The sequence below is a fragment of the Bactrocera oleae genome, chromosome 5 (assembly GCF_042242935.1).
Source record: "Bactrocera oleae isolate idBacOlea1 chromosome 5, idBacOlea1, whole genome shotgun sequence".
Lineage (NCBI taxonomy): Eukaryota > Metazoa > Arthropoda > Insecta > Diptera > Tephritidae > Bactrocera > Bactrocera oleae.
In genome coordinates, this window is record NC_091539.1 from 30782669 (window position 1) to 30926847 (window position 144179).

General features: G+C 34.5%; 6 protein-coding genes, 2 long non-coding RNA genes and 1 other non-coding gene across 21 annotated transcripts; 5 read left to right on the top strand and 4 right to left on the bottom strand.

Annotated features, from left to right (window-relative positions):
- Nucleotides 1-988: 988 nt before the first annotated feature.
- LOC106616682 (uncharacterized) lies at nt 989-27867 on the bottom strand (the record flags this gene model as incomplete). The annotated part of the gene is made up of 6 exons (XM_014233487.3): nt 989-3389; nt 6023-6128; nt 6193-6369; nt 16157-16264; nt 20443-20621; nt 26706-27867. Coding segments are annotated over 6 exons (1839 nt in total), but the record flags the coding sequence as incomplete, so codon positions are not given.
- A 3131-nt stretch (nt 27868-30998) lies between these two features.
- On the top strand, nt 30999-57591 carry LOC118682626 (uncharacterized). The gene is made up of 2 exons (XR_004978450.2): nt 30999-31119; nt 57131-57591. It is a non-coding gene; the product is annotated as an uncharacterized lncRNA (long non-coding RNA).
- A 21854-nt stretch (nt 57592-79445) lies between these two features.
- Nucleotides 79446-89071, top strand: car (vacuolar protein sorting-associated protein 33A). Of its 2 annotated transcripts, XM_014233533.3 has the most exons (4): nt 79446-79545; nt 87068-88362; nt 88419-88550; nt 88612-89071. In XM_014233533.3, exons 2-4 carry the CDS (start codon nt 87100-87102, stop codon nt 89017-89019), a joined length of 1803 nt encoding a protein of 600 aa, XP_014089008.1. In that variant the 5' UTR covers nt 79446-79545; nt 87068-87099; the 3' UTR covers nt 89020-89071. The 2 variants fall into 2 exon arrangements, with proteins under 2 accessions (XP_014089008.1, XP_069965495.1); XM_070109394.1 differs by lacking the exon at nt 79446-79545 and having other exon boundaries at nt 87003-88362.
- Nucleotides 80753-80825, top strand: TRNAR-UCG (transfer RNA arginine (anticodon UCG)). The gene has a single exon. It is a non-coding gene; the product is annotated as a tRNA-Arg (tRNA).
- On the bottom strand, nt 80944-86471 carry Grip84 (Gamma-tubulin ring protein 84). Of its 4 annotated transcripts, none has more exons than XM_036371902.2 (12): nt 86296-86471; nt 85980-86132; nt 85755-85902; nt 85194-85688; nt 84979-85107; nt 84670-84923; nt 84104-84594; nt 83871-84042; nt 83560-83734; nt 83337-83447; nt 83037-83141; nt 80944-81349 (listed from the first exon to the last, which is right to left on the bottom strand). In XM_036371902.2, exons 1-12 carry the CDS (start codon nt 86358-86360, stop codon nt 81131-81133), a joined length of 2517 nt encoding a protein of 838 aa, XP_036227795.2. In that variant the 5' UTR covers nt 86361-86471; the 3' UTR covers nt 80944-81130. The 4 variants fall into 4 exon arrangements, with proteins under 4 accessions (XP_036227795.2, XP_036227794.2, XP_036227796.2 ...); XM_036371901.2 differs by having other exon boundaries at nt 83337-83483; nt 86296-86468; XM_036371903.2 differs by lacking the exon at nt 83037-83141 and having other exon boundaries at nt 86296-86468.
- A 10378-nt stretch (nt 89072-99449) lies between the features above and the next one.
- Tao (Serine/threonine-protein kinase Tao) lies at nt 99450-114182 on the bottom strand. 7 transcript variants are annotated; one of them, XM_070110523.1, is made up of 14 exons: nt 113671-113898; nt 112891-113196; nt 112321-112825; nt 111895-112254; nt 111303-111827; nt 108352-108525; nt 107922-108284; nt 107734-107856; nt 104283-104399; nt 103785-103958; nt 103500-103721; nt 103321-103439; nt 102629-102769; nt 99450-102559 (listed from the first exon to the last, which is right to left on the bottom strand). In XM_070110523.1, the coding sequence occupies exons 2-13, from the start codon at nt 113118-113120 to the stop codon at nt 102646-102648; spliced, it is 3036 nt and encodes a 1011-aa protein (XP_069966624.1). In that variant the 5' UTR covers nt 113121-113196; nt 113671-113898; the 3' UTR covers nt 99450-102559; nt 102629-102645. The 7 variants fall into 7 exon arrangements, with proteins under 7 accessions (XP_069966624.1, XP_014088982.1, XP_014088984.1 ...); XM_014233507.3 differs by lacking the exon at nt 113671-113898 and adding an exon at nt 114030-114182 and having other exon boundaries at nt 99450-102769; XM_014233509.3 differs by lacking the exon at nt 113671-113898 and adding an exon at nt 113911-114051 and having other exon boundaries at nt 99450-102769.
- On the top strand, nt 110114-114212 carry LOC138857576 (uncharacterized). The gene is made up of 2 exons (XR_011396699.1): nt 110114-110257; nt 113892-114212. It is a non-coding gene; the product is annotated as an uncharacterized lncRNA (long non-coding RNA).
- Nucleotides 114213-115318: 1106 nt separating this feature from the next.
- l(1)G0289 (lethal (1) G0289) lies at nt 115319-131765 on the top strand. Of its 3 annotated transcripts, XM_036371893.2 has the most exons (11): nt 115319-115473; nt 126033-126346; nt 126401-126526; nt 126597-126719; nt 126942-127134; nt 127192-127401; nt 127488-127639; nt 127714-127786; nt 127859-128241; nt 128507-128524; nt 129883-131765. In XM_036371893.2, the coding sequence occupies exons 1-11, from the start codon at nt 115383-115385 to the stop codon at nt 129949-129951; spliced, it is 1752 nt and encodes a 583-aa protein (XP_036227786.1). In that variant the 5' UTR covers nt 115319-115382; the 3' UTR covers nt 129952-131765. The 3 variants fall into 3 exon arrangements, with proteins under 3 accessions (XP_036227786.1, XP_036227784.1, XP_014089003.1); XM_036371891.2 differs by having other exon boundaries at nt 126033-126526; XM_014233528.3 differs by lacking the exon at nt 128507-128524 and having other exon boundaries at nt 126033-126526.
- A 7155-nt stretch (nt 131766-138920) lies between these two features.
- On the bottom strand, nt 138921-142506 carry LOC106616674 (uncharacterized). The gene is made up of 2 exons (XM_014233465.3): nt 142094-142506; nt 138921-140583 (listed from the first exon to the last, which is right to left on the bottom strand). Exons 1-2 carry the CDS (start codon nt 142393-142395, stop codon nt 140097-140099), a joined length of 789 nt encoding a protein of 262 aa, XP_014088940.3. The 5' UTR covers nt 142396-142506; the 3' UTR covers nt 138921-140096.
- Between the last annotated feature and the right edge of the window lie 1673 nt (nt 142507-144179).

Consider the following 144179-nt stretch of genomic DNA (forward strand, 5'->3'; position numbering starts at 1 on the left):
CGTTACTTTTAGTCGTTAGCTTTCACTACTTCGATAGATGCGATCTCTGCGCTCTGTTTCACATTTCGATGTTTCGCAGAAGCTACCATATTTGTATACCTTTAGTTGGCTTTCTTGTTGTCTGATTATGGAAACTGTTGATTGTAAATTTTAAACTCATTACAAATCATTTTAAATGTAGCACTACTCTTTAGTTTTTCCATAATGTCAGCATTTTGCTTTGATGATAGTTGTATTAATTGGTTTTTAAACGCCATTGCTAATATACACATGTCGGTAGAGGCATAAAATCAGTATAAGGGGTATTCTAGTCTAAACATTTGAAAAAATCGAAACTTTTTTATATTTCTATAGTTTAGAAATTTAAAAATATCAAAAGTTACAGCCGTTTTAACAACTAAACCAGCTCGAACGGACGTGCTTTTCTCGAAACATAATATTATTTCGATGGAGTCGTTACGTTATCCCATCAGTAATCAGCCGAATTTCACGAAAATTGGAAACTCGAAATCTTTAAATTACTCTTTTTTGTATGAAATAACCAAAAATGTCAAATTTTACTTAAAAAAATTAGAGAAAGTAAAAAATTAGTATACAAATCGACATTCTTGAATAGCCGCAATTTTATGAACTTTTTCTATCGTTTTGTAGATCTATACGATAATGACATTTGTACTAATCAAGTATCGGTCATTGTTCTATTATTCGGATAACAAAAGTAGAAATCGTGACAATGAGGACTCTCTACTCCAATGCAACATAAATTTAAGAAATATTTATTGTTTTTTTAATTTATTGCCATATGTACATAGCGGACAGACTCCTCACCTTGTTTGCAAATCCTTTTGTCATTATTCTCGGCCAGCGTAACCACTATTACCATCACTGTATGCGATTCAGTCCAATAACAACAAATAATTGATTCAATAAATTCAGTTTTATATTTAATAGTATTTTCTTAGATTTTTTACAACATAGAATGGGAAAATTGCATTTTATATTTTTTGAATATACTGGACTTAAATCATAAAATAGTATTATTCCATTGTAATCAATTAGTTAGTAGTTAGACTTAATTACTCATTGCTTAGCTACAACTTAGAAGTACATATGCATTAGATTCATTACAATAGGGATAGCAGCCGTTTCGTGTAAGTCAAATTACACATTTGTTATTCGATTTATTTAGCTTTGTTACAATTAACTGTATTCTTAAGAGTAGACTTTCTCGAAAATGAAGAATTCGGCATCAGAAATAGTGTTGCAAAAGTGCAAATAGGTATGAGTACCGCAATTGTGCGCCCTCTTGTAGATCGTTCTGTCAGCGGTAACATTTGACATCGTTTCTAGTTATATGTGTGTATGTATTTTCCTGTTATATACAGGAATTTATCAAACGTGTACTTTTTCAATAATTATTTGGCACCTTCGCGCACATTTTTTCACAATAAAATGTACACGATTATAAAAGTCTGTTGTCGGTAGCTACCATATCTTACAAACATGCAATTATAATAGAATTGTGTACTATATATATGTATGTACATACAAACATGAGCACAAGATCAGTTTCGCTTCGCTCAACTTTTATGCGAATTTTTAATTCTAAAATTATTTACAATAAAATTTCATTAATTTCTTATTTACTTATCTCTCTAGATATTTATAAAATTACCATTTAACTTACACGGTAATCCATTCGTATATGAAACATAATAACTCATGCATATACACATGTATGGAAATGTATAATACCTGCATACAGTCAAGATGCGTATCTGCGTTTCATATTCGCCACAAAACATATGATTTGATTCCCTTGATTTGTGTCAGTTTCTCGTGCAATCGATCTCTATCTTGAATTAGATACCAGAGAGATATCACATACATAGGTACTTGTATATACTATCAATATTACCTAATAGCAAGAAAAGAATAGCAAGCGGATAAATTACTTTGATGAAGTTAGATAAGAGTAAATATAAGGTCTGACTAAAAGAAATCCGTTATTATCCAAGAGATGGCTTTAGTAATCTGTATCTCGCGTTGTATACGTGCGATCGGGTTACACAAATACGCCTTATAGGGATAAAATTTCGTACTAAACAACCTTCTCAGGCAATTTTGTGATTGTCTGGCTCAGTATTGTTTGAGCGCGCGTCAAAGATGGGCACCATCAAAGAAAAAATTCGCCATATTTTATAGTTTTTCTTTGATAAAGGTAAAATTGCAAGCCAGGCGGTTGGAAATGTCAGTATGATGTATACTGTAACAACCAAACACGCGCAATTATGGATTCGCCGATTTTTGGCCAATTGTTGAAAATATCGATAAAATAATGCTAGTTATCATGTAAGCACTGTTTCGATTGCCCCAAACCTATACATTGCAAAAATACCGTTTTGAATTATTTAAATAAGGGAGCAAAAAGAATAGCTATGTATGTCTAACATACTAGTTAACGCAAAGAAATCTCTTGGACAGAATTTTCATTTGCGCATCGCTGCTGAATCGAAACAAAATCGATCCAATTTGAAAGCGGATGCTTTATGGTGATGAAAAGTGGGTCATTAATTTGTTCCAAAAAATGTATTTCTCTTTTCTATTAAAAGCTCTTTTATATATATTGTATATTAAAAAATATTTAATTTTAACATATAAAATATTTAAAAAAGTGTACTTATAAAGTAATAAAAAAAAAAAAAAAATTACAGTAAATAGGAAGAAAACAGATTTTTGACACAAAGTGAAATCAACGTCATAAAAAATTCTAAAAGAACGAAATTGGAAACCATCTGAGTCACTGGACTTCGAACATGTATTCCATTGCAGTAAAATACTTTCAAGAATTATTAAAGAGTGTACTTTAAATCCACAAAAACATGGGCAATATTATATAAAGAATATATATATATATATATATATATGTATCATTTTTAGATTAGTATACGATACGCACCTTAGCTTTATACGTAGGTATATTATACATTCACTTTTAATTATAATATACACTTTATATTGTTTTTGGACTTACAAATTATTTCTTCATTTTCCGTTTGATCATATTATTTATGATATTGCGGTTTGTTTTTAAAAACGTTTAACAAATTTGCACCTGACATGGGTGACACTGTCCATATTCTACCTACAAACATTAGTAACTCATCCCTTGACGGCATTCCTTTAAAATACAAATATTGAATAACCCAGAGACCCAGGATGTAGATATACTTCTCATAGCTCGATATTTGTATTTTAAAAGAAGTCGTCAAAAGTCTTCGATTATGTTTGATATTGCAGCATCGGCGCCGATAAGTTAGGATGGTGCGAACTGTTCATGCGTAAGGCTGATAAGCTTTTGTTGTACCATTCATCCTCCGGTGACATACCTTGAAATATAAAAAGTTATTTAAGTACAAGTTAGTAAAATATTTATTAATTTTATTAAACAATCTTCACTTCAATACTATGCTGAACTTGCGGTCATGACAGGGAACGACACGATCAATTGATATTAAAGAACACGTACATAATAACAGAAGGATATGGTTATTACATCAACATTCGAGTGTAGAAAATCAGTGATACACGTGTCATCGATCTGGATAAGATGAAGATTCTAGCAAGGCAATAGAATCTAAGATACCATTCTACTATCCCTTTATACACGGAAATAAAATAATTAAGAAGGGATGATATTTACGTTTCGAATTTATCATAACTATTTATAAACTTAATTTCGGAAATTGAAGCCATGTCAGGAGTGGCTAAATAATGTTTTACTATCAAGCGAATTTCCTCTTAGAAAGTCGAGTTAACCACAGATCACTACTTATACGCCACAATCTTTACAAACAAACTTTCATCTTCACAGTCAAAATATTGCTTTCGAAACTAAGTTTAATTGAGATTTCGATTATAACTATCATTTTGGCTTTGAGTTTTATTGTACGGATGTTTATGATCTTCAGTTTATGAAGTTATACTATGTTATCAGTTTGTATGGACCTCTAAAGCATGGTCCGATCTGAACAATTTCTTCGGAGATTGTATCGTTGCCTTGCACAATAATCCATAATAGGACCATATAAGGACTTGGTTCCGATAGTTCAGTTTGTATGTAGCTATATGCTATAGTGATCCAATATCGACGGTTCCAACAAATGAACAGTTTCTTGAAAAGAAAAGGACGTGGTGGATATCTAAAAAAACTGACAGACTAGTTCGCGTATATAAAGACAGACGGAATAACTCGACTCAACTCGTCATGCTAATCATTTATATATAATATTATTATACATTCAAAATTTCACTAATCGAAAAATCCGAAGTATCTTAACGTACTCTGTTGTTGTGGAGCAAAAAATCATAGAATTCATTGCCAGCATTGTCGTCTTAATATGATAAACCAATATGTGAACCTTATTCTATTAAAATTGTCCTTTCCAAAATTTGCTTCATATTGAATTTAAGATCAATTCAAGAGCTGCAACGTAACTCTGTTATTGATTAAAAAGCTTAGTTCTATCTAATTCAAAGTATGAATCTGTCGACTAATTATTTACTAACAAGTAAGGGTGTGAGTACATAGAACTCCAAGTGCAATAAGATTGTGTTTTTAACAAGGTGTTAAATGAGGTTATTATACTTCCTAGTATTTGAAAAATCCTTTGTACTAATTTGTTTTTAAGCCATACCGTTAAATTAATAAAACCCTCTCTCCATAACTAGATTTGTTAATGTAATTTTCTAATACTCTCTTTGGAGTTTGTTGAAACTCTAAAACCCTCTAACATTAAAAACTATCCCACCACTAAAACAAGTTAGTCTAGAGCAGGGATATCGCAGGCTTGACTATTCTAGACTAGTTATTCTCTTACTCTATATGTAGATCATTATGATTTCTCGTTTTATCGGAACATCGAACTAAAGAAATCAAACTGACGAGGAGAAGGGAAGCGGACAAATTATGTACTGATGTGGAATCTGGCAGTACAACTTTAATTCAGGAAAACCATAATATTAATTTATTATGCAAATTTCAAAACATAAAAAGACTTTAAAACCGTTGACATTGTTAAATTTGCAAAATTGTGAAATCAAAATCAAAATAGTACGGGAAAATTTGAGTATTTATCGCTCCACATTTAACAGTATATCCAAATACTTGCACCAAAGAACAGTAACTGGTTATTTACGCTATCCGTATTTTATCTGTGTTTTCGGATAATTTATATCAATGTTCCGATAGTTCCAGTGCAATATGTAGACTAATACTTATAGTTTTATCAAATTAATCGATTCAATGCGCTCAAATTTGAAAAGTCCCTAATCAGACATGTATGGTATGTATGTAGGTTCACATATATTATATTATATAATGCAATAATTTGAGTATATCGCCTAACTCTTATATTCCAAACGAAATAATTAAATTTAATGAAGTAAGCAATTGCTTCATTTCCCATTATTTAGGTGCCAAAACGCCAAATATTTGATTTTGTATAAGGTTTTCGTCATCTTTCTATGGATGTTGTCTTGCGTGTACGAGTACTTTGAAGACGCTTTCGGTGCTTTGCCAAGGAGGAACTTCAATTTAAGAAACGGAAATGTGACCAATGCGAGTGAGACTTTTTTGCATGATGAATTGTAGAAAATAAATGCATAATTTCCTGCTTGAATATATGTTTGTATGTGTGGATATATGTTTATGTATGATTCTTTGAACGTAAGAAGTTTTCAAGCAGAATATCTTATAAACTTCGTATGTGCCTGTGTACTGAAGCATATACATATGTATGCCAAATGAATGTATGTGCATATGTAGAAATATACATGTGAATATATACTGCCATATTGGTAAAAAATATATAATTGTTTAAAATATCTAGCGTACATAGCATTAATTAACCTCCAAATTAAGACTCACTATTAATTCCAATTTAATTCTACAAGGTTGCATAGGCTTAGGTTATATACAAACTCTTTTGCACACAATAAGTACACAGACATTTTAACATACCCATTGAATCTTGCCGTACCCCCACGGAACCCATATTGCTGCCATGCGTCATTGTGAAAGGTTGTGTCATACCGGGATAAGAGGAAGCGCCCATTTGAAATAAGTCCTAGAAAAAGGGAGAGTAAATATTTTGCTACGAAAATTGCCAACATTTTTTTATTAAAGCATACCTGTGGATATCGATTTATCGAATTATGATGTGGATAGGGTTGGTATCCACGTGATACACCATATCCTTGAATATTCCTCATCATGCCATTGCAAGAAGGGATCACAGATGGAGCTAAAGCTTTCTGCAGCTGCTTTTCCTGTTTTCGATATTTTGCGCGTCGATTTTGAAACCAAACCTTCGAATAAAAAATTAAATTTTTTAATTTATGGCTAAAAAGCAGTTATTTATCAAAAATTAAAAATTATATAAGATTTCAATCGCAATAAAATGTATGCTGGTTCATAAAATTATCAAGAACCATTAGAATCCCATCGTTCCAATTATGTCAGATTGTTGATAAGAAAATCGAAATCCTTTACTGCAGAGTGAGAATTGAATGGATTGGTTTGCTGAGACACAGTTGACGAATTTCTTAGTAATTTAAAACACTTGAATTTTCTGATAGAAATTATTGCACAAATTTCCGTTGCACATATCAAGAAATCTCCCGTTAATCCAGCGGCCCGCCAAAATGTCAAATCTCAATCCAATTGAGGATCTCTGCAATATTCCATACATACTTTCTGTCAAAATTCACGTTTATGAAGGACAACATGAAGCGGCTTAAAGAACCTACAGTGAAAGCTTAATTCAAAAATGGTATTCTAGTAGTGACCTCTGAATGTCTGTTTGATTTTTAATAGATAGCATTTAAGGATTATATAAAGAAACAAGCTTGAAATTTGACCGCTATTAGTTGTTTTAAGCCCGGCCCACTGTATTCGTAAATGTTGAGTTATGATTTCACAGGTCTTGGGATTGAACATCGAAAAGGAGGAGATCACGTGAGTTAGCTGCGCTATTCAATTATCTAATGTTTTATGTGACTTTGTAGCTTTGTAGGTCAATGAAACCAAAAATTTAGTTCAAACCGTGAAATTAAATTTGTGTTAATTTAATTTTAAATACATCCGCCGAACGAACGTTCAATTCGTATAATTATAATCAAGGTGAATTATATGGGTATTCCTCAGATTTGGTTTTTTAGATAAATATTTCAGCTAGAACGCTTTAAAGTCAGTTGGCAAATGATAGTGAATTAAATATGGGGAGAAACGTAGAGAGAAGAAAGTGGAAAAATAATATGAAAATTGTATTTTCCTATACAAATGTATGTATGTATGGGAGTGTTTGCTGTTTGTACATAGTTATGTATTACATTGAGTGTATATTTGTCTTAATACAAATACGCAAGTGTGTATGTGTGTGGGTGTGTGTTCGCCATCAAATGGATCCTTAATTGAGTTACTCCGCCCACCATTCGTTCAGTTACAAACACATTTTCATCTACGCAAAAGCAAGCAAGAAAACAAGCAACCAACCAACGAACCCACTTGACTACTAGCCCGCCGGCCAACGAACCACCTGCAACCACCTACACACTCATTCATGCACAGGCGCATAACCATTGTCACCATCACCATCATCAACATCAGCATCGCCATCGACGCCACCACCATCATCTTTTTCCCAACATTGCAAAGTTAAATCCGCCATTCCTGAAAGCAAAAAGCAGCCAAGCGAACACAAATATACCCTTAGTACACAGACGAACAGACAACTATTAAATGAATGGTATGGATCCCAATTTCAACCCAAGGGGGATGAGGCAAATCGGCAGCAGTAAATGTTGAAATGAATTTCGAGCAAACTTACTTACAAACATCTTAAATATGTACAGGATTGCCCTGCAGATAGTCGATCCCTCTCAAGCATAATGTAAAGCCAAAATATTTTCAAATTATGTCTTTAAAATCATCAGTGTTATTTAGGTATTTTTTAAGTTCTCTTTTAAATCGCAATAATTTTCTATATAAAATATGAAAACTGTATGAAAACAATGAACTTTTGTGTACATTTTGAGATTAACTATTTATTGAATTATCAACAGAACAGTTAATAACTGTTTCTTTTATCCAAAAGACTTTTCGATAAGCTTAGCAGTGAATAATTTTGTAAATGAAGTCACTAACTTGTAAAAACGTAGAGAGATGAAGTAGCCGGAGGCCATAACTAAAGTCACTAGGTGTAGTATTGACCCGATTTTATCTATTTTTGGCATTAGAATATCAAAAATAATTCTGTGTACCAAATTTATTTGGAATTGGCAATTAAGTCTGGAGATATGTAATGTAGGCGGTGCCACAATCATTGTCCAATTTGGCACCTGCTTATAGGAGCCCTTTTGTTCCATCCTGGATTTAAATTTTAAAGTCTCTGACGCATTTAGTTATTAATTTATCGCACTTTTAGTAGTTTTTAACAAAACCGTTATATGGAGAGTGGGCGTGTTTATCATCCCATTTCACCTTTTTTTACGCTGTCGCAAGAGGTGTCGAAAAGAGTTGTCCTGTGCAAATTTGATATAGCTTGAATGGCGAGACAACTGGGAATCATTTGCTTGGGAGTGCTTTGTGCGCGAACAACTTTTGTTGGATTCGGCTCATCTGGAAACACGCATACAGTCTACTGCTATTTACTTTCAGGCTCATACACGTAAATCCATGAGTCATCACCTATCACAATGTCATAGACGTGTTTCGAAGCACCGATTTTTTTAACACTTCTATCGACCAATCGACAAGAGCCTTTTTTTGAGCGATGCACAAATTGTGTGGGATCCAACATGAACAAATTTTTTTACAGGCAAATGCTCATGCAATGTTGAATATATGCTGGTGCTCTAATGCCTATAGTTGTCTTAATCTCACGGTAGGCCACATGACGATGTTGAAATATCAATTTGCACACAGCCTCAATAGTTTCCGGAACAATAGCTGATTTTGGACGACTATCACGAAATTCATCTTGGAGTGATCTACGACTTCGATTGAATTCACCATACCATCGCCAAAAATGAATTAAGTTCATCGATGCACTGTTGCTGAGTTAATTCACGTCGAAAGTTGTAAAAAAAAGTCGATTTATTCCATTTTTTGGCCAAGATGAATATTTTAAATTACTGTATACAACACAAATATATATACAAAATAAATATGTCAAAATGTTCTGAGTATGTATAACCTCAAAGATGTCAAACTTAATGATAAAGTTGTGAGTTGCCAGATTGTAACACTAGGGAAAATATAAAAAGCAACCTACGTATCTGATAGCAGAAGCTTACAATTTTTTACATATGTATGGTATATGTTATATGATATAGTGTGAGATTTAGCTTAGCTGTCGTAAATATATTTAAATCTAGCTAATTTATTATCATAAATGGAAACACATTATATCGTTTTAGAAGCGGGTAGTGTAGGATTACGGATTCGTAAAAAAATGTCTATGGATGACATGTTCCCGAGCATATGCTCATAAAAATATATATATTCTTACATACAATTGTCCAATCTATATGTTGAATTTATTTACATACCCAAACCGTGAACAAATCATATGATAATAAATACAAATATACATTATTTTCATGGCTTACGCCGCATCTCCACAGGCAATAAACATTTATGTCATTCCTGTCAAATACGTTGTCATTGAGGTTGGCAATGATTTTGTGTGGGCATTTTACTATCATGAAATAATCATTCTCGAAATGGCAACGGCTAGGTACATATGTTCGAGTTGATATAGCGAATGTATGAGAGCTCGAGTATGTTTGAGCTCTAACGGTTCTCTTCAACCGTTAAAAATTTTATGAGGATGACTAAAAATTTTGTGGAACAAGTAGAAATCTATTTTTTTCGACTAATGTATTTGTTGAAAAAATAAGATTTCATATTTTAAGACTGAAATAATTTTTGCATAATGTTTGTTTACGAATTCATTAATTAAATATGAGCATTAATATATACATATGCAAACAATTATCATTAAAATATTAACCATACATATGTATAAATGTAATTACTATTTTCCATGTTTTATTAAAATTTATGTTTTGAATATTATTTTGGTAAGTTTCAGTTTACGCAACAAAACATAAAACATTAGGTACTGGTATTTCATATTTCCTGTCATCATGCGACCGAGACTATGCATGTATGTACATGTTGCCGCTTCAAATTTTTTGTATTGTAGAAATGAAAACAACTCTGTCAAACCACCAAAATGAGAGTTCATTGCTAGCAATGGATGTCAAGATGTATAGCAATGTGCAGTCTCCATTAGCAATATTGCTAGAAATACAGATTTATAGAAGTTATATATTGCCTGTCGAGATGCCTCGTTATAGAATTGTGTATATAAAACGCGCCTAGGATATATTTTCTTGTTTCAAGTCCGCTAAACACCCGCTGCTGCAAAACACGAACATACACAGCTCTGGAGTTGTATTGCTTCAATTTATTTCGCCATCTCCTTGTCATCAAGGCACCAGCAATACGACAAATACACACATAATACTAAGCTACCCCATTTTGTTATAAATTATTTTCTTCCAAAGCTTCCATCAACTTGCATACATACATAAATACATACATACTCGTATGTATATATGTTCATATTTCACAAATTCCAACTTCAAAAAAAAAAAGAAGAAATAAATAAAGGAAATAAAAAACATCTACGAAACAAAAGTAATATCGTCCTTCCATTTTGCTTGGCTTTCATCTTAAGACATTTCTACGTCTCCGCCATTAAAATTGCTATTGCTATCACCGTATTTGATGCTGCTACCTCCATTAATATCGTGTATGCATGTATGAACGAGTTTATATGTATCGCAATGGATGGCGTCGTCAACTTGAGCTGCAGGATTTGCTCCCTTCTTTTTACGAACTGCGCCACGTTTCGATATTTATCATTTTTTTCTGTTTGCTTTAATTTTACATTCGCCCTGCCTTCATATTATTTTCAATTTCAATTTAACATTTCTCTATATTTTTTATTCAAGCCTTGTTTATTTTGTATTTGGCTGTGTGATAAAATTTCAAAGTAATATAACCGCATAGGAAGATGAAAATGTAAGAGAATTGGGTGAGGAAGAATTCCAGGATTAATACTGGTCATTATGATTAGTAGGGGTTTTACATATTTAAGTTTGAGTATGAATTTAAATACTTACACAATATCAGTTTATATGATATTTTCTAATAATGTATTTTGTTATTACGTAATATATAAGTATATAATAATTAATATTCCATATTGGTATTTATTTTCTGTTTTATTTACATTTTCATTTCATAAATAAATGCTATATACATATCTATATGGATGAAAAATATCAAACTTTACGCACCGATAAAGGATCCGATTTCAGTATGACGAGACGAATTGATTACTCGATGTCGAAACATATGAGATGCCTTTTTGGTTTTCTTAGTAGGTTAGTATGAAAATGTGGAAAATGGGGCTATTGGGCACTCCCAAAAAGGAGTGGGATTAAATAAAAATGCATAAAGCGCTATAACTCTGTAATCGATAAAGTAACAAGCTCAAATTGGTCAAAAGTTTCCGGTACGCTAAGCCCAACAGATTGAATGTACAAGTTATGTGAATCAAACCCAACCTACAGTGGGAACATGGGTGAAATTTAAGTTAATAGGTGCGGCTCCTGTCTCGCATATAACAAATATGAAATGTGATATGTGGATGTGTGTACATATAAGAAACAAAATCAGTAAATGTAATCACGGAACCGCCATACGCGGTGCATATAAAACCTTCTAATACTTTATATTCGAAATTTATTCCTTAAAAGGTTAGGCCTGCTAATTACATTTATAGTAAATGAGTCCGTCTGCGATAACTTGAGTATAAATACTTGGTTCCAAAAGAAGGTTGGTATTGCAGCTAGGCGGAAACGGTCCATTGCCACACCCACAATGTAGACCGATTTCATTTACATTTAGTCCTAAGCCACATTATACTTAAGGAATCCTTTTAATTTCATTAAAATATCACACATTTTGGCCAACTTAAATATATACATATTCCCAAGAAATTTTATGAATACTGAATAACATATTCGACATAAAGTCTGTTGGAATAAGGAAAACGATTATAAGAAGTATACAAGTATATGAGCTTCGGTAATTCGTTGGCCGATTTCACATTATCAATTATACGTTAAGTTAATTTTTCTAATATAGCTTACATATTATTGTAATAGATATCAACGAGGAATGTTCAAAAATATTGGGAACTTTAAAGTTAAAATTTTACAGGTTTGGAGAGTCCAATCGTCAAAAAAATTTTTTATTATATTGATAAACATGCCCCTGAATTACGATGTTTACTTTGTCTGTAGCCGCCGCTGAGGTTAGAGGTGTTTTTATGAGCTTGGCGATTCGCCATGTCACCGTGTGTCTTTTTTCTATTGTATTTCCAAAAATAAAGAGAACCTTAAAGGGCTGTCATTTTACAAGATAGACTCATTTAATTTCTATAAGATATCTCACATATTGACTGATATATACGATATAAAGTTAACCGTGAAGTTAAGGTCGATTTTCGACTATTTTTGAAAGTGAGATGATGGCTTACCTTCGAGGCAGTATTTATGCAATGTATTATTCCAATAACTTTGTTGGTGCTTGACTTATATTCTATGAAGTCAAAAATCATATGGAATTTAAAGATATATAAGATAAAATCGTGGTTGCTACCCGATTTTATATTTTTTCGCAGTGTAATATGAAAATTTGATTGAAATTGGTTAAGTAGTTCCTGATACACATATAAAAGTTCACCTAAAGGAAGGTGGTGCCATGTCCACTGTGTAATTTTGATACCGGTTCCTATGAAGCCGTACCATCTCAAGTGTAAAATTTAATCTTTCTGACATATTTATTTACTGAACTACTGCACTTTTAATACAAGTAGTTTTTAACACAACCGATATATGGGCAGTACACTGATTTCACCCATTTTCACAGTGTATAAAAAGATGCTATGAATACATCTTCTCAGAAAGTTTGGTCGAAATGACTTTAGTGGTTTGTGAGAGGACAGGGCTACACACATGTAAAAAAAATATATTTCTCAAATTTCCCTCTTACTATGATTCCCTATACCAAATAACAGTTATGTATCTTAATTTGAAGCTTAGTTATACGTGGGGGTTCTGTGGTTATATTTACTGATTTTGTATCTTATAAGTATATTAAATTAAGCCATATGAGTTTAATATGATCCAATCACCTTAAAAAGTTTTGCCACTTTTGAAAGTATTTTCTATTCCTTGCAAAGGACGAGAGTATAAAATGTCGGATACATCCGAACTTAGCCATTCCTTACTTGTTTATAAACAAATTACTGCTAATTTTTTTGATTTGGTTTTGGTTTGCTAAAAATGAACGCTGTCGTCCGTCGAGGTTCTCTTGACAAATGTGAATCTGAATATTGGCTCAATAGCCCCTATCAAAATGTCAATACATAAATATTATATAAAATAGATAGAAATATTATATATTTTCCCTTACTACCAGAACAAGGGACTTTAATTCATTTTTGTAGATATTCAGCAAAATATCTTAGGATCTAGCCTTGAGTGCTTCGAGCTAGTGCCTGAAAAGCATGCAATGGTTGCATAATTTTCCGTAAAAAATGTTGTTAGTTGTGAAAGCAGCGGCATCTAAAAATATTCAAAAAGGTAAAAAGGTGAATAGAAATCTAATATCGAGCAGTGCAGGAAAACCTTAATTGTTATTTATATATTTTATTTTAGAATTTCATTACCATTAAAAGTTATGAGCACCTTGCGTCCGATGCTCATTAGTCAGTAGAAATTTACGAGTGAATATATACTTTTTTTTTGGTTGTTGCGTGAATTTCATTCAACATTCCAAAATTAAATGGTTACGATTTCTAAGCTTTTCCAAACAACCAATGTAAGCCGAACCATTTTTAAACCTTTCGAAAAATACAGCGACCTTAAACATGTATAATATTAATCGTGATCAGCCCAGCCCCAATCTCAGTTACGGGTCCGTAGATGGGACTTTTTCCAAAAATTGAATAGTTTGAGAACATATGTATGGTGGATTAAGTAAAATATTAAAATAAATAAATACTGCAAATGGTCTTCATTCTCATACATTTGTATGTATATCAATAAAATACCATATGGAATTAGTTAATATAAAAAATCATAATAGTATAATAAACATAAAATAACACATGTGAACCTGTTGGCTGCCCACAACACCTCTCCATACTGCGTTTACCAAATTTACTATTCAGAAAGATGGAAGTTTTGTCCTCTAAGTGTTGTCCTTTACTCATAAAATTATGTACTATTCCCGTTGATGTAAGGTGAACGCTCATTTAATTAATTTAGTTTCGATATTCGTAAAACAGATTTTTGGATTAATTAGTTTTTGACAAATTGCTCAACCGAATACATCTACCAAAAAAGATATTTAACCAACAAATGCCAAATATAACATACTTTAAGCGTTGAATTAATTGCACTGATGATTTTGTTAATGACACTTTTTTGGTAATGACGCATTTCCTCAAAACTATTTTTGTCTTTCTTATCCAATTCCCACGACTTTTGTTCTGTGATTGTTAAGCTTTTATTGTGTAACTTTTTTGTAACTAAATATAATTCAAGCTAAATTCAAAAAAGAGCCTGCGATAGAAAAGTCTATGTCCCGGGGGCCATTATAGTTATCAATGGCCATGATTGAAAACAAGACATTACACAGAACATACAAGTACATACATGTAATTCATTGAACATACGACACTTAATCGCAGTAGGCTTTAGAAAAACTGGTATTCGTTTAAAGTATGTCGGACGTACATCTATGCCATTTGAATGTTTGGGTTCAAATTCTTGCTTTATTATTTTAAATATTCATTCACTTAGTATTTATCGTTCATTCGTTAATATTTCATAAGTGTTATAATATATATGTTCGTACGTACTAAGTTCATTTCCCTTTCTAAATTAATACAGCTATAAATTATTGTATGTATTTTATATCAAATATATGTAAAAAAAATATACACATTTATATGTAATATGTATTTGCAACTGCATATGGGTAATCGCAGATAAAATGTGTGATAGGCTTTTAAAAGCGCATTATCAAATCATCAAATGACAAATGTGATGCGATGTCATCAGCTTTCAACTCTTACCACACAGCGCCACCAACAACACTAAACACTCTAAAGATTTGAACCATTAACCACCGTCTTATTAGCGAGCGTAAACCATATTTTTTGCAAATGTTCAAATATTCTCGGATGAGGCATGTGCTACTACAAATTGAGCAGCAACCCCAGCAATTTGACAAACGATGTCCGCCTTCCCGCCTGCCCTTGGCCAGTCGTTTCCCGCCTGCTATTTGAGTCTCCGCTGAAGCGCTTTTAAGTCTACATCTGGCCTAAAATATTCATGAACATACAAAATTCTAAATAACCAACATACTTTGAGGCGTACCAGCGACAAGTGTTACAGTGACATGAACAAGGGTGCTTCACCAACGGCACCACCCATCGACTTTACTTGACGTATTTGTATTTCGTACTAGCGAGGGTTGGCGTCATTATAAAACTATAAATTAATTATAACTGCGGGGCACAAAGGGGACTACGTGTGTAAGTCCATGATGCACCGTGTATATGCATATGCAAGTAAATATAGATGTCCTCGTATGTACGCATGTAAGCGGGTTTTGATAGCCTTCTAAGCCGATGAATCGGATGTCAACAGTTTGAATTGTTTTGTATTGAAATAAAATAATGAGTGCACTTTACAGCGACACTGCGGCCAAATGCTACACGCGTTGCAAGCATTGAATCGGAATAATCACCGACTAATCGCTAATCATGATTAGCATGGACAGCGAAGTGATACATACGTGTATATTCGAGTACAAAGAGATATCTGATCGGGTGACAATGGAGTTTGTGTTTTTAGCATGTTTTTTTATGATTAGTTGCGCAATTGTGGTGAGTACAATTGTTTATTGAGCGACCAACATCTCAACTGTGGGATAACTTACTTGTATTCGTGCCTCATTCAGCTTTGTCGTTCGTGCCAATTCCTCTCTACAGTAAATGTCCGGGTAATGTGATTTCGCAAATGCTGCCTCCAGCTCGGCCAGTTGCTCCTAAAATAAATAACACAAAAATTTGTATATTTTATACTCTTTTCTAGTTTGTAACCTCACTTAATTTATTACATCTAATAAGAAGAATGTATTAAAAGAATAGATAATTGTTTTCAAAAATATATTTATAACTTAACTTAATTTACAAACATTTTTTACATCGCACACAATAAGAGTTAAGCTGTGGTGTAGCCGAACCTTATACACATTCGCAAATTGTTAGTATTAAAGTTGTGAAATATTTCCATGTGTCTGTAAAACTTTATTATAAACAATGTTGCGTATAAGTTAGAAATTATCCATCAATTGCTTGTAACACCTAAAACTATTCGAGATAGATAAAGAGCCCGTCTGGGCAAGCGATAACTTAAGTAAAAAGCTTTGATACGTTATTTGTATACGTTTTCCTGGCCATTATAAGAATTGCGATAACTCACTAAATAAATACTTTAGAAGAATCGACTGATTTTCACCAAATCTGCTCATAAATTATATTGACATCCTTATATTACAGTGTGAAAATGAACGAAATCGGCTTTCATCCACTCCAACATCCCGTATTTCAAAACTTTTAATTCCTTCTAATTCTTTCATTTTACAGTATATTTATATATCAAGCACTAACGAAGATATCAGAAAACAAGTAAGGAAGTTCTAAGTTCGGGTGTAACCGAACATTTTATACTCGTGCAACTTGCAAGGATCAATGCCCAGGTGTTGGCAAAAATTTATATTGAAGGAATTATTGATCCGATTCAACCCATTTTTGACACAAATCATATTATTATCGAGGGTTTCATTTACTTATTTTATTATATGAATTTCAATTATATATCTTACACATTGACCGATATTTTCAGTAAAAAGTCAACTATAGGCACTATGGTCCACATATTCAGTACCTAGGGGCTTGAACAGTATTGATTCGATTAAGAAAATTTTTGGTCACAAGGTGGCATACTTTACTTGGTACAATCATTGTTGCGTGATTTGCATAGTGGAAAGTGAAAAATTCAGATGAAATTTAAAAAGGTGTTATATAGGAAATAGGCGTGATTGTAATCCGACCATTTTCACGCTATAATAGAGAAATATGAAAAGAATGTTATGTACCGAATTTGGTTGGAATGGGTTAAGCAGATTCCAAGAAATGGGTTTTCACCTAAAAGTGGTCGGTGCCACGCCCACTGACTAATTTTAAATGCGGTTCCTAGAAAATCATCTCATACCATCCCAGAGATAAAATTTAATGTATCTGGCGTGCTTAGTGCTTGATTTATCGCGCTTTTAGTAGTTTTGAACAGTACCGTCATATGGGGAGTGGGTGGAGTTGCCACCCGATTTCCCCCATCTTCACGTTGTCGATAGAGGTACCTAAAATTTTTGTTTTCAGTGAAATTTTAATTATAGCTTTAGCCGTTTGAGAGATATGCACATTAAACCTATTAAGGGGCGGAACCACGCCCACTTAAAAAAAAAAAATTTAACTACAGATGCATCTTCACAATGTGGTCCTGTATACTAAAAACAGTCATGTATCTTATTGTTGAGCTTAGTTATGGCAACTTATTTGTTTTTGACTAATGGCGTTTTGTGGGCGTGGCAGTGGTCCGATTACGCCCATCTGCAACCTACCGTCTTACTTACCAAGAAACATGTGTACCAAGTTTCATAAAGATATCTCAATTTTTACTCAAGTTACAGCTTGCACAGACGGACAGACGGATGGACGGACAGATAGTCACCCGGATATCAACTCGTCTCTTCGTCCTGATCATTTATATATACAAAACCCTATATCTAACTCGGTTAGTTTTAGGTGATACAAACAAGCGTTAGGTGAAAAGTAACATGTTGCGAGAGTATAACAAGTAAGGAGGGGCTAAGTTCGGGTGTAACCGAACATTTTATACTCTTGCAACTTGGAAGGATCAAAGTCGGCTAAATACCTTAAGGTGTTGGCAAAGCTTTATATTAAACAAGTAAGGAAGGCCTAAGCTTGGGTGTGACCGAACATTTTATACTCTTGCAAGGCAATGAGTTGAGGTTACAGTGAGTGGACGTGTTTATTTTTGCTCCGTAATTCAAACTCTATTTTATGTTAATGTCGTACGGTTGTAGTCTAAAAGTGGATCGTGCTCAGCCTAAGATTAATTGCCACAAATGCAACGAACTTTTTCATCTGCCCTGTGTCAATTTATCACAGGCTGATATCGATTTTTTTCTAATAAAGCATTTTATTGCAAAGTTTGTGCTGGAGCTCAGAGAAATTCAATTCTTTCGCCGTCTGCATCGCAAACAGCGCGCAATGTTCAACTTCACAGTACTTCTACTGTAATTTTGCACCAACATCAACACCAGTCACAAAAGGAACTAACACAACCTTTGTCGAAGAATCATTATTTTAATGAGTTAAATTTGTTGCTAAAATTTCTCGCTGCGAAAGTTACTTCACTGAGAAGTGAAAACGCGAAGGCGCTCAGTCAGAGATATGCAATATTCAAAGCAAATTATCTGACAACGGCAATGTCTCTGCATCAGTATCGAATGCTTTCTCTGCCGCTTCATCTGATGCCAACTCCACTCTCACTACTGCCACTGTTGTTGCTACGGATGTATCTCAGTCCAACGGTGCTGTTTATGCTTCTGCTGATAAAGTGAGTGTGGATTATTTCGCTCTCGCTACTTTACCTGCAGCTGCTACCAACGCTCTTAAAATTGCCAATACATATGCTGAGCCTGTTATTAGGAAGATCAACGTTCACTAGCAAGTGCCAAAAACAATCCAATTGTTGCTGCTAAGCCTGATCGCATCGAAAATGATGTTAATGCTACTCAATTTGCTGTCTTTGATAATACCGGGGGTGATTGTGTTAATCCGAACTCCTCGACTTCTATTAATGCTAATGGTACTTTGAAATCAACAGTGAGCCTTTAAGAACTCTGTTACTGAGGAAGAGATTATATCTTTCGTTGTTAAACATGCTACTGTTGATAGGCAACATCTTTTATGTTATAAACTTATTAACAAAGATACTAATATTAACCATCTTAAGTGGGTAAATTTTAAGTTAGGTGTCCCCATCTTTTTTAATCCCGTTTTTTCTTTTTTGGTTTGTTAAATGGGAAGTAGGCGGTTGTCAACCGATTTTGCCCATTTTCATAGCGTACAAAAGTAATAATTAGATAACCTCACGCATCAAGTTTGTAGTTCTTGAGATACAAATTTTCATCTAAAAGTGGGCGGTGAGTCAACACACTTTAAGTAATTTTCAACATAACCGTTATATGAGAAGTAGGGAGGAGTCTTATTTTGCCAATTTTCACAGTGTATAAAGAAATGCTAGACATACTTCTTTTCAGTAAGGCTGGCTAAGTTAGATTTAGTGGTTTGGAAGATATGTACATTTTACCATTAAGACGCGAGGTCACGCCTTCTTTTAAAAAAATGTGTATCCCACAAGTTCCTCTCACTATTGCAATTCCCTGTACCAAATGACAGGTTTATACCTTAATTTAGTGCATAGTTATGACACTATATAGGTTTTCGTTTAATGGCGTTTTGTAGGCGTGGCAGTGGCCCGTAATGATCAGCATACCAAACTTCTTATGGTGCCAAGGAAGATACATACCAAAGCGTGGCGTGGGTGGCCCGCACCGGGTATTACCTTTTTTGAGGTGACACCCACCCGGTCTCTCAAAAATAAATCGCTATCACAAAAATTTTTTATCTAACATTTATGCACCCAATTTTAACGACTTTTCGTACTCGCTTAACTGAAATCAATTTGAATTTAGAAATTGGTTGGCAAAATTAAACATTTTGAGATCGTAAATTGAAGTGTTTAAAAAAAGTTTAAGAAAAAAACTCGTTTCTTAATAAAACATTATCGTTTAGTGTTAAATCATTTTTCTTTAAGATGAACTAAAAGAATCAAAAATGAGATATACTAATTAATTTTAATAAACTTGAAACAAGATTTTCAAAATATAAAATAAACAAGACTTGATTACTTGCACCAACTGACAAAGTTGGTTGCTGCCATAATATAATATATATTTACACGCATATGTACATACATATGTATTAATATAATAGTAAACGTACGCACGAATGTTGTGTAAACTAGAGTAGTATTAAGATTAGATTTGATTCGAACAAGATTTATATAACTGACCTGTGTAAACGTCGTCCGATGTCTTCGTCTCGCTGGAGTCGGGCAGGATGCTGTGGTCGGTGTGTGGCCGGCATGTTGACTTAACGAAGATAAACCATTTCCGGACGACGTGACACCGCCGGAAACAGACGAGAGTCCTGTATTAGGTTCGGGCTTGAGCTTCTTAAATGCACCTTCCGCTGCAAAATTCAATTGAGTCCAAAGCAAAATATTTAATAAATATGTATATACACTTAATCGACATTTGTATATAAATTATATAAGTATATTGTTTGCGTATGAGGTTGAATTAACTTGAACGGAGATAACTATACCAACAGCTGTTGATTTCTTAAACACGTGACATTTATGTATAACTTGAGACAAACCAACATAACATGACATACAACCCATACACACACACATACAACCACGAATGTTCGCTCTCCTCCGCACACTCATTTTTAAGTCAATCTCTCTCATGCACTCTTATACGGTATAATCAGGCAAAGATGGCGACTTTAAGGCGGCATATAAAATACCGGGAAATTGTTATTCAAAAAACGTTTAAGCGACGTCAAGCACTGACCCTAAAATTATGAATAATTAGACTAACCAAACTGCGGCCACAACACAAGCAGAAAGTCAAGGAAGACACAAAGAAACAAGAGAGAGGGAAAAGTAAGGAAGATTTGGAGGGTTGGTGACGTTGAAAAGATCAACAACAAAAACATTCATATACAACAATAATCCCGCATGGCGAAGATGAAGTAGAAAACGTAAAATGTAAAGCACAGGTGCGTCCAACCGAGCGGCCTAACGGTCGTATGAATATGCAGCATTGGGATAATTTATGCAAATTTTATATTAATCGAGGTGAAATTTCATCAAGTTAAAACTCATCCTAAGTAATTTGCGTATTTACATGAATGTCAGTCAGTCAGCTCTTACCAAGCAAGTAAAGAGCGACAAATTCGACAATCACTTAATTTGGAGTCCATGTGAAAGACCGTCTGCGCAAAGAGTAGTAGCAGTGAAATATATTAGCGGAATTACAGAAAACTAATTTAGAAACTATGAGTAAAGGACAGGATACCTCCGTAATAAAATAAAAATAACAACCCATACTTTTCACCCCCTTGAAAATAATATGAATTTTATCAAAAAATTATGAAAATGAATGTTCGTATGGAACGGAACTTAAAATATTCTCGCAAATTCTAAGAAAAAATTTTAGATCCCTTTTTTCATTTTTAATCACTTATGCTCCATCGTAGAACTGCAAAACAATCGATGGGACTATCGATAAAATCGATATTTTTATTTTCGTCCCTCTATCGATAGTTTGTTGCGAATGTTGCGAAAATATTTATAATTAGGTAATAATTTCTAATATTCTAAAATTCCAGCTGCACCTAACCTCAGTTATTCATAAATGCAGCCGCAGTTCAGAATTTTTGACGCCACGGTTTTCCAGTATTTTAATAAGAATTAAGAACCGTGGAAAAATATAAAATGCCAAGAAACCTTCATTTTAGAGAATATAATTCATATCATAAGTATTATTGAATTTTCTGTTGTGATCGAATTTCACAATGTATATACTTGTACATACATACTCACACATACACTCAGAGGCAATAAACTGCCTACAATGCATATAAACGAATGTTTAGCCAGGCCGGATTACTAGTATTAGATAGGAGAACAGAGAGAAATTAAAGACTACAAACGCCAACAAATTACTTTTTTTAAACAAAAACAAGTGGTCATTGATGAACAAAGTAGTTTACAGAAACGTATTTTAAGTATAAATTTCTTGACCTCATATTACATTAGTAAATATATCAAAAAAGCGCCTTTTTATAACTCGTTAGCTCTCAGGGCGGTTTATATAATAACATGAGAAAATTTATATGTAACTTTATTAATGTTTTTGTGTTTTCCCTTATTGAAGAGTACAAAGCCAAGGTGTCTCGTAATTTAAACCAGTAAAAAGTAAGTAGATTTTAAAGGGTAAAACTATCGATAGCATTTTTTTAAACTATCGAAACTATCGAATGGTTCTACTATCGATAGTTTTGCAGCTCCACTCCGTTGTAACTTCTAATACCAAATACGATTTATAGCTTAAATTACTAAACATAACATAGGCGGATTTTACCATGGTCTTTCGTGCGGAAAATTTCATACATTTTTAATTAGTTATCACTTGCTTAACAAACAGACGGACAAACATCGCCTTCCTTTCGAACATTTTTAGGTTAACCTGTGCAACATGTTGCTAGAATACAAAAACGCGCCGTCTGAAACTAGAAGTTTTATAACTATTTCATTAATTTTGAGACCAAGCCTAAAGTTAAGATACCACACACATTCACACCATATACTAATTTTTATACTCTCGCAACCTGTTGCCTCAGGGCGTGGCACCGCCCACTTTTAGGTGAAAACCCATATCTTGGGATCTGCTTAATCGATTTCAACCAAATGCATTGGAAGTAAGCCCGTTTTCGCCCATTTTCGCACTATGACATAGAAACATGAAAAGAACGTTATGCACCGAATTTGGTTGAAATCGGTTGAGCAGATCTCAAGATATGGGTTTTCACCTAAAAGTGGGCTGTGCCACGCCCACTGACTAATTTTGAACGCGGTTCCTATAAAGCCAATTTATACCATCTCAAAGATAAAATTTAATGTCTCTGGCGTGTTTAGTGCTTGATTTATCGCGCTTTTAGTAGTTTTTAACAGTACCGTCATATGGGGAGTGGGTGGAGTTGCCACCCGATTTCAACTATTTTCACACCGTCAATAGAAGTGCTAAAACATTTGCTTCTAGTGAATTTTGTTATTATAGCATTAGCGGTTTAGGAGATATGCACATTAAACCTATTAGAGGCGGGACCACGCCCACTTTTTACAAAAAGTTTTAACTGCATATGCCCCTCCCTAATGTGATCCTGTGTACCAAATAACAGTCTTGTATCTTATTGCGGAGCTTAGTTATGGCAAGTTATTTGTTTTTGATTAATGGCGTTTTGTGGGCGTGGCAGTGGTCCGATTACGCCCATCTGCAATACCAACCGTCCCACGGTACCAAGAAACATGTGTACCAAGTTTCATAAAGATATCTCAATTTTTACTCAAGTTAGAGCTTGCACGGACGGACGGACGGACAGACGGACGGACGGACAGACGGACGGACGGACAAACAGTCACCCGGATTTTAACTCGTCTCTTCATCCTGATCATTTATATATACATAACCCTATATCTAACTCGATTAGTTTTAGGTGATACAAACAACCGTTAGGTGAACAAAACTATTATACTCTGTAGCAACAGGTTGTGAGAGTATAAAAATAAATGAAACTCTCGATAATAGTATGTCTTTGTGTCACGGGTTGGATCGGATCAATACTTCTTTAAATATAAAATTTTGCCAACACTTGAAGTAATTACCCGGGCTTTGATCTTTGCAAGTTACGTGAGTGTAAAATGTTTGGTTACACCCGAATTTAGAACTTCCTTACTTGTTTTAAATATAATATTTTTCTTGAGATACCTATTTGGTTCAAAGTAATCATAGTTTCATCTAATTTTACGTGGTTTTTATGAGATTTAAAATCATACATTAAATGTAAATTTGCAAAAGTGACGATTAGAACTTTGGCAAAGGAAAGACTTGTATACAAAAGCAAAATCTAACAGTAATCAAAAGGTAAAAATTAAAAAAATCAAATAAATACCCACCAGTAAATAAAAAACCGTGCCATTAAACCATAGGAAATGTAAAACTCTATATTTTAAAGGATATAGCTTCCTTTTACTACTATTTTCCTTTTACTCTACTTTTAAAGGATTTGGCGAAAAATATTACACTGGCCAGAATTGTCCAACAAATTTAACTTCTTAACAAATTTGGCTAGATAAAACTAACATAGGAAATTAAGTGCACACCTAGTGTAACAGCATATACAAATACACATGGACAAAAGTCACCGACATTCCACATTAAGAACAATTTTATAAATTCTTCTTGGAACATTTCTTCTCTAAAATTTATTCGCTGAAATTTCAAAAATTGTCCGTTTCCAAGAATATCTTCACTTCTTAGATATATATATTATAAATATTATTTATATCTATCTATATATTATATAACATAACCGGTCCTCCCTTTTCACTTATTTGGCGTATTGAATCCGATTCCCAATGCAAATTAATTTAAATAGTCATAATTGAACTGTTGAATAATTACTATCGGTGGGGTGCATAGTTATTGAAAATTAAAGAATACTTATTAAATAAACTTTTAATTGGAATGTATCTGACAAAAATTAAAAAATTTTGTTTTTTGAAATTTGCTCGAAATGTCTCGAAAAGCAAGTCTTAAAACATTTTTAATACAAATTAATGAGTACTCTGAATAAATTTTATTATTTTTTATTACTTCAAATTTAAACAGTCAACCAATAAGTTCCATTTGATATTTTAACGTGAAAATTCAAAACCCAAACTTTGCTTTGACTAATTAAATTATTTTCTTACGAAAACATCATACGATATTCGAAAATATTGTGCGAAATGTCATAAATTCGGTGCTGGAGAAAGGTGTTCGGCTCTTCACTAACATACTCCGATTTAGACCAATATTACCCGAAAATTACTTGAATTAAGTAGGCTTTTGTTTCAACATCCCACATTCAGCTCTGCTACAATAATAATATAACCTATGTATCTTGTTATTTTCTTGGATTAGTTTTGTTTTAAAATTCAATACCAGGGTCAACGAGCGAGCAATATCAGCCCCATCGACTTGGAGCCAATCTACATATATTCTCACCGAAGGAGTCACTCGATTTCTGGACGGATTGATCAAAATTATATATCCACTCTCCAAATGTGTTTGTTATTTTATATATTCAGTAATCAAACGAATAAATATTTTCACCGGAAAGTCAAACAGAAATGAGAAAAACTATGCTTAAAACTTTTGAACAAAGTTTTTAATACTTTGATATAAAAATTACGTGTCCGTTTAGTTCGGTTTAGTAAACTCCTAAACTACTGAACCCATATTAGTAAAATTTATCACACTGTGTCCAGTTTGATCCAACCTATAAGATAGAATGGTGTGAGTTTCACTCATGTTAAAAGAAAAAACAATTCCTCAACAAAAAAATTATAAACATAAACATATGTTCAAGTTTAAAAAAAAAAAATATTTACGAATTTGTCTCAAATGCCCAATGGAGAATTCGATATTTTTTCTTTTGAAAAATATTTGTATCAATTATTTTCAAAATTAAACCTCAAGTACAATTCTTTGGATTCTTGTACTGACAATAACGTTTTCGCTTTTATTCGTAAATAATATTTTCATTGTATTGAATAGTTTATTAGAATATTATACTACTACTACTACTAGTTTGTGCATACTATGTTATAGCATACATATGCCCTAAGCATATAAATTCATAAACCTAAGAAATCAAAAAAATTGGACATTTTTTCATTCTCTATAAAATTTAACAGAACAAAATAACTCTAATTTTGTATACATTTCAAATCACGGTTAAAGCAAAATGTAAAATAATAATTTTTTAAAGAACGCGCTCCAGTCGGAAGTCTAATTCCAAATGTGACATGGAATTTAAACACTTCTTTTCTATCACTTAATAAAAAAGTTGATGCGTAATATTTAGCAAAAGCAAAATAAAATTCTAAATTACTTGTATTCAAACTCGTCCTCTTCAATTGATCATCCATTTTTATATGGATGGGAGGATGTTTGTTCAGTTTTATAATCGTTTGTTTCCTTTATATAAACAAACATTGAAGTATAAAATTTCATCGGAGCAAATAGTTCAATTGTTTCTCGCATTTGAGAAGATAATTGCGGTACTTAGCTTAACAGTCACCAGAAATGCGTGATAATCTCCGACACGTGTGCACAGTTACAACAACGCACTCAGTGGCTGGCAGCCCAAACAAACAAACGCGCTGTGTTAAACATGCAAACACATACATACATTCGTGCACATACGCGCAGGAGCTATTGGCTTCTGCTCAATCCGGGGATTTAAAATAATCCACTACAAAGAGAGGGGAATGTGTGAACGCTGCGACAAGCGAACATCGAAATGTGCAACAAATTGAAAGAAAGGATTAAAGTGACCACTCGCAGGCTCTACAACTCTTTTCACATTCACACATGTCCCTTTGTCAGTCATTCATGCATTCTTCTGAGAGCAAGATCCACGCAATAAAACAATTACCGGATATCGAATGGTCAGAGAGTCGCGTTGGTGGCGTGTGCGCGGGTGTGTGATGGTGTGAAGACGTGTCCATGCCAGGTGTGGGCAAGCCAGAGTACAGTGAGCTGAAATCTTCGGGTGTACTACTGCATTTGCGTTGGTGATTAAGCGAGCCCTTGTCGATGGATGTGATTGGCGAACGGGTATCTTGCATCGATGATGTTAGACCGAGTAGGCGGTTCTCATGCGAGGAAGTAATGCCCATTAGGCGATTATCTTGAAATGACATGAATTTCGTATCTTGGGATACCCCAGCATGCTGCATATTCGCCGCATGATCATCTAATAAGCCTTGTTGCAAGCCCAACAAACCGCCAACCAAATTCGGACGCAGTTCATCCATTGAAAGTTTGCTTTGACCGCAAGTACCAGCAGTGAAATTGAGTTGCCGACTAAATATAGCCGGAAATATGTTAAACTGTTGGGAGTCCGCACTCGACTGAGGGCTCAGTCCTAGGCTGGGTGGAACGATGTGAGGTATGGAAGAAGCCGTTGAAACAGATGTGGCCACCGACGAGATCGGATGAACGTTATTACCACCCGAACCGGGTCCGCTGCCAATTACCAACGACGATACGGAATTCGAGCCGACGGCACTACTGCCACTACCAGAGGTGGCGCTGCCGTTACTGGTCGCACAACCGACGGAAGTTGGTGTATGCAACTGTTGGGTTTGTGCCTGCGCCGATTGTTGTTGATGCTGGTGTGATGACTGTTGTTGGGCGGTCGGTGCTACTGAAACTGATTGCTGCTGCTGCTGTCCTATAGGCGGTAAACCGCTATGTGATAAGCCGACGGCGTGAGCTTGGGCGGCTGCGTGCGATACGGCAGCCGTACCGGCGTGATGTGGATGCAAAAGAGAATGATGCGGTGGTAAATGGGCAGGCGGATTACTACTAGACAAATGAGGCTGATGTACGTGATGCACCTGAAGGGAATTCGAGATGGTATTGCCGACGACGCCACCACCGGACACAGGGCCGCCGGCACAACTGTGTTGTTTGAAATCCAACTTGTGGCCGGTGTAAAAGCGCGAATCAATATACGTCTTGAAAAAATCAATTATACCACTCAGCGAAAAACGGTATTGATACGAGAAAGTAGTATGCCTATGAGCAAACCTTCACAACAATACACACAAAGTTGGGAATAAGTTTAATCCTTTGAAGTAACAATAGAGTTATGGATTCACTCGCGCATAAATAAGTTTGATCAAAAAGCACAACCACAGGATAAAATATTAGCCACTTGCAGCATAGCACTGTCGACGACACTTCACGAATTCGGCGCACTTCACGAATTTTGCGGCAAAATCAATTAATTAATTTCAAAATCAATTACAATTATTAAGGTATCTGGGTAGATATCTATAAGTGTGTGTACGCATATATTAGATTTTTTTGCTGCTTTTTATTTGGTCCGCCGATTGACCGACGCGTAACCGGCACTGGCGTCTCGATGTCTATACTGAGTAGGTAAACGACTGGCGAATAGTTGAAATAATCACTAACCCCAACACAGGGAGGCACATACACATGTAGTCACTATTCCAGCTGCAAACTGTTTTTCTAGCCACAGCACCGCCAGACTACAGTACTCAGAAGACCGATTATAGTACTGGCTGGTTTAGTGTGTACCGTTACGAACCGCCTGTCGACGGGTGAACTTTATCCATCGTTTCTTTTATACGCCCGTCATGCCGAAAGAGAGAGAAAGAGCGAATGTTGGGCCCGATAAACTTTTTAATCGCGTCAATTTAATGCCAAAATCTCACCGTATATGTAGATATGTCAATGGCGCCCGACCACTATTCAACGCAAGTGTTTAACTAACTGTTCACTGTACGTCGTGTTGATGGCTGATGCAGACACAACCAATTTCTAATGTTTACAAATAATGAAAATTCGATTTCCTCTTCTTGAGAGGGGGTAATAACAATAATGTAATTTCGGATGCGTTTAACTCTATCGCAATCTACTGCGCTGTGCCGCACTACAGCCAGAAAATGTATGCAAATGTGTCCTTCGAATTATTCACTCTGCTGCTAACTGTTCCATCCATATGAGTTACCGTGCTGTCGCGAAGAGTACGACCTCAATGTCTCGGTTCGGTGGTACGCGCGTATTCGCGGCCGATCAAACTTAAAATGATATACGATTCCAGGCAGCACACAAAATTATAACGAAATTAAGGATCATGTGCTTGCTGTCCGTTTCGAAGGCTTCGCAGTTCTTTCCACGCCATCCCGTGGTGGTGGGTGGTAGCTCATCAACGCCGACGTCGGTGTAAAATCTCGAACTGCTTGAGCTTGTGTTGTTCTTGTTGGTGATTTCGTTGCCGTCGTTAACAGAACGGCGTTGGTGGTGGTGATGGTGGCGATTGGTTTGGCAAGTACCAGCAGTGTATATTATATATACTGTAAATGAATATGTGCATACATATACATTTGAATAAGCTCATATGTTTGGTAGTTTTTGCAAGACCACGAATCGTTAGCCATACTAATAATAATGTGAAAAATAATGAAACATCATTGCTCTGAACGAATATGTCATCGCACACCAACACTAATATACATGCATACATACATGTGTTCAAGTGAAATGGCTGCGAAAGAGGGAAAGCAATAGTTTTTGTCGCTGCTCTGTGAGCCTTGCTACTGTGAATTCTGTCGTGCACTCATCCCTTCTGTTCACGAGTGCCTCTCGACGACGACTACTCGCGACAGCTCCTCATTATGCCGCACATCATAGTATTGTCTCTTTTTAACTGGTTTAACTTCGTTAGAGGTAAGTTTTTGCTATTTTGTCGGTTTCTCGAATAGTTTACAATAATAACAATTCTTGGCTGGTTGTTGGCATCTTCGACCCAATGAGAAATTGCTGTTCTGAGGTTGAGTCGCTGTCGCTGCTAATGATGTACGTCCACCATTTTCTGTGTCTGATGTATGTTCTAGCATTGTTGTGTTATTTTGCTGAAATATTAAATAACATTGGCACCAGTGCTTCCAGATCAGTTTTCGCATAGTGTGCGTGAACCAGGAGCCACAGGAAGACGAATGTTTTAAAATCGCTACAGAAGACAAGCCTTCGAGTTTATTGGTGTCCGGAACATTCGTTGGTAAAAAGGATAATCACTATGCGTCTGACACACTTCCCTTGAGCGTATGCTGCAAATAAACATTTCACTATCCTGACACCATAGCGTATGAAACGGTACATATGTATGTATTTGAGGACATATTTGTGTATTAATGTTTACTTTACAGTCTGGTAGTTTCGCTGAAGATTTGTGCACTTTATTGGCAAGGTGTCGTTGAATGTCGATTTGCGCGCCAACTTTGCAAATTCAAATTGCCTACACTTACCTTTATGTGCTTATACATACGTACATACATACGTACATACATATTTATCTATTTACATCACTGCAGCAAGGCGGAAACGTCCAATGGAATGCCATAAATATGCCTTTTTAAATTTTAATTATTAGCAATCTATCATATGTATATGGTTTTGAAAAGGTATAAATGAAATATCGGCAATGGTAAATCCAAAGAAGAGTATTTGTAAATACATGTCTGCAAATATGTACATATGTATGTTACACTTTTAAATTATGTGAAATTGTAATATCTTATTTGATGGTATTTTCACTTGAAAAACGCTTCGAAAAAAATTAAATTTTTTGTTTTATCTATTTTAATACTGAAATACTTATTATTTATTATTCTTATTAATTTGACAGATATCGTTGCCATGGACTTCGCGGTGAAAACATAACAATGTGTGGAATCAAGGCTGTATATTATATAATAATTTAGTGAATATATGCTAAATATATTAATGTTTTAGTAATAACGATTTTTTATATAAATTAATTATGCATAAATTCGCAATGAAACCAAAAAAATGTAAGCCATAGGTAAATACCTTATAAATTGTCTGACAAACTAAATTCAAATATTATTAACTTATTCCGGTGTATCTGTTGCAAACCGCATATATTTACATATGTATGTGCAATACATAGGTTACTCTGTTAATATGTAGGTTGTCCTTTCAAATATCTATAGCTTTCACGAATTTATCTGCGGCACAGTTTCAAGGCCACTGTACTCGTTACACGCATGTGATTCATTTCCTTTCGTACTGTACAGGCATCAAATTGTGTCGTGCGTAAACTGAGCACTCCATTTTCCTCTTTCTCTCTATAATTTTCTCTTTTACTCCTTCAGCCAGTGTTTGCCAGAAATTTCAACCAATCAAAATTTATTTCACACACAAACGCAACCAAAGGACTGAAAAAACTCGACTGCGCGATGAATTAGTCCTCGTTAAAACCAGCATCAATGCCAACAACAACTGCTATATAAGTAAGTGAATTCTGTTTCAAAGCGGCTGCAGTGATGAAGCTGACTTTAATACGTTCATATAGTATATATGTACATACATATGTATATGTAAGGTGATATGGGAAGACTTGATTTTGTGTCTGTGTGGCGCATAAAAATCAAACAAACTTAAATCCTATAACATTGCAACAACATTAGTGAGTTAAGATATAATACGCTAAGTAAATGGTGCGGGTGTTGACCGCACTAAGAATTGCGTTCAAATACTCAAACTTACATAAATATAAACGTGCATGTGACATTTTAGCTACTTCATTATTATTCTCCGATGTACAAATAAGATCGTCTCATTCGACAGTTTAAACCTTGGATTTTTTTTGTTTCAAGTCTTTATTTTTTAGTGCGGTATATGACGGACTTTAGTTATTCCTCTAGTGAAAGCTGCTTGGTGGTCAGCAGATAATGAGGGTCCAAATTCACAGGCATTAAAAGCCCAACTTTACAAATAAAAATGTAGTTTTAAAATTATCGGTGTATGTATGTGCGTAAAAGCAAAAAATTTACAAATATGCATAAATATGTTTGAATATATGTATATACAGAATTATGTATTTTGTACATACATACATAGGTATTTATTTCAGCATGTAAATGCACATCTGCGCACAATGAAATTGTAATAAATCCCTCTAATAGGTAATATTGTAGAGCTACAGACATTAAATGGCTCTAACAGAATAAAAAATACGAAATCGAAATTACACTGATGCGACTGTGGGAAATAGTCGGCCTTACTTATATTTGTATGTACTCGTATGTAGGAGCTTATGTTGGCGTACACAATTAATGATGGGAATGGAAGTGAATACTGCACTGGAAAAGCATTTTTTGTTTGGATTTGAAAATCGTTACGTTAAGAAAAAATAAATTATTGGCATTGTAAAAAATTAAAGCGTGTTTAAAGAAAAATTAATTACCCTAATCATAATTTGTTACGTACTCGTACATCTAAACATATAAATAACAAGTAAGGAAGGGCTAAGTTCGGATGTAACCGAACATTTTATACTCTCGCAAAGTCAAATGGTACACTCGTTTGAGATTTCTTTGTGGATTGACTGATATTTTCGGTAGAAAGTCAACTATAGGCACTGGGGTCCACATATTTAGTACTTAGGGGCTTGAACAGTTTCGGTTCGGTTTAGACAATTTTTGGTCACAAGGTGGCATACTTTAAACGTATTATTCACGCAAAGTTTTACCCCGATATAATCATTGTTGCTTGATATGCATAATTGGAAGTGAAAGAATCAGATGGAATTGAAAATGGTGTTATATGGGAAATAGGCGTGGTTGTAGTCCGATTTCGCCCATTTTCGCACTATAATATAGAAATATGAAAATAACGTTTAGCCGAATTTCGTTGAAATTGGTTAAGCAGATCTCAAGATATGAGTTTTCACCTAAAAGTGGGCTGTGCCACGCCCACTGACTAATTTTGGAGGTGGTTCCTATAAAGTCATCTCATACCATCCTAGAGATAAAATTTAATGTCTCTGGCGTGTTTAGTGCACACTAAACGGTTTTCACACCGTCAATAGAAGTGCTAAAAACATTTGCTTTTAGTGAATTTTGTTATTATAGCATTAGGGGTTTAGGAGATATGCACATTAAACCTATTAGAGGCGGGACCACGCCTACTTTTAAAAAAAAAAAGTTTTAACTGCAGATGCCCCTCCCTAATGTGATCCTGTGTACCAAATAACAGTCTGGTATCTTATTGCGGAGCTTAGTTATGGCAATTTATTTGTTTTTGATTAATGGCGTTTTGTGGGCGTGGCAGGGGTCCGATTACGCCCATCTGCAATACCAACCGTCTCACGGTACCAAGAAACATGTCTACCAAGTTTCATAAAGATATCTCAATTTTTACTCAAGTTAGAGCTTGCACGGACGGACGGACGGACGGACGGACAGACAGTCACCCGGATTTCAACTCGTCTCTTCATCCTGATCATTTATATATATATAACCCTATATTTAACTCGATTAGTTTTAGGTGATACAAACAACCGTTAGGTGAACAAAACTATTATACTCTGTAGCAACAGGTTGCGAGAGTATAAAAATATGCGGAGGCTCAAAATTAACATTCGAGCATATAGTTAAGCCCAAATATTGACTTTGCAATAGGATCCACAATCCACTCCCACACTAAGTGGCAAAATTCGCCTGCCGAACATTTTATAACATACTCTCGAAATTTGCGCTGATCAATGCCTTGAAATTGTTTAATGTCTTATTTGGTATCATAGTAACGTATATTGACAGCCTGCGATAAGCCATTCTGCTTCATATAAAAGCAACTTTGTGGTCGAGTTGAATTCATTCAAGAGATTGTGCAGATACGCCATTAAAGTGGTATAACCGCTATTATCAATGCTACTATGTTTTGTTTTGCAGATTTTCATTTCACATATTTAAGTATTTCAAGCATTATATGTCTACTTCTACTTTATATCTACGTCATAAGGCCAACCTTAAGTTTCTCATATTTGTCACATGCAGACTACAGGTAATATGAATCCAATTTTATTAATTTATCTCATTTCGAAGTATCATTATCATAAAAGATTGCTTTCTGAAGAGACTCTCGCATATTGACCTATACTCGTATATGCGATATAAAATTAATCAGAAGTTCAAAAGCCCTTATATTAGGTATTTGGGGGCTAGGGAAAGTATTTTCCGATTTTATCCATTGAAATGACAAGGTGAGTCCGATAACTTCGGTTGGGCTTGGCTTTTATTTTGTAAAGGGAATGAACTATATAGAATTTAAAAATGTGTTATATGTATTTACAACTTTTAGTGCGTTACCGCAGTTTTAGTAGTTTTGGACATAACCATTATATATGATTATCATCCGATCGCACTGTATGAGGAGGTACTACCACTTTTGTGGTTTGTGAGATACATATGTACATTCCATTTATTAGAGGGCTAAGCCATCCATTACTTAAATAGTTTTAAACTTCAGATGCGCATTCATACTTCGATTCCCTGAACCCAATTACACTTTTCTACATTAATTTGTGACACAGTTGTAGGGAACTTAAACGTACTACAATATAACAGATACTTAATTTATTTTCAAGATTAAAAATTAAAGTAAAAATAAGTAAATTTCCAAGGTAAATTATATTTTTGTATTATCGTGATTTATTTAAGTTTACTATTCTTTACATGCTTAAAGGTTATGTTTAATGTGAGTTAAGTTACATGAGTATCTATCAAAAATCTTTGTCTGGGGCAAGCGTAAGCATTCGCACAGGGAGCAATACGCAGATCCTCCGAGGAATGGATACAATGTATTGATTGCATGGATTGGTGGCATGAACAGTGTACCTTTTAAGACGGAGGAAGTTATCGCTGCCACGAATATTTTTCACAAAATTAATAACAAATTTTAAAGTTTCTTTTAAAACTCCAAAATTTAATTTAAATTCAATTCAATCAGCTGATTTTATGTTATTTTTTAATGGTAAATAGATCTCTCATTACTTAATTATCTAGTATTCAAGACAATTCGTTATGAAAAAGTTATTAACTATTAAAAAACAATGATTTCAACTCCTCGTGAAGGTTGAGATGTGGAGTAGCTAACATCAGACAAGCAACAGGTCAAAAGAGACTCAACGGTCTAGTATCCATGAATTTTCACAGAGACATAGGTGTTTTAGTTGAGGCAGTTTTAGATACATTTTTAAAAAAACCGAGAAAAATATGACAAGAAACCTAAATACTGTTGAGAATGTTGTGAATGTTGTGAATACTGCTTAAAGCCCCAATCAATAAGAAGAAGTGGGAGTAGTATGTACTGCTTCGAACTATTTATTTATAACTTTCTATACTTCAGCCACTATTGCAAATAAACTATTTTTGTTTTGTTTGTTGACCAATAGTTTATTATTATGTATCGAAATCCATGCATACACATATTTATTTTGCCCAAACATTTTAAATACTTTAATACTAGTACTCCGCTTCGCTACATATTACATTGCCCATCACGGCATTAATGAAACGAATTTAAGTAAAGAGCACTTCTTTTTTGGGTTTCTTATTTTGCTTTTTACGAACAATTTTCGACAACTGTACGCCAACTGACGCACACACATACAAACATACAGTGAGTGTTTGAGCGAAAGGGCATAAAGTGATGGGCCATAGTAAGCAAAAGGACCTAATGAAAACCCATTACTGCGCTTAATGCGTTTTGCAAAGTAGTTTTAGTTTTAGCGAATAACCATCGAAAAAGAATCCTCGTACATGGTTATACTTTCTCAAAGCTTACAATTATGGCCGCAAATCTCAGAATGTGTTTATGTATATATGTAAATGCATATGGAGTATTAAATTTTTAATAAAACCAATCATTAATGTTAAATTTACGGCTATCTTTCTATTAAAAAGTCCTTAAAAATACAAAGGTGAAGGAAATTGAGGAGTGATAAGAAAGACCATTGTGCTTATGAGTTTACTGAAGTTTTTGAAAAGCGATATTTTACTTTTTCCAAAACATGTTGGAAGTTATCGTTCCTGCTTATTAAACTCATAATAAGAGTATAGCACATTAAAACTAACTTTCCACAAAACTCATCCTATTCAAGGGTAATTTTTTGGGGACATAATTTTGCATCATCACTAACAGATAGTAGCATCACTGATATATTTCTAAGTAGATATGTTGTGTTATTTCAGGCACACAATATTCAAAGGCCTCAACGAACGACAGTGATTTTAAGAACTCGTGCTATCTGAGACTGGGATCTTCATCTACATAAGTTTAAGAGTGTTGATTTTTTTTATCGAAAGAGAAGAAATATTACTATTTTCATCGTCGAGGTTTTCTTGTAACCTTAAATTTGATATCATATCGAAAACGCTCCTTAACGGATCCAAAATTGTAAGGGAGAATCACACCAGCGTTCACTTCTAATTGGTAGGGGGCATTTGATAGGAAAAATAGAGGGATCTACAAGTCTGAAACCAACTGCGAGCGTTTTTTTCGAGGTAGAAATACTATCAACTTGGCAAAAACTGTGTTTGATGTTCGCCGAAACAAAAACCCAGATCACTTATAGTAGCAATACGCACTAACTCACCACTAACAAAACCTATTAACTAACTATTGTATTATATCAAATTTTTCATATTTTTTAATATATATGTATGTTAAAAAATCTTTACATTTTCCTTAAATATTGAACAGATAGGTATGATGTCCGAAGATTTAAGTTATAAACAGTAGTGGCCAACGAATTAGAAACGATTTTATTTTGAAGCTTAAACTAGTTATTTTTGTTAATTAATTCTATAAGGAAAAGTATACTTCATACTACACCGAAAACTATATAGAGTAAAGTTATACAAATTCTAAATAAAACTATAATAATTTGAAAGAATTCTAAAAATGGGATGTTATGTTCAACCAAAAAAATTAAATAAATATACTTCAAAAAAGTGAAATGAAATTTTTTTATGTAGTATTATTATTAAAAACAAAAAACAATTCAGTGCAATACATGCCACATTATCTTTTATAATTAAACATAGTGAAGGTTCTAATTTGTGAGCGTCGACTGTATTAAGTTTTATAGCCCTTTCTGTTTAAATTAACTCAAACATTTTGTTGATTTTTGAGTAGTATTTTTCTTAACAATACTAGAAATTTTGTTCGAAACAAAGTATTATAGTTTGGTGTTTTATGGGAAAAAATAATCAACAGCATAAATAATAAAACAAAATCTTTGAGAAAGTGGTATTATAGTTTGGTGTTTTATGGGAGAAAATAATCAACAGCATAAATAATAAAACAAAATCTTTGAGAAAGTGGTAAAAAAAAATCGTTCATAATTATAGCACCACCACCGTATGTACTCATATAAGACAAAATACGCATATAATGTGTTCCCTTTAAATACGGCAAAGCTATTAAAAGTCCGTACAGCACACTAATTTGTGTATCATTTCAATTTGTGCGCAAACATCCACACTTACACCGCAACACGTAATGCTCATAACAGTGTGGTGCCCCTTTCGACCACAGTCTGCCATGGCTTCCGCCTGATGCAAACCTATATATCTATAGCCTGCCACAAAAGCGCATCATAACAACGCAGCCATTACGGTCCATCTGTCAGAGCAGTAGAGCCAGCAACCCAAAGAAAAAAGGTTCTCATACAACATGAAAAGAAAAGCGAAAATGGAAATTAATATGCGCCATTTTTTAGAATTACGCGCACAAAAACACATGTACGGCAAATAGTTAGAAGCTCTTTAACACACACTTAGGTACGTATGTATGTGCATTGTTGCCGTTATGTGCCTTAACAGTTTACATTCTACATTTTCCTTACGACGCACAAATGAGGACAACGCAGTGGAAAAGTATCTGAGAAAAGGAAAAAAAATCTCATTGATGTGGCTTTTTAACTTTTCATTATTTACCGCTAAAAGCTTCTTTTAAAAATGTCACAAAGAGATAGCACGACAATAAACAAGTAAGAAAGCATTACATCAAGCAAAAAGAACATTATGTGCATGCATTAGAAAAGAGGATGTACATATTATACATACATAAATATGCGCATACATACTAGTACAAACATTTTAACATATGAAGTAGTTGAGTGCTGAATCCTATTTCTGGTAGAATTGTATAATCTTAGTTATATTTCGTGCTCAACTATTATGTAAAATCTGAACAAAAAATAATGAAAAAGTTCTTAGAGATCTATTTCAAGTAAAATTTCTTTAAGACCTACATACAAGTATGTACATGTATATGTACTCAAACGCACGGGTTAAAAGAGTGCGATTCAAACTGTAGAGAAGATTGGCGCGACGTATCGAAAACATATTCACAAAATGTTTATAATATCTGTATTTTAAACGACACTCAAGATCAAATTTGACCCGGACTTGTTCACATAAACTGTGCGAGCAAACTGAATCGATAAATTTTTTTTTTGATTAGTTCAACCTTTTTGGATATTTGTGTGAAGTTTGATCTACATATATGTATATGTTTGGCAGCAGTTTGTTTACGACGGGGAAAGATTGTCAGGCGATTTTTGTAATAAAAAAATGAAAATTTTTGTTTCCAATGAAATCACGACTAGGAAATCGTTGAAAATGTTACAGAAATGTTGCGCAAACGTTTTGCTGAAGGCAGGATAGTCCTCCATAGTATTGCCATAAATTCTGTTACAATATTTGTAAATTGTAAATGATACAGCGAAGAAAAACTCGAAGAGAAAAGCACATTTTTATACCCTGAGCAAAAATAAATTCGTAGAAATCTTTTTGTAATGACAATGAAAATGAAAAATAATGACACAGTCAAACCATAACATTGGATACCCCTTCAGAAGCCAGACCATAACTGGATGGTATCCAGTGAATATACTCTAGGCCTGCTAATGGATACTTACCACACATTCCCGAGGACCACACAATGGAGCATACACAGGGCAGTGAGGTATTAGCAGAGTACCCTCCTGTAGACATAGTGTCAGATAGTAATATTTATTTGGCGATAGGCAGCTTCAAGCCTTATAAATCGCCGGGACCAGACGGGATATTCCCGGCTCAGTTACAGCAGTCCCAGAGCTACATAATATACTGGTTAACAACCATGCTCAAAGGGGCACTGTAATTAAACTATATTGCCTCGGTATGGAGAAAAGTCAGCGTGGAATATATACAAGTACCAAAAGCGGGCAAAAGCTCACACACTAATCCAAAGGATTTTAGACCAATTGGTCTGTCCTCATTTCTCTTAAAAACGCTGAAGAGGCTAATAGAAATACATATGTATAAGGTGCAAGCTAAACCCAGGAAAAATGGAAGTTTTGCAGCATGCGTATTTCACAGAAACGGTGTTAAGCTCAGTGGTAGCAGAGATTAAAAAGTCTCTGGAGATAAAAGAATACACCCTCGTAGCTTTCTTAGACATAGAAGGTACTTTCAATATCATCCAGCCGAAGTCCATACTGAGCGCGCTTAAAGATTTGGGCATCTCTGAGCCTCTCCGGAAATTAATTGAACAGATGCTCTTGGGCATGTCAATTATTTCAACGCTGGGAGCTTCAGCGATGTGCAGATCTCTCCGAAAGGGTACACCCAAGGAGGCGTGTTATCCCCACTTCTCTGGATCAGTAATAAGGGGCATTCTATGACACTTAGGAATTTCCCGTTTCTTCCCATAACCACGGATTTTTGAAATCCTACAGAACTGAATCTAAATCTGGTCTCCAATATTGCCTTCCGCTCCAGAGAAAGGTGCGTAGTGGACAAGGATGTTCAAAGCTAGATAACCGAGTGTGTCTTCTCAGCTAAACTAGATACGAAAATCGCCTTTCGGCTTCGAGACCACTACAGTGTCTTGCAAGCAGAGGTCACAGCGATTAAAGAAAGCCTTCTTGTGCTGACAAGGAATGTGATCACAAGAAGAAATATATTTATATATAAAGACAGCCAGGCGGCTTTGAAATCTCAAATGTCTCATACGATTTCGTCTAAGACAATGAAAGAATGTCTTGATAGCCTAGCGGATCTGACATCCTATTTCACGATAAACCTGCAATGGGTCCTAGGACACAGTGATATCCCCAGGAACTAGTTATGTAGCAGATGAATTAGACAGAACAGGCACCACCCTACAACTATATTCTGGTGAAAAGGGCATAAATATGACTCTGGCTACTTGTAGATATTTAATCGACACACTTTGCATAAACATAGCTGAGTCTAAGTGGAGTCAGTCGCTGACTTGCTCAACAAGCAGGCAACGTGGCATGAATAGAATATGAGGCACACACGCCAACTGTTAAAATCCAAACGGAATGATATAAAAACTCTAGTAGGAGTACTGACAGGCCACTGTCTAATAGGCAGACATTCAAGTAGACTTGGAACGCCATATAACAATTATTGTAGAAGCTGTCAGGGGGTAGAAGAGGAGAAGACCATTACACATCTTCTAAGTGATTGCACGGCTCTATATAGGAAAAGAATCGCAGCCATCGGTGGGGGGTTTCTTGCTGACGTCTCGGAGGTTGCACGGATAAAACTTGTCTTACTGATTAAGTTTATCAGAAGTACGGGGTGGTTCAGAGAGGAGCCAATAGAGTGAGAGGACCTTGGTCCCGGTGGTATTACGATGGGCCTCCTAAAGGCTTAGGTGTATCGGAAGACAGCCACTCTACCTACCTACCTATACCCTGAACATAAGTTTGCCACGCTGTTTGTAACATTTTGTAACACCCAGAAGGAAACGTCGGAGACCTTATAAAGTATACATATATGTATTTATTTACAGGTTGGTTGAAAAATTGGTTGGTCTCACCAAGAAATAGCACTACTAGCTCCAAATGTTTTTTTCTCAAGTTGGTACATCTGTCGTGAGAACACATGCAAAATTCATTTTTGTTTTTTTTTGTTTACAAGCCATTTGAAGTTGACGTGTCAGATTATTTTTTTAATATGGAAAAAAATTTAATATCGCGCAGTGAATAGATTATTTGTTTTGAAAAGTTTAAAAGCAAAGGAAATTTATGAACAATTGTTAGAAGTATATAAGGAGTCTCAACTTCAAAACGCACCGTTGAATTTTGGGCTGGTAAATTTAAACGCTGTCGTCCTAGGCTTGAAGACGATCCAAACCGCATTCACACCAGAAATCATTGTGCAAGTCATAAAATTGTTAGTTAAGATCCAAGTTTGACTATGCGTGAAATTGCAAATGCCATAAGCATCTCAGACGAACGAGTACTTCATATTTTACATGGAGAAATACATATGAAAAAGCTGTTTGGAAGTTAGTGCCGCACACGTTAACAATTCAACAAAAACTGGATCGAAAACAAATTTCTCAGTATAATTTGAAGCGTTTTAAGCAGAATAGAACCGATTTCTTGCGTCGTTTTTATAACTGATGAGATTTAGATCTACCACCATGATCCTAAATTGAAACAAGAACGTTTACAATGGACTGAAGCTGATTGTTTAGATTCAAAGCAGGTGAAGTCACAACGATCAGCAAAGAAAGTTATGGCATCAGTTTTTTGCGATGCAAAAGGAATTTATTTTATATTAGGATTATCAGAAAGGTAAAACAATCAACTCTGAATATTATTGCAGCCGTTTGGATCACCTCGATGAAAAAATTGGTATGATAAGACCTGGTTTGCAGCACAAAAAAATTATTTTTCATTAAGACAATGCACCTGCTCACAAAATTCAACGAATTAAAGTACGAATTTCTTGAGCACCCACCGCATTCACCAGATGTGGCTCTCAGCGACTACTAGCTCTTCAGAGACCTGAAACAATTCCTTCGTGGAAAGCGTTTTTCGTCGAATGAAGAAGCTATTACAGCCGTAGACGGGTTTTTTGCAGAGCTTCTGGAAAGTAATTATAGGGATGGCATAAAATTATTGGAGGATCATTAAAATAAGTGTATTGAAGTTAAGCAGATAATATTGAATAAAAAACAAGTAAGGAAGGGCTAAGTTCGGATGTAACCGAATATTTTATACTCTCGCAAAGTCAAATGGTATACTCGTTTTAGATTTCTTTGTGGATCTTGCCGCCTTGTTCTATATTGACCGATATTTTCGGTAAAAAGTCAACTATAGGCACTAGGGTCCACATATTCAGTAACTAGGGGCTTGAACAGTTTTGGTTCAATTTAGATAATTTTTGGTCACAAGGTGGCATACTTTAAACGCATTATTCACACAAAGTTTTACCCCGGTACAATCATTGTTGCTTGATTTGCATAGTGGAAAGTGAAAGAATCATATGAAATTTAAAATGTTGTTATATGGGAAATAGGCGTGGTTGCAATCCGATTTCGCTTATTTTCGCACTATAACATAGAAATATGAGAAGAATGTTACGTACCGAATTGGTTAAAATCGGTTGAGCAGATCCCAAGATATGGGTTTTCACCTTAAAGTGGGCGGTGCCACGCCCACTGACTAATTTTGGACGTGGTTCCTATAAAATCATCTCATACCATCCTAGAGATAAAATCTAATTGGTTTATCGCGCTTTTAGTATTTTTTAACAGTACCGTTATATGGGGAGTGGGCGGGGTTGTCGCCCGATTACACCCATTTTCAGGCTGTGGGTAGAGGTGCTAAAAACATTTGCTTCCAGTGAATTTGGTTATTATAGCTTTTTAGTGGTTTAGGAGATATGAACATTAAACCTATTAGGGGGCGGGACCACGCCCACTGCAGATGCTCCTCCCTAATGTGATCCTGTGTACCAAATAACAGTCTTGTTTCTTATTGCGGAGCTTAGTTATAGCAATTTATTTGTTTTTGATCAATGACGTTTTGTGGGCGTGGCAGTGGTCCGATTATGCCCATCTGCAATACCAACCGTTTTACGGTACCAAGAAACATGTGTACCAAGTTTCATAAAGATATCTCAATTTTTACTCAAGTTACAGCTTGCACAGACGGACGGACGGACAGACAGTCATCCGGATTTAAACTCGTCTCTTCATCCTGATCATTTATATATATATAACCCTATATTTAACTCGATTAGTTTTAGATGATACAAACAACCATTAGGTGAACAAAACTATTATACTCTGTAGCAACAAGTTGCGAGAGTATAAAAATGGACCAGATCAGTGTCAAGACTTATTCGAGATGATCTCCACTTGATAACCTACCGTCGGTAAACTCGTCATCTTCTGACAAAACGCTTGAAGCAAATTAGGCTCAACAGATGCAAGCGGCTTCTTCAGTGACACGCGATCAACGGTCATGAAAATATAATATTATTTTTACAGATGAAAAACTTTTCACTGTTGAATACATTTTTAATAAGCAATAAATTTATGTAAAAATAGTTATTCCAAGGGTTCAGGGTTCATCCAGCTGCTGTAATAGTTTGGTGAAGATTCTCCTGTAAAGGCGTTACACCTCTTCACTTCTGCGAAAAAACGGTTTGAACTGGGGCAAAATTGTACCAACAGGATGTTTTAGAAGGCGCGGTGAAGCAGTTAAGCAGTACTTTCTTCGATGGAGAGCATTGGATCTTACAGTGAAATTCTGCTCCAGCACACAAACAAAAAAACCACCCAGCAATGGCTTAAAGGCAATATTCCTTAGATTTGAATCCATTGATTGGACTATAGTTTGTGGTCAGAGTTGGAGTGCATGGCAAATCCCCCAGAAAATCGGAGAGCCTCAAAAAATCTTTAGTTCGAGCAGCTCGCCAATATTAATATAAACTGAACTCTCACATAACTTATAAAGGTTATGAGCATGATTTGGACGAATATCAATATATGTATTTAATACTCCTAATACTAGTAGAACTTGAGAAATTATTAATTGTGCCATTGTATTCGAAAGCCCAGGAAGTTCACGCATGATGTGCGAATGCCTGTCTCTCCGACTGTCCGTTTGAGTGACAGCGCAAGCAATAACTTGAAATACCATATACATTTTGATAACTAACTTTGAATCTGTCTTTTGGGAGTTTAAGCATATAAGCAGAAGCGACCCATTGGCTCGTTCACAAACTAGAGTCAATTGCAAAAACCAAAGTCAGTATATCTTAGTAAAAGCCATCTTCCATATAATTATTATGTTCGAAACTACTGAAGATGCGATAACGCCAGGAAAGCTAATGGTTAGAATGAGAAAGGAAAATAAGAAGAATTTAAAATTTGTAATCCCATCAGACTACTTTATTTTGTAGTAAATAATAAATAGTACCATTATCATTTGGCAATTCTCTTCAAAAAATCATCAAAATTTAAGCATTACATCCATTTTGCGCAAAATATTTTACTAATAATAAAAGGTGCATTATTCGACCGAAAAGATGAGGAGTAAGTTGTTTATAAAATGTATACGTATTGTACATATATGTATCTATGTATACACATTTACATACAACAATAGATGGAAGTATATTCTCAAGTAGTTTAGGGCCAAAAGTCCCCTAGTCTTAATATAGCCAATACAGTGATTTTCTTCTTTTCGGTTGATTTTATATTGTATATACTGGTCAATATGTGAGCTAGTATAATGAAATTGAGTAAACATGGTTTTTAGACCTCACTGTCGAATTGACGCTAGATATCATATACTATAAATTCGCACGAAAAATTATCCGTACACCTCGACATGAAAACAATAAACTAAGAAATTCGTGATCAAATAATTTATTATGTATAAAAATAATATACACAATACACGTTCAATAAGATGTTTTTAGACAAACACTTAAAAAAAAGTTGCCTTCTTTTCTGAAGATATAATAACTTTAACTTTAAGATTATAATAACTTTAAATTCAACTGTCCAAAGAGGGATCAAATACATCATCGAGTATATGTATTTTCAACTCCATTCAGTTGAATTGAAGTTAAAGCAATTCAACTCAAGTTCAAAACCAACAAAACTCTGTTTACCATATACCCTGAACAGGGTAAATTAAGTTTGCCACGAAGTTTGTAATGCCCAGAGGGAAACGTCAGAGATCCTATAAACTATATACAATATTTGTAAGTATAAATGATTAACACAACTGAGTAGATTAGACATGTCCGTTCGTCTGTTTACACGCCAACTAGTATAAGCTATCGCTCGCAAACATTGCACATGTCTTTTTCTAACCAAGAAGCAGTTTATTTGTCGGAACCGCCGATATCGGGCCACTATAGCATATATATGACAATACTGAACGATGAAGGTGAAGATATTCATAAAAGATCTTTAAAATGTAATCTTGAAGGTTGTTTATATCAAGCATCGTGGCTAGAAAGAGCTAACAAAACTTTGACCATTGGCCGGTTAAGAGTATTATAGCTTCGGTATGCCGAAATGTAGTGGATTAAAACCCAAATGACTGAAGAGGATAAATCGCTTAAAAAATTTAATTTTACTCAAAAATTATATTATATTCCTAAGGATAGGTGATTGTATCGACTCCTTATGTTCGAAACATTTTTGACAGTTTAAAATAATTTTAAATAGTTTATTCATTCTTTTTTATTTCTTTTGATATTTTTTCGAAATAAACTTTTGATTTTCTAGTCAACTCTGTCAAAAACCGTAATATCGCAAACAAATTAAAGTTCGGCAATAGTTCAACCGAGTTCTTTTTGACGAATTGAGTGGATATCGATAATACAGAATTAAAAACGAGTTCTTTTTGACGAATTGAGTGGATATCGATAATACAGAATTAAAAACTTCAATCAAAATGGAGTTAGAAACCAGTCTAAGGGCTTAAATATTAGGTACTCTAATATGAGGAATTTATTGTTTTGTGTTATTTTAATTCACTGTAATGTGAATATTTAGGACTTAAAACCTAAGTAGTAAAGAAGCTAAATGAGTCCACGACCTACAATGAGATACAAAGTATATTGGTAATCCATTCATAGTTTCGTTAAATAACGAATATGCATATACATTTTATACTCTTGCAATGTGTTGGACAGAGTATAATCATCTGCGAGTTCCCTTAACGGGTGTTTGTTAAACCTAAATGAAGAGGGTGGCGAGTTGAATGAAAATTCCGTTAATCAAAAACGTAAAAAGTTCTATAACTAAACTATAAATTAATATAAAAAATATGGAGGAGAATCTGTGGTTTAAAAAGCTTTTAAGAAGTAGACGTGACGCCGTCTCCTAATAGGTTAGGTTTTACTGATCGGCTGCCATGCCATACGGAGACCTACTTGTCCTTAGTAATGCCAAAGGGCTTCAGTTTTAGTTCAATTCGAGCAAAAGTATTCGTCATAGAGGATGTCAACGCTTTTTGCAAATTTAAGGAGATATTATATATCTAATTTGGATACTTCATCTAGTTTCTTGAACTGCGAATCTCCTAGATATCTAATCCCAGTTCTAAATAAGGTACTACTTCGATGAGCATGTGATGCCAGGTCATTAGGCCAACAACCGTCAAACAGTCCTTTGAAACCCGTGTCAGAAAAAGCATGCGTGCTTTCCTTCGTTTGCGCATGATCTTGGCTATCCTGCATTTTCTTATGGCATTCCATCTCACTAAGGTCCGTCTGTCAGCTCTTTCATTATGTATCGTTTTTAGCTTGCGTACATATTTATTTCATGTACTGGTTCGGTAGCCAAACAGGTGGCACACTCCTAATAAGTTTAACGTACCTATCTCACAAACCCCTAAAGCGATATCTGCCAAAGTTTCTGGGAAAAGGTCTTTCTAGCACGTTTTCATACAGTATGGAAACGCATGAAATCCGATGATAAACAAGGCCTCCCCGCCTACTGTCCATATAACACAACTTAAACCTTTATCTAATTCTTTTACATAATAAAAAAAAAAAGTCAATCACCAATGAAGGCATCACAATTTGCACAAATAGTGCCTTCAAGGTGTGCCATCTAATATCTACAATTAAGCGAAATCGGACCATAACTTTTCAATCCCCCGGACCGAAACTTTGGTCAATATTATAGATATCGTAATGAAATACAGAGAACATCCTTTCCTGCTAATAATGTGCCCTTAAGTAAACATTTAATATTGGATACACGTTTGCATGGAAATATCCTAAATAGACGTTTCGGCTTTCAGCACTTATACTTAATATATTTATAGAAAACATATGAATTTGTTTACTGCTTTCGAAACTAATAATATTCTTTATATGTAGGTAGGTAGAAGTGCTGTCCACAAGGACTCAATTAGTACTGAATGCGCCATTTTGGTGCACTATTTTAGGACCTTCTATTTTGATATCTTGTTTCATCGTTGCGGTCAAACCGTTTGGTGCTCTCAATGAAACTACTTATATCCGTTATGCTTTTTGTGGACAACCTTTCAAGGTTTGGTGCTGATGGGTTCCAAGTAATTTGTGTCAGGTTTGTGATACAGTAGGGCATTCAGAGAGAAAGTGTGGCATTCAGATAGAAAATAAAAGACCGTTTCTTTATTATATTCTAGCTTGCAGCTGCGGCAAATATTGTTATATGGCAGGCCCATTTTTAGCGCATGCTCTCCAAAAGGCCAGTGTCCCGTTATAGTGGCTGTAAGTCTACGAGTATAATTATATGCTGTTTCTGAACCTATGTAATAAGTTATTAGTTCTATTTTTGTCATCCTTGGGCCTTATCTGTTTTATTATCTTTAAGCTTGGTATTTACTTCCATATACTCTGGAAAGCTCTCTTTTGATTGCTCCCAGCGGGCATGCAATTAACTCCGCCTTGGATTCATCTAAAGAGAACCCTAGCTTTGTCAACTCATCTGCCTTTTCGTTGCCGAAAGTGTTCCTGTGACCGAGAACCCAAATTATGGACAACTCGAGTTGACCTACTAAAGAGCTTAAAGCCCTCCTGCAAATGTTTACTACATTGGAATTAATCCTTGGCGCCGAAAAGGCCAGCAGTACTGCCTGACTATCCGTGTATATGGTCGCTTGCCGTATCCTCCCAGAGTTATTCAAGAGAAATCCACAGGGTTTCTCTACTTCTGCTTGGAAGATACTGGCTGAGTTTGGTAGATGCTCCTCAGTCCTTGGGAGGATATAGTCTGATTCACTAAGGTTGAGCTGATTTAGAATGACACTATGTCCATATTCTTTCCATTTCCAGCCTCGTAGTTCCTTTATCCTAAAAGCAAAACATGCGGCTACGTTACGGGTGAACTCATCTATGAGCAGTTAATGCAGGAGCATTCCATTTAGTTTCCTGATATTGTATTGTTTCTTTAATGGTGGCCACCAGACCTCCATACGTTAGAATTGGTCTAATGATGGCCAGTTGGCATCGATTTCAACCCCTAGGTATTTTGCCGTGGGGGAGAGAAATAGTTGTACCACTGAGTGAGGAAAGATTAAATTGAGGTATATTTGTTTTACTCGTGAAAATCATCAGTTCCGTTTTACTAGGGTTTACACTTAGTGCGTTGTTTGCGGGTAATAGGTGTCACCGTCGTAGGGTATTTTCATAATCTCACTTATTATGGAAAGAAACATCCCTGATACCATCAATACTATGTCGTCTGCATATACCACTGCTTTCACTCCTACTCCATTGAATTGAAGTACAAGTAGTATTCCATTCAGCGCCACCACCCACAACAGTGGGGAAAGGACACCTACCTGCGAAGAGCCTCTACTTACGTAGCTTGTGAGTGTCGCTGACCCATTTGATGCTATAATCATTCTGTTCAAAAGCATCGATCTTATCCACCCTTTGACCCTTTTCCAGCTCCGCTTTTGCTTTCCTAACTTTTTTTATACTGCTGCATTATGTTGCTATAGAGTACAATAGTTTTGTTCACCTAACGGTTGTTTGTATCACCTAAAACTAATCGAGTTAGATATAGGGTTTTATATAAATAAATGATCAGGATGAAGAGACGAGTTGAAATCCGGGTGACTGTCCGTCCGTCCAAGCTGTAACTTGAGTAAAAATTGAGATATCTTTACAAAACTTGTTACACATATTTCTTGGTACCGTAAGACGGTTGGTATTGTAGATGGGCGTAATCGGACCAATGTCACGCCCACAAAACGCCATTAATCAAAAACAAATAAATTGCTATAACTAAGCTCCACATTAAGCTACAAGACTGTTATTTGGTATACAGGATCACATTAGGGAGGGGCATCTGCAGTTTAAAATTATTTTTAAAGTAGGCATGGTCCCGCCCCTAATAGGTTTCATGTGCATATCTCCTAAGCCGCTATAGCTATAATAACAAAATTCACTGAGAACACATTTTTAAGCACCTCTATCAACAGTGTGAAAAGGGGGGAAATCGGGGGACAACCCCGCCCTCTCCCCATATAACGGTACTGTTCCAATCTACTAAAAGTGCGATAAATCAAACATAAACACGCCAGAGACATTAAATTTCATCTCTGGGATGGTATGTAATGACTTTATAGGAACCGACTTCAAAACACTGCTTAACCGATTTCAACCAAATTTGGTACATAACATTCTTCTTATATTTCTATGTTATAGTGCGAAAATGGGTGAAATCGGATTACAACCACGCCTATCATTTAATTTCCATCTGATTTTTCACTTTCCACTATGCAAATCAAGCAACAATGATTATATCGGGGTAAAACTTTGTGTGAATAATGCATTTAAAGTATGCCACCTTGTGACCAACAGTTGCCATCTTATATCTAATTGAACCAAAACTGTTCAAGTCCCTAGGTAATATGTAGACCCCAGTGCCCAGAACATATCGGTCAATGTGTAACATATGGAATTGGAATTCATATAAAATAAAATAAATGAAACTCTCGATAATAGTATGTCTTTGTGTAAAAAATGGGTTGAATCGGATCAATACTTCGTTTAATATAAAATTCTGCCAACACCTGAAGTAATTTCCCGGGCTTTGATCCTTGCAAATTGCGAGAGTATAAAATGTTCGGTTACACCTGATCTTAGAACTTCCTTACTTTTTTGTATTGCTTAGTTATATCTTTGTAGGGTTGCCATATTTTGACCCTATAACTATCATTTAAGGCTTTTCTCACTTTTGTTCTCAGGTTCTTCAGGTCAACGTTACACCATGGAGGCGACTTCCTCTTTTTGAGAACCGTTAACGGTATCGATTGGTTGAAAAAAGTGATTAATATCTTTTCTAACTTTTCCACCTCTTCATTTATTTCTTGCACATTATTGATTGTATTCTTATATTTCCTGTTTTCTAAGCTTTTTGCTGCTATTTTGGTAAATTTATCCATCCTGTTCTTCTGTGATTAGGTTATTGGAGGGGAGTACTGGATTTCTCGCGAATGCTGAAGAGTATCCAGAAGTGATCCCACATGGATGATTCTCGGACCCTCCAGTCATCAGCGACCAGGCTATCCGTTTCTGTTGATAGCTTAAGGGTCACGACTTCCTCCCAACCCGGAAAATTTACTGAGCTTGGGAAAATTAATGTTGGCTTATCGCCCTTATTACATACACTTAAATTGCTAAATAGAATATATTGTAAGAGAGACTCGCCCCTGGTGTTTATGGTTGAGCTCCCCGATATTGTGTGTCTCGCGTTGGATGATCTTGTAACTCTTTAGGGTTTCTGAGGAATCAAACTCTGGATGGTCACTTGATTTTGGGCAGAGTTTCCGTCGCTTCAATTTGTGAGCGATTTCCTTTTTGGGAACAGCTTTGCCCGCTGGTCTCGGTGGGAGGTTCAGATTATTTCCTCTTCAGAAAGCTCTCGTATTCCTCCACTTTCTGCTTCTGGCGTGTTTTTTGTTCTTCATCCACTGAGGTGCCGGCAGCCTTTGGCAATCTTGCCCAGTATAAACACTGCCCTTTGGTACCGGCTTTTACTCCTTTTACTGCCAGTGTACTTTGGTTGGTACTCATAGCTGTTTTTGAGGTGGAGGGTTCCGTATTTATGCTTGGCGTACTTTGCTTGATACCCGTTATGTTAACTGCTGTCTCCACCGACGTACTATGGTTGGTACATCCGGGAGAACTCTTATTCGTCTCCTGGCTGAAAGCGACGAAGGTATTTTCGTCAGACTCCGTTATGGGTCCTTGTTCCCCTCAAAGCGCGGGTCGTCAAGGTGTTAGTAGTTGTTGTTTGTTTTGTTTCTTTATTTGTTGTGTTCATTCTGTTCCTACGAGTTTGCCGGAAAAGGTTGGTCACTCGTCCGCAGAGCCGGTATGCGTAGAGAACGCATTAGATACTTCCGATCTCGCCCGGGCATCGTAGGAGACCGTTCCATCAGCACGGTGCCTCACCACCTTGGCTTAGGGTGGTGTTGATGCGACTGTCCTCACAGTTCCACAAAAGGAGATGGGCATAAAACCGAGGGTTTATTCATCCGTGTCCCCATCGTTGCAATTATGGGGTTTCCCTCTTTCTTCGTAAAAGGAATGTGCGTACCTATTTGGGTTGCACGCATTACGTAAGGCAAGGCTATTAAGTGTAACGAATATTAGGCCCTTGAAATGATCAGATTGCCAAAGCACCGTATTTTTTCCATGAAAAGTCAAAAACCATTTGAAGTCGCCGTAATACTCAGCAGATCGCTCAAACATCTAATAGAGGTATGTAAAAGTGTTTATTATATTATATATATAATAGGGTGGGTCAAGAAAACGCATATTTTACTTTCGCCCCGTTCTTTCAAACATTTGTTGATAGACACCTCTAAGAAACGCTCTCCAAGTTTGAGCTCTTTATTGTAAGGGGAAGGTCCTCCGCTCAACGGTTGTCAATTTTTATACTCTCGCAACTTGGTACTACAGAGTATGATAGTTTTGTTCACCTAACGGTTATTTGTATCACCTAAGACTAATCGAGTTAGATATAGGGTTATATATTATATATATAAATGATCAGGATGAAGAGACGAGTTGAAATCCGGGTGACTGTCTGTCCGTCCAAGCTGTAACTTGAGTAAAAATTGAGATATCTCCATGAAACTTGGTACACATGTTTCTTGGTAGCGTAAGACGGTTGGTATTGCAGATGGGCGTAATCGGACCACTGCCACGCCCACAAAACGCCATTAATCAAAAACAAATAAATTGCTATAACTAAGCTCCGCAATAAGATACAAGACTGTTATTTAATATACAGGATCACGTTAAGGAGGGGCATCTACAGTTAAAATTTTTTTTAAAAAGTGGGTGTGGTCCCGCCTCTAATAAGTTTAATGCGCATATCTCCTAAGCCGCTAAAGCTATAATAACCAAATTCACTGGGAGGAAATGTTTTTAGCACCTCTATTGACGGTGTGAAAATGGGTGAAATCGGGTAACAAGACCGCCCACTCCCCATATAACGGTACTGTTAAAAAATACTAAAAGCGCGATAAACCAAGCAAGAAACACGCCATAGACATTAAATTTTATCTCTGGGATGGTCTGAGATGACTTTATAGAAACCACGTTCAAAATTAGTCAGTAGGCGTGGCACCGCCCTCTTTAAGGTGAAAACCCATATCTTGAGATCTGCTTAACCGATTTCAACCAAATTCGGTACATACAACCACGCTTACTTCCCATGTAACACCATTTTCAATTCCATCTGATTCTTTCACTTTCCACTATGCATATCAAGCAACAATGATTATATCGGGGTAAAACTTTGCGTGAATAACTGAACTGTTCAAGCCCCTAAATACTAAATAGTTGAATAGAATAGTTGATAGAATTTTTCTAACTGATAATAAGTAGAAATAAAAAACTGGAAAGCGGAAGACCTTCCCGTTACAATTACGACCTCATACTTGGAAAGCCTTTCTTAGAGGTTTTTATCAACCAATTTTTTTTCGACCCACCCTAATATACGTACATACATATGAATGCATTATTATATATGCGAATATGTATGCTATTAGTTCGTAAAGGTCCTAAGGAGATTCGTCCCCACCATATAACTTCAAATTAAATGGTTGTACATTTGACATCAAAAGAATCGTAGAAATTGGGAGACAAACGACAGTTTGCAGACCATTCCAATCGTACAATAACTTCGAGAAACATATTACCGTTATAATTATTATACTTATGTTTATGTGAAACATCTCAGCTTGAACCCATACATTACTTGCTGTCTTCCTCTGCAATCTTTGCCTATTAATTTTTCAATCAAACAATTTCCACAGCAATCCGCTGAAGCATCGTCGACGAAACACTTTGCATCAAAAAATCAAGTGTTTCCTGCTGCAGCTTTAGTATCACTCAATGGCCACCCCGCTAAGGCCATATTCCTTAAGCTGCTGCTATTTTACCATGGTTGTTGTTGATATTGCTGTAGTGCTGCTTAAAAACTGCTGCAGGCGCACATATGTCAACTTTTCCACTTTTTCCCTGCGTTTGCATAAAGATGTCACATTGCCCCGCTTGAATTGAAAAACGAGAACGAGGACGAGGACGAGAACGAGAACGAAGTGCTTTGACAACTTCAAGAGAGAAAAAGTTGAAATTGGAAACTTTTGAAATGTCCTCTTATCCTCGTAAATCATATAATTTGAATGTAATATACAACTGCAAGGGGTGTGACCATGCGTCCATACAAACCTTCATACATTCATAATAAACATTATGGAAGCAAGCGTATACAAGATATTATATTGATACATATGTAAGTATATACGAGTATATGAGTATGGATATATACATATGTATGTATATGCACAAATTATTGAGATTCTACAGTAAATCTATATACGACTTTTAATAAAAATACTTCGTATTGCCCTAAAATATGGTAAAAATTTGGAAAGGCCGTTTGTACCATGAGAGGGAAGCACTAGAATTAAATATACTCATACTTATGTACATATTTTATAGTCAGATCTAACCTTCAAAAGGCACATGTATTAATTTCACAGCGATCCAACAATTCGGTTGTGACATACAGAATTTGAGTTTTGAAATATATGAAATAGGAATTTCGATATTTTAAGAAAGAAGTAATATTGATTCTCTCACTCTTCGCTAGTTGATACAACCATTGTAAGTGTTTTGTTAAATTCCGAACAGGTCATACCAGTACGGTATACAAAGGATCCAGTTCAAGAGAAACAGTTACGGACGAAATCATCAAAAAATCCACAAAATTTTTAGGATTGCCGCAAATTTTAATTGTTCGAGATATATGATTCTTGATAGATACTTAGAACTTTACGCAAAGTGGGTGCCGCATGAGCGCACCATCGACGCTGAAATCAATAACAACAGTAACAAAAGTGCATAAATTGGCTCCTTTCATTTACCTTCACATCCATACCATCATATTCTCCGGATCTATCGTCCAGTAACTTCCCCCGGGAAGGGAACTTCCCGTTCTCAGACCTCAAGAAAATACTCTTTAGTAAGCAATTTAGCGACCATAAAAAGATAATCGTTTGGGCAGCTTTCAACATAAATACATGCATATCTACAGTAGAATCGTTTTTAGCAAACACTTTTGATTTATTACTAAAGAGATTTGCACTCTTCAGCCTGTCTGTTCTCTTACTTACATTGAGGCCAAGGCAATTTCACCATTGAATTATTCTTATGAAGCACGTATTAAGGGGGCGGCCCAAGGGCCCTAACAAAATTTTATCGAGAAAAAAACGAGAAGATTGCTTCTTTAATAAAATGCACCAAGAAGCAAATTATTCTTTATTGATCTTTGTCTTGTATTATATGTATTAATTTTTTTTAATTTACCTCAAAATGGCGTATGTACAGTATAATTCATAGAATTTATGTCTTTATTGGTTGCTCTCCATACGTAAACATAAGTTTTGCGCAATTATGAGTTATCAACAAGAATTATTAATTGGAACGATTTTCTATGAAACAGTATTATGTGATATAACTACAGCTGTATTATTTTTTGTTATACTCTCGCAACCTGTTGCTACAAAGTATAATAGTTTTGTTCACCTAACGGTTGTTTGTATCACCTAAAACTAATCGAGTTAGATATAGGGTTATATATATATAAATGATCAGGATGAAGAGACGAGTTGAAATCCGGGTGACTGTCTGTCCGTCCGTGCAAGCTCTAACTTGAGTAAAAATTGAGATATCTTTATGAAACTTAGTAGACGTGTTTCTTGGTACCGTGAGACGGTTGGTATTGCAGATGGGCGTAATCGGACCACTGCCACGCCCACAAAACGCCATTAATCAAAAACAAATAACTTGCCATAACTAAGCTCCGCAATAAGATACAAGACTGTTATTTGGTACACAGGATCACATTAGGGAGGGGCATCTGCAGTTAAAACTTTTTTTAAAAAGTGGGCGTGGTCCCGCCTCTAATAGGTTTAATGTGCATATCTCCTAAACCGCTAATGCTATAATAACAAAATTCACTAGAAGCAAATGTTTTAGCACTTCTATTGACGGTGTGAAAATAGTTGAAATCGGGTGGCAACTCCACCCACTCCCCATATAACGGTACTGTTAAAAACTACTAAAAGCGCGATAAATCAAGCACTAAACACGCCAGAGACATTAAATTTTATCTCTAAGATGGTATAAATTGGCTTTATAGGAACCGCGTTCAAAATTAGTCAGTGGGCGTGGCACAGCCCACTTTTAGGTGAAAACCCATATCTTGAGATCTGCTTAACCGATTTCAACCAAATTCGGTACATAATATTCTTCTCATATTTCTATGTTATAGTGCGAAAATGGGCGAAATCGGACTACAACCACGCTTACTTCCCATGTAACACCATTTTCAATTCCATCTGATTCTTTCACTTTCCACTATGCAAATCAGGTAACAATGATTATATCGGGGTAAAACTTTGCGTGAATAATGCAATTAAAGTATGCCAACTTTGCGGCCAAAAATTGTCTAAATCGAACCAAAACTGTTCAAACCCCTAAGTACTAAATATGTGGACCCCAGTGCCAATAGTTGACCTTCTACCGAAAATATCAGTCAATCCACAAAGAAATCTCAAACGAGTATACCATTTGACTTTGCGAGAGTATAAAATGTTCGGTTACATCCGAACTTAGCCCTTCCTTACTTGTTTTATTTTGGTTTTATATTTGCGTGGATGATTTAATGATAGGTGAAGGCTCCCTGACTAATAAAGGTTTAAAAATATAAAAATTCAAAAACACGAGCTATATTATATATTGAAATAGTTTTATAAAAATCAAAGCATCTAAGAATGAAAGCTATTCCGATTGATTCGCCCATTTGTATAAACACAAATATGTATATCAATTAATGGTAACAGCCCTGAACAGCAAACAGCACATTAATAAATATTTCTTCGATTCTCAGTTCTTGTTTTCAATTTAGATATGATTCTCATTTTCAAATGAGATATGATTCCATTAGAAGAAAAAATTACGTCACATATCGACATTTAATTTTTCCTCGACTGATCAATAATTAGAACGTTCACCTAATACATAGAATAACCGATATCATTTTCAAATTTGCGGACCCCTCCCGAAACTAAATTCTTTGGGCTTTGAGCCTGCGGGCTTAATAAGTCATTGAAGTAAAATTTTCAACCTTGACTGTTTTCTGATGCATACCAGCTTTCGACTGTTGAATATTGAAAAGTATAAAAACATTGAATATATCTGCAACATGTGAGACTACCCGGAAAATTTTTCTAAGGAAATACATATACAGGTATTTATTTATAAATTATTCAAGCAGTTAATGACTTTCGGTTAATTATTACATCAGCTAAAAAGGATTTTCCCTGATAGATAGATCGTGCATACCCATACCTACCTAAGCCTGTTTTAGAGTAACGTTAGCTAGAAAACTGTCAAAGTTTCATAACATTTCATCTAAGAATTCTCAAGTTATTGGTCTCAAACCGACGTCCCCTCTTTGACCGTTGTAAAAAAAACATCATTGAAGCAAAGCTATGGCTTGATAAGTGCCACAGCATATTCAACGATCAAGTACCGTACTGATGTGCGTAATTCATTCATGTGTGAGTTTGTTAGCAGCATTGCTATTCAAAGGAATGCGTAGGTTTATCATTTCCGTGTTTTTACAAATGAAAATGCTTGGATAAACACACACATAGACACACATTTAAACGACAATGTCGCTCCGATCCAACACAATAAGAGCCGATTTGTGATAATGGCTGAAACAGGTCTACATCACTGAACACCTGAATTCAATCGTCAGTCCCAGTTCTTCGATCGTATTAGCTAAATGTAATAATGTAAACTTGTACGTATACTAGACATGATCGGTTCGAAATTTGTCACACTTTTGAAAGTGAAGTGAAATATAGGCCCAAAGCGGGGTTGAAACTATTCAAATTAGTACCCGAAATCAACATACATTCCCATTGACTTAATCAGGGATGTTTGCATCGAAAGCAAAATATTCAGTAAAATTTTGCTTGTTACACTGGAGAGTTTTCGACAAAATGTAAGCATACGACACAATAGTAATTATTGCCTAAATAATTGCAAATGATTGCTAGCCCATTTCCATTTCTATTTCCAGTTGAATCCTTGCGTCGGCCCACAGTGGGTGGGATATTGACTGACGGTGCGACAAGTGTGCACTTCAGTTGTAACCTCCATCAGCGAGCCATATGTGATCGAATAAATGTGTATATTTGTATGTATGTAAATATGCTTATGCGTGTCAACGTTCAATGTCGAAGGTGCAACGCAGAAGCAATGACGGAGGAAAGCAACTAAAATCAGCCGGCTCTTCAGCTTACACTTTCATCCCCCCTCAACGCAGTCATTCCAAGTGACTGCCAACACCTCGGGGTGTCGCACTAAAATGCACAGTTGTTCGGTAGGCATCACCACAAGGACGAATTGCTGACAAGTAGGCAAGTTGTGATGGGCGCACATTTATTAAGTTGAGCGGACAATTGAATGCTGAATAGAATTTTCAATGTTTGTAATTTGAGAAAGTAGGTAGAAACAAATATACCTACATATGCACTGTTATGAATTACTGTATTCATATACATATGTACTTATACATAGATATAACGGTACATATTCAGATAAATACTGTGTATGGTACATTGTGCCAAGCGCACCAAATTTACGTGACCAAGCACCGGCCGAGAACAAATATAATATCTATAAAAGCTATCTTCACTTCGATAAGTGTTGGAGAGTAGGGAATGGAACAAACTATACCGGTTGGTCAAAAAAATTAGCAGCACTTACGAAAAACATTTTGATTACCCCTTAGTTCCGAGCCTTCAGATTTCTATAAATAACTATAATTTATTTCAAGCCTTAAGTTTTGAAAATCAATAAAAACATATCTCTTTTTTCCGTTAGTACAAATGTCAAGAGTTCCATATAACAATATTTAATCATCTTTTGGTTTACGGGGTTTCTCTGCTGACTAGCATTTGGTCACATTTATTGGTGGACGAATTGGCAAACCACTGCGGCAATGAAATGAATTCACAATTCACTAAGCACCATAGCTGGTACAAACAGCAAATTTGTAACTCTAGATCAAAACAATGTTTTCAGGGCTACAACAAATATTACAATGACGACAACAATAATGAGACAAATGAATTGTTGAACAGAGCTACACTGTTTGATATAAATGCATCGTCATTTAGGTGCACATATATATGTACTTATGTCTTTTCGCTGCTTCTCTTGGAAGCTGATCAATCTTATGTTAAACATTGCTCTGTTCCCTAACTTTACCACTTCTCCACTTTGTCACCTTGTAGATGTGTACATACATACATATGGATGTATTTTAAGCATTATAAAATTCTTAAAACTAATCACGAATTCGACATACGCTATCGTGTGAAATTTCTGCATAGTTTCAGCCTGAACAAGGTATATTAAGTTTGCCCCGATGTTTGTAACACGCAGAAGGAAGCGTCGGAGATTCTATAAAATATATATATAAATAATCAGAATGGTGAACTGAGTCTATTTACTCATGTCCGCCCGCCCGTGCGTATGTAAATACGTAAATAAAATAAATCTTTTCTCGACAAGAAGCCGCTCATTTGTCAGGACCGCTCTTATCGGACCACTATAGCATATAAATGTCATAACATACAAACTGCACGATCATAATCAAGTTCTTGTATAGAAAACTTTTTTATTTTAAGTCTAAGGCAACGCGGCAATATCCGAAAAAATTTTTAGTTCGGATTAATAAAGCAAATAGTTGGCATACAAACGAAATTATTAAAATGAAACTCTTGTATGGAAAACATTTTTATTTTACGAGAAATTTGGCATGGATTATTTCACAGCGACACAACATTTAAAGAATATTTTCAGATCGGACCACTATATCATATAGCTTCCATACAAACTGAAAGATCAAAATCAAGTTTGGTACAATTAACGTTTTTTTTCTTGATTCACGTAATTAATGTACGCCCCTTATATACCATTTTTGCACAAGAGTATATATAATATGAATAACATCTAACGGTTGTTTGTAATACCTTAAAAAATGGCGGTATATTTTGCGTTATATACATGAAGCTTATCAAATAGGCGAGATGAAGTTATATCCGAATGTCTATTCGCTCCTCCGTCTAGGCAAGTTAAAAATTTCGATAAAACTATAAAAGTTTGTTTCGTAAATGGTAAGTCGGTAAATGAACAATACGTAATCGTAGCGTAGATTTCATAACTCTAAAGCCAATTAAGCTGCGTCCCAATACAAAAGAGATACTTATGCTCATACACCTCAATAATAGTTTAACATACCTATGGAACCCTCTTCAATGTTGGTCGCCTTGCCGTAGCGAAGGGGTTCAAGTAATATTAAGGGCGCGTCCCAAATGCGTATGCTCTTTAATTACGAGCTAAGAGGGATACCTCATAATTCACACAATATGGGGATATAGTTGAATTAACCCTCGGTTTTACGCCTATCACCTACTGTGGGAAGTGTGAGGATACCCGTGCCAATACTACCTAAGCCAAGGTATCGAGGTACCCATGCCGATGGCTGAATGGTCACCGAGAGGTAATTGAGTAGCTGATCGCGAACGGTCCCCTCCGATTCTCGGTAAAGGTCGGAGGTAATAAACGCCTTCTCAACTCATACCAGCTCTGCAGACGAGTGAACAACCCTTTCCCGCTGACTTTTGCGACCAAACATCCATCCATAATAGACAAATCCTCCTCTTCGCCGAACACAACTCAGGAGAGATAAGTGGAGATCGACGTCAGATTATCGAGTGTAGTTCTGAGCTACATTCTCGATAAACCGGCGGGTCCCCACCGGATTTTGACTTCTCGGCTACGCTTAAGGGCTACAGAACATTCCAAAGAGACCACGTGTTCGCAGTTCGCTGCTCCCTGTAGAGGAGCCAGGCGAAAAACTCCTCCGTATAAAGCTGCAAAACAAGTCGATCCCAAGAATAGACGAGTGGCAGCTAATCAAGGAGGAGAAGCATAACAAAACAAGGAGACCGATCTTAGTGGCCATCTGCGAACAGTCTCTATCGAGAGCTGACAATAAAAGCAGCTTCGGTATACGAAGGGCCAGTATGAAGATATTTCAATGCGACAAATCGGTTGATGAAGACGACACGGAAGAGGCCGTCAACAACAGCCAGTTACTAAGAGATATCGTCATTAAAGAATAGACGATAACCAACTATATATGATGCGTACAGATAAATCTGCAGCACTCAAAAAGTGCTACAAATAGTATAACTCTCATGAATTAGGGTGGCATCGACATCAGCATCATTCAGGAGCCCTGGGTCTGTGATGACACCGTTAAAGAGCTTATTAGCAGCAAATATAACATACTTATATAACAAACGGAACGAAGGTAAGCCAAGGGCATGCATTCTCATCAGTGAAGTTATAAATCCATTTATTTGTTCTAATTATAGCACAGCAGACACAACAGTAGTAAAGGTGGAGCAAAAGAGAAGTAGTTTCTTTTTGTTTTCAGCCTACATGGCCCACGACAGGGACGTGCAATCTGACCTGTCAAGAAACTTACAGATGACAACAAAGGGGAAGATATCCTAATAGGGTGTGACGCAAACGCAAGACACACCCTGTGGGGAAGCTCCAGTACGAATATCAGAGGTGAGTCACTCTTACAATACATATTAAATAACAAATTAAGTATATAAAATAGAGGCGATAAGCCAACATTTATATTTCCAAGTTCGGATATCTCACACTATCAACGGAGACAACATTTCTCGAAAATGTTGTGATAACAGAAAAATAAACCAAAAGAAACATTTATATATTATAATTAGGAAACGAACAACAATTTTATAAAAACCTACCGGACCCGACAGACGTGTTAGGATAGTTATGTAGGTTAGGAAAATTTTATGAAGAATTATGTAAAATATGTACTACGAAACAGTAACAAATTTCAAAATAAATAGTTTTAAGTAATATCCGTAGGGAAAGAGTAATGGATGTGCCAAAAAGTAACAAATGTGTTCAGACGATCTATCCTTTATGTATCTTCATTCGGATCATCATCGTATAGAGTAGCATAGCAGTATGAATGTTTAGACACTATACACCATACACATGTCTATAGTCTTCATAGTTTAAACTGTACTTATGCTATCTTAAAATCTAATCTCAGCGTCATCTACCAGGCGCAACTGAAACTCAAATATACTTTTGAATATCTATCACGACTGCAGCGCAGTCTGACGGAATTTTATTCAAAACTTTCTAACCTCAACAAACTTTTATAAATAAATAAATTCATTGTTAAAACATTATCTAGTTGATCGAATTGTGAATCTAAACCATTCTCAAACCCCCTTGAATACACACAAAAACTTTAATTAGAATCGTACACACGTACAGAAGATTTATATATACTTGTATAAAGATTTTCATAATGCCTCATCAAGTAAATCTATAGTTGACTTTAGTAGCGTTGATTTGTGTCTGTATTTGAAGTGACGCGTGAAATTTTCTGTGTATGTTATAATCGGAACCTTTTTAGATCTTTAATCCTTGTCTGCCAGCTTCTTCAGAAAGCTGCCCAATCGGAAACAAGGAAGCTGCTTTGTCGTTTCAGGAGCATAGTCTCCAAATTTTGTTAAATTAATCTATATATATACTAGGCGCCGTCCGCTGCGCTCCGGGACGATCGCTTCGCTCGCTCGCCTACGTCCGCCCCTCGCCGAGCGCGAGCTAGCTCGCTCTTATGTTAGTTGATTCTCGACAGCAGCAGAAAACTTTTATATATAATAGAGAGATAATAATAAGCAATAAGATTTGGCTTGCAAAACCGTTGAGGTTCTAAGTTTTAAACCTATGTCAATTCCCGTAATATCGGCAGATATTTGAGGATTATTGAAAAACACAAAAGTACAATACATCAACAGGGCAAATTTGACTTTGAATGAAAAAGATGAAGTTAGTATATTGCAGATTATACACATATAGGCAAATTTGGGCAGCTACACTTAACTTTTTTATTACCTTAAGACATAAACATAGGTATACACTGAAAAAGAAATGAATTTGGGAATCGGGGGGTAGCACAGAACTAAAACTTTATGTAAACATAAAATACAGGGTAAACTAAAGCAAAATAAATAAAAGAACTTAGTTTTTGTTCTTTTTATAACATAAAATAAATACCTTTAACTTTAAAATTCATTAAAAAGAATTTAAATTCGTTAACGTAATAACTCGTCTGATCCCTAGATCAGGTCTAGATACCAAAATGAACTGGAAATTGAATATAAAGAAACGTATTAGGAAAGCTTCTATGGCGTATTATGCGTGCAAGAAGATACTAAGCAGAACCTGGGGCCAAAAACCAAATATAGACATGTGAATGTATACGGTCGCCATTAGACCTATCCTTACATATGGAGCACTGGTCTGGTAACCAGCATCAAATAAACAATAAAACATCAAAAAATTAAATGTAATTCAGAGGGCAGCCTGTGCAGGGGTTACCGGGGCGTTTAAATCATGTTCGAATAATGCGCTAAGTATGCTCCTGCACTAACTGCCCATAGACATTTACATATTACATGTTAAAAGAATTAAGGAGATTGGTAGGTGGAACAGAAAGAGTTATGAACATAGCAAAATTCTGAACCAATACGATACTAATCGAAATAAATCAGAAGAGGTTTAGTTGGGGAGGAGAGTACTACCACAATCTATACCGACGGGTCCAAAATGGACTGCAGTGTAGGGACGAGGGTATAGCTAGCATCTTCCAAGCGGAAGTACTAAGCATAGAGCAGGCCTTTGAAATTGTACTGAACAACTACGAGTGAATACAGAAAGCGGCCATTTACACAGGTAGCACTACAAGCCTTTTCGTCGCCAATGATGAACTCCAGCTTAGTAAACAAAGCGAGGAAGGCTTTAAGCTCACTGGCAGGTCAGTTCGACTTGTCCTTAATTTGGGTTCCCGGTCACAGGAACATTTTCGTCAATGAAACGGCAGATGAGTTGGCTAAGTCAGGAGCCTCTCTGACGAAACCGAGTCAGAGAGAATACCGTGCCTGCTAGGAACGATCAAGAAGGAGCTCAATACGCAATTCGAACAAATAGCGCTAAATAGATGAACAAAAGGCAGCATAGCTAAACAGATATGGCCAAATTATGACAATGCAAAAACTATCGACTTACTACATAGGTCCAGGAAAAATATATATGGACTTCCAGCAACCATAACAGGGCACTGGGAATTTGGAGACTATGCGTTAAAAATGGATATGCCCTATAATAGCACTTTCCGTAGCTGCAAACCCGAAGGGAGCAGGGACACGACTCTACACTTCTTCTGTGAGTGCTCTGTGAGTGCTCTGTGAGTGCTTACAAAATAGTATGGAATGTGATATCAAGATACAAGGTCTTACGACCTAACCATAACTATGGAACTCTTAAATTACTATAAATATCTCATCAAGCTTGTTAAAGTCTTATTTAACCGAAGATTTATTTGAGGAAGCTATTGTAAGAACACATAATTTTACTTAAATTAAAACATGAAAAACCATTACCTTTGATTGCACCGAAGCTAAAAAACCATTCACAAAAAGAATCTTTACTAGAACTTGATTTTTTTTTGATCGGTCAGTTTGTTTTGCAGCTATATGTTATATTGACTCGATCTAAACAATTTTTTTTTGGAGATAGCACCGGTGCCTTAGGAAATAACCCATGCCAATTTGGTGAAGATATCTCGTCAACTAAAAAAGTTTTCCATACAAGCACTTCATTCCGATCGTTTAGTTTGTATAACAGCTATATGCTATAGCGGTTACGACAAATGAACAGTTTCTTGTGGAGAAAAGAACGTGTGAAAAATATCAGACCGATATCTCAAAAACAAAAATAATTTATATACATATTTTGTATGGTCTCTTCTTTACAAACTTCGTGGCAAACTTAATATACCCTGATCAGGTTATAAAAATTAAAATATAATTTAAATTACAAAAATGTTTAATTTTTTCAAATACATTTTTTACTTTAATGTTGAATTTATATTTGCCATATTAACTTCATTGTGGATGAGGCATGCTCCAACTGCTTCCTTATATGGAATGATTTCCCTAATATTTCGTAAAAGGCATTGACTTTTCTATTGAAAGGCATTCTTAAAGAAAAACGAGAAGTAATTTCCAATATATTCATAAATTTTAATTTCATATATCAAATCATCATCATGTTTCCTACTGAGAATATGTATCTATAAGGCTTAATATTAATTTTATGACAATATCACATCTTCTTAATTAGAGACATACTACAATTTCTTAACCACATGATGATATTCTAATATTTAATAAAAGTAATAGTCATCAAACCCACATATATAATATACATACGTATTCGAAATAATAAGAACAACCGAAGAGAACAAAGAAATCCTTGAATAAAATGTTTGCAAAAGTATTTTATTAAACCTTTGTTTTGACAAACCGTTGTGCAAAGTTAGAGTTTTTAAACAATGCAAAACTTGGTTACCATATGCTCGCCAAACTTTTTTACGTGGTTTGTTTATTACATTTTAATATTCTTATCTGAGTTTGAATTTGAACGGGTTGGGAGTTTAAATTATTGTTAATCCTTTAAAGCCAGGAGGAGCTCGACATTGTTCTACTGAGCAAGAGGAAGTTATTAAAAAATTGCTTTCGGAAAGGAAAATGTTTGTCTATATAAGGGAGCATTTGTGAATTGCATACAGAATGATATTAAACTCCGAAAATTGGTCGCTGAAAACTGAAAAGAGGGGAAGGTACAAACACACTTCCAACAAGCAGGATGTGTTCATCACAAGAATCGTTAAAACGAATTCCAGACAGTTAAAAAATGAAATACAAATGTCAATAGCAACATCATATATAAGAAAAAGGTTGATGTCTGCTAACCTAAAAGCACGCAGTCGAAGGAAAGTACCTTTACTGAGAAGTGTGCACATAAAACGGATACTTGATATTGATAGAAAGCTTGTAGACGAATCACTCTCAGGTTATTCAGTTTGTCTTTTATAAAGAAAAATAATATGTCAAACGATCCCCTAATCAGCAAGTTAACACAAAATATACAACGAGAAATATATAGCATGAAGACCTCAAGCTGATGTTACGGGGATAATTTTTTGCAGTGGTATTGATAGTAACAATCTGTAAGACCTAGTTCTAACTTATGCGGAAGAGGATAAGCCATTCGGAATGGGTCTGCCAACAAGATAATGACCCAAGGCATATCTCGAAAGAAGCTAAGGAGTAGTTTCATAGCAAAAATACTAATATAATATACTGGTCGCCATGGTCGCCGGACCTTAATCCGATCAAACACCTCCGGATAGTTATGAGAAAGGGTGTCATGGACGACAAACCAAAATATTTGTAAAAAATTTAAAAAGTGGTAAGAAATTCTTTGGAAAGTATACTCCTCTAGTGTTGCCACCTTCTTGAAGATTTATTGTAATTAAAAATCGTGTAGGAACAACTTAGTACTAAATACAAAGGCAGTCGTGTACATTTCTTCGCATTAAATAAATTTTCGTATAACTATTTTTATTTTCTTCTTATTTTTCGAACAGGTCTCAATCATCATAAAAAATACGTAATACAACGGTCTCTGATAAATAAATCGAAATTCATGGCTCGCACGCTTTAGCTTTTGCTGGCCGTAAAAGGTGAAAAGTAGGCGGCAATGTAGACTAAACAAACAATAATACGACAAATTGGCGGAAACACCTACTCGTCGACTGCCAATTGTATGATGGATCGGAGCTTGAATAGCAGCCCACTGAGCACAATTAGGAAGCTCTATGGAGTGCGCCTGTGGTGCATTGACATTCCGCATATACACACGTATGATTGTACATGTGTGCATAAGGTATATATTTGTATTCCATAAAGAGAGTTTATTCATTAAGCTATTCATCAGCTTTGGTTTAGGGGTATATTTGTATACATGCATACCTTACATACTTACATTTACGTAGACATGTCTCCGCCGCGTTTTGTTGCATTCGGTTGGCCAACAAAAGGCCGAGAAAACAACGACAACAGCACGTGTCGACACACTTTTTGACTGGTGACATTTTCACTTGACGACAAACCGCGTTTTAATTTCCTCTTTTATTTACAACTTCACTCACAATGATGCAGAGTGCCAACACGTGTCCTTATCAAGTAATATTTACAAAACATTATTTGGAATTAACTTCACTGCTAGATATGTATAGTTAAAACGAAAATTTAACACATGAGCTTTAAAATCTTTGTAACTTATTCCAATTTGGGACTATCGTTCGTTGGTTCCATAAATTAAATAAAATTGTAATTCACACAAATTGTTAAAACTTATTTTTGTATTTTCAAATGCCTTTTTATAGAGCACACACAGGTGAAATCATATTAAATTATGTTCAAAAACAATTCAGGCATGCCGTAAAATTCAATGAATTTAATCAGGGTCTTAAACTTGATACGATACGAACTTTTTAGTATACGTTTCATCGGCTTTATGTTGTCAGGGCTTAAAATAATTTGAAACAGATTATTGGCTTAATTATTTAATATTTATTCTACATTTTGGACCGCTCTTCAAAATTGAGCACAATATATGGTATGTATGTGAACCGATATTTCGAGGCCACTGCTATTAAAAAAATATTCAATAATAATGGAACTTACCGCAACCAGAACTGAAGACCACTGCCCATCTTGTGGTAGTAACGCATTCAACTTACCTTATACTCTCATTGAAAAATCATAACCATTACCTTTCAATGTACTCAGGGTGGACGTACACGTACTCACATATGTACATATGGCAAATATTCTCCACCTAAAGTGGGGGTTGGCTAATGCATTTATTACCTTCAAAATAAAATATGAATGGGAAGTAACATCAAAGAGCATATCATGTAGTGATATTTATGTACACACATCCATACATATGTACTATGTATGTATGTATCAAACAGTTGGCGGCTGGTGGAGTTGACTTGTTCAATGGCCAATTTACTCGTATGTTCACATGAATTATCGAAAATCAATTATGACGAATAAGCATAAACTCAACATTTGTTGGTGTGCATAACATATAGACAGACTGGAAATCGGAATATATGTGCAAAATAATTAAACGTTTTTATTCAGTAACAACATGTTGCTCAGAGTGAACAGTTTTGTTAATTCCACGGTTTTAGTAAACACTATTATTATTATTATTATGTATCTGAAGTCTATTTAAAAATATTTGTCAACTCCGTAACAACTTCAAATTAAAACCTCTTGTTGACTTGGGAATTTCAAAAAAAATTATAAATTTAAAATTCTTGCCAATCAGGTTCATGCAATATCGAAGTTTAAAACTAAAACTTTAAATTCCAAAAACCTTACCAGCGTTACCTAGGTAAAGGTAACCCCATTTCCCAAATCAAAAAACAAAAAAATTCTGGAAGGGCTAAGTTCGGCTATGACCGACCATTTTGTACTAATGCAAGTAAATTAACTCAAATGAAATGTGTACTCGAATGTGATATAAACTCGGTGTCTTAAAGCAGGATAATATACTAAATTAAAAATAAAGCCTCCATCTCCCATTCTGAATCTCCTATTTCGCCTTCGTGTGGTGACACTATTAACCCCGATTGGAGATTGGGTACTTAACCCCATTGGAAAATAGAGGAACCAACGAACGGGTGAGCAGAAGCAGTAGGACAGTACAAAAGATACGTCATGGCTGTCCAAAAAATGCAGTGGACTAGAAACGGTATTATCCACAAAAGAAAATATGACTTTTACTGTAGTTGCAATGACAAACACGATATGCTTCAAGAAGGTTTCGTATTCTGCGGTAAAATTAAATAACAAGTTATGGATTTTGCGAGTATAAGTGATAGAATGTGTGTATACGAATACGCTTAAAGTTTTGCAATAATAGACTTAATAACGTTACATTTAAAATAGTACTTCTTCTATGATAACTTAGAGAATGTATTTGATAAGTGGCCGATACACGACGTAAAGATTATTATTGGAGATATGAATGCAAAGATTGTTAAGGAGGCAATCTACAGGAAACAGGCAGGAGATAATAGTTTACACGACGTTTCAAATGACAACGGTAAGAAGATGAAAAATTTTGCCGCCTCGAAGGACCTTATAATCAGCACCAAGTTCGACAGAAAAGAATATACACAAATTGACATAGCTATCGCCAGACAATGATGCGAAAAATCAAGTAGACCTGGTTCTAATCGATGGACGGCATAAATCGTCACTTATTAACTTGTGGACCCTTCGTGGAAGCATTATTGAACATGTGCGGAAATCTGAAGATTTTTAAAAAAACATTCGTAGAGGTAGTGCAGCTGAAGAAAAAAAAAACATTGTTCGTTGATGAGTGCAAAACGGCAAGTTTAAAACAGAATGTTGCATACAAATCTATACTAAATCGTAAAACAAGAGCATTTACCGAACTCTATAGAGAACTAAGAAAGCTTGAAAAATCGATTCACTCATAAAAAATAGAGAAAGTACTAAAAACCTTTTCGAAACTGTACTACTCTTACAATTTAAGAAACATTCGTCAATTCTAGAAAAGCCAACAGCGATCGAGCGGACTTTAATCCCAAAACGATATACTGCATGGACATACAAGTTAACCTGCTAACCGAAACACAAGCAATCAGTGAGCCGTCACAAGAAGCACTGGAGTTCAAGAGCTACAGATGGGCATTACGCGCTTAAAAAAACACAAAGCGCCTGGAACAGACGAAATACCTTCTGCAAATATAAACGAGACTGGCTCAATAAAACAAAAACGGTTAATTATTCTTCAATATTTATTTTATCCCCTTCAAAATAGTTACCATTAGAGGCGATACACATATGCCACCTTTTTTTCCAATCTTCATAACACTTCTGGTAGGCCGCTTTAGGTATGGCTTTCAGTTCCTTCTTCGAATTCTCTTTTATGACTTCAGTCGACTGAAAATGCTTTCCACGAAGCGGCAATTTGAGTTTAGGGAAAAGAAAAAAGTCACACGGTGCCATGTCGGGTGAATACGGTGCTTGCGGAACAATGTTTACGTTGTTTTTGGTCAAATAATCGCATACAAGACGAGACGTATGAGCTGGATTTTGGAACAAGTCGAGCAGACACACGTCTCATGCCCAAAACATCGTGAATAATGCTATGAGCGGATCCATTTGATATGTTGAGCTCACTAGCTTTCTCTCTTACAGTCACACGACGATTTTCCAACACAGTTTTCTTTACTTTTTCGACGTTTTCTTCGTTTATTGACGTTGCTGGACGACGATCATGGGGCAAGTTCTCCAGCGATGTACGGCCGTCCTTGAACGACTTGTACCAATCAAAAATACGTGCACGTGATAGGCAAGACTCCCCATATGCCTTCTGCAACATTTTCATTGCGTCCGTCGCACTTATTCCATTGGAATAACAAAATTTCAAACAAACACTTTTTGCTCAACGTTAATTTCCATAGTAAAATTCGAAAAACACACTCGAGGTTGACTTGTTTATAGTGCCGTAATGTGACAGATCGCGCTTAAATTTGACATGTAGACATATAACAGTCCTGCCAACCTAAGCAAACAAAAGTATGACCATATGTCATGTCCTTGTCGAGTTATGGATAAAGTCTCGTTTATATTTGAGCAGAAGGTACATACAGAGCTGTATAAGCACATGGAGTATGTTTCCTTCCGTTATATGTTTAATGTGGTTCAACAGCCGTGAAAACTAGACAGCCATGGGAAACCGATATATTATGCTCATTGTTCAAATTGGGAGACAAATTTCAATGCGAAAACTATAGACCAATTACACTGCTAAATAGAGCCTATAAAATACTTTCCAATAGTTATTCTGCAAGAATAATCCCCTTGTGGGGGTTTCTTGGTAGACATTTAATTTGTTTATTGATTTCAAGGCGGCATACGATAATATAAATTCTCTTGATGCTTTACGTATATATGAGTTTGGTATCCGCAATAAATTAGTAAATGTCGTTGAAGCAACAATGGTGAACGTAAAAAATGAGGTACGAAAAGTAAACTCTATATTAAGTGAATTTATTTCAAAAAATTACCAACGACAAGTGGATGGGCTTTCCTGTCTACTTTACAATCTTGTGCTTAAAAAGTTGATAAAGGACTCTGGAATAAATACCAAAGACACAATATTTTTCAAATCGACTCAATTTTTGGTTTAAGCTGACGATATAGACATCATTTCGAATCTATTGACGACTTGAAAACTGCGTTTATGCAAACAGAAAAAGCTGCAGAGATTATCTTCATGGTCCCACAATAAACGAAGAAAACCCTAAAGTATTAATATATTCAACGACGGAATCAGTGCATCACAGTATTGGACAAAACTTAAGCAGAGAATGTTGATGAGTAGAGAAGGAGCAAATGTTAAATGAAAACTTTTTGAGTACTAATTTGTAATTCCACAAGAGGGAACATCGAAAAGTATAACTTCGAAAAAGAAAAATACACCACACAATATGCGAAATGCTATAAATAGACACAACGAATATTCCTATATGAAAAATCGTTGCGCATACCTATTTAGATTTATGTTTTCAATTTCTATGATATGACAAATTTATAATTATGAAAAACCTTTTGAATTAAAAATCTGTATTACCGGTAAAAACCCCAGAATTCATAAAAAAATAAACATTTAATAAGCTAGTTTTCTAACTTATGTATGTGCGTTGCGTAAGCAATATACTTATTAAACAAATGATAATAATAAAACGGTGGCTAAGCGGCCACGTTTCCACTTTTGTGGTGGCTTAGGTCGTAAGCAGGAAGGGGTTAAGCACAATCCGAATACGAGCCTATACGTTCGAATCCTAAAACGAATTTTATTTAATTTTTTTATTTTATTAATTGGAGTCTAAGCATATCTTAATTCAATTTCTTTAATAGCATATTTTACTTCCTGATATAATTAAAATATATCAGGAAAATATGCTCATATGTTTAGGTTTATTGAATATTTCCTTATTATGCGTATTTACACAAATGTGATAATCACACATACATTCTTAAATACACGTACGCTGATGCTTGCTTCTTCTCGCCCCGCACAAGCAGTGACTTTTGTCTACGCTTTTTGCTTTTTGCGAGTTGAACGATCGCAGGCAAGGAGGGATTGGGGCGCACCGCCACATAATTATTTCAGATATATATTTTATTTATCGAATTCAGTTTGAAAACGATTATAGGTATGAATTTATTGGTATATATATATATATATATATAATATATATTATATTACGAAAATAATTCATAAATGCATCAGTATTTTTCAATACAAATTAAGCAACATATCAATATTTATGAGCCCTCACTTGACACGCCTATGTGCATGGTGGCAAGCCAACGAAATAACGGCGAGTTCGCGCGGACATTGTGTTGTTGAAAAAAACCAAATGACGACTTTGCCGACAAACATACATATTTATATACATACATACAAACGAGCTCGCATACATATTGACGCCAAATTTTGCGCATCGTCGCGGAGTTGACAAAATTTGTTTCAATCGACAATTTTGCGACAATGTCGATCGGCTATGTTGTCTCGTTTGTCCTTTTTGCAGTGGTTTGCTATTGAAAGTTGACTTATGCTCTTTTGAAATATTGCGATTACCAATTGGGCTGCATTTTCATAGCGTCGTATTTAGATAAAATGGGCTAAATCGAAAAACTATGAAACAATGATAATAAGTAAACATATAAAAGTACTATATGGACTGTGCTTAGAATATATAGAAGTAGTTAATGATTTCATATGAATGTCAATTTGATATTAATTTTATAATTTAATGCCATAAATAGTGCATAATATGAAAAAATATAAATATTATTCAAACTCGAATAGGTCATGTTGCCAATTCTCCTTTCTGAAGTGAACATCAGACAAATTCTTCAATTTCTGATTTTTAGCAAATGTTGTGAGGAAGCAGCTGCTGGGCAACATACAAACGCGAGGGGGATGGTAGGATTTTCAGTGATACAAATTGTAAAATTGAAATTTTGCTGATTCTTCAATTTTACTGAAGACATTCAATCAAATTCAATTTCATTCATATCGCGCATTTGCGATAGGAATTCTATATGAAAACCAAATGTGGTTTACCAGGCGCACAGAAAAAATAGCGCGGCGCAGAGTTATGAACGAGCGCACTTTGCTTTGAAGCAGACGCACGTTCCTTATGAATGAATTTGTTGTCGTTGTAATATGAAATACTTAGAAAATAAGCCGCGAGTTCGCTTGAATATTATTGGCCGATGATGGTGCGTCTACGTTTTTTTGTCACTTGCGCGAATGTTTGATTTTTTGCGAAAGACATATTGAGGTACATACATATGTACATATGTGTACATATATGCAAATATATTTGGACATGCGAATGAAGGAAGGCAATTTCAAGAATATTCACATATAGACATATAAACATTGAAGCAAGTAAACAACAATAGCTGTTTGAGTTCACAGATTAGACAAATATGTTCTAATATCATCTGTGGTGCTGCTTGTATAGCACACTTCCTTATTGCAATGAAATGTTTTGCCTAAGTTCAAATCCTATCATATTTTTATATATTATACTATTTTTTATTTTTATAACTCTTTTTTATTAAATGATATTTGAATTCTATTTTAGTATTATTTCCCTCATTATTTATATTTTCTTGTCGGAGGTCAATTACTTTCGTTTTTATTATTTCAATTTTTGTTTATGCGCATACCAATGAACATCTGTGCATATGTATGTATATACATTTTGCTTATAGAGTGGTGTAGTTCGTTTCGTACCCTGATAGTGTGGTGAAATTTTATTTTCCAATTTGTGCGTTTTCGATGTTCCTCCATCTTAATTAACATTTTAGTACTGCTAACATTTGCTCCTTCTCTATTCATATACGTTCTCTGGCATAAGTCAACTTTCAATAGCAAACCACTGCAAAAAGGACAAACGAGACAACATAGCCGACCGTCATTGTCGTAAAATTGTAACTTGAAACAAATTTTGTCAACTCCGCCACGATGCGAAAAATTTGGCGTCAATATGTATGCGAACTCATATGTATAGACATATGTATGTTTGTCGACAAAGTCGTCATTTGGTTTTTTTTCAACAACACAATGTCCGCGCGAACTCGCCGTTATTTCGTTGGCTTGCCACCATTCACAGAGGCGTGTCAAGTGAGGGCTCATAATATATTAATACGTTGCTTAATGAGTATTGAGAAATACTGACGCATTTATGACTTTTTTTCATAATATAATAATAATAAACGTAAAAATAAAAATACACATAAATTCATACTTATAATCGTTTTTAAAATAAATTCGATTAATAAAAACTATCTGAAATAATTATGTGGCGGTGCGCCCCGACCCCTCCTTGCCTGCGATCGTTCAACTCGCAAAAAGCAAAAAGTGTGGACAAAAGTCATTGCTTGTGCGGGGCAAGAAGAAGCAAGCATCAGCGTACGTGTATTTAAGAATGTATGTGTGATTATCACATTTGTGTAAATACGCATAATAAGGAAATATTCAATAAACCTAAACATATGAGCATATTTTCCTGATATATTTTAATTATATCAGGAAGTAAAATATGCTATTAAAGAAATTGAATTATGATATGCTTAGACTCCAATTAATAAAATAAAAAAATTAAATAAAATTTCAGTTTTAGGATTCGAACTTATATGCTCGTATTTGGAATGAGTTTAACTCCTTCGCGCTTACGACCTAAGCCACCACAAAAGTGGAAACGCGGCCACTTAGCCACCGTTTTATTGTTATCCTTTGTTCAATAAGCATTTACTTACGCAACGCACATACATAAGTTGGAAAAATGGCCTATTGAATGTTTATTTTATTATGAATTCTGGGGCTTTTACCGGTAATAAAGCTTTTTAATTCAGAAGGCTTTTCATAATTATAAATTTTGTCATATCATAGAAATTGAAAACATAAATCTAAATAGGTATGCGCAACGATTTTTAATTTAGGAATATTCGTTGTGTCTATTTATAGCATTTCGCACATTGCGTGGTGTATTTTTATTTTTCGAAGTTATATTTTTTGATGTTCCCTCATCTGGAACTACAAATTAGTACTCAAAAAGATTTCATTTAACATTTGCTCCTTCTCTATTCATTTACGTTCTATGATAATACCCTTCACAAACATAAAGAGTTCGAAACAAGAACTTGATTTTAATCGTTCAGTTTGTATGGCACGTATATGCTAGAGTGGGCCTATATCTGCGGTTACGACAAATGAGCAGCTTCTTGGGGAGGATGTGTGAAAAATTTCAGATCAATAAAAAGACTATTTTAATTTTTATTTATAATAATATTAATATTTAGTTTATGGATCCTTATTTTTATAAGCTTCAATCAAACAATTTAATTTTTTTTTTTTTTATATAAGATTTCACTCCTTGACCATCCTTTGCACAAATCCTTCAGGTTTAATGGGGCCGATGGGTATTGTCCCAACCGCCTTTTTACAATTGACCATAAATTCCTAATTGGGTTGAGGTTAAGACTTTTAGCAATCCGCTTTATAAACTGAACATTTTATTTAGCTAGGCATTTTTACACGACTTTTGAAGTGTGCTTCGGGTCACAATCTTCCTGAAAGACTATTTCAGCTTCGGTTAAGCACTTCGCACAATAAAATCGGTAAGATGGGCTTGTTTATTGGTTTTTTTTTTTTATGTCATCTATTTTGTGTAGTGGCCACTGCTTCCACCGTTTTACAGTTTGTTCTACTGAATGTTGATTCGTCTGATCAAATTACCTGTTTGCAATAATATAGAGTCCAAGTTCGGTGCTGTCTAGTGAAATTCAAAAGTGCTTTCAAATTTTTCTAAAAGAAAGCAGGTTTGTTTTTTTTAACGGATGAAACAGAAGCATTTTTTTACGTCACTTTTCTTGCTGTGTATCGGTTCCAGTCCTTATTAAAGCCCAAAGAAACTCCCTTTGGTATTCGGTGTTAGGAACATTTCGTATATTATGTTTCTACAAGGTTCGTTCCAAAGTAAACAGGACTTTTAAAAAAACAAATGATTTTATCGGCAAAATCAATTAATTTTATTCAAAATAGTCTCCTTTTGCTTTAATACAGCTTTTTGCACGGCCCACGCTTTTCTTTCATCGGAAAATTCATTTTTCAAGGTAGAACTCGCAGGTGAATACGGGGAGTGGTTGATTGTTAAAATGTGATTTTTGGTCAAATAATCGGCCACAAGCGTCGATCGATGAGACGGCGCATTATCGTGCAACAAACGCCAACTTCCATCTTCGCGATATTCGAGCCTAACACGTCGAAGTCGGCTCATTTCTCATTTATGTCCTAACGACCACTTTGAAAACGTTGAAACCATTCCTGCACTCTGCTACTGGATAGGCAATCATCGCCATAAACTTGTTTCATCAATTGAAACGTTTCGGTAAAAGTTTTACCAATTTTAAAACCAAAATTTAATGTTGGCTCTTTGTTCGAAGCTCATTTTCGCACCGATGACAAAAACATACTGACATTTAAAACGCAATAACTTCACTTCCAATAGATGAAATGTTATGAAATTTTTACTGGAAGTCGATAAAGGATAGCAGATTCTAACGCACTAGTCGACATATAGATGGCGCCACTAGAGTTTACTTTGTTACTTTTTATACCCTGAACAGGATATATTAAGTTTGCCACGAAGTTTGTAACACCCAGAAGGAAACGTCGGAGATCCTATATGTCTGTCCGTCTGTCCGTCTGTCTGTATATATACAAACTAGTCCCTCAGCTTTTAAGCTATCGATGTGAAATTGCACCTGTCCTTTTCTCACAAAGAAGCTGCTCATTTGTCGGAACGACCGATATCGGACCACTATAGCATATAGCTGTCATACAAACTGAACAATCGGAATCAAGTGTTTGTATGGAAAACTCTTTCATTTGTCGAGGTATCTTCACGAAATTTGGCACAGATTATTATTTAAGGCAACAATTTAATCTCCGAAGAAATTATTCAGATCGGGTGGCTATAGCATATAGCTGCCATACAAACTGAACAATCGAGGAATCTTCACGAAATTTGGCATGGTTCATTATTTAAGGCAATAATCTAATCGCCGAAGAAATTGTATAGATCGGATGACTACGACATGTAACTGAACGATCGGAGTAAAGTGCTTGCATGGACAATTTTTTTATTTGACGAAGTATCTTCACGAAATTAGACACGAGTTCTTGCTTAAGACAACAAATTATTCTCCGCAGTAATTTTTCAGATCAGATCACTATATCATAAAGCTGCCATACAAATTGAACGTTTGGAATCAAGTTCATGTATGGGGCCTTTGTATTTGTGAAGGGTATTATAGCTTCGGTGCAACTTGTTTACTGTTTACTTTGGAACGCCCTTGTAACATATGTATATCTTTAAAGTCGAAGTAGTCCCTAAGGGGCTTTTCAGAAGAAACATTACGTCTTTTTTGAACTCGTATGACAACACACTGACTTATTTTAAGTTCTGTAAAATTTACGAATTGGCGGTATAATTTTCATATAATTTCAAATAGTCAACGAAATAATACGAAAACAATAGGATGATAATTAACGGTAAATAACTGAGTACATGTGATTTTTTTGTCTTCTTTTCTCTTCTCCCATGCCTTTCTTTCCGTTTATTATTTTTCGATAATATGTAGTAAATACATTAAGGGCCGTTAACCAGAACTTTATCGGCAACATATTGAAAAATGGTTTTCTCAATATCTGGTTAGCAACCATCTGTCAGTTAAGTTCTGGTAAACTTTACCGATAGACGAAGTCTTAGTTAGTTTCCCTACAAGAAACTGCTGATGGGTTCACCAATACACTCACATTTATTGTGTCAGTACTGACAGTCAAATGAACAGTAAAATGACCGTCAATGTTTACGATTTTACCAAAAGCAAGTTCTGTAGATGTCGAAAGGAGACAGCATACATAGAAGTTTCGAAAAGTTGTGAAATACTTGTGTAGCTGTTATTTGGTGCGATAAACCAAAAGTGTTGCGTGCTTCTGTGCAATAACAATTTTTGTTTTATTAAAAATAAATAAATAACAAAGGATTTTATAATATAATATACGTAAGTTATTATTAAGTTTAAAATAAAATTATATTTTTAGTTAATTTTCATTTTTATTTATCCATTTTTAAATTCCGAAATATTCATGAACTGGAGTAATGCGTAAAGCAGAGCTTTTGAGAGTAGCAAGCATGGAATTAAGTGAAAATTTCTTTTCATAATTTATTATTTAAATATATTTTTGTCACACTCGTTTTTTATATATATGTATATTATTATAACTAATTTTAATGAAAAGTTTTGAATTTATTAAAGAAATAAAAATTATATTATCTACTGCGCAAAATAATTTTCCAGTTGTGATAGACTTACAGTCAAAACTGACAATTTTCAGCTATGATGGATTTATGGTCAGCAATGACTCAGAAAAAGACATGAGAGTGAGCAGTATAGATATATAGCGAATCAATTCCGAATACCCCTGTGTTAAAGAGAGATGCAAACTCACACACATGCATTTGTTTACATCAGTTTTTGCACAAGGATCTTAAGAAAATGATAGAAACTTTGTTCTGCTCGCTGACAACATTTTTTCAGCTATGACTGTCATATTACCCATCAGATGACCGTCACTGTTCTTGTATGGTTCTAACCAGAACACGAAATGACAGCTGTCAGCTATAAAATCAATAAGAAAAATCAGCTGCATATACGATGTTCAGACGGGGACACTTTGTCGCTTATTATCATTATATTAGGTAAAGTAAAAAGTTCGTTCGGTTTTTTATTGACTTTTCAAAAGATGATAACTTTGTGTGCATTTGTCCGATTTAAGTCAAATATGTGCCGTTTTATTCATAAACTTGTTACCAACGAGATGAAAACTTCATTATACCCCTCTCGTAGAAGGCTGCGTCCCTATTGGCAAAAAACTCGGAGACCCAATTTTCACAGGCCTCTCTTGAGGCTAACTTCTCACCATTAAGCGCGTTCGCCATGGAAGATGATAATCACTTGGAGCCAGGGCCGGACTATAAGGTGGGTTCATAAGGACCTCCCATTCGAGCTCCCGGAACTTCTGGCGCGTCACCAAAAACGTGTGTGACCTGGCGTTGTCCTGATGGAACACAATTCGGCCTCTGTTGATCAAAGGTGGCCTCTTCTGGATGAGTGCTGCCTTCAAGCGGTCCAATTGTTGGCAGTAGAGGGCCGAATTGAGCGTGTGGCCATAGGGGAGCAGCTCGTAGTAGATGATTCCTTGCCAATCCCACCAAACACACAGCAAAACCTTCCTGGCCGTCAATCCGGTCTTGGCCACCGTCAGGGCTGTTGTCGTAAGTGACCCATTTTTAATAGCCAGTCACAATCCGCTTTAGAAACGGGTCGATTTTGTTGCGATTCAGCAGCGATTGACATCGAAATTACCGGAACGGAACCTAGCAAACCACTTTTGTACTACACGTTCGTTTACAGTATCGGGCCCGTAAACTAAATTAATTTTTTCAGTCGCTTTGGCTGCTTTTTCGCCTCGATCAAAAAAAAATTGTAAAATATAGCGAATTTTCTCTTTGCTGGTGTCCATCTTTGACGAGCGCTCACAACGTACTAAGTCAATCAATCGAAAAACTGTCAAAGACAAACTTTTAGCGCGAATAAACACGTTTTCAGCGCCGTATAGTATGACATGATGCGACACGTAACACTAATACTATGGACAATAACGCCATCTCTTAGATAAAAACCGAACGAACTTTTTACTTTAATAATATAATATATTATGCATATTTACATTCATATATGCATATGACATACAAGAAATGTGTAATAACATTTAAATTCTCGAATATAATGTAAATATTCCTTTGAAACCGAGAGCTGTTACAACCATGAAACGAATTTTAAAATGAAAAGGAATGTCAAATTGCGTAACAGCGAACTGTTACGGAAAAGAACACAAAGCGTGCCACCCGAGCACTAGCGGCATGGTCTCTTCGTCTTTCCTCGTCGGCCCCTAGTCTACATAAACCGGTTTGGGCGGCAAAAAAAAGTCCTCATCTGAACATGCACATACATAGCTAATGACGTTTACACAGTTTTGTGAATGGTTTCCCCACGCATTCACAATAATCAAACTATTTGTAGGTAAGCCAACCCCAACCAGAGAACGTATATCGTGATATACGTTCTCTGCCACAACTTGGTTAAAACGGTTCTGTCAGTTAAAGCTATCATCCAGTTAAGCTACCAGCGGTTAAGGATAATATTAACCAAACATTGAGAAAAGGCAAGATGGAAAAACGATCAAATGGTGAGTAGGTTGTAAACAAAAGCATAAACACTTTGAAAACTTGTTAAATAAGCTTAATTTTTTAGTTAATAAAGAGAAAGTTTTTATGAAACAAATTTGAAAACGTGTTGTATAAATATTTGAATCAATTTTAAAGAAATACTTTTTTATCTGTTGTAAACATGTGAGCCAAGAAAGTGGATGATTAAACTATGTGGTGTGATTAAGATGATGAATACGATACACACGCACATATATACACATTTACCCATTTTTTGGCTCTTGTACATCGCAAGGAAAACCGAAAAACAACTATTCATTACTTAACTAATTTTTGAAATTCAATATACCATATGTATTATATACTATTCACTTATAATTTTATATAAACACAATTGTACATTTAGATTTTTTTCATTTTATTGTTTTGCTCGGATTTTCTTGTGAATTTATTACGTCACATTTGTCACAACGAAAAAAAACAAAGTAACTGTAACAACTTGGCGTAATTCTATTAACGATTGTTAAATGTGGAATAAATAAAAAAATATCTAATATTTCATACCATTTTTTTGCGTTTTCCGCTCCGAAATATTAAACATGTCAACAAATACTATCTTTTTCTTCACCTTATACCTTGAAGATCCAAAAAGTGCACAAGTTTTTTATGAAAACCGAAATCTCTAAGTACTTGCCTGATCTATCACCATGTGATTGTTTTCTATGGTATTTCTAAAACTGGAAACCAACATGAAAAGGGCATTTCATAGTGATATCCCAGCTATTCAAGCAGACGTACTTATGTAACTAAGATGCTGAAGAACTTTTCAATAAATGACATAAATAATCTTTTGCATCGCAACCAATTACATTCAAAATGTAATATATAGTCTAACGGGACCTATTGTGAACAAATAATGGCTTTCAAAGATAATATAATGTGCATTTTATTGCATACTAAAAAAGTTCATTAATTTTTCGGTCACACATTTTAGCTACTGATATCTTATTTTTATTACTTAAATTTCCTAACGGGAATGTATTTACGAGTACATGTTCATTACGCACTTTTTATTTTTTCGCCACACGAAACCGCAAGTTCAAGTATGGATAAAGATGAGTAGGAAAGAGTTTTATAATAAATTTTTGCAAAGCAAAACATAAACACATATGATTAACTGGTGTGCTATGTAGTAAAGATATGTCATTAAGCGGTATTTATTTGTCTGGCCGTGTGGCCTAATGGATAAGGCGTCGGACTTCGGATCCGAAGATTGCAGGTTCGAGTCCTGTCACGGTCGCGCTCAAATACATTTTTTAATTAATTCGACACAGTATTTTATTTCCTTGCTATATACGTTAATACATGCTACTAAAATATATTTTGAATGTAATAACGATTAAAGAAAAGCCTATTCCTTAGCGAATGAGTATTTATTTAGCTTTTGCGATATAAAATTAAATGATATTTAGTTAACATCAAACAAAGGTGCTTATTTCGAAGTATTAATCAAAAATTTACAAAATATGTATTCAAACAACAAGCAAAGTGAATTCTTACAAATGAGTAAATAACGGAAGAAGACTTCAACGGCGACACTTGGTATTACATCATCGAATCCTTAGCACATAATTTATCCATTTGTTGATTATAAAACGAGTTAAAATTAATACGATGCACAAGATTTATAAACCGATCCGAGGGATTGTCTGATGCCACATCATTTATTTGTTTTAGGAGTCCAATAAGTAAGCCAGTAAATTCTAGATCAAAGCGCTTCACGCGTTCCGAGAAAGTATCGTTCGGTGCCAACGATGACTCGGACTTGAAAGTATAATTATTAAGAAGTATTAAAGAAATTCTTTAAAATCAAACATATTGTTTACAAATTAAAAGACATACATTGCAAACTTAATAAAAAGCACATACAGCTGTGTTCATAAAAAAAGCAGTGCTCATGAGCTACAACTTTAAACTTAATTTTATATATCAAAAAGTAAATGAATGTTCACAAATTTAATTTTGTTTTAACTTTGTGATTATTTTAAACAAAAACACATCAATTTATTATTCAAAATGTTGTTAATTTTTTTTACATTATTAATTTAAACAAAAAAGTGCTGTTTCCAGCTGTTCATAAGTCGTGTACCCATTACTTTTATTATGGCCTGGCAACTGCGAGGCATAGAATCCAAAAAGTCCTGGCAGCGCTTGACAGGGATCCGCTCCCATGATTTTTGAACAACCTCCCAATGCTGTGATCGAGATGTTGGATTTGCATTTGCAACATATCGTTTAACATCTCCCCATAGGGAGAATTGGATTTAAATCCGGAGACTGCGCAGGCCATGACATAAGATCGATCCGCTTTGATGCCATCCAGCTTTTGACCAGTTTGCTTGTATGTTTGGGGTCGTTATCTTGTTAAAACGTCAATTTTAGTGGCATTTCCCTATTGGCATAAGGAAACATAACATTTTCAAATATGTTAACATATACAGATCGATCCATGATCCCATCAATCATGAATATAGGGCCCACTCCACTGTAAGAAAAACATGCCCATACCATAATACTCAATCCGCCGTGTTTAACTGTCTTCAAAGTGTACCTAGGATCGTACTCTGTGTTAGGTGAACTTCTGACATATTGTCTGGAGTCCTTTCCACCAAATAACACAATTTTACTTTCGTCACTCCATAAAATATTTCGCCACTTTGTAAGGGGCCAATTAAGGTGACTTTTGGCGAACTCCAAACGTGCTTTGACATGTCTGGTGGCTAACAGTGGAACTTTTCGTGGATGGCACGCTTTAAGATTTTGTTCTTTAAGACGTCGCCGAATAGTAACGCCACTAACATTCAAGCTGAAGTCATTTTTTATCTTGCTACACGATACAAAAGGCTGCGCCCTGTTATATCGCACAATAGATCGGTCCTTATGAGGTGTGGTTTTACGTTGGATACCACGATTTTCGGGCATTTCTTTAAAGTTTAAAGAAATGCACTATAATATTTCTTTTTTCAGGAGTACAATGTTTGCCCCTGCCCACTAAGTTAAAAAATATAAATTTATTTTAGTGTTTTCTAATGTTAATAATAGTCACTATCACAAAACCACTTACTTTTTATCAATTAAACGTCTTAACAAAATTTTTTTGGCTTATCAAGATACGCACTGCTATTTTAATGAACAGCCAAAGACTGGTGCTTCTAGCAAAAAGAGTTGTTTATTTGCTTAAATCTCGCAAATCTAACGGGATTTTTTCGTTTCTTCCTTATACACATTCCATTCTACGACAACAATGCGTAGACGTTGGAATAATCGTAACGGAACTTGAAAAAAATAACATTACTTGATTGCATTTCTCGCACTGCTATTTTTGTGAACCCAGCTGTAGATATGCCAAGAACTTAATACTATAAGTTAAAAACAACAAAAATAAAAATTATGACAATGATTGTTAGAAAACACAGGGTGAAAATATGTCTCAACGTAAATTCGTCTGTACCTGCTTCTGACTCGAAATATCAACATCCGAATCAGAATTTTCCTCGTCATTGCTGTCGCAGACCATAGACTTTAGCTCAGCATCAAGAAAGAAACGTTGGGATTTCTTTTTAAGCAATCGGAAAACAAGATTAAGGAAAGAACCATGCGCATACATATATACTTATATTTGAGTTGTTATGAAGTAAATTTGGTATTTGTTTTTAGAGCTATTTACTACTTGCTAAATTATAACAAGTATATTTTTTTTTAAATTATGTGACGGTTATTGAAGGTAGTAATTGTGGTGTTTAATTTTTACCTGTATAAATTCACAGAACTTTAAACAAATGTTGCACAGTTTGAAGATGGAACGATTAAGTAGGGTTGTGTCAGTCAGCATGCAATTCTTCAAGCAAGAGTCGAGAAAGTCCTGGTGAAATGAAAGAACTTCATCAACATTTTCCACCTAAAATCAGTTTGATGAATAATTAATGCATATCATATATATGCTATATCTTTCATTTTTGACTGTTTCATTATACCTTATTCATATTTTGTATGAAGATGTGCCAATTAGGTTCGATAACTTCTATCATCATGTAATACTCAAGATTTTGAACAGCATTCATCATACGCTGGCGTAAGGTAAACGCGGAACGGTAAAGCTCCGCTGCCTGAGGCGAAAACTTTTTGGCGATTGAGTTCTCCTTCCATATTCTAAAACAAGAAACGAGAAAAAAACGATATTTAATAGCAAACAAAATTTGCAAGTCCTTATAGGTTAATTTGTTTAACTATACCTATTTAAAACTATATTAATAAAAGCTATGTAGTAAAAAAAAGTTCAAATTACTTGCATAACTGACGCTCAACGTGTTTGCAATAGAATAACTGTCTGAAGAGCATCTGATATTTTGAAATTGCTATATGATTCAAAACCAATGAGACTGGCCACTTCACTTCGTATCTAAAAGCAAAGCATTCCAAACCATTAAGATCCAGTCGGTCATGGGATAGCCAATACTCTAGAAGAAATATTTGGGTATTAAAATTTTGAATAAACCAAACACAAACCAAGCTACACACCTTCTTCATTATTCATAATTTTCGACATTTGCGTTACTAGGTCGTATGTTAGTAATTCACAGTGCACATCATCTTTGTAAGGATCATGTTTAGCAGAAGATAAACGCAATGTAAGCCCAAGCAAATTTTCCAATGTCATTGGTAACACCTTATCTACGTTCTTTGCTAGTTCATCTTCGCATGCATCCATAAACTGTGTTATGAAATCGCCTTGATGCAACAACAAATAGCGCTTGACAGACATCAGGTGGCCCATTAAATCGTTTTCCTTAAGCAACACTTCTAAGAGATTCTTTGAAGCGAAACGGTATGCGTTTTGAATGACGGTGATATGATTTTGATTTGTAGGTGAAAATTGTAAGTTCATCAATTGCGGGGGAGTCACTTTCTTGCCACACTGACGGATAACATTCAAGTATTTACCCGTACGCAAAATTATATCCGAAACTTTTTCTAGGAAACATGGAATGCGTTCACGGCGTATTGTGTAACTGCAAGGCAATAAATATTTAATATATAATATTTATTACTATATTCAATAATAGTTCTATATGACATCTTAATACCGTTTCTCCCAATAATCGGCTGAATAATGTTCGGGTAATTCTTCCCGACGAATGACTTCATTGTCTTCCACCAAAAACTCTTGCTGTGGATCGCAAATTACTCCTTTTTGTACCCACAGCTGCAAAATTTCCATGTATGGTACTGCTGCTAATTGTGTTAGTTGAATGACGAATTTTTGCGACTCTTCATCGCCAGTTAAAGTACTGATTTTATTAAAAAGAAGCGTCAACGCCTGGCCACCTCGTAACTCATTCTGGTTACAAAACATAAACAATTTAGGGCATAACTGTAATAATTGGTCAACTTACCTCTAAAATATCGGACACCACACCGGCCAAAACTTCCATTGTATTTAAGGTGGGTCGAACGTAAAACAGCATTTTGTGTACTGTTAAATTTCCCGCATTCAACTCTGCTTCCAGTTGAGCCAATAGTAACTTTTTAGTAAAATATATTTCAAATTATGTATTTTAGATTGAAAATTGTTTGTAATTATTCTTTAGTTTTTGTATAATAAACTTACATAATAATCGTGTATTAAACTGCTTAATGCCTCACTAAAAGCTTGTAGCACCTGACCACATTCCGTTAAGCTTGCATTTTGAATAAACCGCTCTATACATGTGTAGTATGAGGCTAATGGTAACATCTCTTGTGCGATGTCCCTGAGTGAGTTATGTATTTGCTCAGATATCATGAATTTAATACAGGAATTTCGTGCACTGGTCATACATTCTATTGGAGTTATATACGACCCGCGCATACCTGTTAAACAGTATATAAGATCGTACAGAAGCAGCGTTTCTTGGCTGCCAATTGGGATAGCGATAATATTATTTTGTGGAAACTGTAGATTATCAAGTGCGCGGTAATCCCAAGGCACTTCTGCATGTTGCTTGTTACATGACGGAAATAGTGGAGTTGTTGGAGAGTGTCCTCCGGTGACATTATTTAATGAACTATTCTGCACTGGTTTCGTTACACACCCATTAGCTGCTTGAACTACACGTTCCTTAATCTGTAACACGTAAATAAAATAAAGCAAATAATAAATATCATTATTATTTATCGTTCTGACACGTACCTCAGATACGCAATCTGGCGTAACTGTTTCAAACATTTTTTTTATTAATGGTGTTGATGTTGATATATCCTTTTTCCGTATGGACTGCATAATATTTGTGTCCGAGTAATGATTTAAAAAATGCAACAAGCAATAGAACGGGTCTTTTCTTAAGGAAGAAAATAATATACATTTTATTTCATTAGCAAAGCTCCAGCGTCCAAAATAAAAATAAGTAATACATACTTCTCTAATAGCTTGGCGGCTTCCACCAAATGCTCTGCTGATTTTGCTTGGTTTTTTGAAATTATTTCCAAAATTTTCAACAATTTCCGATTTGAACGTTTCTCTTTTGTTGTACGAAATTCCCGTAGCACATCATCAGCAGTAAAATTAGCACTAAAAAAAATTGCAAATATAATTTTTATAAATAACGTTTGAATAAAAGTAAATTAAAAAATAGCGGGTTTTAAACAACCCGTTAAATAACAATTTATTACTACTAGCAATTTAGTAAACAATTCACAGCAGCTGTCACAAATATAGTTCCAAGTAATCTCACTTTGAGCGCTGTATCAGCGTTTTTAGTGCTATACGCATGGGATCCGCCGAAGAATTCGCGTCCATTGTTTTTCCTTTAAGTTGCACAAAGTCAGCACATTTATTTCTTTAATCATTAATTAATCAAAATACCAGCCAACATTTTCATTCCCTATTCACTAAATCATATAGCGTACGCTCTCTAAATTTTGGTTTATTGAAAGGAAAATAATTTAAAAATGGCCGCACTTAAAATTAAATATAGTAAAAAGCCACAACTCCATGGTGTTGTTATAAGTGTGCACCATCATTTACAATGCTAGAATAGATTTCTTGATAATTCGTTTATCTTGTAACTCATTCTTGAGTTCGATCCCTGGATTATTGAATAAAATTCCGAATTTAATGGCTATACACTTATCTTTATTTCTAATTCCAATAACTTAACGCTTTACTACTCATTATCCGAGCTAACAACTTTTTAATTTTTTATCATGAAAACTAAATGTTGTTTTAAAACTAAAATTTTTAAAATAACATTTTTGTTGAATGTGTTCAACACATATATTCAAATGAAAACATATTTATATAGAGTGAAAATCATATAATTTACCAATGCAAAACTTTTTCTTGGTGTGTAAGCCCGGTATAAAGGTACAAAAACAAATTCAATGATTAACAGAGAATGTAGATATATATATATATATATATATATTTTACATTCTCAGTGATTAACACTTGAAGTTTATCAGCTGTTTTTTTAAACAACGAAAAACGCCTTGTTTTCGTTTCAGCAAAATAACAACATATTAAAATATTCGTACAAATGTTCCAATATCTTCAAAGCCGGCGTGTAAATATTCAATTGCTGCAAGAAGCTGCGTGCAGAGAGATTGTAAATCTTTTAGAGCACATTGATGGATCCAAACTTTTAATTTTAGATGGAGACATTCTGGGACCTATTGGGTTGATTGCTTCTCCTTCGCTTTTTTCCGAACGGAATATTAAGCTCCTCAAATTAAAATTAGATGCACAAATACCCCGCGATGCATCCAACGTCATATATATTGTGCGAACACATATCCGACTTATGGACATAATTGCTGAACATGTTGAAAAGAATCTGGATAAAAACAGACAGTTTCATATCTATTTTATGCCAAGGCGATCATGCTTATGCATCAAGCATTTAGAGAACTTGAAGGTGTATCAACACTTTACACAAATAAAGGAATTAGAATGGAATTTCTTCCCTTTGGACGTGGATATCGTGTCAATGGAACTACCTTTTGCCTTTCGCGATGTAGCAGTTGATGGTGATCCAACAGTGTTTTATCAAGCAGCTGTAGGTTTGGTGCAGTTACAACGACTCTATGGACAAATACCAAAAATCTATGGAAAGGGAAGTCATTCGCAAATGATATGGGAGCATGCAAAACAGTTAGGTGCCGAAGAAGAAATTTTAAATGGGGATAAAGGTTTGATAGATCAAATTATTTTGCTCGATCGTTCAATAGATATTTTAAGTGCTGTGGCAACACAGCTTACATATGAAGGGTTAATTGATGAATTTTTCGGTATAAAAAATAATCAACTTGTCTTGCCAGCAGAACTTTTCTCCTCAAGTGCAGAAGAGCAAGGCACAACACAATCGCAATTTGTCGCCGGCAAGAAAACATTCTTCATGAATTCTGGCGAAAAATTATTTGCTGAATTGAGGAACAAAAACTTCAATGAAGTTGGTAAAATTTTAGCACGCAATGCTCGTGAAATTAGTGCGCAAATGAATACAAATGCACAGGATACATCGGTGCAGGATATGAAACGCTTTGTAGATAAATTGCCAGCATTGTTGGCACAAAAACAATCAGTGGCAGTTCATACCACCATCGCAGAAATAATTCGCAAAAAAGTAGATACCTTCGAGTTCTCCGATGATCTGGCAGCAGAGCAAGAGTTTATGATGTGCGAGGACACAGACAAGGCCAGTGCGTATATTGAAGATAAGATAGCGAAAAAGAGCGACCTTGAACATGTTTTACGGCTAATTGTAATGCAATGCGCGGCGGCTTCTGGATTTAAGGAAAAAGTATGGTTTTATATATAAATTTGCCTCTAAAGAAGGTTTTCACATTATTTCCTCAGGTGTTGAATTATTACAAACGTGAGTTAGTTCAGGTGTACGGGTTAAATGTTTTGCTTAAAATAAGTACTTTGGAAAAAGCTGGTATTTTGTACTCTCAATCAGAATCCCGTGCTTATGCGGTATTACGCAAGGTCAGTAACAAAATATTTCTGAAACATACTACAAGTATAATATTTTTAAATTTATTTTTAGACGCTTAATTTAACAGTGGAAGATGTTGTTGAAATAGAGCCAAAGGATATTAGTTATGTACACAGCTTTTATGCACCACTAACTGCTCGCATCGTAGAACAGACTCTGAAACCTCTAGGATGGCAAACATTGAAGAGTCAAATTAATAACTTACCAGGACCAACATTTGAAGATTTTCAAGCTCAGTTAATTGGTATAAGCGGTCGTCACAACTCATCTACTCCGATAGATGGTTCCGCGTTGAACATTCCACGTGTTATTTTGGTATTCTTTGTCGGAGGTTGTACCTTTGCGGAAATCGCCGCCCTAAGGTTTCTATCACAACAAGAGGATAATAATGTTGAGTTTATTATAGCAACCACGAAAATTATTAATAAACATAATTTTTTGAAAGGTTTAATGTCATAATTGAACTAAACATACACATATAAGATAAAATATATTCCCACTAAGATATATAGGTATATGTTCTTTTAATATTATCACAAGATCTAACTTATGTTATCTCAAGTAAACATAGTCTGAGCTGATAAATTGCTTGCAATCATTGCAATAGAATGTGATATCCTCGTGTAGGAGGATACAATGTTCTGAAATCAGCTTTGGAGGACCCGTTTTGGTTCAAACGAGTCACTTAATGTTGTTGGAAGCTAAACAAAGCCCTGGTCTAGGTGGCACCTAAAGTATAACCAATATATACTAGTAGGTTATGGCATGATATATAAACTACACTTTGGATCAGGTAATGCCATTCATAGAGAAATGTCAAACACCTCCCTAGCTCTGCCCATAACCACCTTCTATTACAGAAAAAATCTAGAGTTAAACTTTGTATATTAAAGCAGATTAAAACCCCTATTACGGTTTCTAACTCAACTATATTTTGACTTAAGTTCTGAAATTTGGTATTATCGATATCAACTTAATCCGTCATAAAAAATTTTCGATGTAGGTATTGGCGAACTGCAACTTTTTTGCAGTATTACATATTTCAACTTAGTCGGTTGACTACAATGTCAGAAGTTTATTTCGGAAAAATATTATAAGAAAACGGGTAAGTAAACTATATAATTTTAAACTATTTTGTCTGTTATTTTTCACAAATACATATAAAAACAAGTAAGGAAGGGCTAAGTTCGGATGTAACCGAACATTTTATACTCTCGCAAAGTCAAATGGTATACTAGTTTTAGATTTCTTTGTGGATCTTCATAGAACAAGGCGGTCTATGTTGACCGATATTTTCAGTAAAAAGTCAACTATAGGCACTGGGGTCTACATATTCGGTACCTAGGGGCTTGAACAGTTTTGGTTCAATTTAGATCACAAGGTAACATACTTTAAACGTATATTTCACGCAAAGTTTTACGCCGATAATCATTGTTGCTTGATTTTTATAGTGGAAAGTGAAAGAACCAGATGGAATTTAAAATGATGTAATATGGGAAATAGTAGTAGTTTTTAACAGTACCATTATGAGGGGAATGGGCGGGGTTGTCACCCGGTTTCATCAATTTTCACACTGTCCATAGAGGTGCTAAAAACATTTGTTCTCAGTGTATTTTGTTATTATAGCTTTAGCGGTTTAGGAGATATGCACATTAAACTTATTAGTGGCGGGACCACGTCCACTGTTTAAGAGATTTTTAAACTGCAGATGCCCCTCCTTAATGTGAATCTGTATACCAAATAAGGGTCTTGTATCTTATTGTGGAGCTTAGTTATGGCAATTTATTTGTTTTTGATTAATGGCGTTTTGTGGGCGTGGCAGTCGTCTGATTACGACCATCTGCAATACCAACCGTCTTACGGTACCAAGTTTCATAAAGATATCTCAATTTTTACTCAAGTTACAGCTTGCATAGACGGACGGACGGACGGATGGACAGACAGTCACCCGGATTTCAATCGTTTATATATATATAACCTTATATCTAACTCGATTAGTTTTAGGTGATACAAACAACCGTTAGGTAAACAAAACTATTATACTCTGTAGCAACAAGTTGCGAGAGTATAAAAACAAGGTGAGGAAAACTACAATTTAAAAAAAATATTTCAATCAAACGAAGTTTGAAACACCACGAAGTTTGTAACACGCAGAAGGAAACGTCGTAGACCATATAAAGTATATATAATATATAAATGATCACCGTGACGAGCTCAGTTGTTTTAGCCATGTCCCACTGTCTGTCCGTCCGTCTGTCCGTCTGTATATACGCGAACTAGTCCCTCAGTTTTTGAGATATCAATCTGGAATTTTGAACACTTCTTTTTCTCCCCAAGAAGCTGCTCATTTGTCGGAACCGCCGATATCGGATCACTGTAGCATATAGCTGCCATGTAAACTGAACAATCGGAATCAAGTGTTTGTATGGAAAACTTTTTCATTCGACGAGATATGTTCACAATATTTGGCATGAGTTTTTGCTAGAAGAAGTAATGCAATCTCCAAAGAAATTTTTCACATCGGATTACTATAGCATATAGCTGCCATATAAACTGAACGATCGGAATCAAGTATATTTGGCATGAATTTTTGCTAGAAGAAGTAATGCAATCTCCAAAGAAATTGTTTACATCGGATTACTATAGCATATAGATGCCATATAAACTGAACGATCGGAATCATGTTCTTGCATGGAAAAATTGTTCATTAGATAAAATATCTTCACGAAATCCCTCATTGATTTCTCTCAATGGCATATAGCTGCAGTTCTTATATGAAAAAAATTGTTTATGACAAGTTATCTTCACGAAATATGGCATGGATGATGATTGTCCAAGATATCGCTACAATTTTCGAACGAATTGTTCATATCAGACCACTTTATTACACAGCTATCATAGAAACTGACCGATCAAAATAAATTTTTGTATGGAAGTTTTTTAGTATGGATTATTGCTTAAGATATGACTTCAATCTTCGAACGAATTATTAAGATCGGACCACTATAGCTGTCTGATTTAACCACTTTACAAATAATATATTATAAACAAATCAGATTAATGAATTATTTATACTGTCCAATTTGAGCTTTCAATAAAAATTATGTTATATCTGCCAAAAACTGTTTTGCTTGTGCCAAAAGTAAGGTGTGACATGCAGCTAATTGGGACAATAAGTTGAAAAATGTGTTAAGAATAGATACATAAGAGTAAGGAGCAAAAATATTATTTAATTAACCATAAAATAAACAAATCCCTAATTATTCAAGATATATTATTATTTATTAATAATAATAGAGAACTAACTTTTAGAGATAATTATTCAGTTTTAAAACCCTAATTAACTGATGGGTAGGTACAAAACAAAATCTAGGTAGAATAATAGGTAGGAAATAAATAGTTCAAACTAATCGATCTAAATAAATTTGTAAAGTAGAAAATTATGTTAAGAATATATACACTAAGAGTAAGGAGCAAAAATATTATTTAATTACCCATAAAAAAAATAAATCCCTAATTATTCAAGATATATTATTATTTATTAATAATAATAGAGAACTATCTTTGTAAAGATAATTATTCAGTTTTAAAACCCTAATTAACTGATGTGTAGGTACAAAACGCGAGCAGCTTAAACTTTCAACAACGCAAATAACTTTTAAAATCTACGAAAAAATCCTTTTTTAAGTAATACGCATTTTTATTTTTAATTTTATTATTATTACTTAATTTATTAATATTATAGTATATTTTTTATTTGTATAATATTTTTTAATAATTTTTGAAAATGCCAAGAGTATCTAGGCAATCGCAGGAACAAAGATGTCGCAATGCTCTGAATCGAAGCCGAAGACAATATAGTCAAAATTTGGAAAATAATAGACAAAGGAACGCTGACTATATTGCAGAATTACGCAGCTAAAATTTGGAGTACCGCAATGAGGAGAGAACTCGTGATAGTTCTGCACGTTCCACTAGACGACAGAACCTACTTCACTGAGCATCAGCGTAATACAGTAGGTCACTTAAATAGACGTTTGAATTCAGAATATAGAGCAGCGGAGCAGGAGCACGACACAATAGGACATTCGATCAGGCACTTGGATCCGGAATATAGAACCGAAGAGCAGCAGCGTAATACAGTAGGTCATTCAAACAGACGTTTGAATTCAGAATATAGAAGTGAAGAGCAGGAACGCAACCCCGCGGAACATTTAAATAGGAGAACTAATCCGGAATATAGAGCAGCGGGGCAGGAGCGCAACACAATGGGTCATTCAAACAGGCGCTTGGATCCGGAATATAGAGCAGCGAAGCAGGAGCGCAACACAATGAAACGTTCTGTACGGCGCCAGAATGCAATAATAAGAGAAGAAGAGAGGCAACGAGATGCAGCATTGAGGAGAAGTCGTCGAGAAGATCCAATAAGAAGACGTCGTGAGCAAATTTTAAATTCTTCTCAAAGAAGAGTGACCCGCCAGCAAACTAGGCAACAACTAGCAAACGAGTAGGAATCAACGTTGGAAAGAGTACAATTGCATAGATCGGATCCCGCAAATCGTCACTTAGAAAGCGAAAGGCAAACCAGGAGGAATATAAGAAGACGTCGTGATCTTTCTCCTGATGCACAGCTAGAAGAACAAAAACGTCAACGTCGAGCTTCCAATATCTTTGATATGTACGCTTTGTTGATAAAGAACCAACTTTGTTGGAAAAAACTAGAAAAAGGTCAGACTTCAACAAAATTTGCGCGGTCAGAAGAGGCTAGAAAAGTGTTTTATCTATCATCAAAATTTCCGTCTTTGAACCAAAAGTACAACTTTTGCAACACATGCTATCGTATTGTTAGGAAAGGCATGATACCAAATATCTGCCTCTCGGAAGGATTGGAGTTTCTTGATATTCCTGAATGCCTTCAGGATTTAACGTGTCTGGAAGAAAGACTGATATCACCAATGATCCCATTTATGCGCATCATCTCCTTAGGATGTGAACGACAATGTGCTATTCGTGGAGCAGTGGTGAATATCCCGATTTCTGTTGTAGATACTGTCACCATGTTCCCACGAAGATTTGACAACAGCCATATTATTCAAGTGCACTTGAAACGTCGATTGGAATATGAGCAAAATTTTATGACGGAGACAGTGCGACCAGCAAATATATTGGAGGCACTAAACTATTTGCTTAGTACAGACCTCTACGTCAAGCATAATATACAAATGTCAATTGATTGGCTAGCAAATGTTGGAAACGAGGAAACTATGCCATTTATTGCGGATCCTGCAGATGAGGCAGAAGTAAGAGATCTGCTTAATGCCCGTCAGGAAAATGTACCGCTTGAAATGGAAGAGGAATTAAATCCAGGTGGTCAGGAGACTTTAAAGGACAATGAACCCGTTGAAAATCGATCCATTGAACGGGTTGCAATGGCACCAGGACAGGGTAGATGCCCAAGGGACGTTACAACCGACGACGATGCTCAGGAATTGTCGAGGACATCCACAACAACCTACAGTAAAATTGCACGTTCTGAAATTCGACGTTATGATCGGCGTTGTGTGCACGTGGACGTGCTCCTGTATATTTATAAGTTCTACGAGTTGGAGCGCATTAAAAATGCAATTTCCATTTGCCTGCGTAAAAAGTCTGGATCGAGGAATATAACTGTTGCAAATAAGAGGGATGAAAATTTTGTCAGCAACCTTATCCAGCATGATGACGGCTATTATGTACTCAAAGGACTTCGATCCTCACCTGCACATTGGGAGGCTGAAAAGAAGAAAGTTTTAGCCATGATCCGCCAGTTTGGTTTGCCAACATTTTTTATCACAATGTCTGCTGCAGAAACAAAATGGCCTGAGTTGTTACTCATATTGAAGAAACTGGAGGATAAAGTAGACATTTCGGAAGAGGAAGCTACTGCTCTATCAAGCTCTGAAAAGGCGAGGCTGATAAGGACAGATCCAGTTACTTGTTCCAGGTATTCCGACAATCGATTCCGCCAAATGCTAAAATTGTTGCAAAACGGACTATTTGGAGAGCATTTAGTAGTCCGTTACTATTACAGAATTGAATTCCAGCATAGGGGATCACCACATTGTCATGGCATGTACTGGCTAAGTAACGCACCACAATTGGAAAGTGATGGAATCATCAACACAAATTGTGTTGAAACATTCATCGACCGACACATCACAACCGATGGGGATGACTTGGACTTACTGGAATTCATTCAGTATCAAAAACACAGACATGGTCGAGCTTGCCTAAGAGACCTACATGGAAAACAAGTGTGCCGATTCAACATGCCATATCCGCCGATGCCACGGACAGAAGACTTTTCCCTTTGGAGAATGAGGAAGGTTTTGAGCAACACAAAGTTCAATTCCAAAAAACACAGGAACTATAGTTAATAGTCTCCCAGAGGAAGAAATAACACGGTTAAACTGCTTCGAAATTTTTTTGGCAGATGAGCGAATCAATACTGATTATGAAGGATACAAGCTTGCTCTTCGCTCATCTGTAAAAAAGCCACACATTTTCCTAAAGAGAAAATTTTCAGACAGGCTTCTAAATGCCTATAATAAAAATATCCTTAAATTGTATAGAGCAAATATGGATATTCAATTCATTCTGGACGCATACGCTTGCTGCAGCTATATCATTAATTATATAAATAAATCCAATAGAGGAGTATCAACATTATTGAGACAAGCCATGTAGGAAATAAATGCAGGGAATTTCTCCATTAAAAGAATACTGCAGCACAAATTTGTAAATGGATCGGATATATCGGCTCAAGAAGCAGCTTATAATATTTTGGGACTGCATCTATCAGACGCCAGTAATGGCGAAATATTTATAAATACATCACATCCAAACAACCGAGTAAGGATGATAAAGCCCCGACTTGAATTGAATGCTTTACAGGAGGACTCTACAGACATATATGTGCGGAGTGTGCTGGAGCACTACTCTCAAAGGCCCGATCAATTGGAAGAACTATGCCTAGCAGATTTTGCAGCATGGTTCAGATTTTGCAAAGCAAACAGAAATATTTCTGATTATAACGAAGACTACAACGAAGTAGGAAACGAGGATGACAGCTGCACTTCCAATGGCATTAAAGGATGAATCAGGATTTTTAAGAAAAAGGAAGCAAGCCCTTATTCTGCGTTGGAAACGTTTTAGCGTTGAAAGTTCAAGAGCCGTTTTCTTCAGAGAAACCGCCATGATGTTTCACCCATGGAGAAATGAGGAAGCAGACTTAATAAATAATGATGTCGAGAGTATTTGCAATGCACACAAGGAGCAAATTGAGCAGAATAAGCTCAAATATGACAAATTTTCATCGAACGAACTAGAACGGATTTTGGAAAACCTTCATGTCACAGCGGAAGAAACAGCTGAAGATCGAGCTGCCTCACAACTTTTAGATTCCGAATTCAGGGCTCTAGCCGTTCCAGAGGAAACAGGAGATATTAATGTTTTTCAAGAGCACAACCACACAGAGGAAGAGGCGGTTCGATTATTTAAACTCCCACCTCTAATATTAGAAGACGATTTACTGGCAATAGTGCAGTCACTTAACAGCAAACAGAGGGAATACTTTGCTCATGTAATGCACAATATCAGTAAAAGGAAAATCTTCTTCGAATATGTCGGAGGCAAAGCAGCATTTGGAATTGAATGCCTAACCCTTCATTCGGTTTTTTCACTTCCGGCGTCCGGCGATCTTCGGCCACTGCATAGTGACACATTAAACACTATTCATGCCAATCTCATAGATATTAGGCTTATTATAATTGACGAAATTTCAATGGTTGGAGCAAAGATGTTTGCATATTTAGATTGTAGACTAAAGCAAATTTTCAGGAGCAGCACTTACTTTGGAGGCATACCAATTATCGTGTTTGGTGATTTAAACAGCTGCCGCCAGTAGGAGATCGATGGATATTTGCACCGAATAGGAATGATCATTACAGTACAATTACAGGAACACCGCTTTGGAATCAATTTCGGTACTTTGAGCTCACTGAAATAATGTGCCAGCGTGAAGATCAAGCATTTGCCATCGCTTTAAATAACAAATATGACACACGCTGACATCCAATTAATCAAAAGCAGGGAAAAGACCTGTAATGAGATACCAAACGAAGCCATCCATCTATTTTATTCAAATGCTGGAGCAAATGATTTTAATGTAACTAAATTGGCGAACACGATGACCGAGGAGTTCATTTCGACTGCGAAGGATACAACTAAGTCAAGTTCCCTAACAGAACGCAGCAGGGCAAACATTTTAGAAGCTGTGAAGTCTTTTAAGCCATCGGAAACACAAGGAATGCTTTACTCAAGACTTCGATCATATATGGTGACAGTCAGCATAAGCATAAGTGATGGTCTCGTCAATGGTGCTACGGGGGAACTAATGCAGGTTGATTCCGAATCACATGGATCTGAAAGTTCAGTGGTGCGACTATGGATAAAATTCGCAGAATCAAGAGTTGGAAGCTTTGCACGTTCTAAGCAGCCTCACAGTCGCAATGCAGATTGGACACCAATCATGAGCGTGGTCCGATCATTCCAATACAAGCGAAATGAGCAAATAACCATAGAACGTAGACAGTTCCCCGTCACTCCAGCTGAAGCCATCACGATACATAAAAGTCAGGGTGGAACATACACACAAGTTGCTGTTCATCTAGAGTGTAGAGTTAGCAGATCAGCTTTATATGTAGGATGTAGCAGAGCAACAAGTGCCAATGGATTATATATAATCGGGACATTTTCTCCACCGAACCCATTTGGACCCCAGGATCCAATTAAAACTCAACTTAATAGATTGAAGGAGCATGCTTCACAACGCCTGGATATTTATTATCAAATTAAGGAGCCTAAACAAGCATATTGAAGATATCAGATCAGACAAGCTGATTTGTTTTGCTGATATTCTGTGCTTTGCCGAGACCTGGACCTCAAGAAGAATTCCCAATAGAAGGCTACAATGTTATTGCACGCCTTGATGGAGAAACAAGGTCATCCCGACGACGCCCTGCCAACGGTCTTAAAATATACTACAAGCAAGATAGATGCCCAGGTCTATCAGAAGGATAATTTTCAAGGAACGACACCGGTTCAACAAACGTTTACCAACTGTTAAACGTAAACAATTCAACAGTTTCCATATCACTTGTGTACAGGAACCCCCGCTATAGACTTCCGGAATTTAGAAACCAAGTGGAAAATAATATCTGTCAGATAACTGAACAATGTAATGGACCATCAGTAGGCCTTGGTGACTTTAGCATATGTCGCTTACAGCAACTGACGATTTGAAGGCTCGATTACAACAGTTAGGATTTCAATCTTCATTGGCTAAGGTCGCCACAACAAAACAGGAAACAGCAATAGATTGGGTGGATTCTGCAATGACCTTATGTATCACATATGAAACACCATATAGTGATCATGACGGAATATTTTTAAGCTTTAGAAAATAGTTATATTATATATAATATATAGATATATGTTATATTCAATATTATTAAATATAACTTTGTATTATAATATAAAGTGTAAGTCATAGATGTCATTATTGTAACTTACATACTATATAAAAAAGTATTATAGAATAATAAATATTATAATATGTTATATATTTTCTAATTTCTATAAATATTATAATTTGTTTTGTTTTCCATTAATTTAATGTGAACAATCAATCAGCTTAAAAAATTAAAATTTATGTAAATGTCTGGAAGATCTATTTACCTCAATAACTAACCTTAATTCGAATAGAAGATTGTTTATAGCAAAGAACCTGGCTAGAAAGAACTGGCAAAATGCTTTCCCTTGGATGCAAACCGTTGGCAAGTTACGTTTTTAAATGTAGTCATACATATAGTAGTTACTAAAAGAAATGCACCTGTGAAAGGTATTATAGCTTCGGCATCACTTATGAATCTGCAACAAACATTATTTAAAGGCAATTTAATTGTCAATAAAACTATGGCTTACTTGCGCAGTACATCAGTTTTTGGTCCAACATTTGCGCCATTGTTATATAAATCTAAAATAATGTTCATTCTAATATTTATTCTTGTAGTTTTTTTTTTTTTGTATAACATTCAGCTTTATTTAGAATCTGTCTTATTATTAAAAATACAACAACTAAATTTACTGAGTACGTTATCAAGGCTCTCCAATCGAGAAAGGTAACGACTACTAAATTCATCGAAAGTTTCTTTTACAGTGGGCATTGTTAAGCCTCTATCATTTCTAACATATAGTGCGAAGTACTTATTTTTGGAAGGCTTAAATAACTTTAAAATTTGAATCGGTCTGAGTATTGTTTTATATATAAGTAGTTTGTTCTTAAGACTGAGATGGGATCTTGACTTTAGGAGTCAGTACAGCTGCGAAAACCTTAACCTGAGCTTTTTTCTCTTAATTTCCATATCTTCTCTCCATGTACGTCTCTTATCATTTATAAGTCCTAGGTATTTTGAGCTTGTGCTAGTGAGTAGCCACTGACCATACAAAGTCACTGGAGTACATATTTAGTGCCTGAGGTTATACACCACTTGTATGGACATTTCAGTATTAATGCCATTGTTCTATTTGGTGAACAAGAACTTAATCGAAATATTATAATTTTTTCGTTAAAAGAATTTCAGCTACTTAATTATCTTTTATTTAGGTTAACAATGTCAATGAAAATTCGACTGATATTAGTTGTAGTTCGTCATACCAAAAAGAGTTGGGTTGATTTGAAGTGAAGTACTTGGATCTGGGATACTTGTGGGCAGGCTGTGATCTTCTATAGTTTCAAATGCTACAATTTTATTACCTACTACAAGTACAAAAAGAACTTACAAAATATATTTGATTTTCAGACGTCTTTATTTTTATAGACTTATTAATTTGTTATCTTCGATTTTATTATATCTAGCATAAAAATAAAATAAATTTGAATTTCAATATTTTTAACATAAAGTTTTTCTTATGGTTCCTTAATACATTTCTAACTTTTGTTGTTGTTGTTTTTAAATATATATATATACTTGTATATATATATATATATATATATAATATATATGTAGGTATGTATATGAATTTATTTTTATTGTATTATTACAAATTTTATGTTACTAGAAAACTAAACTACTAAAAGTGTGTTTTAGATTTGCTTTGTTTATGTTGTTTTAATAATTATAATTGGTTGATTTTTGCTGGCGTGGAAACTATTTTACACACTTTCATATATGGAAATTGCATTTGCATGTTTAATTACATTTTGTAGGTCTTATATTATTTAAAATAAATATTTACTGAAGCAGAGGAAAGGAACAACAACAATCACATTAAACCGTAGTATTTTATTTTCCAGTGCTAGTAATCGTCTGAAATTTTAATTACGTAGGATTAGGCGAAAGAATGGTATTGTAATACTTCAATGATTGGCTCAATGGCCAGTCAAATCGTATTTACAATGTCGTGATCCTTTCCTCGATGAACATAATACAATAATTTTTAAAATATTTGTAATAAAGTACTGTACACTGATTATGTTTTAGCGGGCGTTTCACACCATACTCAAATTATATGTACTTAAGCTTTGCATATGTGTTTTCGGCAGCTTTATTATACAAGTATAAGTTTTCTTAATGCTGTTCATTTTGTTTTATATTCTTTATATAGTTGAATGCGCGAATATAAATCTTTTAAACTCTGAACAAAACTGAACGAATGGCGTACGAAGCACTTCATTAATCGGTGGCTAGGATAAATGCTGCAGCAACAAACCTTCTCTTCTTCGCCTCACAATTCAACAACAAAATTGATAAAAACAAAAATATATATATATATATATAAAAAATATGAACAAATTTACAATATCAATTTGTTTACTAAAATTACGTAATATTATATTAACACAACATTTTGGCTAATTGTTAATTTTCAAAAAATTAATTTTATTTTAAATATTCTAATTTGCCTTTCCATTTTATTATTAATTCTCGAATTTCTTGATATATTGTATATTTACTTTTTCCATGCAATTCTTATTTATAACTTTTGATACAATATGAACGGCTCAAATAACAAAGCGAAATCGCAATCACAAACCAATACAATCAAAATATGCAGTTAATGGCGAATATGAAGTATTACAAACTCTAGTACATATCTACTATTGGTTCAGTGGCGATACTCGACCGCATTCTAATCATATAAGTTCTTTCAAATTTAAAAATTAAAATTTATTCTAATGAAAAAATTAGTTTCGTTTCAAAATTAGAAAGTGTTTGCGTACATCCAGGAATAATTATATGTTTCAATATTGAAAAACTCACGAATCCCAAAAACTTGCTTTGACATTTCAGCATTATCCAATGACTAAAAGGAATTTACAGATCTTACAGCAGTATGAGTTGTGCCACAGTTCAAATTGACTTTAATGGAATGTTAACTCAACCATATATTTTGGCAGCAGAAGTTCCCAATGAGAGGCCTACACAATTTGGCGATACTGAGTGAGTCAGTGGCACAAACTCGGGAATTCCAACCGGTTCCGAATATAATTGACCATTGCTGAAGACTTGACTAAACTCTTTGCATTAATCGTTAGAATTGATTAATTCTTAAATTAAAATAAAACAACGAAGCATTTAGAAACTAAAAATTTTAAACTTTTGCAAATGAGCGCGTACAACCGTTGAGCATAAATAACAAACACAACTAGCTTTTATTTACATTATACTCGTACTATCTCCCCTTGGTTTTCATAAAAGTAATATTACCAAATCATTCTAAAGTTGAATCCTTAGCTCACACTCTTGCGTTGGTTTTAAGTTCAATAGATGAATGTATGGAAATGCTATTTCACAAAATTTCCATATAATAATTAAAAATACCAAATTTCTCTTCCGAGCTATGATAACTGGAATTGAGTTTTCCGTATGCTTCACTCAAAGTGCTACACATATCAATGTATCTAAACAAAATTTCTAAAGATTAAGATATCTAACGATGGGGACTAGACTCAACTAACAGACAGACAGGCTAATGTATGAAAAAAAAAATATAATTCCATCCCATTTTGTTTCTGATTGTATATACACATACATATATCATCAATATAAATCAAGATGTTGCACTCTTTGATATGTAATATCACAGCAAGAAAAATATCAAGAATTGCCCATGCTATTGCGTGCAAAGAAATCGTTACAATGAATACTGGACACAAGGAATATTGGCATATACAACTGAATGTATATGATGACCGAATTCTAAATCTATATATGAGTACCAAAGCTCGACTATATCAGTCTATATGAAAGATAGCCCTATAATACAATGCAATTGCATACATCTCTCCAGCTCACATTACCCAAATTTCATATCTTGCAAACATTTAGAAGGAAATGCAATTTTCACACCAGCTTTAAATGCATATAAAATCGTTTATATGTAAGCAAACATTCGTGTGGGCATATGGACTTACGACAGTGTAAGTATTTTTTATGGTATTTCTTTATAGCGCTATTATACTGCATTATAAAAAAAAATAGCGTCCTAGTTTGTTACGCCTTTTTTGATTATCTTATTCAAAGCCTTACAGCTTAAGAAACTTTCCACTAATGCCTATGTTTTCTTTAATGGTATATTTAATTACCACGTTTCATATCTTGAATATATGCTTTGCTGTGTTTCTAGATTGCAATTAAATTTTAGGTAATTTAATAACTTAATTGTAAACATATGAACCGGCGTCAACTGCTAATATGCATTATTGCTGTTTATATTTTGCTTGCTGCAATCAGTGCCATATATTTAATTTTGTTTTTTGCATTTTATTATTATTTTTGCTTCGTTCATTGTTCACACTTTTTCCTTCTTCAATGTATTCGTTATTATTATTAGTGTTTAATATTTTATTGAGTTTCTTTTTTACATTACTTCTTTTACTTGGTTTTTACCATCATCACTAGAATTACGAAATCCTTTCTTAGTTATTGAAATTATGTTAGTTGTAATAAAATTGTCGTTTTTATACTTATTAAAGTTTTTATGCTATAGGGAGCCTGCCGGAAAACTTGTAGAGCTATTACTATGCGCTAAACTGATCATGGACCCTGATAAGCTACCCTCTTCGTCGGGGTATGTTTCGCGCGATACCTCGCTGAGTGATAGAGCACTATAAGAGAAATAGAACAAAATAGAAATACTTATAAATAAATACTTAACAACTTATGCAAATTTTCAATTATAAATACAATTTGTAAACTAAAACTATGTGTATACATATTGTATTTTACCCTAAACCTAAGAAGAATAAAAATAAAGTCAAATTCGTATCATAAAAATAGCACGTTTTTTTGAACAGCCCGACGATCTACAGGGTGAAGTAAATTCGGGTTTGTTAAATTTATTGGTGATGATCTTCTTTCTAAGTTTCTAGGTCACTTAGAACGAATTTATAAAAAATTTCGCTGTCCTATAATACGTATCGACCTCTTTTTATTTCACATGAACATTTAATAAATTTTTCAATAAAAAAATAAATATCAAAAGAATTCGACACGGTAGTATGGAAATGGCCTGAAATGTTATGCATTTTTTTATATGAAACTTTTTTTAGCTAGGAACTTATACAATTTTAGTTATAAATGACCCCACCTAAAGAATTAGTATTATTATTATTCGTTTTTTTCTTAAATTTGATTTTTAGAATTCTCATATTCTCACCTGAAACCTAACGAAAGCGATTCCTGATCGAAAGCTTCCAGTTCTCTGGCATGCTTCTCCTGTTTGATACGCAAACGTTCAGCTCGCTCTTGATTGAACTGCTGTAACTCCGCATTCATCTAAATCAAATAAAATAATTTTGTGTTTTCTCATTTACAATAACAGTCATGTCACTTTACCTTACTCTCCAGTAAACCTCTTCGAACGTTTACTCTATTTTCCAACTCTTTACGCTCACGATCACGTTGCTCTTGAGCTTGTTTCTTGTTTTTATTTTGATAGGCAGTGAGCACATCAAGTTCGTATTCCAACTGCTCGTTGGTACGATGGCACTCAATCACTTGGGTCTCATCCAATTTGTAACTCTGACTTTGAAACATGTCAGCGATGCTTTGTTCGTACTAGAAATTTAAAAAGTTCAAATGTAATATAATTTAAAGTACGTTGATTTTATATTTATTCACCTGTTCGCCTAGAAGTGTTAATTTTCGATGTTTCTCTTCCTTCAATTGTTTTATTACCTCCTTTTGTTGCTCTTTTGGTGTGGTCTGGAGAATTTGTGCCTTATACCGTTTATATTGTTTTGTCTGAGTTTTGCAAGTTTCGCGGAATTGTTTGCGGATTTGCAGTTCTTTTTGCTAAATTAAAAAAAAAAGTTATGGACCAGAATAATAAAAATTAAACAATCGATTGTGGATGAGTAGAAATGGGTTGTGCTAATTGTCCTAAAATACTTTGATATTTTTAGAAACGTATACCCTATTTAAATAAAATTTTTTTAAAACTCTATACATCTACTAAGAAGAGGTACATATATCAGTATTTTTGTAAAAAAAAAAAATAAACACAAATTTAGCATTTTACTAAGAGAAATTTGAACAATTGCAAATTTTTGTTTATATTTTTTAAATATATCACATTTAGTGGTTTTCAAAGTTACAAAGTCACAAACGTATACAAACCTTTAAACTTTTAGGATGTTGTCTGATTTCAAGAGCGTGTTTCCGCAAAAGTTCTTTTTTAACTCGGTCCATATAGTCATTTTGATTCTTCAGTTCCGTATCGTGCTGAGTATTTATCTGCAAAAGATTATTCGTATTTCCAACAAAGAAAAAATTAAGAATTAATAATATCGCCACAGAAACTGCAGAAAAACATATAATCAAAACACGTAAGGAAGGGCTAAGTTCGGATGTAACCGAACATTTTATACTCTCGCAAAGTCAAATCGTATACTCGTTTGTGGATTGACCGATATTTTCGGTAGAAGGTCAACCGATACAGTCATTGTTGCCTGATTTCCATAGTGAAAAGTGAAAGAATCAGATGGAATTTAAAATAGTGTCATATGGAAAGTAGGCGTACCGAATTTGGTTGAAATCTGTTAAGCAGATCCCAAGATATGGGTTTTCACCTAAAAGTGGGCGGTGCCACGCCCACTGTCTAATTTTGAACGCGGTTCCTATAAAGTCATCTCATACCACCCCAGGGATAAAATTTAATGTCTCTGGCGTGTTTAGTGCTTGATTTATCGCGCTTTTAGTAGTTTTTAACAATACCGTTATATGGGGAGTGGGCGGAGTTGCCACCCGATTTCACCCATTTTCACACTGTAGGTAGAGGTTCTAAAAACATTTGCTTCCAGTGAATTTTGTTATTATAGCATTAGCGGTTAAGGAGATATGCACAATAAACCTATTAGGGGCGGGACCACGCGTACTTTAAAAAAAAACAAATTTTAACTGCAGATGCCCCTCCCTAATTGTGATCCTGTATACCAAAGAAGAGTCTTGTATCTTGTTGTGGAGCTTAGTTATGGCAATTTATTTGTTTTTGAATAATGGCGTTTTGTGGGCGTGGCAGTGGTCCGATTACGCCCATCTGCAATACCAACCGTCTCACGGTACCAAGAAACATGTCTACCAAGTTTCATAAAGATATCTCAATTTTTACCCAAGTACAGACAGTCACCCGGATTTCAACTCGTCTCTTCATCCTGATCATTTATATATATATATAACCCTATATCAAACTCGATTACTTTTAGATGATACAACAACAGGTTGCGAGAGTATAAAAACGAAACCGAGTTTTTCACAATTTATACTCTTGTAACTTGCAAAGATCAAAGACGGCTGAATACCTTCAGGTGTTGGCAAAACTTTATATTAAAACAAGTAAGGAAGGTCTAAGTTCGGGTTTAACCGAACATTTAATACTCTTGCAACTTGCGAGGGTCAAAGCCGGCAAAATACCTTCAGTTTTGGCAATATTAAAAAATTTAGCGAAAGGGTTCAACTTCATTGTTCGACGAACTGGTGAAAGAATTTCAACCAAACTTGGTATCATAGACTCATTCAGTTGTATACTATATTTTACTTCCCGTCAGCGAAAATTATACTAAAATCATTGGGGGCATAGAAATTAAATGTGTGGTCAAAGGAAAAGGTGAATGTTGAATTTGTGGTGAAAAGTACTTATTTATTCATCAGTATCTATTTTGTCCCCTTTAAAGTAAGCCCCCTCGGATATAGTACATTTGTGCTAACGCTTTTTCCAATCTTCGAAGCACTTTTGAAATGCGCTTTTCGGTATGGTCATCAGCTCTTTCTTCGATTCTGACTTGATCTCTTCAATTGTGGCAAATCGCACAAGGAAATATTCGTGCAAATTTGTATCCCGATATATTAATTAGTGCTTGATTTGTATACTGGAAAGTGAAAAAATCAGATGGAATTGCAGTTCTGTTATATGGAATCGAGGCGAAATAATCTTATGTACCAAATTTGGTTGAAATTGGTGGAGTACGTTTGGAGATAGATATGCGATTTCATAATGACGGCGGTGCTCATTTTCCAATTTTGACACCTCCTCCTTTATAGTCCTCTTGTGTCACCTCGGATGCAAAAATTACATATCTCTGACTCATTTCGTTTTCTGTTTTTTGCAGTTTTAGAAGTTTTTAACAAAACCGTTATATGGGGAGTGGACGTGGTTACCATCCGATTTCACCTATTTTCATGTTGAAACCTCACAAGAGGTGTCGAAATAATTTGTCCTGTGAAAATGTGGGTAATATAGCTTGAATAGTTTAGGAAATATATACATTAAACCCACTTTAAAAAAATTTTCAAACCACAGGTGCGCGTCATTTTTGCGATTCGTTGTACGAAATTTCGGGTTTGTATCTTAATTTGCGGCTTAGTTATGGCAATTCATAGGTATTCGATTAATGGCGTGGTAGTGGTCCGGTTACGCCTATCTACGAATCTGTCCTCACTTTTTTGCTAAGGAACACTTGTACCAAGTTTCATTACAGATATCTCAATTTTAACTCAAGTTATCAACTCGTCTCTTCATCCTGATCATTTATATATATATATATAACCCTATATCTAACTCGATTATTTTTAGGTGATACAAATAACTGTTAGGTGAACAAAACTATTATACTCTGTAGCAACATGTTGCAAGAGTACAAAAATTATGAAACAATACAATCATTAATCATATTACATATATATATATAAGTTTACTTTATTAAGCCTTTATTAACCAATTTATAATGCATGTACGGCTAGGTGCCGTCCAATTAATTTTCTTCTTACGATGCTAAGTCAAGCACCGAAATTTTGTATTTGAATATATTGGATAGTATCATAGAGACTTCTTAGTGCTTGCAAATATGTTAAGAGTTGCATGCCAATGAGGACTAATTAAACATACATTTTTACGCTTATTTTTTAATGGATTTAGTTTTGCCTTCACTTCTTCTAGAGAGATAGATAATTATTCAGGTATACACTGAGACATGTGGCTACGTCTTTATGTCTTGACATCCAGATAAGGTGGTCCCGGTGACAGATTATTACGTCGTTCCACGCACTCCTGAACCAATAACGATTTAGTTTTGTTAGACAAGATCATTTAAGGTGCTGCATGCCGATCGCTTAGTATGCCAATACGCTTATTGCGCTGGAGATTTACATCTTTACACTGACTTATTGCAAAGACCTCTGCTTGAAAGATGCTCGAAAAACTGCCCACAGGCATGGAAAACTTAGCGATGATAATTTTTTCACCTATACCTTTTCGAGTTGCCTAAGTGGAGTCATTCCATTCAACTTTGCTACCAAAGGCAAATTTCTTTGAGAAGAACCAGTGGGATTTGTTCACCAATAGGCTTCATTTTTTGGGAAGAAATCACCTTTCTTCTACCATGCACTTCTACTGTCATCTCAAGGATTGTTTGTTTTGCAGTTTGATTATTCATAATATGAACTGGAGTGAGCTCCATAATGACTGCATTGTACTTCTAGGTAATCTTATGAAATTATGTATCCATTTTAATAAAATTCGTGGTGGTATGGAATGAATAAATTTATAACGACCAGTCTGGCTACATTTCCTTACCTGCTCCTCGCGAAGCTGATGTACACTTTTTTGTTGACGATATTCTAGTTCCTGCGTTTTTTCATGATGTTTCAGCAGAATAGCATGCGCTTGCTCTAATTGATGTTGCTTTTTGCTTAATTCCTAGAAATATGAAAGTTTTCATTACCGTACGAAGATGAGAGATATGAGCAGTTGTAAGGACTCACATCACGCAATAACTGATCTTCGAGCTCGTGAAGAGATATTAGGCGTCTTCTCTTGAACTTCCGCATCTCCAAATCGATATACTGTTTTTGTACTCTTAACAAACGTTGTTCCTCTTGCGCTTCTGCTTGCTTCAAGTTATCTTTCTGTGATTGCAACGTCAGGTCACGTTGCCGTTTCGGTGTAGATTCATCCATCGATAATTCACGTTTCCATCGTTCTTTATTAGCTTTATATTCCTTTTTGCGATTTAAATCAAAGGCTTTGCGATCACTTTCCTGTTTCAAAGAAATCTCCTTGAATAGTTTCTTTTCCGCTGCGGATGTTTGCTTTTGACGACGTTCTAAGTCTTGCTGATGCTTCGCCTAAAAAAAGAAAAACAATTGTGAGGCAGAATTTTAACGATAAAGAAATTACAGATCAAAATCGAACCTCTAAACGCTCCAGTTCCCGTGTGAAGTTGTATAAGAGATTATCATATTCCTTGTCTAATGCTCCTTTGTGAGCCTCCATTTCCAATTTACACTTCTCTTCGAGCTTCAGTAACGCAGCTTGATGCTCGCGACGCATTCGTTTATAGCCAGACATTTGCTCATGCATTTCCTCCTGCTCAACAATTAAATAATAATTATTGCACTGCTAGTTCAAATCTAATGGAAATTATTCGATTAATACAATGCCAGACTAAACATATTGAACTGATTGTTTCAATTATCCCAACATAAAAAATCAAAAAGAATTTTATAGCTAACATAAAATACCTTTAACTAAGAAGTTCACGTCGACAGGAAATATGCGTTTAGAACCAAGTAACTATACAAATGTATGTAAGTCACAAATTTATAGTTTTCGCTGATGAATAATGATTACGTTTCAATTCAGTATGCTTAGTTGGAATCTCTACATATTCATTCTAATGACAATTTTGGAATGCGTATTTTTTATACAGCAATGCTGTAAGTACTTTACTAACACGCAATAATTATTTTGATACTATTACTACTAGTAAAAACTACAATTCAATGGACATAATGAAGGGAATATTTAATAGGGATTATGAAATAAAATTCAACCATTGGCTCGAGCGAAATTTCGCTCTACATAAAAGTTTATCATGAATATGGAGTTCAGAAAATATGGTCGAACTTCGAATACTATCTAGTAAAGAGACGCCTTGCCCTTAATGTCAAACTTTTAATTCTAGTCTAGTTATTCTTACACCCCTATTATGTAAGGGATCCCTATTCACCATGGTCGCTATATTAGAATTGCATATGGCTATTGATCTCGGTATATTTGAAATAGCAGACAACATACATGATTCTTCAATTTTTAGAAGCACTGTTCAAAGTAATTTGCAGCATTACTCAATTTTCTACAAGAATTCGTAAAATGAAAAAAAGAAGAGAATGACGTTCATTGAAACTTAAAACCCTTAAATTTAATAAATTTATATATATTCCCATATTTGTCGTAAAATTACCATATTTCTATGCATTAACTGCATAATCTGCTTAAGTTTATTGGATATCAATTTTGGTGAGTAAATGAAAAATGCATTAACTGATGTCCGGCTACTCAGTTGCCTATGATCAGGTACCGGTTGCCATGTACAATGCAATTTCTGGCTACTGTACTCATTAACTAAAAAAAGTTTTAAAATTGCATTTTTGTATCTATGAAGGTGTTTAACACCTGGCGACAATTACATTAAATACATTTTTAAGTCGAGTTATTTTCCCCACCTTATATTTTATATATGTGCCAGAGCAGGGTGATCAATTTTCTAATTGAAAAATTTCGTTTTCATTTTTTAATCCAAGATGTTTGGAATTTAAAATGGAAAATATTATTTTTTGATTTGAATGAACTTGAAAAATATGAATTCCAAATCAAATTCTTTTTTTAATTCATAATTATATGCTTCAGATTGAAATTTTTTTTTATTATCCGGTAGTTGAAATTAAAAAGTAAAAATAAATTATTAAATCGGTTTTTCGGATTAATTTTTTTTTTGTGGGATTCAAAATTTTTCTTTTATTTAATCCGATATGTGGATTTAACATTTTTTAATTCATATTTTAATTCAATTATTTTTTTAATGTATTATTTGCAACCATGTGTGCCAGGCACATAAATAAAGCACACTTAATAAAGAAATGAATTCAGGTAACGACATTACTAATGAAATGCATTAGATGGAGGGAGGTTAAGATACTTATAATACTCCAAGACAAGAAGTATTTTTAAATAACAAGCATGAAGCAAAAGTAAAGCTCACAACCTCTCTAAGCGTTTTAGTATCAAGCAAATTGTGAAAACTGCAAGGTGATTTAAGGTACGTTTTTTGACTTTAATTTGATAGCTTAGAAACATCAGCACCTGTTAATACGTAGTTGAGAACTCCGTATGAAGTCGAATAAATAATAATACTGATTGTGGTTCATATCTCAAAATAGATGGGAAGAGTTTAACTTAAAATTCGACCGTTTTGTTCTGGGTTCTAATTCGGCCATCTTGTGATTTCAAATTTCGTCTTTTGTGCAAATTTTCAACTCATTTATGAAATTGTACATTGGCCACTTTTAGCGCATGTGGATGGACACAGGGCATAGGAGTATGATTCCTATTAAAAATAATGTCGTATTAATTTCAGTATGCTATATTTTTTCACATATTAAAATGAAGCAATGAGACGGTTAATTAAACAAGTTTTGTGACTTTGCCACATAAAATGTTAGGACTTCATTATTATGCAAAACTTCAAATAATGTTTTCTTTACCATAAATGTTAATTTTAAATAAAGTAATATTTAAACAGAAACAGAAAGATAACAGCAGAAGAAAAAAATTTTAATGAAGGCATTGTTTTTCGCTACCAAAGCACTCAGCAAACAAAACTGAATACTTTTAAATTTATTAAAATTTTATGACTTTGGATTAAAGGTAGTGTATGGGCATGGCATCTGAAATGATGGTATTCGAATTATATTATTGCTTTTCTTAAAATAACACATCAAAAATAAGAATTAAATCTCATAATAGTTAAGTCAGTAAAAAAATGATGGTGCAAACACGGTTGATATAACAAAAAAACAGAAATCAATACCTATGCTTATAGATAAACATAAGTTTTATATTATTTATGTTGTTGAAAAAACTAAAATTTAACACCTTAAGAACTTTTACCGATTTTTAAATAACTCTGTTGACTGTTGTTCAGATATTAATGCTGGATATCACATGGATAATGAAATAATATAATTGGAATAATATTATTTAGAGATACTACGAAAAGGGCTTTAGTAAAGATTTAAAAATGCATGCATGATTGAATGGTGAGAGATACATAATCAAAACAAACTTTCTGACAAATTATTTACCTGCATGTGTTCTTTCTGTTGCTTTGTTACAATACTTGTAGTCCGAATAGTGGCAAAATTGTTAGGTCCATGCTCATTGACGGCATTAGAGATGGCTTGCTGTGACGATGCAGCATATACTGCAGCTGCGGCGGCAGGTGATGACAAATAGCGAGGCATACGATCGCCAGCACCGCCCGCACTGCCCACACAAACACCGGTAGCTTGAGATAACATGCCTGTTCCCATATTCGCTGTAGCAGCAGGAGAGCCTCCTCCTGCTGAATGACTGGCGGATGATACAGGCATCATAGGCGCTGGTACAACAGAAGTTGAATTTGTTGGCGTAACATTATTGTTCATTGTGTGCATAATATTAGGTAGTGGCGGCAGATTCCTTTGACGTGATGAATTTCGTACAACAACTCCACTTGCAGCCGCCGCCGCTGCCGCAGCAGCTGCCTGTTGTTGATAATTCACAGCAATATGCTGCTGTTGCGTCAATATATGATTTTGAGTGGTGGGAATAGAATTCGACGAAGAGCTCTGTAATAGAAATGCAAGAAATTAATTACGTACTTTTGCACTTATGGTAAATTTGGGATTGCTGTACTACTTGACTACTGGCCGCCGACACACCCACCGAATGTATGGAGTGTTCTGAAGTAATACTATTACTCTTGCTGCTATCACCGCCAGCATGTTCGTCTTGTGTATCGTCTGTATCGCCGATGGCGCTCTCAGTCTCGCAGGTATCAACCATTAGTATTTTTTTCATTTTACGATAATTTAAATTATCTAATTCGCGCACAGCAGCTTTTGTACGTGCTATCAATTCAAGTAGCACAATATCTGAACGTGGCTGTGTCAAAAATTCATGTTTTAGCAGTTTCGTTGACGATGGTCGTTCCACGGGCATTTTTTTAAGACACAACTCAACAAAATTGCAAAACGTATCTGACCATTCATTTTTCTGCAAATATATTTTAGGTAATCAAAACAAATTCAAATATGAATAAATATCTATCGTTTGCCTTACGGATAAATTTGGAGAATCATTTTGAGCAATGTGATAAAGGGCAGACATTGCATTCATGTTAAAATATGGTGGTTTTCGTTCAGCCAATTCAATGCAAGTAATACCCAAGGACCATACATCGACTTTACCATCATACTGGCCCTCATCCATAGCTAGAATCACTTCCGGGGCCATCCAATATGGGGTGCCCACAAAACTATTAGCTGGACACTTAATAGCAGCGCTACCGAAATCCGCTAATTTCACAATACCATTATCTGTGAGGAGAATATTGCCGGCTTTTATGTCTCTATGTATGCGCCCTAAACTGTGTAAGTAACTCAAGCCGTTCAATACGCCATCACATATTGCAGCGATTTCGTTCTCGTGTAAAGGCTTCTTATGTACTTCAATAATATCTGAAGCCGAACCAACACAATATTCCATTACCAGCCAAGCTGTTGATTCACGTAAATAGCAGCCCTTGTATTCAATGGTGTTCGGATGATTCAGTTGACGAAGAAATCTAAAAATTAAAAACATAATAATTAATTTGTGATGTCATATAAAAATTTTGAAAGCATATTCCACCTGATTTCTTTAAGAATATCCTGCCATTTTTCAAGGCTTTGTTTTCCCAAAAAGGACATCTTTTTAATGGCCACGATTTCTTTGGTAAGGTTGCATCGCGCATAATAAACAGCGCCAAACGAGCCATGACCAATTTCACGCAAGTCCTCGAATATTTTTTCTGGATCATGTTTATAGAAAAGATCGGCAATTTCCGGATCCTTAAGACTTCCAGGACGTGCAGGTGGCATCGTTGTTCATGTTATTATTCTCAGGGAAGGTGCTTACGTTTTCTTGTAATGTTGATTTCACTCCACCTTCTCGATCCTAAATGATTAAGAAATATAAACTGTAATCACACATAATCATATCCATAATATATATACACACGAGTTAGCATATTAAAGCTTTAACAACTTACAGCTACATCGGGTTAAATTATAATAATATAATATTAAGGCCCAGAATTATATTATTTGGTAATTTCACTAATCGCAGTTTCGAAAGAGTCTGTGGACATATTTACAATTTTTTAATACCTGTGCAATATTTTTCTTTTCGTTTGATGGGTGCGTCAACGTCGGCGCCGTTGCTTTTTTACATTGCATCTTACTTACTTACAATACGAACGAAAAGTTGTATGATAACATGAAGAGGACATTTCAGAAAAATAACATAGTCTTTCGTTGAATTAAGCCGCATTAAAATGAACTTATATATTTTAAGGAAAATATATACGGCAACAAAATCCGATTTATTTAAATAAAAATAATAGATTCAGCATACAAAGATAAAATATACCTTAATCCATATCTCCATCGCCCTGCTCCACATACAAACCTACACATTTGCCCACACATTCGTCATTCACCACTTGCGTTTTCTTATCGCTTCGGCACCCCAATTTAGTTTTTATGTAACTTATTAATTTATCTATATACACTATATCTCTATTTTTCTTATTATTTGTATTATTGCTCCGGACTTAGTAGATTAAAAATACGTTTTTTTATATATCTTAGCTCCAACACCGTCGCCTACCCTGTCTCCAACAGTTGAAAAATACATTAACGCCTATTCTACCACACTTGATACGAAGACATTCATTCGCTCTCGATGTTGTTCTTTTAATTACAAAACTGCGAAAGTACAAGTCATACCTTTCCATTCAAATCAATTACAAATCGTATGTAAATACATATCACTATATATTATTAATAAAGAACATTCGCTATCTTCAAAATTTGGTCTAAATTTTAATCCAATCTGAAAATTAAAGCAGACTTGGTCTTCGCCTTCTTGAAATTTTCTGTGCACCCAAGTGGTGAAAAGACAAAACAAAATGGCGAGTTTTGAAGTAATATTGCCAGATTAAAACATGCGTATTAAATAATTTACTCTTGTTTGCCAGATTAAAACATGCGTATTAAATAATTTACTCTTGTTTAAAAAGTAATATATTATATTAATATGTTTCACTGATATCTCATTTATTTCGATATAACATTTATAATGTACTCGGAGTTATGTTGAAATTTGTAAAAATTTTATTACATGATATCGATTGCGATTAAGCCTCTGTAATCCAGATGTCACAAGCAAATAAACGAAATACAGCAACTTTCGAAAGCTATTATTATTATGTTTGTTTGTTTTTAATCGGAATTAAAAAAAAAAACAATTGCCAATTCGAAGCAATATTTTTCAAAGCACTTTATTAGAACATAAGGTGGTATATGAATGCTTATGTTTGACAATATTTAAATCAGATTGTTGTTGTTGTCGTAGTGCCAGATTTCTGCCGAGTTGACAGTCCTTGACTGGATAAACAGAGTAAAGTAAGATAAAGTTTCTCCCTTCGTAGGCCTATAAGCATACGCTCAGTAGCGTGTTCTATCAAAAGATTAAAATTAAATTTGTGTAATTTCATATGAATAACGCTTTAAATAAACGTTTGTTTGACTTCAGGATGTAACACACTGGTAAAATACCTATTGGTCAAGGGGGATTCTGCTTGGAAACAGTTCTTTGTTGACTATAAGTCGGAATTCTTTCTTAAAATTTCTTAAATCTTTCACAAAATAATTTATAATGCATACTTGTCATATTATGAACACTTGTATACATATAGGTGTCTTTCTCCGTTCGCGGTAGCTCTTCTTAAATACAACCAACGAGTTGCCGCTGAAAAACTTTCTGTGTATGAACGCAGTTAATTTAATTTTTTCTTGTGCTACCATACTGTTATATGAACGGTTTTTAAAATTTTGTGTCGAATGTTTTTACGGTATTCCCTTACCTGTATGAACAAAAAATACGTACCATATAAAAAAGTAAAAATTTACTTAGAATTTGAACGACTTAATATAATGCAATATTCAGCGGAAACGCCTTTTGTAAAATCGATGAATAGAATAACTGGTAAACGTCTGGCAAGACTTTAGAAGTAAACGAACAGCACTTGCGAAATCATTGCAATTTCACCTCAGTTGGAGATTATCAAGCAAATAGACATGACGAAAAATAATATTTTACACAGTGTTGGAGCACTAATATTTCTAATTTCTATATTTAATTCGGGTACAGCTAGTAAATTTGATAAAAGTAAGTGCACATTTACAAATTTAAATCAATTCCAGTAATTTTGAGCCACAGTATGATGCGAATAACTAATTAAAAGTGAAACTATTTAGATGTTGGTGTAAAATTAGGTGAATAAGGAAATGATGAAAGCAATAAATACTACGATTGCATTAAACGCAAAATGACAATACAAATGCAAAAAGAATAAGACTTTTTTGAGGTCTGTCGATGTATTTCATTTGTGGTTGTGGTTCGATAGTGGGATACAAAATTCAATTTCTATAAAATATACTGAAATAATAGAAATGCCAATTAATACCGAATGGCTGCTTAATATATGCAGACTCATTATTTCCTCGTAAACTTGTTGACATAGTTCGGAAGTTAACATAATAAATATTGTTATGAGTAAATTAAAATTGGTAACATGAACGGCAGTGTTACTCAGTAATTATTTTTTTCTGGTAATTCTTAGAATTTATATTTGTAATTAATCTCGTAAATGGTATGATTTAGTTGCGATACTAAAAACATTCTATAAAATAAGTAAACTAACATAAATACTTTTTGTCACATTTCCATGTTTTAAGCATATATAAGAAGTAAAATTAACACTATAATAACACAGTACCATTTATAAAACAGGTGACGTTGCTGATTGTTTTCTATCTGTTATTAACAATATTCTTTTCTTTGTTAATCAGTTTACATTTCTGTTTCTAAAAACGCATATATGTACAGACATGAAAGTGAATTCGGTATTTATACCTTTATAATTGCATTGAATGATAAATAAGATATCATCACTGTGGATAATTTTTTGTTTTTAGACACATATCAACGTGAAAATAATATCACGCATGTAATAATTTTACTTTGTGCATATGGGGAACAGATTTATTTGATCACATCACAATTTAAGCTTAAGGTTTGGTACCTGGTGCAAAAGAATTTAATAACAAAAACTTTAATAAATTAAAAATTTTAATTGAAGAGATTATATATGGATATCTAAGCAAATACAAGACATATGGATACACGAATGCTTAAGTAGAAAATATTTTTACAGTTTATGCTCTATTTACCACAACATTCGTATGTATGTTGAAAAAATATATTCCAGTAATATTCGTATGTAACCAATGTGGAAATGTTGTGCTTAGTTCCTAAATTCTAAAAATCATCGGTTGGTCTGACCAATATAAAAAAGATACGTATACAAAGCGCTGCATTTGCAAATTTTCAGCATGTTAAGTCGATGCTCTATGACCAGAATGTACAATGTTCTGGTGTCAAGAAAATATTTGCTTCGGCCTGCCGAATACGTCAAAGCTTCTGGATAAGAGGAACCTAAGTCAACTGAGTAGAGAGGTTCAGTATTTGGCTCAAATTGAAGCAGTCAGATGGATGAGCGTAAATGTTTAGTTTAGGTCCCCCAACTAAGGAGGCCTCAAAAATAAAATTTTTTTTAAACCGGCCGCTCACGGATTTGTAATTTACGCGTAAAAATAAAACGATTTAAAAAAAATTTAATATTTGAGGCCTCCTTAGTTGGGGGACCTAACTATACAAAAAAATAATCAGGGAAAGTGAATAACAGAAAAATTAACGAAAATGAGAAAGTCTCGCATCATGTCATCCTTGTCCTTGCTTCGAACGCGTTTCAAAAAAATAACCCTGGTAGGTCCAAAACCGGGGTGTTCTTAATTCAATCGCGTCAAACTCCTGTACTGGCTTGTAATATTCGCGTCAAAATAAGACGCGAGAAAAAAATCATTTTTGAGGCCTCCTTAGTTGGGGGACCTAAACGATAGATTTACCAACAAAACCACTATTAAATGTTTTATTCATTAATTTTTTTGAGATTGTCAGTACAAAAATTACGATTACGATTGTGTATATGATGTCTATTCTGTGTGGTTACCTAACTACATGTTTCTCATATATGAAATATATTAATTATTCATAGCATAATTCTACATACTTAAAACATATTATACTTAAATTTCCAGGAATATCATTTTTAATTTTTCTCGTTAAATGGCTGCTATTAGTATTGCAGAACGCGTATAACCTAATCCAAGCGACATGTACATAGTTAAAAATGGTTTATAAATTCTTGAAAGTATTCATCATAATTCACAGATTAAATCATTTAAATTATTTTGTGATGCTGAGACGTTATCTGTTTTCTTTCCAAGTATATTTTTTATCGCTTTGTTTCGCAAAAGTTGGATCGGTTGACGCTGTAACAGTTAGTTTTTATTCTAATTTGATTTAAAAAATAAAACTGATTTTCGAACGCGAAAAGTACTTTATGAATGCATGATTATGCATGATGAATTCGAAATTATTTGTTGCAACTCCTTTATATAGCGGTGTAGGTAGCGTTTATTAAAAAAAATGTAATTATAGAAAATACATTGTTTTCGTGTAGCTGAAAATTTTCTGAATACTTGGTCCAGTCTCCCGCGTTGTCTATTATAGCCTGTCATCTTCGATTACAACTTGCAATTAAATTTTCCATATATTCCACATGAAGTGACCTGATGTATGTTGGAGTAGATAGATAGATTAATTTTGAAAATGTTGGAGCAACCGAATGAAATCTTTTGTTGACGTTAAATGCTTGATATTTTGGCTTTCATTAAATTCTCTATTGGATTGGCGTCTGGGGACTGTGATGGCCAGTCTAAAATAATAATATGGTTTTCTTTTTTCTATTGAATACAAGTCGCTCCTATGTTTCGGAGCATTGTATTTTTATTTTTACCGTAAAGCCTTTCAGCTGACGTCAGTAAACCATTATTATACAATTTTATCTTTCTAACGGCGTTCAGGTTTTCTGTTAAGAACCTCAAAACCCCAAATCCATAAGCAGAGAATCATCCATAAACATACACCTTTTGGGGAGTGCTTAAAACTACTTTCTTACTCCTTGTATTTAAATACTTTGCAGTTTTTTCAATAGTTCATTTGGGACCTTTAGGATGCTGCGTTAGAAAGGCTAATTATTGACAAATTAAGAAGACTAAAAAAAAACGCTTCAGAGATAGCAATTGAACATTTCCTAATTTGAAAAAATAAAATAAAATAATATAAACCGTTTATCGCGAATTGAGCGCGCAAGGGAATAACGTTATTTTTTGAACACACTTTAATATGTTTATTATCAAATTTCTTTGTTTGTTTGCTCGATGCTATGCCACAATAGATATGCAGTTATATTTTATATTTGGAACTGATTACTTAGAATTTTTTTTTAATACATTTTTCCATTCTTTACTTATGTGTATTCTGTCAATTTTTCAAGAAGCAAATTTAGCTTACGACCTGTCTTTTTTGTGCAAATTCTGGGATATACAAAAGCAATTTCCAACTACATACTACACAAAAGTATGTATAAGGAAATATATATATGCAACGAAACAAAAATAAATATAATGCACATGCTCACACACATACTGTCGTTTCGTAACTGAAATCAATTGTTTCAATTAAGATACATATGTGGGTGGTACTTTACGCTTCCTGAGGTTAGTCGATCTTTTATGAATTTGTATAAGATATTAGGCACGGCAGGGATATCAAAAAAGTCTACAACGTTAGATTTTTAATTCGGGTATTTTATTTGTCACTTTCTATATTATTTTAACCTTTGACATTTGATTTTTTTCCACCATTACATTAAAAATAGCGCTATTAATAAATACTTATATAAACATATGGTATTGAGACATTTGTTATGACTGGAATTGCGTCTATTACAAACTTTGAATACTTAATTAACTTTTTGAACCTACTATAATGTGTATATATGTATGTATGTATGAACGAGTATAGTATGTTGGAACACCCTAACCAGAGAATGTTAATGAATAGAGAAGGAGCAAATGTTAAATGAAATCTTTTTGTGTACTAATTTGTAATTCCAGATGAGGGAACATCGAAAAATATAACTTCGAAAACGAAAAATACACCACGCAATGTGCGAAATGCTATAAATAGACACAACGAATATTCCTTAATGAAAAATCGTTGCGCATACCTATTTAGATTTATGTTTTAAATTTCTATGATATGACAAATTTATAACTATGAAAAGCCTTTTTAATTAAAAATCTGTATTACCGGTAAAGACCCCAGAATTCATAATAAAATAAACATTTAATAGGCAATTTTTCCAACTTACCTTCTGCTTAAATATAAACGAGACTGGCTCAAACAACTTTATTATTATTCTTCAATATTTATTTTATCCCCTTCAAAATAGTCATCATTAGAGGCGATACACATATGCCACCTTTTTTTTTCCAATCTTCCTAACACTTCTGGTAGGCCGCTTTAGGTATGGCTTTCAGTTCCTTCTTCGAATTCTCTTTTATGACTTCAATCGACTGAAAATGCTTTCCACGAAGCGGCAATTTGAGTTTAGGGAAAAGAAAAAAGTCACACGGTGCCACGTCGGATGAATACGGTGCTTGCGGAACAATATTTACGTTGTTTTTGGTCAAATAATCGCGTACAAGACGAGACGTATGAGCTGGATTTTGGAAAAAGTCGAGCAGACACACGTCTCATGCCCAAAACATCGTGAATAATGCTATGAGCGGATCCATTTGATATGTTTAGCTCACTAGCTATCTCTCTTTCAGTCACACGACGATTTTCCAACACAATTTTCTTTACTTTTTCGACGTTTTCTTCGTTTATTGACGTTGCTGGACGACGATCATGGGGCAAGTTCTCCATCGATGTACGGCCGTCCTTGAACGACTTATACCAATCAAAAATACGTGCACGTGATAGGCAAGACAGGTAAAATTCGAAAAACACACTCGATGTTTACTTGTTTATAGTGCCTTAAAAAAAAACTATGTGACAGATCGCGCTCAAATTTGACATGTAAACATATAACAGTCCTGCCAACCTAAGCAAAAAAAAGTATGGCCATATGTCATGTCCTTGTCGAGTTATGGATAAAGTCTCGTTTTGCGTTGAGCAGAAGGTATGTATGTGCGTTGCGTGAGCAATTGCTTATTGAGCAAAGGATAACAATAAAACGATGGCTAAGCGGCCGCGTTTCCACTTTTGTGGTGGCTGAGGTTGTAAGCGGGAAGGGGTTAAGCACAATCCGAATACGAGCCTATACGTTCGAATCATATAACTCATGAAACTGAAATTGTATTTAATTTTTTATTGTATTAATTGGAATCTAAGCATATCTTAATTCAATTACTTTAATAGCATATTTTACTTCCTGAGATAATTAAAATATTTCAGGAAAATATGTTCATATGTTTAGGTTTATTGAATATTTCCTTATTATGCGTATTTACACAAATGTGATAATCACACATACATTCTTAAATACACGTACGCTGATGCTTGCTTCTTCTTGCCCCGCACAAACAAAGACTTTTGTCTACACTTTTTGCTTTTTGCGAGAAGCAAGTTGAACGATAAGCAAGAAGTGGTCAGGGGCGCACCGCCACATAATTATTTCAGATATATATTTTATTTATCGAATTCAGTTTTAAAACGAATTTATGTGTATTTATATTTTTACGTATATTATTATTATATTACGAAAATAAATAAAAATTATTTATGCATCAGTATTTTTCAGTTCAAATTAAGCAACATAATAACAGAGAACGTAAATGAATAGAGAAGGAGCAAATGTTAGCTGTACTAAAATGTTAATTAAGATGAGGGAACATCGAAAACGCGCAAGTTCGAAAATAAAATTTCACCATCCTATCAATTTACGCAACGAACTACACCACTCTATAAGCAAAATGTATACACATACATATGCACAGATGTTCTTTGGTATGCCCTTAAACAAAAATTGAAATAATAAAAACGAAAGTAATTGACTTCCGACAAGAAAATATAAATAATGAGGGATATAATATGAAAATATAATAAAAATATCATTTAATAAAAAGGATTATAAAAATAAAAAAAAAGAGTATATAAAAATATCTGATAGGATTTGAACTTAGGCAAAATATTTCACATTGCAATAAGGAAGTGTGCTATACAAGCAGCACCACAGACAATATTTAAGCCACTTTTTCTAATCTGTGAACTCAAACAGCTATTGTTGTTTACTTGCTTCAAATGTTCATATGTCTATATGTGAATATTCTTGAAATTCCCTTCCTTCATTCGCATGTCCAAATATATTTGCATATATGTACACATATGTACATATGTATGTACACATATGTACATATGTATGTACACATATGTACATATGTATGTACACATATGTACATATGTATGTACCTCAATATGTCTCTCCCAAAAAATCGCGAACTCGCGGCATATTTTCTAAGTATTTCATGTTACAACGACAACAAATTCATTCAAAAGGATCGTGCGTCTGCTTCAAAGTAGGGATGGTAACAGCGCGCGAAAAGTCGACTTTCAATTTTAGAGTCGACTTGGAATTTTATGACTCTTAAAGTCGATTAATCAGTGCTAAAAGTCGACTCTCAAGTTGACTTTTTTAAAAATTAAACAATTATATTTCCGTCAGTTATGTTATACTATGCTTATTTAAAACGGTTACCAAGGATACCAGCGATGATGTTTATTTTTGTCATCAGAAAGAGGTTAGTTTAACGATAAGGTATAAAAAAATATAAAAGAGTCGGTACATGAAAACGATACAAACTGTACTACCATCGAATGTCAGAAAAGTCGAAGACATCGAGTGAGAATCGATTTAATTGACTTGAAGCATTCAAACTCGATTCTAAAAAGTCGATTATTTTAAGTTAAAGATCGATTCTTGACCAAAGTCAGAGTCGACTTTCCTATCCCTATAAGGAACGTGCGTCTGCTTCAAAGCAAAGTGCGTTCGTTTATAACTCTGCGGCGCGCTATTTTTTCTGTGCGCCTAGTAAAACACACCGCAAATGCGCGAGAATAAAAATGAATGAAATTGAATTTGAATGTCTTCAGTAAAATTGAAGAAGTTTCAATTTTACAACTGATCCTACCATTCCCCTCGCATTTGTATTTTGCCCACAAGCTGCCTACTAGCAACGATTCTAAAAATCAGAAATTGAAGAATTTGTCTGATGTTCCTTTCAGAAAGGAGAATTGGCAACATGACCTATTAGCGAGTTAAAATAATATTTTAATTTTTTTCATATTATGCACTATACATATATGGCATTAAATTAAAACATTTATATAAAATTGACATGTACATATATGAAATTATTAACTACTTCTATATACTCTAAGCACACTCCATATAGTATATATGTTTACTTATTATCATTATTTCATACTTACAAACGAGACAACATAGCCGACCGACATTGTCGCAAAATTGTCCATTCAAAAAAATTTTGTCAACTCCGCGACGATTCACACAATTTGGTGTCAATATGTATGCGAGCTCATATGTATGTATGTACGTATGTAAATATGTATGTTTGTCGGCAAAGTCGTCATTTGGTTTTTTTTCAACAACACAATGTCCGCGCGAACTCGCCGTTATTTCGTTGGCTTGCCACCATGCAAATAGGCGTGCCAAGTGAGGGCTCATAGTATATTAATATGTTGCTTAATTTGTATTGGAAAATACTGATGCATTTATGAATTATTTTCGTAATATAATAATAATATACGTAAAAATATACGTATATATAAATACACATAAATTCATACCTATAATCGTTTTTAAACTGAATTCGATAAATAAAATATATATCTGAAATAATTATGTGGCAGTGCGCCCCTGACCCCTCCTTGCCTGCGGTCGTTCAACTTGTTTCTCGCAAAAAGCAAGAAGTGTGGACAAAAGTCAATGTTTGTGCGGGGCAAGAAGAAGCAAGCATCAGCGTACGTGTATTTAAGAATGTATGTGTGATTATCACATTTGTGTAAATACGCATAATAAGGAAATATTCAATAAACCTAAACATATGAACATATTTTCCTGAAATATTTTAATTATCGCAGGAAGTAAAATATGCTATTAATGGAATTGAATTAAGATATGCTTAGATTCCAATTAATACAATAAAAAATTAAATTCAATCCCTCCCCTTCCCGCTTACGACCTTAGCCACCACAAAAGTGGAAACGCGGCCGCTTAGCCACCGTTTTATTGTTATCCTTTGCTCAATAAGCAATTGCTCACGCAAGACACGTACATAAGTTGGAAAAATTGCCTATTAAATGTTTATTTTATTATGAATTCTTTGGTTTTTACCGATAATACAGATTTTTAATTCAGAAGGCTTTTCATTATTATAAATTTGTCATATCATAGAAATTGAAAACATAAGTCTAAATAGGTATGCGCAACGATTTTTCATTTAGGAATATTCGTTGTGTCTATTTATAGCATTTCGCACATTGCGTGGTGTATTTTTATTTTTCGAAGTTATATTTTTCGATGTTCCCTCATCTGGAATTACAAATTAGTACTCAAAAAGATTTCATTTAACATTTGCTCCTCTATTCATTTACGTTCTCTGATTTTACGACAATGTCGGTCGGCTATGTTGTCTCGTTTGTCCTTTTTGCAGTGGTTTACTATTGAAATTTGACTTATGCTCTTTTGAAATATTGCAATTACCGATTGGGCTGCATTTTCATAGCGTCGTATTTAGATAAAATGAACTAAATCAACAAACTATGATTAATGATAATAAGTAAACATATAAAAGTACTATATGAAGTGTGCTTAGAGTATATAGAAGTAGTTAATGATTTCATATACATGTCAATTTTATATAAATTTTATAATTTAATGCCATATATAGTGCATAATATGAAAAAAATATAAATATTATTTTAACTCGCTAATAGGTCATGTTGCCAATTCGCCTTTCTGAAGGAAACATCAGACAAATTCTTCAATTTCTGATTTTTAGAAAATGTTGTGAGGAAGCAGCTTGTGGGCAACATACAAATGCGAGGGGGACGGTAGGATTTTCAGTGTCACAGTCAAATTGAAAAATTGAATTTTTCTCGTTTTACTGAAACCATTCAAATTCAATTTCATTCATTCATTCATCATTCAATCACGGATTAGAAAAAATTTCTTGAATATTGTCTGTGGTGCTGCTTGTATAGCACACTTCCTTATTGCAACGTGAAATATTTTGCCTAAGTTCAAATCATATCAGATATTTTTTATACTCTTTTTTATTTTTATAACCCTTTTTTATTAACTGATATTTTAATTCTAATTTCATTATTATTTCCCTCATTATTTGCATTTTCTTTTCATAAGTCAATTATTCAGTTTTCGCACATACCAAAGAACATCTGTGCATATGTATGTATATACATTTTGCTTATAGATTGGAGTGTTCTTTTTTAAATTAATAAAAATTAAGCAAATTTACTTATTAAAAAAAAACATAATTTAAACAGTTAATTAAGCAAGTTGGCTAAGTCAAATGGTTCACAGCCGCTTATAAAATGCTAGATTGTAGCTACAAAATGTGCTACACATCTTTGAAATTTGTCAGGAGCTGAGGGATCGCAAAAATAGAGAAAGATTAAGTAAAAATAAACCCAAATTTTTTAGAAACGATTAAGAGAAAATAAAAGGAAAATAATTTTGCTTTCAGTATTCCGCATCGCGTTGCATATATAATTAAGATAAAAACCAAGGGTGCACACTTGTACATGCAAAAATGCTTTGATGATCATAACTTCAATGTGTTGAATCCTCAATTACAAATGTGTAATTTATTACTTAAATTTGTTCTCTAAAAACGGATCACCTAATTTTCACAAACATTTTAAAGTGACTCTCCAAGCAACGAGTCTAATTTGTGTATTTACTCTGAATTTATTTTTAGTTTGTAACTTATTAAAATTCCTTTGTAGAGCAGAACAAAATACGCGTTTTATTACAAATCGGTTTTACGAAACGGTGTTTATTCCTTGTGGCCAGCGTCGCTCCACTTTGCTGTATTGGATTTTGAGTCTAAAGGTCATTAAAGGTCCCTAGAAAGATAGAGCGCACAAACAAGATTGTGTGTTGCCAGTTTCATGCTTCTTTTATGTTTTAAATGCTTCACGCATTTACATATAAACAGTACAGTGTTTAAGTAGGGCTTTTATTCTGTCTGAAGATAGTGTGTAGAAATAGTTGCCTATTAATATCTTAACACATATTCGCGCGGAATATCGATTTTCTATTTGTAGCATATTATGGAAATGATTTTACGTTAACCGAGTACATTGACAATTGCAAATACAAACATAAATGTATTGGTAGCCAAATAATTAGAAACTCGTTTGTTTTGCCATTTTCGGCAAATATTCGTGTTTTATTGTGTTTATAATAGATTTTCTATAATTTGTGGAAAACCTTCTCTATTTCTCTATAAAAGTTGTTTAAATATTAAAAAATTGCGAATCAAAATTGTTTTTAATTACTTGGCCACCCGTATGTGTTTAAAAGTTGCTCACCAAGAAGCCATTTCATTAAACAAAAAGTTGTAAGAGAAAGATAATAATAATAGTTTACAGTTTCAAGTATTGTTTGAATAATTTAAATAAATGTTATTATTCTCATATTTAACCAGCTGAGCTGTACAGGGTGTCTCCGGAGTTAAGTTCGCATAATGACGCGTATATTGCTTTGGTGAAATTGCGAGAAAAACGCGACACGCCGACAATTTATGCTAAAGATCAGTATGAAAGTGTGCCACAGATGGTCGGTGATGTCAAAAAGCCGATGGAAACCGCCGCAACATCCAATATATCATCTATTGTGGTACCATATAAAGCAGCTGACATACCCCTATTAGGCGTAAATGGTACTGGTCAACGGAGGGATGGAGGCTTACAGTTATCACAGCCAAAGACTACGATTGTTTCCGCTCCCATCCAGTCGTCGGTAGGTGCTGTGGCTGGCTCGCCAACGGAAGCTAAAAATTCCACATTCTTGCAGGAACCTAAAAGCATTGATCAGTCGACTGAAACGCCAGAAGAAAAACTTATAGATAACATAGATGTGCCTGATAACGAAACTATCAGTGAAATCGAAAAAACTAATTATACAGTCAATGCTACCAATGTAAGTAGTTTGTTTGGAAAACAACAATATCAACATTAGATATTTAATTGCATTACACTACTTTCGTTAGGATCATCACATCTACTATAACAGCTCCATTTATGTCGACCAGGCAGAAGCAGATCGAGTGTGGGAAACTTTCAAGAACTCTACATTTAATTCCGTGCTCTCGCAATCCCATCGTCGTGCCGTGGTAAGAGTAAACTAATTAATACTGATATAGCATAATAGTCAACGATGCAGACATTTTGCAGATGCTATTAATATTACCATATTTTGATTTATGATAATAGTAACATATAAGAGTTTCAGTTCAGTAGTCAATAAAATGTATCCCCAGTAAGATGAAAACGTTATTAGTATTAAACACAAATACTAAATGAAATGTTTTTGTTTATATATTTTTACTACTTAGACTGTCGAATTGAGCTTCGACTTCCCCTTCTATGGTCATCCCGTCCGAAATGTTACGGTAGCTACAGGCGGCTTCCTCTACACTGGTGATTATGTGCATTCTTGGCTAGCGGCAACGCAGTATATTGCACCGTTAATGGCTAACTTTGACACAAGTTTATCAAATGAATCATTTGTACGCACTAGAGATAACGGTACGAAAACTAATGCAAAATTGTAGATCATGACTGTTATAATTTTTCACGTTAAAGGCACTGCCTTCACTGTTATTTGGGAGAAAGTTTCGCTGCAAGACAAAAAAGACGTAGGAAAGTTCACCTTTAGCGCAACCCTCCATAACAATGGCAATATTGTTTTCATTTACTACTACGTTCCAATTGATATTAATGCCATTCAAGATGATAACCATCCCGTTAAAGTGGGTCTTTCTGACGCTTATATATTTGACAAGACCGTTGTCTGTAAGTAAACTATTTCTTGGGGCATATATTATATAATGTTAACTCATCACATGCATCACATTAAAATATATTTTTTTTACATTTAGATACACGCAGGAAAACCATTTACGAATACCATCGCATAAATTTGTCTAATAACGGCATATCGAATGCAACTATCATTTACTTACAAGCTCTACCGACTTGTCTTGATTATAAGGACTGCGGAGCTTGCATAAATCACAAGACTTCATTTGATGTAAGTTTTAAGTTCATGTCCACTTAGGCAAATTTAAGTCTTAATTGTTTATGTCCAATCTGAATTACTTTCAGTGCGCATGGTGTCCAACGTTAAATAGGTGTTCAAACGGAACAGATCGTAAGAGGCAAGAGTGGCAACATAAGGGTATGACCTCTTAAATGAGAATTGTTATGCCGTAATCAATTACATTTTTATTTTTTGTTTTGTATTGAAAAGGATGTGATCGTACACAAATCGTTGATACATCTGCGTGCCCTGCCCTTGGTCAGAAAGGTAACAATGCAACTGGCAGCAGCAACAATAATGCCAGTGCGAACACTACTCCAACAAAAGTGCCCACTGAAAGTGTTAACAACAACAACCAACATGAAAGTAGCACACATGCAAGTGACACGAATAGCGCAACGGTTACTCCAGTGCATGATGGGAACCATTCGGCGAAAGTAACGAATGAAGCCTTGGAAGCACACGCCGAGTCGAAAAGTATGGGGTTGGCTCTCGGTTTCTTAGTGCCCATCTGCCTAGTGCTAACTGTAATGCTATGGGTGTTTTATGCGTACAGAAACCCACACACTAAAAGCGGTCAACTCCTTATTCAGGTATGTAAGGCTTTACACATTTGCGAGATCGGTTAACAAAAATAAAACGGGGAATGTGGAAATTATATATTAGATATTCTTATTAATAGAGGAAAAAACTAATCGGTGAGACTTGGAATATGATATAAAATATACTTTATTTTTATTTATATACATATTTAATTTATTATATATATAGCAAAAATATCAATCTGATAATATTTTTATTTAATAGTAATCTTCTTCATATTGACTTATTACTAATTTATTTTATATTTACATGCAGTCAAAGCACTTGCATCAGGTTTGTACAAGTTCCCCATGCATCATTTACCACATAACGTCAATTTTTATTTCTTGTTAAATTGAGTAAAGTAATTAGTTATGTGAGAACCCTTTATTTTTGTAATGATATTACTTTTTGATTCTGTTTCATTTTGATATTAAATACATTTAACTTTTATCAGTTATTCGGATACAAAAATTAATAACGGCAAACTGTTACTTAGCAGACATTTCTTCTAATATGAACAAGGTTAGATTCAGTTTTTCGTTTCCAATATTCATTATTCGACGAAATTATGAATGGATCACAATCATATGTGGTATCTAACTAATACTGTAGGTCATATACGCACTTAGTCTGATATAACTATACTAATATTATATTAGGGGTTGGGGTTTAAACCGATTTCATTTATATTCAGCAAGTGGTTAAGAAAACTTAATTTTCTTTTCGAAAGAAAATGCTTAATTTTCACCAGCCATAGCAGAGGAAGTGGTCGAGATTATCGATGCTAAGGTAAGTATTGACCAGATATCGACAATATTAAGACGTTGCACTATTTCTGCAAAGTTTTATTTCCTTATGCCGTTTACACCGTTTTACTGGTGCCTGATTTATATATTGTAAAAAGAAGAAATCAGATGGTATTTAAAATTGTTATATATGAGAAGTAGGCGTGGTTGTAGTCGGAATTAGTCTATTTTTACACTCACATAAAAATGTGACAGTAGTGTTGTGCACCAAATTTAGTTAAAATTGGTGGATCTTAAACTATAGGATTTCACCTAAAGGTGGACAATGCCATGCCCATTGTTCAATTTTGACTCTGGCTCCTATGAAGCTTTTTTGTGTCACATAGCATGTGAAATTTGATGCTTCTGCCCTATTTATTTTGTGAGTTATCGTACTTTCACTAGTTTTCAACATAACCGTTATATAATAAGTGGGCGGGGCTGTCATTTGATTTCACTCTTTTACATACTGTCAGAGGAGGTCTTGAATCGACTGGTCTTGTGCAAGTTAGGGTCGGCGCTACGAATACTTTTTAAAAATTTTCAAACCACAAATGTCCCTCCCTGCGATTAGCAAAACTATTATATTCTGTACAACATGTTGCGCGATAATTATCGTGTTTAGCTATAAGAAATGGGGTTGTAGTGATAAACGTTTTCACACGAGGTCTTTTCACTTTGGAACTAAAAAAGTAATAAAGTAATAGTATTAAAATAAACCATTTTGTATGTATTATTTCATTGATACTTAATTAATCTATTTTACATTGGATCATAAGTAGTAATCATATTTATAGAGTCATTATCATCTACTCCATTACTTGCATCTCTATACTAAATATCGATTTCTTATAACCTTTTCAGTACCGCCCGAGTCAATGGTCATGGAGGCGTGGTGAGGCGCGTTACACAGCGGCAACGATTCATATGTAATGTATTTATAAATTTCGCACCCTATTCCCAGCGTCTTAGAAAGCTTCAAAAGCATCTTTAAATTCTACTGCATGTTTTGAGCAATTTATAGATTTCGTTAATTAAGTTTAATCTTTATCTTTCTCCTCTTATTAATAACATTATGAAAATGCAAATCTATTGGTACTATATATTATAGGTATTCAGCAGAAAATATCGTTTATTTGAGTTTTATTGTACCGTAATAAACATATTAATATTACTAAATCAGTTTCAACTAAAAAGCGAAAACAGTTTAAAGATAACTAAAATGTGGAACACAGAAAAATATAATTGAAAAGACAACTTCTGCTTACAAGTGTGACAAGATGTGAGGTAAACTACAACTAAGATGATGTTGCAGAGGATATATTCATATACATATATATATATGGGGTCCATTTCATTATATAATATATATGTGAGTGTTGTTTTTCAATTCTAAAATCAATTATACTATAGGGAAATGCTTTTAGTACTGTCTGTTTTAATAAAAAATATATATACCAATAAATTTTACAAAGCGATCCTGCGCTAAGTTGTATAAATAAACTTATTTTAATTCTTGTACGTAGATTTGTAATGTTTGTTTAAATATTTTTAACTTTACTTTAAAACACTTTTTTTTTATACATTTTTTTACAGTGTTGTGAATATATTTTAATAAAATTATCAACTCTTTAATATTTTTTATTTTACATTGGTTATGCACAGTTTCTAATATAAACCACATATGCCCATATTTTAAACATAATTCTTAAAACCATTACTGTATAAGAAAGCGATAAATAAACAGTGATAACAACTTAAGGCCAAGCTTTCAGTGCAATTATAACAAAGTGTGTGTACAGTCATATATTTTCATAAATATATTTTCTATAATGATATTGTGAAATTTGAAAGAGTGTTTAAAAGAGTTCTTCAGCCAATGGTGAAATGAGACTAAGTATCTGTTTTTCGCAATGAATAGGAGGCAGATTTTTTTAGGCATCGCTTAGTGAAGACGAGTTATTTTTAATTTCCCAATATTCTTAATATTATACTAATGCAATGAAAATGAATTATGAAAATTAGAAAAATGTCGTTAGTTGCCGAATACTTATGTGTATCTAAAAACAGTCATATCAATAACATTTTGCCTCCAAATGGTTAACTATTGCATTTGTAAATGTGTGTGGTTTTGTGTCTAAAAGTAGAAAATATTGTAGCGTAACGGTTAAAATGTAAACACACTTGGTATCGGTTTTTATTTCCATGAAAGAAAAAAGATCTAAAATCATTTTGATCAAATAATAGCTCGTACAAGTGGTTTCTATACACATTATTGTGCAACAATGCCACCATTAATGCACCCACAGAGTAAAAAATTAAACTTAAATTCTAATATATTCGCGATATAACTACGAAATTAAAAGCAATTCGTCACTTAGTGTTATTAAACACTATTTTGAAAAACAACCAATGTATAGTATATAAAACACCACACACGCCTTATGTACGAGTATATTTGTATGTTATAGCTTTTATGGAATATATGGTATATGTATCAGCTTAAAACACCAACAATTGAGAATCACTTTTTGTATGAAAAATTTAGCAGAGAACAACTTGTAATCTATACTATATACATAAATAGTTAAAGCAAGTATTAGAAAGTAAATCATGTGTAAATTTTAAATGACTATTGAAATTTGTAAACCTACACATACATATTATAAGTTAATAATGGTTGCAAATATATTAAATTAATGAGCGTAAATAAAGATAAAATGATTAGATATGGATAAAAACTTAAACTTGTATTTAATTTTGGAGATGAGAAATAATATTAAAGTGTTGCAAGTGTTTATTGGAAAGCATCCTTGAGCGTTACACAAACTCTGCTGTAAATTTACTACTATGGCGGCAAACCTTCGAAAACCGACACCATCGATATTTTGAGTTCTGGCAATAAACTGGTCAAGGTCGTAAGATTGGCGATAGATACTTTCCGAAATTGAGCTGTTATCGACTTGTGACAGGTGACTTCGTTAGAATATGTAATACATCAATGAATATGTATTACAAAAACTACTTAAAACCACCGTATAATGGGAGATTCTTAATACCGAAAGTTAAATACTACCGACAGCGCGTTATTGTTGTATCGGTAATGGATTGATATTGCAAATGATTCGGAGGAACATTAGATATTTCCCGCTAAACTTTATTATGCTAGACATATACCATACTTAGTTTTGAAAGGCAATGCAAAGGGTTGGTTTGTATGCATGCTTGCCACTGGTTTTCGTTCCCACGACAAGTGTATATAAACGGAATAGATTTTTAGTCGAAAACTATTAATTAGGTTACAACCCTCAAACTTATTTTGGAGAATATTTTTATCACAACAACAACATACTTCATGGCTTCTAGTATAAACACTTTTGGCTACGCTAACTGCGCCGCTGCTATACTTATTAACTTTGTATTAACTTTGAAAACAATTTTCTGGATAACATTCGTAATATGACTTCTTATTACAGTGTAATGACAATACAGACTACAATCACAATACTGGAAGAATATCGCCCCAACACTTTTGCTTACTTTTTATATTCTCGCAACATATTGCTACAGAGTATAATAGTTTTGTTCACCTAACGGTTGTTTGCATCACATAAATCGAGTTAATGAGTAAATGATCAGGATGAAGAGACGAGTTGAAATCCGGGAGACTGACTGTCCGTCCGTCCGTGCAAACGATAACTTGAGGAAACATTTAGATAACTTAATGGAACTTGCTATACGAATTTCTTAGCACCCAAGATAGGTTTTTATAGAATTGGCGGAATTGGAGCACTGCCACACCAGCAAAACGCTATTAATCGAAATGTCATAGTGTTTCAGCTAAGCTCCACAATATGATAGAAAACTGTTATTTAGTATAACGAATTATTTGGGGAGGGGCAACCCCGCCCACTCCATATATAACGGATATGTCGAAAACTACTAAAAGTGTGATAAATCAATAATTAAATCCGACAGAGACATTAAATTTCACTTCCGAGAAGGTAGAGTATTAGAAAGCTTCATAAAAGTCAGTATCAAAATTTGGACAATGACCGCGACACCGCCCACCATTAGGTGAAATGCAATATCTCACGTCCTGCTAGACCAATTTCAACCAAATTCAATACTTAACATTACCTTAACATTCTTATTTTACGGGATGAAATAGAAGCACAGCGACGACTAATTCACGTACAAGTATATCGAAATTTTAAATTCCATATGGTTCTATCACTTTACAGTATGCAAATCAAGCACCAATGAATATATCGAGATAAAACTTTGCCAAAGTTGTGTCTTTAAGTCATGCAATCTCAAGTCTAAAAATGGTCAAAATGGGAAAATAATTGTTCAAGCCCTCAGATACCGAATATGTGAACCCCAGGCAATATGGCTGACTTTTTACCGAAAATATCGGTAAATCTTTTTCTGATAATATGTGCCGTTGGGTCAAAAATGAATAAAATCGGCGCAATACTTCTAAACTAACTAAAGATTTTTGAACTTCTGGTGAATTTTATACCGTATAATCAGTCAATATGTAAGATATCTTAGCAAAATTTAGTGAACGTATAATATTGGATATATTATAGTTCAATGCAGAAAATATGTAAAATTTGTCAACGAATCTACATACATGCCACATGTAATACCTCATATGTCGGTCAGTGTGTGTGTTCATTTGATAAAATTGCATGGAACCATGTTCCCGAAAATTCTTGACTAATTCCACAAGTTAAAGCAGAGGCCTAAATACACCGATCATACTACAACTGTTAAAGGTCCCAGATACCGAATATGTGAACCCCACTTCCTATTATGAACCTTTAATCGAATGTGAGATATGGTATTGAAATTCGTAGCAAATCCTTGATAACAGTATGCCTGTATGTCAAAAATGGGTTGATCGGATGAAGGCTTCTCTTAGCTAAAAAGATTTTCAAACTTCCAGTTGACTTTGTATCGCATATGTTGGCCTATATGTGAGTTATCTTAGCGAAAACGGGAGAGCGTGTTTTGCTAATAACAATGTATGTATCTTTGGGCCTAAAATGCCAATACATCCCGTAGATCCCATAAACCCCTATATACCTAATATACAATTTTTATACTCTTGCAACATCTGTAACAACATGTATAATAGTTTTGCTCACCTAACGGTAATATGTATCACTTAAAACTAATCGAGATAGATATAGGGTTTATATAGGTATATAAAGGATTAGGATGGCGAGATGAGTTGATCCGGTTGTCCGGCTGTCTATCCGTCCAATCGTTTGTTTGTCTGTGCAAATAATAACGTGAGTAAAAATTAAGATATCTTAATGAAACTTGATACACGTGTTTCCTGGCAATAAAGATGAGTTCGAAGATAGCCGCAATCGGACCACAGCCACGCCGATAAATCAATAACTACCATAAATGCGCCAGAGATCTAAAATTTTACACCAGAGATCATATTAGAGAGAGGATAGGAGCCGTTGTCAAAATTTGACGATTTAGGTGAAAACCCATATCATGGGACCTGCTCATCCAATTTCAACCAAATTTAGTAGGTAGCATTATTCTGATATTCTTATGTTGCAGTTCGAAAATAAGCGATCGGACTAAAACCACTCCTACTTCTTATGAAACACAAATTTAAATACCATCTGATTCTTTCCCTTTCCAGTATAGAAATTAAGAACCAATGATATATAGAAGAGATAATATTTATCTAATAATAATAGACCCGTGTGCCAAAAGTGGGTGGAATCGGATCACCTAGATACTATATACCGTAAAGAAAAAATTTTCGAACTTCCGGCTGACTTTATTTCACAAATATCAGTCAATATCTCAGTTATATTAATTAAATTGAAAGAGCCTGTTTTTCTTATAACAATGTATCTTTGTGCATAAAATGAATAAAATCAGGTAAAATTTGCCCTAGGCGCCTTAGGATTTTAAAACAACCGCTTCACTTTATTCCGCATATAGTGGTGATGGTACGTGAGGTACTTTAATGAAACTCAGAGATCATTGTTTTCTGTTAATAATATGTGGTTACGGAAAAAATAGATAAAAGCTATATTGACTTTCGTTATTCTAACAAACCCTATGTTGAATATGTTGGCCAGTGTATAAGTTACATAAGATATAATATATTATTTTTAAAATTGCTTGAAAATATACCTGAGCAATGTCAAAAGTTAGTGAAAGCAACCCAGATCTCTACTGCACCCAATATACCCTAAATAATGATTTCCGTCTTCTCACCTGTCTTTAACCGTTTCGATTTGTCAAAATGTGTGAAATTATAATGAATTTGTGTGGACAAGCTTTCTTAAAAATTGTGGTTTTGTGCTGAATATGAATGAAATTTATTTAGACCTTCGTCCAAACCTCATATTCTTAATATAATCAATCAATATAACCAATATACAAGTATAATATTAATTAGGCTTTTTTATCTATTATATTTATCATTTATCTATTTGAATTAGATTTTAAAGGAAGGGAAGTAAAATATAGTTTTAAAACTAAAGCTAACTACGACCAATAATATTAGGTGTAATAAAAATAAATCCATTATTTTTCCAATAGATGGCATTATTTAACTGTATCTCGCGATGTATAAGTCCGATCGGGTTCGGCTGGATGGCGTTAAAAAGATGACATTTCGTACTAAAAAATCTTTTCTGACAGATTTGTGATTGGTTGATTCAGCTTAGTTTGAGCGGGCGCAATATTTAAAGCATTAAACTTCCTGCAAAAATGAATTTGATCGTTGCAAGTTGCAAAAGTACAAAATGTTCGGCTACACCCGAACTTAGCCCTTCCGTACTTGTTTAGCAATGAATTTTTGCGGGTAGAACGATATGTTGCACACTCTTACATTTTGCCAATCAAACCCTTTACGAGTATTACTTGTTGACTTTAACTTTCACTCGGATTCCAGATCGAAGTTTACGGTAGTAGTCTGTTAACTTGCAATGTTTTTTTGGGAATATTTTTTGGGAATATTTTGAGTGGAAAAAATAAAATTCATTCAGCTTTTCAGATTGATCAAAAAAATTATTTTTGTCTGTTTTTGTTTTTAATTTGTTGTTTCGAAACACTGAACTGAGCGTTTCAAAAAAAGGACGTGGCTGGCCCCGGAGATTTGGTCACTTGAGCACATCTGAAATAGAAAAATCCAAAAGATTATTGTTCTGTGATCTTGTCATTCTGGTTGGATGGATTGTTTAGAAAATTTCGTTGGAAAATTAAAAAATGGTTGAATTAGAAAAAAGAAAATTTTGTTAAAGTATAGATCGGGCTGAAAAATCTGAAGTTAGCAATAAAAAAAAAAGATTCTAGTTCCTGCTTAGAGCTTTTAATGAGTAGAATAACATATTCAAATTTCAGCCCAATCAGTTGAATAGAACATTTTTATCATTCGGGCAACCACGTAAAAAAGGGTAACTTGAATTAATATCAAAGAAAAAAATTGAACTACTATCAAAAAAAAAAATACTGCATAAAAAATAAATATTATAATTGTATAAACTAATAAAAAATGCTATGCAATAGCTTTACCGCTGCAGACCCCGAGTGCCACACGTATCGTTTTTTTATGTTCTACTTTCTATTAAATATAAATAATATGAGCATTTTTTAATTAAAATAAATCTATTTTATTCTTTATTATATATATCATAGATTACATAATTGCCTTAGGCAATAACCAATGTGAATTTTCGTTAAGATATCTTGTGAAATGAAACAGTTGTCTATATAAGCATTTGATACCAATCGTTAAGTTTGTATGGTAGCTATATGCCATAAAGGTCCGATATCGGCGTTTCCGATATCCGCGTGCAAAATTTCAGATCGATGTCTCAAAAACTGAGGGGCTAGTTCGTATATATACAGAAAGTCAGACAGACATGGCTTAGTCGACTCAATTCACGCATATATCTATAAATGATTACGCTAACATAAACATAAAAATGTGTTCCTTTCTTGACTCCAAGCGCAGTGGTGCGTTTTTATTGATCGATGTTATTTCACCTTTGCGCATCACACTTAACACAGTCGTATACAGATGTACATTTCGTCACTGTTCTGTATAAGTTGCAAATACATACTATATCGGATAATTGTGTATCGTTTACGTCGGATTAGTATATTATGTATCTATTGGATGTATGTACCTATATACATAATGGTATATACAAATTACGTGTCAAGTTGATTCCTAAACTACTGCACCGATTTTAATAAAATTAAGCACTCTATGTCCAGTTTGATCCAACTTAAGAGATAGGATAGGGGACTGCCGCGGTAAAGCTATTGCGTAGCATTTTTTATCAACTTATGCAATTATAATATTTGTTTTTATTTCGTTTTTTTTTTTTTTTGATATTAATTCAAATTACTCTTTTTCAGCGTGCCGACCGATAAGATAACAAATTGTTTTCTCTTATTTAATAAATGAGAAGTTAATATTGTTTAAAATGTTTTTATTATTGGAACTATAGGTTTCTGGTAACTGAATTATGAAATATAAGTTTGAGAGTTGATATCCTCTAAATATCTGGAAAATATCGCGTCAATGGTAGTCCTATATTTTGTTGTGGATCCTTGTGGATCCTTATTCATTTTCAAATTCATTTCTTCCGAAAGAAATGTTGTAAATCGCTCTGATTTTATCAGCGAAGTTGATGTTAAAATCGCCATCTAAGATAAGTGGAAAATTCAAAAAATTGTATCTAAAATATTATTCTTTTTGAATCACCCTGCTCTTTAATTTGTTTGTTCCGCTTGAAAGATGTGACCATTTTGCTCATACTTTGTTATCGTGCTAGGTTTTTTTGCCTTACGGAATTTTTTGATTCGGTCACTGCGCTCAAGGCCCGTGATAAAAGCTATGCAATAGCTTAAAATATAATATATAAATTTTCCGTTAACTCCTAGACAAAAGAAAACTAACAAGGTAGATGGTTAACTTAATAAAAAAAATTAAATGGGATTTGCTACTTAAATAGGAAACATTCTAGATAAGATTCTTGTATAAAATTGTGCCAAATAGCCCCACTCCCCGAACTTGCGTTTGCCTGCAAGCGTCTTTTCGCGATGATGGCAAAAGCTAAAAATCATAAATTAAACAACTTTCAGATGTTCCTTCTGGACGGGAAAAGTGTCAATCCCTCAAACCCGCAAACTCAAAAAAAGTGCCAAAAACGGCAACGTAGTTCTTGTCGATTTAAAATATTTTACAAGTCTAAAATATTTTTCATGGCTCGCAAAATCTGCGTCGATATACATATATGCATGCTCATACATAAACATTTCACATGAATCAATTAGTGTACATATTTACATACATATGTTGCATGTTGACAGATACAGGTTTATTTTCGTTACGGAATTCCTTGATTTGGTCGCCGCGCTCAAAGCCTGCGATAAAAGCATAGCTTAATAATAATGTTACTAAAATTATGACTCCGAATATTGAATAATTTATGTTTTCTCATTAAAATTTTTTTAAATTCAATATTTTTATTAGTCATTCATAAAATTTTATCTTAAATATTATTATTTTTGAATCAGCCTGCTCTTCAACTGATTTGTTTCGCTTGAAATATGCAAAAATACGCCTAAGGGTATGCAAACATTTTGCGCATACTTCGTAATCGTGTTAGATTCATTTCCGTTACGGAATTTCTTGATTCAAAGCTTAAAGCACGCGATTGAAGCTATGCAATAGCTTAATATATTTTTAAAGGGTAGCATGTTTTCAAAATTCAAAACAATAAAAAAAATTAAATTTTCAGCAAAGGGTCAAATGGAAAATGCATAATAATATTTTGTCTGTATTGAATATTTTATTATAATAGGTATGTATACATTAGAAATAGGAACACGTGGTCGGATCTTAGAAGTTTATAATATCAAAGAACTAGGAATAAGAAAGGAAACTATTTAAAGAAACATATTATTGTAAACCGTCTAAATGAAGTGTACACAAAGTTAGAATATGGCATGAAAGGGAAATTGCTAACTCTTGTTGCTCGTGCGAACAGAATGGGAAACACCGAAATAAAAGTTGCTGATAAAGAGTGTCAAATGTTTTCATATATCAACTCAGACCAACTAACTCTTCGCCATTCTGTAAATTTGTCAAAAGTTATGCCCGTAGTGACAACGTTAGTTGTTCTTTTTTTCACATTTCAGCAATGTTGCCATTCCCCAATTTGTATACATGATTTTGCACACATCTAGCTTTAAAAGATTAAAACTAAAATCTAAGTATTAAAAGTAGCTTAACTGTGATTTTGAGTTAGTTTAAGAATATTTCAAATATATACAAGTTTATTTTTTAATTACTACACAATATCGAGACTGGCAATCCTGCGTTGTAAGAGAACAATCATCTGACTCGTTTCTACGGAAAAATCCAATGTCTGTCTTTCTCGCCGCCCTTCAGTCTCGCCTCCTGTCCGTATGTCTGTATATATGCGAACTAGTCCCTCAGTTTTTAAGATATCGATATTAAATTTTGCACCCGTCTTTTTCTCACCAAGAAGCTGCTCATTTGTCGGAACGGATGATATCGGACCACTATAGCATATAGCTGCCGTACAAACTGAATAATTGGAATAAAGTGATTGTATTAAAAACTTTTTTATTTGACGAGATATCTTCACGAAATTTGACACGGGTTATTGCCTAAGGCACTTATGCAATCTTCAAAGAATCGAGAATCAGATCGAGTCGCTTTAGCGTATAGCTGCCATATAAACTGTCAGAACAAAGTTGTTGTACGGAATCTTTACATTATGTGAAGGGTATTGTAGTTGCAACCGAAGTAAACGTTGTTTATTGTTTATAATAAAGTTTTGCTAACATTTGGACTTATTTATAACGACATTGATTCTTAAAAATTCCGGGAGTATACTTGGCAGCATCCGAATGCTCTTCCTAATTTGTTGATATTTTAAATTGTTGGAAATTCCGATTTTGTGGAGCCCATTCACACATACATATGTATTCAGACCCGCACTACAGTTAATCTACAAACGCCATTTCCCGTTTTTCAGTTCATAACCTCAATTACTCTGTGGTATCTGTGAGTTCTGCATTGCTGTGTTGATGTTCGGGACAATAATTGTATTATTGGTCAATAAAATTGAGTTGTTTGTGGCGAGAGCTGGAAACTGCGTGCAGCTGACACTGTCACCACCACCGGTCGTCCGCTTTCGTCGTTTGACACAACTGCTGAAGTCTGCTTCGCCAATCCTTCTGCTAGTGCCGCTGCTCATACGCAGCCCTTTGAATGTGTCGAGAAATGCACGCCGAAAGCTGGCATTCATAAAACAATACGTTATAGGGTTGCAGCAGCTTGAGGAGTACGCGAGCAATTGAAAAAAGCAGATAGATGTGTAGTCGATATACTCGTAAATAGCTGGGCCGATAAACATGGCAATGGTGTTGATCACATAAAGTGGCGTCCAGCATATAAAGAACTCCAGCACCAAAACGAAAAGCATTTTGACAACTCGTTTTTTACTTTCCAGATTTTTCGCCTCGTTGGACCTGTTAAGATGGAACAGTGAAAAAAAGAATAATTTGTGTCTACAGTTTCAATGGACTTAATTCTAGTAAAGTAAAGAAATCCTTTGACAAAATTTGTATACGTACATACTTGTATATATGTATGTATGTACGTTAGAGATTCAATATTAATTTTAAGTTTACATTCAATCAAAATCAAAGATGGACACTTATGTATGTGGATGTAATGTGAATTTTATTATAAACCTCTTGAATATCGCGTCCGAAAGAGCTAAATTCTGTTTAATAGCTAATTTGAAACATTAGGTATTCTCTGTAAAAGATTCTTTATATGAATTTCGAGAACTGAAAAAGTAAAAAAGGAACAAAATCTGGCTAATAAGCTGGTGTAGCTATTTTGTTCCAGCTTCGTAGTATCTTGTATCCGTTTTTATGTTTTGCAAAAACTATAGTAGGTATGTCTTTTTTTTCGCACCCCAGATGCGAGTCATCATCCAAAATTTGTTTATAATTAGTTTAGCGTAATCCAGGTGTGTATTTAAAACTTGTCACGCAATGTTTTTCTTATAATCGGAACGTGGTTAAATGTATTAATGTGTGAAGCACGGAAACAAGTAAAAGCTATTGTGAAAAACTTTATAATTAAGATGATTCTGTATCTGTAATTGTAAACCGACGGTAAGCCGACAAAATTTTATTTAAAATGAGTGTGAGTGAAGCGTTGATGACTGTTGCAAGGACAATAGGGGTTTTCACAATCAGCGATGTTATCTGTTATTCGTTATTCGGTAAACTTTTACATGTGTTTTGTTCTTGTAAATTTAACAAAATGCCAGCTTAACGAATAACACTTTACCGTGCCGGCAACTCTGACAAATTACTCGTTATTTGCTGAAACAGTAAGTAGGCTATAATATTGTTAAGAAGATTCCAGTCCCGAAAAAAAATTAGAAATTGAAATTTTTTAAATGTTTTTGAAACGTTTAACCGCATTAACCTACAACTACATCGCGAATCTTCAACTGATAGTCAAACACTACTTATGCTTTGAGATAATATATATGACATCTGGAAAAGTAATTTGCATGATTTTTAACAGGAGCTTTTGTTAATTTAATTTCCGTGCCAGCCGTACAGTTCGTCAAATGCGTTGTCCACTTCATCTTCTTCGTTTTCATTAAATATATCAGTGTAAAGGGTATACTATTGATTAATATATAATCTTACACATTTCATATTAACCTTTAATTTTTGTAAAATTGTAATTGTTGTTTCAATTAAATTTTTAATTATTTTCGATTTTGCACTTCTTTTTGGCCTTTTATTCGTTTTGTCTATAGTTTTTATATATTTTCAATATCAGCTGTGTGCGATTAACAACTGACGTAGAAAAGTGAATTCACAGTTGACAAGCTGTAACAAATTTAACGAGCAACAAAAAACAATGCTGCATGTGAAAACCCCTAACATGAAGCTTATTTGAATATTCGCAAATGTGGGAGATGGCACTAGGCCTCCCCGTCAAGCTCACCTTCTCAGCGCGGATTCAGAATTTCGTATGGTTGGTGAGGAGTCGAATTTTCGACGATCTTCAATCAAATATTGTTGTTGTAGTTGCAGCGGAGTTTGTTTCCAAAAGTGTTGCTGCTGATTACTGTTATGATGCGGGAAATTGGAACGTAGTGTCAAACGAGACTGCCTATGCTGCTGATGCGGATGCTGCTGTACGGCATGTATTGATGGCTCACTCTTATTATCATTGTTGCTGTAACCGTGCTGTTGTCTTGCTGTATTATTTCGAATTTCTCTCGAGTTCTTTTGTTGTAAGTCCATTTGTGGCTTTGCCGCATCCACGCACGACAGCGCACGCAAATCAAATAAGTTTTCTGGCGTTTTCCCTGCTGCAGTCGAAAAGGACTTGTGTGAAATGTCTTCGATGAAGCTGTTATCTATGTGTGCGGATAAAGAAAGTAAATACAGAAAATCAGCATGGTTGATGTAAAAAATCATAACAAATTTTTCAATACGATTTAATTACGTTTTTAGATTTTACTCAATGTATTCTAAAAACTATTTCTCAGTTTCATAAAAAAAATCTTAGAATATTTTAAAAACTTTATTATATGCATATTTTGTTTTTTTCATTATACGTGAAAGTTTTAAAAATTTCATAACTAGAAAATGAACTATTTGCATTATAAATACAGCTTTTGGTTTGATTCGGTTCAGGCGCCACCTATCGGAATTTTTAAATAATTTTCCAAAGCCTAATTGCTAAAGATATACCACCACTATTTTGATTGAGTGACTTCATTTTTATATAATATGGTTCGTAACTTGATACTGTGGCGTCTAATTCAAACGAATTAACACTGCAAGTTTCCATAGGTATTGTACTCCTTAACTTGGCTATTGTTTCACCAAGAAATTACGTAGTTGGCACTAGGTGTTCTGGATAGAATAGAGGGCGAATTTAGAGTATGTCAATAAATAATAGATATAGATATAGGATTAATAGATATTCGGCATAAAGAAGAAAAGGGCGAAAATCAATATGTTAGGTATAATTTCACAAAGATGTCACACAAATTAATTAATATGTTCATTAGTGCTGGATTTATATATAGTAAGCTGAAAGAACCAGATGGATTTTAATATTGTGTTGTATGGAAAGTATGTTTGGTTGTAGTCTGATTTTGTCAATTTTGAAAACGTGACATGAATATGTCAAGGTAAAGTCAAATTCAGTTGAAATTGGTTAAGCAGTATTTTCCCTAAAATTGGGCGATGCTACGTCTATTTTTATACAAATGTACATGCACTCCTTCCTTTCAATCATTACTGTAAAATTTAATGCCTGTAGCGTTTTTTTAGCGAGTCATCGTATTTTTAGTAATATTCTAGTTACATTTGTTAATTATCTTATTTCATCCATTTTCCAACTGTAACACGCAAGGCTAGAGAACAATGTTTCCACTTAATCTGGTTGATAAACTTTAGTAGTTTTTTATTCTATTGGAAGGCGGGGCCCCATTTAGTTTACGAAAATTATTTTAACCAGTGATTCCCCTACCTAATATTAGGTTTGTATTAATTAATTCAAAGTTCCTAGCATAATTTTTGATTGAGTTATAGCACTTTAAAGTTATTCGATTAACATTTTCTGGGCGTGGCAATGGTCCGATTTTGTCCATCTGTAATATAAACCCTCTTAGGAACTCGTAAACCTAGTTTTGTCAAAATATCTACATTTTCAACTAAGTAATAGCTTCCTCAGATAGCTGGACAGACGGCATACGGCATATTATTATACTCTGTACAACAAATTGCGAAAGTATAAAAATTGTATTAATACCGGTAAGCAATAGCTATTAATTTTTTTTTCTGTGCAATATTTTTACTGCTCTATTACTTGAAAACTCTAGTTTTTTCACTTCAAGAACGCACTGCTTTTTCACATCACTTATGAACGATGCAATGATAATTTTTTGGAAAATAAAAAAAAAACGAAAATTCTATTAAGTTAAAATTTTCCCGAAGATATTTATGTATTTCTATCAAAATTTCCCACAAATTTATTGGTCTGAGGCATTAATAAGTCTACTTAGAAATATTAA

What these genes read in the sequence shown, in the direction of transcription:
- Grip84 (XM_036371901.2), bottom strand. Translation starts at nt 86,360, where the DNA reads ATGGACGCGAATTCTTCGGCGGATCCCATGCGTATAGCACTAAAAACG. An exon ending in GCCGATTATTGGGAGAAACG is followed by an intron (nt 84,595 to 84,669) that starts GTATTAAGATGT and finishes ATTGCCTTGCAG; the next exon opens with TTACACAATACGCCGTGAAC. An exon ending in AGTTCTGTGAATTTATACAG is followed by an intron (nt 83,142 to 83,336) that starts GTAAAAATTAAA and finishes TTGCTTAAAAAG; the next exon opens with AAATCCCAACGTTTCTTTCT.
- car (XM_014233533.3), top strand. Translation starts at nt 87,100, where the DNA reads ATGTTCCAATATCTTCAAAGCCGGCGTGTAAATATTCAATTGCTGCAA. An exon ending in CTTCTGGATTTAAGGAAAAA is followed by an intron (nt 88,363 to 88,418) that starts GTATGGTTTTAT and finishes TTATTTCCTCAG; the next exon opens with GTGTTGAATTATTACAAACG. An exon ending in CTTATGCGGTATTACGCAAG is followed by an intron (nt 88,551 to 88,611) that starts GTCAGTAACAAA and finishes ATTTATTTTTAG; the next exon opens with ACGCTTAATTTAACAGTGGA.
- Tao (XM_014233507.3), bottom strand. Translation starts at nt 113,120, where the DNA reads ATGCCACCTGCACGTCCTGGAAGTCTTAAGGATCCGGAAATTGCCGAT. An exon ending in CGGCGGCCAGTAGTCAAGTA is followed by an intron (nt 111,828 to 111,894) that starts GTACAGCAATCC and finishes TTTCTATTACAG; the next exon opens with AGCTCTTCGTCGAATTCTAT. An exon ending in TCGCTTTCGTTAGGTTTCAG is followed by an intron (nt 102,770 to 103,320) that starts GTGAGAATATGA and finishes TTTCTCTTATAG; the next exon opens with TGCTCTATCACTCAGCGAGG.
- LOC106616674 (XM_014233465.3), bottom strand. Translation starts at nt 142,395, where the DNA reads ATGGACTTACAACAAAAGAACTCGAGAGAAATTCGAAATAATACAGCA. An exon ending in TCTGAATCCGCGCTGAGAAG is followed by an intron (nt 140,584 to 142,093) that starts GTGAGCTTGACG and finishes CCATCTTAACAG; the next exon opens with GTCCAACGAGGCGAAAAATC.